The 144,179-nt window shown below is 35.9% G+C and overlaps 5 protein-coding genes and 4 long non-coding RNA genes across 12 annotated transcripts; 4 read left to right on the plus strand and 5 right to left on the minus strand.

Annotated features, from left to right (window-relative positions):
* Positions 1-18,524: 18,524 nt before the first annotated feature.
* On the minus strand, positions 18,525-26,919 carry LOC139780506 (uncharacterized). The gene is made up of 2 exons (XR_011720261.1): positions 25,145-26,919; positions 18,525-18,671 (listed from the first exon to the last, which is right to left on the minus strand). It is a non-coding gene; the product is annotated as an uncharacterized lncRNA (long non-coding RNA).
* A 6,158-nt stretch (positions 26,920-33,077) lies between these two features.
* On the minus strand, positions 33,078-33,817 carry LOC139780496 (protein draper-like). Its single transcript, XM_071719159.1, has 3 exons — positions 33,720-33,817; positions 33,486-33,618; positions 33,078-33,302 (listed from the first exon to the last, which is right to left on the minus strand). Exons 1-3 carry the CDS (start codon positions 33,815-33,817, stop codon positions 33,078-33,080), a joined length of 456 nt encoding a protein of 151 aa, XP_071575260.1.
* Positions 33,818-37,501: 3,684 nt separating this feature from the next.
* Positions 37,502-45,308, plus strand: LOC139780497 (uncharacterized; the record flags this gene model as incomplete). The annotated part of the gene is made up of 18 exons (XM_071719160.1): positions 37,502-37,954; positions 38,144-38,289; positions 38,363-38,916; positions 39,166-39,323; positions 39,405-39,509; positions 39,687-39,817; positions 39,909-40,082; positions 41,255-41,586; positions 41,721-41,908; positions 42,457-42,690; positions 42,970-43,026; positions 43,094-43,322; positions 43,403-43,551; positions 43,651-43,752; positions 43,851-44,060; positions 44,157-44,339; positions 44,403-44,552; positions 44,633-45,308. Coding segments are annotated over 18 exons (3,744 nt in total), but the record flags the coding sequence as incomplete, so codon positions are not given.
* Positions 45,051-51,310, minus strand: LOC139780503 (uncharacterized). 2 transcript variants are annotated; one of them, XM_071719163.1, is made up of 6 exons: positions 50,878-51,310; positions 49,370-49,745; positions 46,918-49,220; positions 46,061-46,840; positions 45,760-45,977; positions 45,051-45,565 (listed from the first exon to the last, which is right to left on the minus strand). In XM_071719163.1, exons 2-6 carry the CDS (start codon positions 49,734-49,736, stop codon positions 45,433-45,435), a joined length of 3,801 nt encoding a protein of 1,266 aa, XP_071575264.1. In that variant the 5' UTR covers positions 49,737-49,745; positions 50,878-51,310; the 3' UTR covers positions 45,051-45,432. The 2 variants fall into 2 exon arrangements, with proteins under 2 accessions (XP_071575264.1, XP_071575265.1); XM_071719164.1 differs by lacking the exon at positions 50,878-51,310 and adding an exon at positions 50,122-50,350.
* Positions 50,387-104,103, plus strand: Urm1 (Ubiquitin-related modifier 1). 3 transcript variants are annotated; one of them, XM_071719167.1, is made up of 6 exons: positions 50,389-50,732; positions 50,825-50,889; positions 50,975-51,056; positions 66,750-66,798; positions 73,507-73,578; positions 102,731-104,103. In XM_071719167.1, exons 1-5 carry the CDS (start codon positions 50,692-50,694, stop codon positions 73,573-73,575), a joined length of 306 nt encoding a protein of 101 aa, XP_071575268.1. In that variant the 5' UTR covers positions 50,389-50,691; the 3' UTR covers positions 73,576-73,578; positions 102,731-104,103. The 3 variants fall into 3 exon arrangements, with proteins under 3 accessions (XP_071575269.1, XP_071575268.1, XP_071575267.1); XM_071719168.1 differs by lacking the exons at positions 73,507-73,578; positions 102,731-104,103 and adding an exon at positions 69,046-69,695 and having other exon boundaries at positions 50,387-50,732; XM_071719166.1 differs by lacking the exon at positions 102,731-104,103 and having other exon boundaries at positions 73,507-73,756.
* LOC139780505 (uncharacterized) lies at positions 54,353-57,455 on the minus strand. Its single transcript, XR_011720260.1, has 2 exons — positions 55,703-57,455; positions 54,353-55,515 (listed from the first exon to the last, which is right to left on the minus strand). It is a non-coding gene; the product is annotated as an uncharacterized lncRNA (long non-coding RNA).
* Positions 74,992-79,410, plus strand: LOC139780501 (uncharacterized). Its single transcript, XR_011720258.1, has 2 exons — positions 74,992-78,688; positions 79,112-79,410. It is a non-coding gene; the product is annotated as an uncharacterized lncRNA (long non-coding RNA).
* LOC139780502 (uncharacterized) lies at positions 98,846-100,889 on the plus strand. The gene is made up of 2 exons (XR_011720259.1): positions 98,846-99,221; positions 99,715-100,889. It is a non-coding gene; the product is annotated as an uncharacterized lncRNA (long non-coding RNA).
* Positions 104,104-129,879: 25,776 nt separating the features above from the next.
* On the minus strand, positions 129,880-133,030 carry LOC139780498 (uncharacterized). The gene is made up of 3 exons (XM_071719161.1): positions 132,811-133,030; positions 130,799-132,391; positions 129,880-130,097 (listed from the first exon to the last, which is right to left on the minus strand). The coding sequence occupies exons 1-3, from the start codon at positions 132,947-132,949 to the stop codon at positions 129,880-129,882; spliced, it is 1,950 nt and encodes a 649-aa protein (XP_071575262.1). The 5' UTR covers positions 132,950-133,030.
* Positions 133,031-144,179: the final 11,149 nt, after the last annotated feature.

The following is a 144,179-nucleotide window of genomic DNA, read 5'->3' on the forward strand; positions in this document are numbered from 1 at the left end:
CCGTCTATTCTGACAATAAAATGAATACCATTGAATGCCAGGATAGGGATTGAAAAGTGTCCGTGTTGAACTCCATTGAATTCCGACTATTCCGACAATGAAATAAATACCATTGAATCCCAAATTTGGAAATCAATATGTATATCGAATTCCATTGAATTCCGGCGATATTTACAACAGAACAAATTCCATTTTATTCCAAATTAAGATTGAAAAACGAGTATAATACGTTAAATTCCTAGTTTTATCCCATCGTTATTTGAGTCTATAATATATATTGAATATGTCATTCCCTATCACTTACAAAATTGAAAGTCATTCTTATGAATTAATTGTAATTTTAAAAGTTCCGTATTAGTTTAATTTTTGGTAACTTTGGGATAAACAGACTAATGTAAAACATTAAATTTTTTAAATATTTAACAGTCGGTATTGTTACATTAAAATAAAACGTTTTATTTACAAAAATCATATTAGACAATTTTTATTGCAAATATATATACAATTAAGTTGACAATAAAATAAATTATATTATTTTTCGTTTTTCAGCGTACAGCGTGAGCTCGATGAGGAGAATTGTATTCTAATCTACCCTCTACCCAGATAGCACAGAGATTCGAAAAAGACTTCTTTTTTATGTCACTAATTCTGAATTCTTTTTTAGATGCAAAAAGAATTCTTTTTCTAAGAAGAATTCTTTTTGCATCTAAAAAAGAATTCAGAATTGGTGACATACAAAAGTATTCTTTTTCGATTCTCTGTGCTATCTGGATACTCCGAGTAACAAGCGCATAAAGTCATATAAGACATAGTGTTTTTTAAAATAATATTAAGTATTATAATACGCATTCTTACAATAAATTACATTATCAATTTTACATAAAATTATCGATTAAAGATAATTTTTAAAAGTAAAAGGTTTTAATTAATCAGCCTCGAATACATTAGGCATTGAACAAACATACATTTGTTCTCCAATGTCTACTAGAACCATCTTTGAAGCAACCTCGACTATCGACACTAAAAATTGATTACTTGTTGTTAGCGATCTTATCTTCCACATATGTGGTATCTCACACGGAGAAAATTGCTACGGTTGTTACAACAACATTCTCTATGATTGAAAAAGAAATGTATGTGAATTCAAGTTAATTGATATTACATTGAATGTAGCTGTTAAGATATGCTCATTTATACAGTTTTCATAACCGTAGTTCTTACGATACGTGACATTCGGTTACAATACCCTCGTATATGGTTGCCTCAACCAAAGAATTATTGCTATCTCTCTTATGTGGTCTGCAGCACAAATATTATGGTTGAGAGATCCATAAGATATAGCTGCACGGTACAGCACTGAATCACTGCATGATTGAGAGGTTAGTTCCATTGCGCGCGCAAAAGAATTTCTGCATAGAATAAGGTGGATTTGATAAGGATGTTTTAACTTTATAAATATACTTTTTTCATAAATATATTTACGAACACAAAATTTCGTAATGAGCCGACACTGGTTTCTGACATTCACCCGACATTAAGAAATATTATATTATATATCCAATTCAAAATTTTATTACTCTTTTTAAACTGAATTTGTTTCTTAAGATGATTTTTGAAAAATTATATATTTGCGCTGGTTATCCCATATGTAGACTATATATAACACTTACATTAAATTAAGAAGTAGTCCACCACGTAAGGCAGTTGGCTCACGATGCAGAGGTTTCGAGTTCGAATCCCACCAAGGTAAGTGTTTTTTTCAGATACGAGAAAATATTTATAATCATAGACTGCATCTTAAGAAACAAATTTAGTTAAAAAATAGTAATAAATTTTCGAAATAAATAATTTTTTTTATTTCTCCAAAAATTTTGGATTCCATGGGATTGGACCATCTCATTTCGAATCCCATCTAATTTCATCTAATTCCGCCAAAAAAGGGATTCAAAGGTATTAAAAAATTTTAATATCTTTTAATCCTTTTGCGTTTGCTGGGTGTGCAGTATTAATATACAATGCGATGAATCGCAGTAAGCGTTAACGAGCTTTTAGTTCACTTTGAATTAAACGTAAAGTTGGATGGCATATTTATATTATACATATATCGCCGCGCTGTCACATCGAGTCACTGAACATACTGGAATATACATACATACAAACTGGAATAGGTGATCTATTTGTTCTGGCAGTTGCCGAAAGAGAGGGTCATTTGAGCGTACTTTTTTCCCTTTCTAATACTTCCCTTTCTAACACCTGATCGGTCAATCGCATAATTCGTGTGGTGTATTGAGGTGACGCAGTGGAAGTAGAAATGAACCGTGGAACTCAGAACGTAGAATTAACAACTTAAAGGTTTATTCAGTAACTTAGTAGCTTAATACATTCGACACGTCTGGTCGACTGTGTAATCCGAGCACCAGTCTCGTCGGCTATCGTCCGGACCGATCAGCCGGCGCCACGCAGCTCGCTTGCCAGCACGCTCACGTATCGAGTGTACTACCCATACAGCACAAAATGTTTTCAAAAAATATTTTTGAATATTTCTGTAAAAATATTGCAAGAAACATTTTAAAATTGTTTTAGGAATATTTAAAAATGATTTAAAAACCTTCTGTGGTAACATTTTTAAGAATATTTTAAAAATCTTTTAAAAATATTTATAAAAATGTTCTTCTTTATTACCCAGACAATATTTTCTTAAATATTTAAAATATATTTTTGAAATATTAATTTAAATCTACATATTTATTGTTTTATAATCTCGTTCCAAAATATTTAAAAAATATTTTAAATTTATTTATTATTGGGTTTATAATCTTCTTTCAAATATTTTTAAAATATTATGAAATATTCTTAATTAAGAAAGATGCATGGTAGCGCATCTTTCCGTGATAGTTTGCAACGACGCCACTAAGCGGCGCATAATGGTAAGACTTAACTCGTAAGTAAATTTCAGTTGAGGGCTAATATAAGCAGCAGGTTTCCAGCGAAGCAAAATCATGACATCCGCGAGACATATCTTTGTCAGCAATACAACGCAAGGCTCAACCAAAATTGCTGCAATGATATAGATATGCAAAATAATATTTTCCAAAGTAAGATGTAAAGTATATTGTGTGTAATGTATATTTTTCAAATATTAAAAAAATCTTTCAAACGTGAAACAATTATTGCTGATTGGGTTAAACATATTTTATTTTTTGAAGCAATATTTTTGATAGAAAGATTTTACAAATATTATTGTATATATTTATTTGCAATTTTTTAAAAATATTTTCGAAAATATTTTTCTGACATAATCTGGCGGACATAGAAACATTTAAAAAATATTTTTGTAAATTATTTTAATCTTCCTAAAAAATATTTAAAAAATATTAAAAAAATATTTTGTGCTATATGGGTAGCCATCTCGCTTACATCATTCTCTTTAAAAATGCTAGCCGAAATACACTACAATTCGCATTCTAGTATGTATAGAATTATAGATACCTACACGGAAAAAACAGTATGGCTGATTCACACAGAAATCTGATTGTCATTCAGATTTAATAGTAAAATATGGAACAACCAATTATGTGTTTGCTGCAACCACAGAGCAATTATTGAGTGACTATGTTACAGCAGTGATGATACCTGGTTGCCCCAACCAAACTATTTCTTGATACTTTAACTACAAATATTTTAGTGGCAACTGCACCATTTGGTTGGCTTGGATAATATGTCTTGATGTAGTATAAAAATAAGTCGCTATCACACCTATACCTTCAAATAATTTAATAAGGTGTGACAGTTTCATACGTTGCAACGCAATTTTGCAACGCTCATCCATAATGATGAAAATGATGAAGTCGACACAACGATTTCCCAGCTAGCGTATTTAGACACGTACGTATAGGGGAGAGTTGGCAATTACCGCGCGGTTGACAATTCCGCGCCATTGTTTATCTCAATAACTATTTGTATTACGCGCCTACAATGATGTTAATATCATAGAGTAACACGAAATACCCCACCCGCATGCGCCGTCAATGCGTTCCGGCCGTCCATGTAAACACAGTGCGCTCTGGAAGCTTCTCTGCTTGCTCGTTGCAATTTTGCTGGTAGTTTCGATAAGAGGTGAGTAATATAATATTTACATTAGAGAAATAAATTTGACGGATTTGATAGGCTAAAACACTATAAAATTAGGTTGCAAAGTGATTTTAGAAACACGCGTTTCTTTCCTATATATTTTAAGGTTGTAAAGTGAAATGATTGAGTTTGATAATTTCGCGCCCAAGGTATAATACTCATAGGTATAACGATAATTGTGTGTTAAGAGTTACCAAGACTGTTTAGTTTACAATGTAAGGTGCTTACAGAAAAGATCGTTGCTTAAGTTTTGATTTGAATTTATAATGATCGTTATTTGTTAACGCATTCACTTATTTTTATATGTAGGTACCTACTAGACGATATTAATGCATAAATATAAAAAAAACATTTTGTTATTGTGTTCTACTTCATGTCACTGGCTGAAGCCAGAGTAATTTTTATAGGTACGGCTTTATTAAACTGGGCACGATTTTATCAGACCTGGTCACGATATTATCAGACCAGTTTGATAATACCGCGTTTTCTTATTTTTTGGAAAATTATTAATATTTCAGTTTGTGTTTAACTTTCAAGATTATTGCTATGATATATGGATAGCCAAATAAATGACCTATCTAAAACTGCACAGTTTGTTTTTTTGAAGCATTTCTGAGCTTAGATATACGCTTCGGTTCTTAGGGGCTCGGTAATTGCCAACTCTCCCCTACACTTATATGCACTTATATGCGATTTAACATTCTTATGACTGCTAGTCTTGACTCGCGTTCTGTAAGAAGCAGGAGAGTTGTTCACGATGACGCTGTTGCGAATAAACGTTGCAAATAAATTGGTCGGAACGAATTTGTGGAAGTAGACGAAAACGTTAGCTTCCGTTCTATCCGAACGTTAGCTTCCATTCTAGGCGAAAACCTATAACTTCTTCCTGTGAAGTTTATTTTATACGATAGAAACCAAAAGCAAGAAGAAAAGTAAAAAGTTAGGGATGGCAAGTCACCGGGAAAATTTTATTAAACAATGATTGGAACTGCTCGGCTAATTACTTAAAATACTATTATTTTATGCTAATTTATGTTAAAATAGTAAATGCGCGCGTCTTTACCTTCGTTTATTTTGCATCACATTGACCTTTTTAGAATTTATCGTAACATAGATACATATCAAATCTTGGGTATCAAAATGGAACTACGTATCAAATGAGGCCGCATTCCCTCATATCAATAAAGATGATTAATTGAAATTCAGAAGATAAGAAGCTGCGAGACAATAATTCTTTTTTGTACTGCAATTTCAATTTTTTTCCTCTATTATTCTTCTTCTTTAATTTAAATTAAGCGTATATATGTCTATTAAAATATACGTTATGCCTTTGCTTTAAAAAATTGCTCTTTTAACTCGAACGTGCTAAATAAATCTTCAATTTTATATATAGGTACATGAATACATCTTGTGTCGCAATTAATCAGTTATTTGTAATCTTTACATAAATATCTATCGCAGAAAATTATGATATAGATTAATTGCGGCTTATTCAAAGCGTTTTTTTAGTAACGTTATTTTAACGTGCAATTTGATCGCTAGACGTAATTAAACGTACATAGATTACCATTTTTTGCAGCCCAAAAGATACCATAAAAGAATAATTTGCATAACAATTATTATATCACTCAAGAATGGCGCTACGCATTTTTGCAGAATTAGAAAATTGCAAAATTCGTACATGCATCTGGATTTTCACTATGCGCATCATCTGAAGTCCTGTTTTCGGTGCTCTCATACGCCTTCGGAGATCTTATACTAACAATAAGATAGCATCTGGAAACCGGATATTGATTGTTACCGGACGGATTAATTCTTTGAAATGGAATAGAGGAGCTTGGTAAAATTATAAAACGGCCCCACCGTGGAAAACGGCTATCGTAACGGCTATTTGTGTACATAAATTCACGCGAATAATATTATTAGGCAACCAAGATTCAGTCCTGACCGTAAATGGCTTTTTTGTAAATTGATTAAAAATATGTATTTCAGATATAAATATAAAATTTTATATTTGAAACAATAACAGACTTAAACATCTTACATAACAAACTTTACTTATATTCGTTTTTTGAATATATCCATTACCGAAATCACACAGTGCATTTAAATATTAAAAAGACATTTTGTCTTATGATGTAATATTGCGAATAGTAGTTATTTACGCGCATATCCATGCACGCACGCACGCACGCACACATGCACACACATTTATAATTGCACTCATCCGTATAAGTACTTTTCCATTCCTCAAACTCTAAAGTTATGGACATAGAACTGTTATATATGTTATGTGTTGTTGATCGTAGAGAAAAGTGCACTGCTTTAATGAGCCGAAGATCCGAGTTCAAAGGAGGAGGGTCCATTAGGCCAATTTTCGGCCCCCTCTGAATTTTATTTTAAAATATCAGAAACGCATTATTCTTATAAGAACTATTGAAATCAGGTGATTTTAGGCTAAACAGACATGTTTTGAAGCCTGTAAGACCAATTACTATCATTTTTACCATCAACGCTTATATGTCACCTACATATCTTTTTACACTTGTGTAGTTCGTGCATGCGTGCGTGCGTGTGTGCGTGCGTGCGTGCGTGCGTATGTGCGTGCGTGCGTGTGTGTGTGCGTGTGCATGTGCGTGTGCGTGCGCGTGTGTATGTGAGAGTGTGAGTATGCGCTTGTGTACGTTATTCTCACCCACGCTACCGCGTACTACCGAAGCCGTTTTCTGGCTATACTGGCGTCAACGGTTGACACCAATTGAGTACAAAGTTTTTTTTATCTACTCACGTTAAACTATATTTTCTTCTAACTTTTTTATATAACACATATTACCATTAAATAAATATCTACAGTGACTACAAGATAACTAAACAATTTATTTTAGAAAAATTGTGCTATAAGATACATATTGATACTAAAGAATACGAAACATTTAATTAATTGTTTTACATCAAAATGTAACATAACACAAATCATGATCTCTAAGATGCCAAAAAATTCTGTTAACTCTCAACCATGAGCTATTAATTCCGCAAAACTAATCGACAGTTTTTTTTTCTCCAGTAAACAACTCTCCCAGAATTACGTTATTTCGCACGAGACTGATAGGCGATTCTAAATCGGTCATTACATCGACAACATAATTACACGATTCACTGCTCGTAATTTTCACGCGAATCATATACGGCTTAACTCGATAGATTGACATTTGTCGATTTCGTTCGCGTAAAGTCTTCAGACAGCTATGTTGAGGGCTAAACTCCGTTTTCGAGTATTCTCTCGCCAAATGCTCCGTTCCGTGACTCGCACACATAACACGCTCTTTTCACCGGTGCCCGCTGGTATCGCGTTGCGATATATCTCACGGCATTTTTAACATTTTGTCGGTTTTCCCCTTGTCGACGGCACATCTGCTTTCTCGCCACTGATCACTCTTGCTCCATCCTTTTTCGTCCTAACATCACTCAAACTTTTATATTCCGGTTAAACTTTTCCAACGTTTTGAATAACTCAGCTCCTGTCCAATAATTCATTAGGCTTGGTTTTGCAATCGCTGGTTTGCCATGACTTCAATAAGGTAGTCTAAAACCAGAATTTCGTCCTTTGTAATCGGATTCCTTTTTCAGCGTCAATTTGCCTGGACGCAGATCAAACATCTGCTTCATTTCCTTGAGTAATTTTTCCACACTCAATATTAGATATCGGCTTTCGAGTGAAACCATGATAGCGCGCATCCCTTCAGTCGCGAGCTGATCAATATCCTTGTCAAATTCTCGTCTAAATAATACGAGTGTCTGAGTAACCGTTGCTATCTCCATACTCCACATCGCTAGAAGGCATTATCTGTTCCATCGAACTCGGAATAGCAATTGTCTAATGTTTCTAGCGCCTTCAGTGTAACCCGATTGTGCGAATTACACTGGTGAAATGTGTAATTTGACGTAAAAGAGTAATGTGTAATTTGGAAAGAGAGTTGTGACCAAATGTAATACTTCTTTAATTCGCTTCAATAAAAAGCAAATTATAGAGAAGTGAAAAGTCGAAGTGTATAAGAAAATTATATGTATGTGAACATTGTAAGAGGATTACATATCTGATTATTGTGGACGAATTATATATCTGTTTCAAAACGGTTTAGAAATCCGATGTAGCGTTCGAGTTGTTCAAACTATTGCGACTCGAATTTGAAGAATGATTTCAACGAGTTTTATAATGATTATTATGACGATAACAAGATCGAGATGTTGGCCGCTCAGATCATATATAATGAAACAGAGTTAAATTTTGATAAGAAGATACTTTTCACATATCATAGTATAAACGTAATATCATTATATTATATGATTAGACTTTAAGCCTATTGAAATATTTAAAAAACGTTGATATAATTTTTAAATATTGAAATTTAATTAAAAATTTACTAACTTAGGTAACTGATTTAAAATTTAATAAGAACGTATTAACTTTAATAATTACGTTGTTTTGAATATAATTAATTTTCAGTTTCTTTATTTTTTTATAGAGAGTGTCCTATTTGAAACAGCCCAGCCGAATATCTCGAAAACTAAGTCTGACAAGTAAAAATGTTTCAGATAAAATTTATAAGATTTTGAGGGGAAAGAATATTGGTGATCGTGAACTTTAAATGTTAATACTTTTAAATATTTTATTAAAGGTTAGGGATACTTTATACACGTAACAAACAAAGGGACACACATTGATCCCCGAGAAGATTCGGATATTTGATGAATCCTGAATATGAGAGGCCAGAGAATTCAAGTACCCCAAAGGGATCAGATACCCATCATGTGTTTGTCATTAGTCCTGGCCTCAGGCTGCTGACAATAAGAACTGACATTTACACACATTTACACATACATACGCACGCACATTGCACGCAACATAAATTCGCGCGTGCATAATTGTTGATAGAAATTAAACAAGTTACATTTTTCATTGCTAAATAACTTCTAAACTATTGGAGTTAACTATTACCTTAAACTATTGGTAAGTATTTAAACTATATCTAAGCTATATTTCATAAATATATATATATATTTATTATAACAAGATTTCTTAAAAGATTTTGGTTTTCGTAAGATGCGAAAAGATACTATAATCAATTTTACCAACAGTTTTTTTAAATTTTCGTTAACAAATCTTACTTTATTGTTACATTAATATCCAAAAGTCAATTAAAATTCAAAATAGTTTACCAATTAACGGCACTAATTAACAATTTTTTAATACAATATTTAATTTAGGAAAGGTTGATAAAATCAAAAATATTAATATCACGCATAAAAAACGCATACTCCCTCGTCTTCGCCAACCGAAGGTTGGCAGCAGTCGGGAGAAAAGGATATTAATTAAAAGCGACATATATCAACCTAACAAAAAGTCTGTACAAAAGAAAAAAATAGTACGAACAAATAATATATGTATATTCAATAAATGTTTATAAAAACTAATAGCATTTTAAATAGTGAAAGGTCAATATATTTATTTGAACAAGTTTTTGAGTCTCGACGTTGAGTTTTTCCTCAAATTCTCACCTGGGTATTTCGTTTATTATTAATACATACATGTGTAGAACTGATAAATGAGAGAGCTAAATACTTCTTACTTAATAGTAATTTATGTATGTATTAAATGTTCCGTCAACAGAGCTTGATGGTACAATGTAACAGTAAAATAATGTTAATGAAAGTATTATAACATAAAGCAGTAAAATATTATTAAATCAACTGAAGATACAAACTGATACATTGCATCGCTTAAATTTTTACTGCGTATAGAAATGGGAGAGAAAATAAATCTCCCTTTTTGTTGAAATAAAAAACTAGAATAACGCGTGACTCTGTGTAGAAGCGCTTAATTTATAGACAAGTTTTCATATTCGATCTCAAGCCTCACTTCACATATGTGACTCGATGTATAAATAGTTGATTAAGTGCTAAAGAGAAAGACAGTTTCAAGAAGCATGGTACTGCGTTTCAACTAGGGATAAACATTCAATAAAGAAGAGTGAGAAAAGAAGCTGTCTTTCGACAAATCTATCTCTGTAAACACTTTGTATGAGGCTTATATGGAAAGAAGAGTTTCAGAAAGTGTATTATCACAGTTCAAGTAATCGCAAACTAGTCTGTGAATATAAACTAATAAAAAAAAATAGAAGCGTGTGAGAAGGAAGAAATGGAGAATAGAAAAATTTAAGAAATAAAAGGAGATACGGAGTAGACCAAAGATTTCGATATCGTGAATAAATTTAATCTGTTGCAAACAAAATTTAAATCTAGAGTGTTTTAATAGCTAGGAAAGTAATTATCAATTGAGCGATACCTATTAATTATATTTATCCGATTTCTGACAGCGATCGTACCAGGCGACGCTGTTGCCGAGCCGCGGGCCAGACAGGCATGGGATTACACTCACAGAGACAAGACCTTCCTCCTCCACTAACAATAAGATATGTACGAAGTGGTAAGAAGCTCGCGCGGAGGGGGGTCTCGCCACTTGAGTATAAACAGGCGTGAAAAAAATGTCACGGCACTCTTTTAAGCTTTAGGTCTTTCAAACCTTATCGCTTTTTATCGCTTAACCTCGGTTTACCTTCGGCGATTTTATTCATTAACTCATTTTATTCTCAGACTTTTGTTTTATTCGATATCTAATTTCAATTTAACAATTGTAATATTTCTCAAAATAAAAGTAATAATACTTTTAAAATCATAAAATCTATTTTACCTAGAAATACTTAACCATTTCCCTGAATACCTTATCCAGATTTGTCGCTGCCTATAATAAGTGAGTGGCAACAGAAAAGTTCATTTAAAATTGTCGCTGCCAAAAAGTGTGGCAACAGAAAATTCATACTAAATCCTAATTCCATACCTAGGAAAGGAGACAAAAAAAACTCAATTTAAAAGAATTAAATAAATAATTAGATCAAACAAGCGATCCAATCCAACCAAGATTTCTTTCCGGTTGTCCTAAAACTGAAAGAGTTATAGAGACCTCCAAAATTCGAAGTCACCCAATTCAAGAAGTTCCGCGTTATAAGCTCATTCCCTTGGAGTTGATTACCCTAATTTCAATTCAATTAATAAATCCGATCCTTGTTATAAAGTTTAGAAGTTACGATATCTTTTCGGCTCAGAGTAATCACACGACCTAGTCCAATCCCGGGTAAAGTACAAATGTATTAACCCAAAAATGGACGAATTCTCTTTGTCAGTTCGTGACATAATTTTTGGTGACAGCGTAGGAATGTCAAAGTTCGTGTGAAAAAAAAAGAACATAAGTGCACAGTGACAGTAAGTGAATAACAGAACTAAGATGATCCGTACGCCACCTTCCGAAATAATAGAAACATCAATGGGTTCCGTTTCAAGGGATATAGACATCGACGAGCTACGAAGGATCTCAGCTCACAAACAACAAGTAATTCAACAATTACAGCAGTCACAGAATCAACGACCACTAAATTCAGGAATGGCAGTCATAAATAAAGGAACTTTAGGTAATTATTTGCACTTTTCAATTAGAGACGTGTTAGAGATAGTGCCAAATTTCGATGGAGGAAATATTCCTTTCGTATATTTTTCGAGGGTTGCCAGGAAGCACTCAGCATGATCACACCAACGCAAGAGATAAACTTGGTTCGCTCAGTACGTAATAAATTGAGTGCGCGATTTGCCGGACGCCACGCGCGGGTGTCGATAGAAAGGAAGAGTGTCTATGTTACGACTTGCGTGGCGCAGCCGCCGCGCCACGCCGCGCCGCGAAGAAGAGTGTCGGACTCGGGGTGAAGACCGGTGAACGTGAAGTCGGTGGCTGCGCGTCGCCGTCGTAGTCGAGAGCTCGGTAAGATCGAGGTCTCCGTCGGCGTAACGACGATGCGATCCGATCGCGGCTCGGCCACCCGATGGAGGACGGAATCACATCTCGGGCAAGCGGGGCAGGAGCCAAAGCCAAAGCCAAGTCAGCCAAGTCAGCCAAGTCGCTTCGGCGCAATCGGCACGGGCGCCACGGACGGGTCGCGTAGTTGGCGCGCTCGAAATTGGCGCTGGTCTCGGAGGTTATCGTCGCCGTCGCCCGAGCGGGCCAGGGCGGGCCAGGGCGGGCCGGGGCTAAAAGGCGCGTGAATGAGTTGCAGGAGGCGAGCACGTTGCCGTCGTCGCCGTCGTGGTCGTCGTCGCCGTCGCCGCCGCCGCGCTGAGGCTGAGGCTGAGGCCGAAGCTGAGGGAACGATGCGCGGTCAGTGGGGCGCGTCGTCGCTCGACTCCTGGCCGTGATGCGTCCGCACGAGGGTGCCCGGTCGAGGCGAGAAATAGCGGAAAGAAAGCGGGGCAGGAGGGAGGAGGAAGGAGGAAGGTGCAGGTGCAGGCCGGCACGCTAGATCCGCGGTGGCCTAAAAGCCCCTCCTCAAACTCGCGCTCCCTTGGAAAATGAACTCCATGCTATATACTCTCTATATAGGTTTCGCGATATTCTTCATGATATTCTGGTCGGTGAATAGAAAAATTATAATATCGCGAAGGAAAGGGGCATTCGAAGAAGTTGAGAATCGCACTATGTCTGGCGAATTCCATAAAGAACGCCGAACGCAGAGCTTACATTGTGTAAAAGTGGAGCATTGCGAAGGACGCCGCTTCGCGCGGAAGACTTTCAACACGCAACAACAATCTTACCTTCATCTCCCGTCAATATATTCGTTCATAAGATGTGATAAAAAAACATGCGTTTTACAACGGAATAAATTAAAAAATTTTTTTTTCTTTTTTCTAAGCGAAATGGAGCAGAGTACTGTTGAACAAAGTTAATATATGTACATTCAAATATATACTTATCTCAGGTTTATTAGAGTTATTATATTGGTTTTAGATTTATTATATTGGTAACAAACAAACTTACTAGAGTAAAGGTTTTCTATTCATAGGTTATCGACTCTGCTATTTACTATGTTTCCGCGTTAAATATAATATACATATATATATTTTTGTCTCATAATAGAAAATACTTTATCTAAGAGATCCCGTCGCCGTGCCCGCGCGCAACGAACTGACGCGCATTTGTGCAATATTTCTGCTTAGGCATGACAATGATAAAGCATACAAAAGACTGGGCACGGCTCGAGAGAGTATGTAAGTGTTTAATCATACAAAGATTGGTGCCGCAAAAGAATTAGAGACTGTAAAACTGATAAGAAACGTTGTACTTGCGGAGAATGCACCCGGTGAGAAACGAGCCTTGACGTGGCGCATAGAAGTCGTAACTTGTCAGTACTGTCATACAGAAAAACCACAGCAGATCGATGCTGGCAAATCAATAAATTTCAGGGAAACAATAAGAATGGAAATCAAAATGCATCTGACTTTCCGCAAAATAATGCTAGCAACAATATTAATAATAATAGTAATGTTCGTAAACAAACAACAACTTCAGGTACATAACAGAATCAAAATTTGAATGCAGCAATAATATGCAGATATTGTAAAAAATCCGGGCATACATTGTCGTAAACGCATATATAATAATAATCTCCGTCAGAACTCACAAAATCAGGGAAACAAACAGGATTCCCGCGAGGACAAGGGCGACCCCGGGAAATTCCAAAATTTACCCCACGCAAGTAATTTCAGAGAAACCAGAATCAGATAACAGTAAATATAGCTCATATTGAAGATGTTCCATCAGTAAAGTTACATAGCTCAAATTTTACAGGAAATCTAAATTTTTTAGTAGACAGTGGACACATAGATGAAGACGATCCAGATGAAGACGATAATCTACTCAATAATCATCCAGCTTCTCAACATTCAGGAAACATACGGAATCATTGGATACGACTGCGGAACAATGAACCTTAATGTATTCAAAATGTTGTTGTGCAAGAAATAATGAACATTAGTCTAAATTCTCATCAGGCAATAACTAATATAGAAACAAATCAGATTCATTTAAGAACAAAAAAACCTGTCAATATTCAAAAGAAAACTGCATAGACATTGAAGGAAAATATACTTTCTGGGAAACAATACCTAATGATTATTGCAAAAATCATTATAATGTATTATATGAAGGAAAGGCCAATATAAGATGGTTAGTAATGTAGATAAAAAATTGCAAATTATTTATTCCTTGTCAACTAAAGATGTACCTATTTGCGTTAACACAAGTGGGAGAAGAGCTTTTTTGTAGATACACTTTAATCAAAACAGAGCATCCAAAACTTGTAATTTTAGAAATTAAAAAAGGAGAATCTTTCGCGCATAAGCGCCGTATATCAGTAGAAAATTTAGATATTTTTGCTTATGTAAATTCGAAATTCATTTATGCATGTGGAAAAACATATACGCACACAGATGAACCGTTTATACACAGACGTATTAACACAACGCTGCAATTTGGAACGATAAGTAATGAAGAATGCACTGAGCCTAGCAATCCATACTCCAGATGATTTTGCATACCAAATTATGAAAGGACCCGGATATATGGCAGTGATCTCTGGAGAAGTCATACATATAATTAAATGCACTCCGGTAGACGTTATGTATCGACACACGCAAGAATGTTATCAACAGTTACCAGTATCTAAAGGAAATAAAACATATTTCTTAGCGCCGAGGACTCACATCTTGTTTAAAACAGGAACACAGACTACATATAGCTGAATAATTCCGACAATGTATCTTTTAAATGACGGATGGTATCGAATAACACCAATTCTGGAATACAGCAAATCACCAGCGATAATAAAGTCGAACAGTAAACCTACGTGGCAATATAATGATCCTGGACCTTTGACAGCAAGCGGCATTTATACTAATAGTGAACTTGAAAATTTAAGGGATCAAATAATGTTCCCAGCAGAAAAAAATGGAATTTTAAACACAATGGCGCGCGGCGTAAAGGGAGAACCAGTACTAACACAAGGAATATCACTCTCTCACCTTCTGGATGAAAATTCATTGGAAAAAATAACGGAAAACGCTTGGAAGAAAATTTGGGGAACGTTTTTATCCATTGGCAATGCAAGTGCGGGAGTAATTGGATTATATTTCTGCATAAGAACAATAAAATTAATAGTGGATACCATCATACATGGCTATGCACTTCATACTATTTATGGATGGTCAATATATTTAATTGGAGCGCTATGGGACTCAGTGACGAATTTGCTGTTACATTTAGCAAGAGGAACAACACGGAAAGAAAAGGATCAAACATCCTCAAGAAAAGAGTCATCAGAAATAACAAAAACATTAACACAAGTAATAACAGAAAATGAAAACTCAGAAACAAATTTACATTCACAACAACATATAAGTAATATTATTTGCTCTGGTCCTGAGAATGAAATTAAAGATATTAAGAATAAAACAGTTATCCACAATGAAACTCAAAACCTGTATCCGCGATTATAAATGAAGAAAGATAAACTCTAAATTCTTTAAGAAATCAACATAGGTACCATTTGAGTAAGGTTTCGGTTTGCGAGAATCGGTTTACGCTATAGATAAGAAGGTTGCCCGAGGGACAGCTCGTAAATGTAAGTCAGTCCAAATTCAGACACGGTTTAAGCTGAGCGAAATTAAAGAAAGTAAAACGATAAATCGTTTATAAAACAGTAAAAAAGGAATCAAGGTATTTACGCTAAGTAAAACAATTATGTTATCTATATATATATACATACACTCGGTTTAAAATTAACACGAATATATATATAAAATAGCAAGATGATGAGACCATTAACGCCACTGGATCTGATTGACGTGGAAGAGAACGAAGAGTCGATCGACGGAGTTCGACCGTCGGATGATCCCAAAAAATTCGAGATATTACTGCAAAGCATATGCATTCGAAGCCCGGAGGGGGAGAACACGGTGTATTTCGTGAGCCGATCCTGGCCGCGAAAGAAACTATGTTTTTCGTGTTACCTGGACATGTTACCGGTGCTTGAAGACGGGGAGGAGATACCATCAGTAGGCGATTTCCAACTCAGGAGAGAATGGCACTCACTAAGCTAGCCGAGACACGGCCTCTCAATAGCTGTGAAAGTCGCTTGCACCGTATGTGACGACATATTAATGCGGATAAGACCGGCACGGCGCAGCGGTGTCGGGAGTGCATACAAGAGTTCTTGAAGAACAAGGTGTTTGAGGCAGAGAAAGCGCACCGAGAAAATTATGAAATCGAGGTGCGGCAACAATAAAAAATAAAAAATTAATAAGTGGACTTAATTAGTATTATGAAGTATTTTTTTGATTATTTTAGCTTATATTTTCCTTTTACTTATATTTTAGCTTATATATTTTAGCTTTAGCTTATATTTTCCTATTGAAGTTAATTTTTCTCTTCTTTTTCTGCATTTAATTTTTTTTTATTTAGTCCACATACATGTATTTCTTTTGTATCACCACGTAGCCAAATATATTCCATTTAGTTCATACATGAATTCACCACACTTCTTCTGAGCATACACCTTACCATTAATTGTAAGCGCACATTTTACCTAAGAAAATATATATAAGCATTTAAAATAAGCTTAATTCTAGGAACCGATATCTAACAAAAAATAATAATAGAAATAATAATAGAGATAATGATGCTGTAAGTTTACAAAAAAGTAAAAGTTTTATTGCCATTCCATATTTAAATTCTATTTCTAAAACTATAGCCTCAGCAGTAGATAAGTCAGAGAATTTGGTGGGATACCGCATTTTGAACAAACTGAACAGCATTATTAAGGTTCATAAAGATAAGAACGCCCTTCTCACTAATACTGATGTAATTTATAAGATCGGTTGCAAAAATTGTGATGCTTCTTATGTCGGTCAGACAAAGAGGCAACTCCAAACGAGATTAAAGGAACATAAAAGCAATATTAGATTAGATAAAACAAAACATACGGTTGTCTCTGAACATAGCGTGAAATTCGATCATACATTTGATTGGGACAATGCTCGCATTTTGGAAATCGAACATAATTATAAAAAAAGATTAACGGCTGAGATGATACATATAAAAGAACAGGCAAACGGCATAAATTTAAACAAGGACACTGAGTTATTGAACGATGCCTATTTTGATGTTCTGAAAGTCTTATCTCATATGAAATAATAACAATGACTATAAGCTTCCGTGTCCTTTCGAAGCGAGCATTGCCTCAGCCGTATGTAATCTCTCGCGGTGATCACACGTACGGTGAGACGATGGAAGGAAGTCTCCGTAACCTTCGCTGTACCGACGTCTTATGTGAGTGTTCTGCTTGACAAATTTTTACATAATCAATTCGCGTCTCTTATCGTTATTTTATACTGTGTTCAGTTACCATTAAGACGGTCGGGTGACATAAAGATTCGCGTATGCAGGGACATCACGGACGGTGGCGTCGTTCTTGCAGCGGAAGAGACGACCGAGATCATACATTTGACGAACACTTGAGGTTTTGACTTTTACATATTGCGACGGTTGCGAATTCTCAGTTCTTTTAGCATGATTTGATGCGTTAAATTCTGAGGAGCGATTAAGTTGGAATTATGCGGCTTGTTCTGAAGAACGCCAAGTAAGGCCGAAACGTTAACGTTGTTTTTATATTGCGAACACATATGTTGTCAAAGTGGTTTTAATAAATATACACCTATTAATATCTCGTAATTTGGCCGTTTCTATTATCTAGCTATTGCTTTATCGAGCGAAATCGAACACTTATTTATACACTTTAACTTCAGCAAATCTTTAAGACAGATCTTAACAACAATTGTAAACAAGAATTAAAATCATATCAATTTAACCAGATCTTAAACAATAGTTGTAAAAAATTCTCCCTGAATAAAGGTAATTTTAATTTTAATTCTTGAAACTAATTTTACTCTAAAATCCTTTAATTCCACAACTCTTAACTGTCGCTGCCAAACAGCGTGGCAACAGTAATTTCCTGATATTCTTGTCGCTGCCAAAAAGTGTGGCAACAGGAGATTTCCTTCCTTTACCTGTCGCTGCCAAAGAGTGGCAATAGGATTTCTTCTAATCCTCATTCATGCCCAGAAAAGGGGGCAAAAGATTCCAACTTAAAAGAATTAAATTTCAGATTAAACAAACTATACAACTAAATCAAGATCCTTTTCCATTATTTCTCAAATTAAAGAAAATAGAAACTGAAATTCGAAATAATAAAACTCAAACCTTTATCTCTATATAAATTAACCCCTTTGGAACAATTGTAAACGAGTTCTCCCTGAATAAAGGTAACTTAAAATTCAATTTTCAAAACTAATTTTACCGTAATATCTTTTAATTTCCACAACTCTTATCCTTAAGGGGGCTTTCTACTTCTATTGCACATATTTTCAAGAATTTTTTTTTATAGTGAAATGTATTGAAATATCTCGAAACTTTTATATATTTTCTCACATATATTGAAGTACATAAAAAAAATTTTTTTTGTTTTTCTTATTTATGGCGACAAAATGGCAACTGTAAGGGTACCCCATAGAAATCTGGTTGACATGATATCTCGAGTTAGAAACGTCTGAAACAAAAAATTCAAACGGGATATTAAAATATAAGTAAGTGGCTATAGCCGGTACTAGAATTAAACATTTTGGGTAAAAAGAAACAAAATGGCGGACTTTTGAATATCTCGACCCTTTTTTTGCAACTAAAATTGTTTAAAAAAAGGGTTAAAAATAATTAAAAAATTATGATTCTAGTACGGGCTGAAACTACACATGTGCTGAACAATCCCTGTAAATTTCAGCCTAATCGGTTAAATAGTTTCTCCAAAATCGTGTCAACCAGATCGAAAAACGAAAAGTGTTTGTACACTAATTCTACATATATATAGTTCACGAAAATAATGTTTTTAGAAAATCGAATTTTTCACCAAAATAGAAGTAGAAAGCCCCCTTAACTGTCGCTGCCAAAGAGCGTGGCAACAGTAACTTCCTACTTTTCTTGTCGCTGCCAAAGAGGCAACAGGATCTTTCCTGTCTTTATCTGTCGCTGCCAAAGAGCGTGGCAACAGGATTTCTATTTATCCTTTTCCATGCCCAGAAAAGGGGGCAAACATTTTCAACTCAAAAGAATTAAATATCAGATTAAACAAGCTATACAATTAAATCAAGATCATTTTCCATTCTTATTCAAATTAAGGAAATTAGAAAGTGAAATTCAAGACAATAAAACTCAAACTTTAATTCCATATAAACTAATCCCATTGAATTTAATAGTAGACTTTCCAAATTTTAATTTGATAAACAAATCTGATCCTCGGTTTAAAACATACAAAATTCAATATCTCTTTGGACTGCATTAATCACGCAACCTGGTCCAAATCCCGAGTAAAAAACTTAGATGTTTTGACCCAAAAACGGACAGATAAACTTAACTTTGACAGTACGTGACAATACCCTGGTCAAAAAAATTAGGGGATCACTTTTTGTCAGTAAATTTTTGCACATAGATACACGTCTGCCTCGCTGTTGCGCGAGACACTGACTGGCGCAACGATTTGAAACGTGATGGTCATCAATGTCATCGATTCATTAACCGAGGTCACATTGAATATTTAGAACAATGGAGATACGCGTACGATAATTTTATTACACATTTTTAATCTGTAATTACTCGGTGAATAATTAACGTAAAAAAAAGTTTAAAAAAGGTTTTACAGGGCAAACTCTCTACTATAAGGTGCTTTTGTTCAATTTTCACTCAGGTTAATACTCAAAGGCGTACGTAGTCAGCTTTGAATAAGGACGTATTTGAGATATCCGAAATCTTGAAATTTGCAATCTTCCACCGCCTAATAAAAAAATTGACGAACATAATTATTAATGCCATCTCAAAGTACGGACTTTGCCCTTTCAAATAAAAAAAAAACTTTGTCTTACGCCGATTATTTAGCGAGATATCGCAATTTAAAATAACCCCTGTTTTTTATGATTTTAGCACCGCCGGCATTTGCGTAACTTGATGTGGGGGATAATGTTATTTCTAGGGCCTCTCAATGGTGTATTTGATAGATCTTTCGCTGAGAAAAAGAATGCCGCAATGCGCTACGATGCAGTTTTTGAGATATCGATTTTTAAATGTAATAATAGCAATATTGTTGTATGGTATTATATATGGGGTTTGCAATTTACCACGTGTAGAAAGTTCACGCATGTACTTTGCAAGGCACACCATGTGTCTAGTTTAACAGTAGTGGAGCCCCCCGTAGGGGGGCGGAACCTACTGCCTCCACGCATACACGCGAAACGAGGTGTCACGAGGTGCCACGTTTCAATATCCTAACTATTCTCTGCTATAACAAATTATTTCTGTTACAGATATTAAATATTTTTACACAATGCAATTTTTCATACGAAGCGACGAAAGAAGAAAAACGGGTTTTTAACTTTTCACGCAAACCGAGGTTCACCCCCACCCACCCCTGCTTGCGGGGGAGGGGCGGTAGCCCCTCCCCCGCCTACGTGTGTACTGTTTTTCTCTCTCTCTTTCTCTCTGCTAATTCTGTGTATATTATTATACTATGTAATAGATTATATAAATTGATATCTCGAAAACTATGCATCGTAGCGCATTGTGGTTTGCGGCATTCTTTTTCTCAGCGAAAGATCTATCAAATACACCTATCAAATTGAGGGGCCCCGGAAATAACTTTCTTGCCCTGATGTGCACAACGGAGATTGCTCGGTCGGATTTTGCACATTATGTATGTATGTATATGTGTATGTGTATGGAATGTACATGTGTATGTGTGTACATGTATTAGAATTCTAATTTAATTATATATCATAACGGTCTTATTTCTCTTATTATTATAAATTAATTCGCCTTCGCGGACAAATTGAAAATTTACCGTAAGTTTTAATGAACGATATCTGATTATCCTACCAAAACATAGAATATCGAACTTATTAATTGTGCAAAAACGTAAAACAACTCTTCATAGTGACACTCAATTGACGTTACAAATTTTGCGAAAATTATTGGACTCTTTCCGCGCGTACTAATTTAAAATCTTACATAGACTATAGCAGACAACGATTAGAGGCCATGGGTATACTTTTATGTTCCCTCCTTATCTCAGGAAACGAATCATTGTCCGCCAGTAAATGTAAGATTTTACGTTAGTACGCACGGAAAGAATCCAATAATTTTGATTCTTATTAGACGTAAAAGTTATCATCAAGATCAATCGAAGGTCATTTGGAACGGACTATATACAGGTAAATATTTACCAAAATTCAAAAATATATACTCATATAACACATATCATGGCAAATACAAACTGTACATACAATCATTAGTGTTCAATTCATGTTTAGATTGATATTCTTATATCAGTTACACATGTTCGCGTATGTAAGGTGATGAAAATTAAGAGAATTTTGTTAGACTGTGTTAATGTGTGCCGCAAAATATTTGACTAACTGGAAAAGAATTTCAAATAAATTTCGAAGGTAGCGAGTTCAAACATTGTTGATTTGTTATACAGGGTGGGAGAAAAGTATGGAAACCCTGCAAAATCTCGAAAACTATAAGTTTTACAGAAAAATGTTTCACACAAAAGTTGTTTGGTTTCGAGGGTGCCATAAGATGGTACCATTGGTTTGACCTTGGATGGTCGTTTAAAGCTCACGTAAACGACACCTTTAATTTCTTAAATGGAAACCCCTATTTTTCAATGCATATTCTTGTAGCGAATCTCGAGAGCTTTTCAAAACACTATAATAAAGTATTTTTTCATTAAGAACTTTTGGAATTATGAGGCTTGAAAGTTCTAGTATTTTGACATAAAATACAAAATATCTTGTAAAACATTAAGTTTTCGGTAATGTTACCTTAATACTTTTATGCACAGAATAATGAGACGAATCAATTGGTATGAAAAAAAGACATAGTTGCTTTTAAGAAAAAGTATGCAGATGCGTGTTGCAAATTACATATTTTTTCTTAAAGGAACTGTGCCTTTTTTTCATACCAATTGATTCGTCTCATTATTCTGTGCATAAAAGTATTAAGGTAACATTACCGAAAACTTAATGTTTTACAAGATATTTTGTATTTTATGTCAAAATACTAGAACTTTCAAGCCTCATAATTCCAAAAGTTCTTAATGAAAAAATACTTTATTATAGTGTTTTGAAAAGCTCTCGAGATTAGCTACAAGAATATGCATTGAAAAATAGGGGTTTCCATTTAAGAAATTAAAGGTGTCGTTTACGTGAGCTTTAAACGACCATCCAAGGTCAAACCAATGATACCATCTTATGGCCCCCTCGAAACCAAACAACTTTTGTCTGAAACATTTTTCTGTAAAACTTATAGTTTTCGAGATTTTTCAGGGTTTCCATACTTTTCTCCCACCCCGTATATGTTATAATCTTTTTGAAATCTATAATAGTTGCACGAAATTATTCTGATTGAAAACATTCTCAAACAAATCCATTACAAAGGTAGGGGAGACCGGGGCTAAACAGTCCGTTTTTTTTCGGTGCCGATTTTTAACAACAAAATAAATAATTGTAGTTAAATGTGGTATACCACTGTAAAGAGTGAACCTTTAGCTACAAAATTTATATAGGAAATTTTTGTCTACGTCGCTTTGTTTAACCGGTATAGAGCAAAAACGACAACGGTGGAAAAATTGAAATCTCAAAAATGCCGGGGTATAACAGTCTGCACTGCATTTTCAATACATATACGTACATCTAATTCTAAAAAATAATAGGATACATGCAATAATTGTTTTTTAAGAGAAAAATATAAAAATTTATTTAAAATTTTTATGCGAAACATTATTAAAAAATAGTTACGAGGGTTTCTCTTTCCGCAGAAGTCACTCGCCCGACTTGTTTCACTCCTCGACGTCCGATGACTCTATTCGGTGTCTGAACGGTTGTAATTCCCGTCTCATCCATATTCCATATGCAGTGAGCCCGAAAATGCCTTGGAAATGCACCCGGACTGCTTACTGACCGATTAGCCCCAAACACAAGTTTCAGGTTTGATCGCCCACGAAATATTAGACATCAACGATAATGAAAAAACTACACTGGATTCGTGTTCAGCATGCATTACTCTTTATAATCACGTACCTCGAGATTTGGAGAGCAAATATTATTGCAGATATTACAAAATTTCCACGCGCAGAAAATGTAACTTTCACCTTTCGAAAACACGTTTGCCCTCGTAAAAATCATAACACGGCAGGTAACCTGCCGAAACTCCGTTGGTCACATGGGTACTATAAGCAGCGTTTACAATGTTAATAGCGAGTTCGCACAATATACAGGTTCCGAGATATTTGATTAGACGTATTTACCCCGTAGACGTTTTAGCCCCGGTCTCCCCTACCCTTTAAATTTTCGTATGCAATGTTTTTTTAAGGAAACTGCGACATATTTTCAACCCGTTATTATCCTTAACTACAGTATGCACAATTGGAAATGTGATACATAAAACCACAAAAAGAAAATATTTACAAATATAATAGTTTATGTTCAAACTTTTCTAGTGTACTGACAAAAAGAATGATACTATTTGTTCTTTAGACTTTCTCTATTACCTATAACAAATTTCCTCGTCATAATGCAGTTTAATTATTTGGTTTAGAAATTCGTGTCAAATGTTAATATCAATAAAAAATTACATTTCAAAAAATGTAAAAAAGTCGTCAAGTGCGTGCGCCTGTACAAACTGTAAATTTAATCCAAATTTTATCCAATCAAAAATGTAAAAAAATTGTGCAACATAAATGGTGTTGATTTTTGTAACAAGAATTAATGTTTAGGCGAATAATAAGTGTTGTTCAACATTTCATAATTTTAAAAATATAAAAAATGTTTTTCAAGAAAAGTGTTGAAATTAGAAAATTGTATCAAATAAACAGAAGAAATATGATAAATGTTTTAAAAAATTAAACATTTTTAAACTTACCAAGAATAATAGAAGGTATTTAAATGTATATAATATTTAAGATAAAAAAATATTTAATGCAAAAAAACTTGGCGTTGTTAAACCAAATATGGCCGAAATAAATAAATAAATAAATATGTTAAGCATGTACGATACGTGTGAATCATGTACAGGTCTAAATTAAAAACACACATTACTTGTTTTCATTATCTTATTATATTCCGAGATCTAGTAACGCCAAGTTTTTTGCACTAAATATTTTTTTATTTTAATTAAACATTATATATACATTTAAATATCTTCTATTATCTTGGTAGGCTAAAAAATGTTTTTTTTTTTAACATTTATTATATTTCTTCTATACATTTAACGCAATTTTCTGATTTCAACACTTTTTTTAGAAAACATTTTTTACATTTTTAAAATTATGAAATGTTGAACAACACTTATTATTCACCTAAACATTCTTCTTGCGAAAATCAACACTATTTATGTTGCAATGCACAATTATTTTATATTTTTGGTTGAATATATTAAAACAATTTTGTACAATAGTTTTTCATATAGGCATGTGCACTTGACGACTTTTTTACATATTTCTAAAAAAGGTAATTTTTAAATAATATTAATTCTTTTTTTAGTATGTTAAACACTTTTAAGCAATATATGATTTAAAGACAGTATAATATTTTTATGCCTTTATGTATTCTGTAATATTTTATTTGTTTTAAGAGTGCGTTATTATCCATCCCTTGCGATCATAATATTCCTAAGTTTTCCATCCATAAATACGAGAAATAATTTCGCTCTTCCTTTTTCCAAAACGCTTCTCTGTCTATCACTCACGTTCTCTCGCTCTCGCTCCCTCACACACGTTTCCTCACTTTCGCTCCTTTGTTCACGCTCTCTCGCTCTTGCTCCTTTGAAATGGTAATAGACGTGCTTTACTCCGTTTAATTTTGGTCAGTCTGCCTGCACCGACTTTACCAGGGGATATTCGAAGTGGCATAACTGAACGATCAGATTCGTTCAAACCTTTAATAGCTTTAAACAATCAAAAATAAAACGGTGACTTACTGAAATAAGAAATCCAGCCTCGGTTGTATGGTCGGAGTAAGGAGGTAGGATGTGTCGCTGCAGGATGTCCTCTCCTTGGAGGGGTTGAATCAGGGTGAAGTTCCGCTAGCTTTCTGGGATTTCATCTTCACACACCTTCATAATTGCGCAAAGTCACACATTTTATTAGCACTTTGCGACACAGGTAACAATATGACCGTACTAAAACTCATTGAACGCGGTGAATAATATTTAAAAAAAAACGCGGTAAACAATATAAAATAACGTAGTAAACAATATTAAGAACACAGTGAACAATATTAAAAACTTAGTGATTAATTAATATTAAAGAACTCAGTAAATAATACTAAAAAACGCTGTCAGAGTTAACGCACTAATATCAGACGCGTAACGGAGTCGCGTATTGGAATGCCCGAGATGGTTCCGAAGCCAGTCTTCGATAATCCTTTGTTCTTAATAGGGAGTGGTGGTAACTTTCTGCTCACCGTGTGCCCGACAGTATTCCTGGTATTTCTGTGATGATAACGACGGTATGTGGCTTTAAAAATAATATGGCTGTGCCGCTGGAGATCCTATAGTGGCAGCAATTTACCGACGTTTTGTTTTATACTGAAATCTTTGAATTGACTTTACAGAATTGCAAAATTCTTTTACACAATTAAAATACGCACAAAAATCTACACGGAGAAAATTGCTACGGTTGTTACAACAACATTCTCTATGATTGAAAAAGAAATGTATGTGAATTCAAGTTAAATTGATATTACATTGAATGTAGCTGTTAAGATATGCTCATTTATACAGTTTTCATAACCGTAGTTCTTACGATACGTGACATTCGGTTACAATACCCTCGTATATGGTTGCCTCAACCAAAGAATTATTGCTATCTCTCTTATGTGGTCTGCAGCACAAATATTATGGTTGAGAGATCCATAAGATATAGCTGCACGGTACAGCACTGAATCACTGCATGATTGAGAGTTTAGTTCCATTGCGCGCGCAAAAGAATTTCTGCATAGAATAAAGTGGATTTGATAAGGATGTTTAACTTTATAAATATACTTTTTTCATAAATATATTTATGAACACAAAATTTCGTAATGAGCCGACACTGGTTTCTGACATTCACCCGACATTAAGAAATATTACATCATATATCATCCAATTCAAAATTTTATTACTCTTTTTAAACTGAATTTGTTTCTTAAGGTAGATACTGCGTTGTCGTGAGTCAAAATAGAGCACTCGAAAAAAAATTTTTATTAATGTATTAAAAAATGTATATTTGGTATCACCTTGTTCCGTGCAACTTCTAGTCTCCAGAAATATATAATAACACCATATAATTAATCCCAGATACAGGTAATTAATTAAAAACGAAGTGTCTTACACAGGGGTACCAACTTCACATTTGTCAAAACGACTGTAACAAAAATCTAAAAAATTGGATGCAATATAATCGTAAGTTTCTCAACTATCAAAATAATGATAAAAAATGACTTTCTGGAAGTTTTGGGTCATTAATTCTGATTATTTTGACATTGGCGTTGACAGTGAGGTTAGGTGCGGTCCGCGCTGTTGCCAGTTGCCAGCCCACTGACTGCGTTCGGAAACGTCACCCGAGGACCCGAGCGCACACGAGCACACTCCCCTCTTCTTCTATCTTAGCAAGTTAGAAGGAGAAGGGAGAACACCCGAGTGACGCTTCCGATGACGCAGCCTAGCCAGAGCTTCTCTGTTAGCTACATTTTGTTTGCTTTAATATTGAATATCTTTTTATTGCAATGGTGAACTAACGTTTTTTTTTTTTTTAAATCATTCGTAATAGTTTAATTGATAAGATCTTCTGTTTTCCAAACCTCAATCTTTTTTTAAAATACTCGTAAAATCTCGTGAATTACGATTTTGCACGTCGTTCACACATACCCTAATGTAAAACTGACCAACTTTGAATGCTTATATTTCCGTAATTACGTGGTAAAAAATCGTGAATTAATTCCTGATCACGTATAATGCCCTATAGAATAACATAGTTTCATGCCAATCAAAAATCTTTGTTTTCGCTGATGCAGTATCTACCTTAAGATGATTTTTGAAAAATTATATATTTGCGCTGGTTATGACATATGTAGACTATATATAACACTCACATTAAATTAAGAAGTAGTCTATCACGTAAGGCAGTTGGCTCACGATCCAGAGGTCCCGAGTTCGAATCCCACCAAGGTAAGTGTTTTTTTCAAATACGAGAAAATATTTATAATCATAGACTGCATCTTAAGAAACAAATTTAGTAATAAAATTTCGAAATAAATAATTTTTTTGTCGGGTGAATATTTGTTCATTATGGTTGTAACATCCATATATTATGGTTGCAACATCCATATAGTAGCTACCCTCACTAAGGTTAGGGCAACCATATAGGTCACTTCCAGAGTACTATGGTTTCCATAACCCTTTTGTATGGATGGGCGAAAATTAACATTATTATTCTGTTGTAGCAACCGTAACTTTTTCTCCGTGTACCGGGCATCAGTCGAGTTTGTATCATAAACGAAAAAGAATTAAAAATATTACTTAATTTGGGCACATACATATATAGATCTGTCACCCGACGACAATATTTGCTTAACATAAAAATACTGTACTTCATATATGTAGGGGAGACCGGGGCAAACTCGACACGATTTTTTCAAAGGCAATTTTCAACAATTAATTAAAATTTTCAAGCAAATTTAATGGTACACATTTAAAGAGTGTTCCTTCAGGTACAAAATTGCTTAAGGAAATTTTGCTGTAAGTCGCTTAGTTTTGCCCCCAGGAAAGGAAAAGTGACGCAAAGACAAGCATTGTTGGTTATTGGGAGCCGATAAAATGGCGTGGTGTCGACTTTGCCCCGAACGTCGTTTTTCACTTTTGTTACTCCAAAACCAAAAATATAAAAATTTTGAAAATATGCAAAAACTATTATCGGATTCGTATAAAGCATCGAATTTCCCATCAAAATCACTTACACGGAGAAAAAGGATATATGATTTGAATAGGATATATGATATAATATTTCTTAATGTCGGGTGAATGTCAGAAACCAGTGTCGGCTCATTACGAAATTTTGTGTTCGTAAATATATTTATGAAAAAAGTATATTTATAAAGTTAAAACATCCTTATCAAATCCACTTTATTCTATGCAGAAATTCTTTTGCGCGCGCAATGGAACTAAACTCTCAATCATGCAGTGATTCAGTGCTGTACCGTGCAGCTATATCTTATGGATCTCTCAACCATAATATTTGTGCTGCAGACCACATAAAAGAGATAGCAATAATCCTTTGGTTGAGGCAACCATATACGAGGGTATTGTAACCGAATGTCACGTATCGTAAGAACTACGGTTATGAAAACTGTATAAATGAGCATATCTTAACAGCTACATTCAATGTAATATCAATTTAACTTGAATTCACATACATTTCTTTTTCAATCATAGAGAATGTTGTTGTAACAACCGTAGCAATTTTCTCCGTGTACCGGTAGATTCACAAGAGTAAAGCTCGATAAAAGAGTATAAATTTTCGAGAGATTAGAAAAATTACTTTTTATCATCAAAAACGCTTATGTCGCGCAAAAAATTACACCATAACTCAGAATGTCACTAAACTCCATTGATAATACTGGCACATAAAGACGCATTTACAGTAGGAAAGGCAAGTTTCTACGATATATTTAAATTGGCAAAAAGCCTAGTATCAAGTTTGCCCCCCCCCCCCGGTGTCGAGTTTGCCCCGGTCTCCCCTATACAAAATGAGATATATTCCCTATAGGGAAAACATGTAAGGGCCATGGCACACAAAAAAAACTTAAGCAGTAAAATTTAAGCAGTAAGCAAATCAGCCAATTACAGTCAAGAACTTTTAAAGCATAACGTCAGGTACAGGCAATAGAAATTCAACGCGTCGGAATTTCTGTTTCTGCCTATTGCCTGGCATTGTGCAAGGGTCTTTAAGGATGACGTCCCAGGACACATTTTCAAAATGGGATCAGATAAAAAAAAATCCTACGGAGTTTTTTTTTTTTGCTATGTGGGTTATCGGCCTGATTTACTTTGTTGGTCGTTATAACAACGTGTGTGCGATTCATATTGCCTCATATGTGAATATAGACCTTATTTTTTTTCTTTATTTACTAATAACTGTTCAAAACAAAGGGCACAGGGGGATAAGCATGTAAAAATTGCCCCCGCAAGTATGAAGTTGATATTGGCGTCGTAAGTTAGTACCCATGTGGCCTTGAACTCCTGCAAATATTGACCTTGAAATTATATTTTTGAAGGAGTTATGGAGGAAGAAAGAAAAAAAACAAAAAATTTCTTTCTCGAAAACGGCTCAACCAATTTTTATGAAAAAAATATATGTTGTAGGTATCAAAAATGGTGTTTAAAAGAAAATATTTTGTAATTTTTGAACAAATAATAGAGCTGAAAAAAATTTTTGAATTTTTCAAATAATTTTTTTGTTTTGTTTTTTTAGAGTGACACCTTTAATTTTTTTTTTGTAAAAACATTGTACTAGTATCTATTTTAACATATAATATTCCCAGATTTTTAAAAAATATAGTTTTGGAGTAAAAAAATGAAAATCATGGTCGTGTCACCTGATGCTCAAAGTAACGCCTTGTAGCGCCGGTCAAGGAAACTGCCGCATATATATATCCACTAAAAAAACATTAAAAATGTAACAAAAAAAAACGCCAAGTATGTTTCACGCAAAATAATTTTATGAATAATATTAGAAAAATAAAGAAAATATTTACTTAAAAAACACAAAAAAAATAAATATAATGGCATAAAGAAGTGAAATCAAAATATTATTCCAAGTATATTTATTAGAACAAGTAATATTATTTAAAAAACACAAAAAATATAATATAACACCCCAACGCCAAGGATGCTGCTGGAGATTATGTCCATCTTCGATTGTTGTCTCTGCTTATTATCAATGTAACTAAACCCTTTTCAATTTCTGCACCTCTCGTTACGCTATCTATTGTATTCTATATTTTTTAAACACCATTATTGATACCTACAACATATATTTTTTTCATAAAAATTGGTCGAGCCGTTTTCGAGAAAGATATTTTTTGTTTTGTTTCTTTCTTCCTCCATAACTCCTTCAAAAATATAATTTCAAGGTCAATATTTGCAGGAGTTCAAGGTCACATGGGTACTAACTTACGACGCCAATATCAACTTCATACTTGCGGGGGCAATTTTTACATGCTTATCCCCCTATGCCCTTTAAATCCTATTTGATCGTTCTCCCCTTTCATTCCGGTTTTTATTGCTTCCTCATAGAGGAAGCTTTGTTTTTGTAAACCTCGTATATGGACCTTTGATCGCGTATAAAGCTAAGTCTACTCAACCAAATTTTAAAGCATTATATATAAAATAGGGGTAGAAAAGGCTGGAGAAAAAAATGTTTTTTTAGTTTTTGATGCCAATGTGTTCAGAATATCTTGAAACGTCAAAAAATCGCATTAAAAAAAATGTCCGGAAGTATGTGTGTGTGTGTGTGTGTGTGTGTGTGTGTGTGTGTGTGTGTGTGTGTGTGTGTGTGTGTGTGTGTGTGTGTGTGTGTGTGTGCGTGTACGGATTTTTGTACTAGCATCTACTTCTACAATTTTTTAGATACCGGGCTGAAATTTTGCACACAAATAGAGTATGTTAGAAAGTATGTTCTCCTCTAATTTTCTTAAAATCCGTTAAACGGTATGGATTTTAGGGGGGTTTTCATTTTTCAGAAAGATGCGTTTTACGCTGTAACTTTCTCAATATTTGAGATATCGGTCTATTTTTAATTTTATTATATTCTTCAGTCTTTTCTACCCCTATTTTATATATAATTTTTTAAGATTTGGTTGATTAGACCCAGCTTTATAAGGCTCTTATATTTGTACGGATTCCCCGAAATTTCAAATGTCTATATTTCAAGAACTAATCAACCAAATCTTAAAGAATTATATATGAAATAGGGGTAGAAAAGACTGAAGAATATAACAGAATTAGAAATAAAAAGTCTCAAGCGGTTGAGACTTGAGGTATAGTCTTTAAAGGTTAAAGTTTTATAATATTGGCAATTTTTCGAATTTTAATATATTCTTCAGTCTTTTCTACCCCTATTTCATATATAATTCTTTAAGATTTGGTTGATTAGTTCTTGAGCTATAACCGTTTGAAATTACGAAGAATCCGTACCTAGGAAGCAAAATGTGCAAGTTTCAAATTTGCACACTTTTTTATTATATTAGCAATTTTTTAATAATTCGATTATATTGTTTAGTCTTTTCTACCCCTATTTCATATAGAATTCTTTAAGATTTGGTTGATTAGTTCTTGAAATACAGACGTTTGAAATTTCGGAGAATCCGTACAAATATACACTAGGAAAAATGTTTTGTTGTACAAACCAAAATTTTGTTCTAACAACAAAAAAATTTGGTTAAAATATGCCCAACAAAACTGTTTAGTTGCTGTAAACAAATATCTGTGTTACTTATGTTTTGTTGTTACAACGTAATACTTTTGTTATAGCAACCAAAAATATTTCGTTGCTGTTAAAAAACGACTTAACTAAACAGTTAGTTAAGACGTTTTCTCACTCCGCTACGCGGCGCATCGCCGGTATTTTTCTCGTAAGGAAGATTCGACATCGACCCTTATATCTAGGGCAGCTCAGCGGGTCTTCTCCAGCATTCAAGCTTGTCAGTTAGAGCGTGCTCACTCCTGACAACCTACCCCACATAGTATATACACATAATTTAAATATATAATGTTTATATATATTATAATTTATATATATATAAATCATTAAAAAATTAATATCTTTAAACAAAATATTTGATTTCAGTAATTAAAATTTTTGGTTGCAATAAAGCAATTTACATTACTAAACGCTTTTGTTTTCCATAAACAAATTCATATAGTTAAAAATTTTTGGTTGCTACAACAAAAGTATTACGTTGTAACAACAAAACATAAGTAACACAGATAGCACCTAAACAGTTTTGTTGGGCATATTTTAACCAAATTTTTTTGTTGGAGACACTAAATTTTTTTTCCCAGTGTAGGAGCCTTATAAAGCTACTGGGTCTAATCAACCAATCTTAAAATCTTATATATAAAATAGGGGTAGAAAAGACTGAAGAATATAATAGAATTAAAAATAGACCGATTTCTCAAATATTGAAAAAGTTACAGCGTAAAACACATTTTTCTGAAAAATGAAAACCTTCTTATATACATATATGGTCATTAAATGTTAAGACAAAGATAAATTAAAGTTCTATTGTTATTTTCTCATTGCTAGTTGCTACGTTTTTGCTTGATAAATCGATTTTTTCGCAAATTAATTTCACCATTATTTGTCCCTCTACAAACTATGCAAGTTTTATCTGAAACATTTTTCCGTATCTTCTATATTAAATAATTTAATATATGTATACATATACATAGTGAGGAAAAACTATAGAAACACTTAACCAAAAGATCGCGTTCAATTAAGTAAGCATATACAAACATTGCGTAAATGATATTACATTCTGCGCTATGCGTAATGATTACTGTGAAAATGCATTCTGCGCTGTGCGCAGTGAGTACTGTGTAAATGCATAACTTTTAAACGCGATAAAAATGTATTTACGCTAAGTATTCGTGATTCGCGATTACGTATTTTTAAATTCCTTTCGTGAACGCGAAGTGTCATTATTACTAAATTATAAAACATACAACATCTTTAGTAATATTCTCGTTATTTCATACGTCGTTCGCTATCTCTCTACGTGTTACTCTAACACGTTGTTATTCATGTCGGGTCGAACAGTTGCATCGCAAATGAAAAATACGTGCACTAAAAGAGTATTCGTGTCGCCAGGTATTACCGGAATGCATGTTCCGCCGTTATTATTACTGTAAAAATGAGGCTGTTCTCACTGGTATCACATAACGAGCCGCGGTATCCCGACTCGCATTCGCAGACGTCAGGCGCAATACAGGTACCATAGCGACAACCCTTGGAACAGACTGGAATGCAGCGATCGCCTTTCGTAGTCTCCGGCGTGTAGCCTTTGCATTCTTTTACGGGCCTTTGTTCCGTCACTTCCTGCAAGAAACGCGTAATTACAGACCGTAATTCGCGCCGTTCCACCGATAATCGTTTCTCCGCAGCTTTTTTGTCTGAGCTTGCTATCGCTCCGCGATAGTAATTAAGCACAAAACACAAATCTAGATCAGACTTTTCCACAAAATAAGAAAGTACTTCGTAGACGCGGATTAGATAACCGACCTGGACCTTGTAGACTCTCTTGTACTCGAGACTGTACGTGGTACAGAATCTTGGTATGATTAAAATAAAACACCATTTACTGTCCCTCACGGTGTAAGGTTGTCTCTCAGACACTTCCACCGTTATTGTATACCTAAATGACACTCGCTCTCATAAATTCCACCGACGATAACGCTGTTTAACGAACGAACAAATTCGCGAAGAAATTATTAATCTCGATTTCCGAATGCTTACTTTTCCTGCCGGGTGCATACGTTCGGTCCCTCGAGGCTTGCTCCTATCGAGATTATCACGGTGGCGGCCACGATCAGCCACCACACTGCAGACTCCATTCCGGCTGATCCAGACAACTTTGAACTTTGTGAGCGAAACATCGCTATTGTCTTTCCATTGCGTTATTGTTAGCTTCGTGATTAATCTCTACGTTTCTGCACGGCACGCCGGATCATATCCGTTCGCTCGAAAAGCAGAACGATCGACCCGTCTATGGTTCTGAGAATAAGATGTGTCAAAAGTTGATGCTTTAACGTGTGTCACAACCCATGTAGCAAACTGACGTTATTTATTGTCATTTTAATGTTAAAATGACGTTTTGACGTCAAAATAATTATTAAATAACGTCACAATAACGTCAACATGCTACCTGAAAACGGCGCTATTTATTTCTCGAATTACGAACGACTGCAAAATGTGCAGAAGCATGTACCTCGCATACCGGATACACGATTACTATCACGTCGGACCAATGCCGGACCAAACTGTGGACCAAGAAGCTTACCTACAATACAGTGCATTATATCAGTATACAGTGCTTACACAGCTTGTGTTTCTTGCGATGCATCGATCGTCTTACATTGGACTTTGGACTTCAGATAAGCGTCACGAAGAAGGATCATTTCTTTCAAGCATTTCCGGTCATAATGTCCGTCACGATAAATATTAGGGGTGACGAGCTAAGCTATAATATTTTCTCTATAATATCAAGTGACAATAAGATGGCAACCGATATCCTTAAAAACGCGATTGCTGATGGACATTTATCACTATATTATACGTCCGCTTAATCGAGAGCTTGCGTGATCTTTCTTACATTAAACAAAATTAACTTTAGCATAATTGTTCGCGCGGCGCGTGAAAAAGGAAGAAGTATTCGCGACAACAAAATTTAAATAAGATTTAGAATTTAGAGGTAGACCGAGTGGTGAAAGTGTCCCGGAAATCGCTAACGTTTATACATTTTCGTTTACTGTAATTTAGACTGCTCGCGTCGACTGACCGATGATCGACTGACAAACTGCCCGATGAATGAACCATGAAAATTCCGGGGTTTTTTATGCGATAAACAAAGAATATGCCAGACATTTTGGGCACACTTGGCGGAAGTAAAACAGCGAGCGGAAATGATATATTTATCATTTATTATCATTAACTGGCTTCGCGGAATTGTTAAATTGTGACTGGATTTTTCGATGCCCTGCTAGTGACCCAGGTAGCAGAGTGACGTCAAATGACGTATTAATAACGTCTTAATGACGTCTCTAACGTCAATAAAACGTCACTAAGACGTCTTACGTCATCCTGCTACCTGGGGAGATAGCGGCTTCCGTTTGGTCCAGTTTTAATTGCGAGTTTGAAATCAACACGCGTCTCCAAACATCAGTTGTCGAAGAGGTTTTGCTGAAGTAGCTGCGAGAACGGCTGAAGCTCATTGTAATATGTATAAACATATAGAGAAAGGAATTGATAAAAATGTCGCGCCGTCTGTGATGAGTGTTATTTTTAAAGTTATTGCATTCTCGAACAATAATAACATTTAAATTTGCATAATAATAATTAAATATTAATCATTGAGGAAATATTATATTTTGTAATGTTCTTTTAATTTTTATTTAATTTATTTTATATTTATAAAAAAAATAAAAAGAATACTACAAACTATATATGTATTTTTAATAACCAAGATTTATTCACCATGCACCTAAGATTCATCATGACGTTATGACCGTAAATATTCGCCGACAATGAGTTGAAAAGGTATTCTTTCTTCGTGGCGCGCTTATCTAAAGTCAAATGTAAGACGACACGGAGAGACGCCTAAGAGCGGCCATTGTTTTGATGATGCAACCGCTATAAGTAATACTCCAACATATCCACAAAACATGGACGTTGAACTAATACGTAATTATGCCCGTAAAATTCTTCAAAGGGTTTTTAAAAAAATGTTTCTTCAATAAAAAGGCGTTATTAATAAAAAGTTATTGGCTAAGAATGGATTTTTATACATTACATCTACAAATTACAATTATTATGTTTATCTATACATATTTATATTTATAGAATTTTTCGCGATAAAACTTTTGAGACATTAAAAGATCTTGAACATAAATATTCTCAAAATCTAGTCGATGATAAAATCTAAAAAAGTGTGCAAGTAGAAACTTGCACATTGCTTCCTCATAGTTTTTAAGTGTGCAAATTATAAATTTGAACATTATTTCCTCACAATTTTTAAGTGTGCAAATTATAAATTTGCACGTTGCTTAAGCAACATTTTATTTCGCTCATAAAGCTTCCTCTATGAGGAAGCCAAATTAATAAATATCTACTAATAATTATGCATAAAAAAACAGGCTTCTTCAAAAGAAGAAGCTTTATGAGCGAAATAAAATGTTGCTTAAGCAACGTGCAAATTTATAATTTGCACACTTAAAAATTGTGAGGAAATAATGTTCAAATTTATAATTTGCACACTTAAAAACTATAAGAAAGCAATGTTCAAGTTTCTACTTGCACACTTAAAAACTATATTAAGAACCAATGTGCAAGTTTCTACTTGCACACTTAAAAACTATGAGGAAGCAATGTGCAAATTTATATTGTACTTGTACATTTTTTAAATAAGTGAGTCAGTGGTTTTGATGGTTGGATAATATCGTTTTCTAATCATTCATAAACCTATCTATTGATTTCTTCTCGATGTACTGGTGGATATCTATATTGCTTTATGTGTACGGATATTTTTTTATTATAGATATAACGGATCTTGCAGATTATTGATATTCAAGCATCGAAACAAACAGAAAAAGGAAAAGAGGTGAGAGATACATATACGTTAGAACATATAAAATAAAAATAATTGACACACGTATTGCGTATTCGGTAAAAAGAACTGCGAAATATTTTGAAGTAAGCAAAATATTCGACAGTGACATTATATGAAATATTTAATTTCTTTTCATATGTATATTATATGTGTCATATTTTATATATACAATCTTTCCGATTAGTCACACAAAAATATTTCTCCATTCAAATTACCACTCACAATTTGACGATATAAGTAGTTTTGTCACAGGAAATAACGGAGAAATTGCAGGTTACAATTGTGCTGCACATACATCATTATTATATCTTGCTAGATCAACCAAAATCGGTCCTGTGATTCGAAGGTAAAAATATGAAGGTAAAATTAATATTTCTAAATAAAATATTCTTTTCTTTATATAAAGCGAGGGTAATTATGAAGGAGAGGGGCTTCCTCATCGATTTGGCTGAAGCTTCACAGTTTTGTGTATTTTGGTGCGTAAAACTTTTTTCCTAATTGAGAGCGATAGTTTTAACTTACAGATTTATGTTTTACGCACCAAAATACACAAAATTGTGAAATTTCAGCCAAATCGGTAAGAAATCCCCTCTCCTTCATAATTACCAAAGCGCGTATACCGTGTATGTTTCGTGATTAATCTTTAAAAACCATATGTGTGACCAGTGTGACATCTTATTATCATTACATTCAACCTCATTTTGATATGTTTTTGGATACGTTTAAAATTTTAGCTATCCTATTTAAAGAGCAAAAATTTGCGAAATATTAAATAATGATATTAAAATAAATATTTTGTTATAATATTACAATATCATAAATATGTGTAATGCTTATAATAATTATATCAGATATCGCTTTTATTAAGATATTTTATTTTACATAATCTTAATAAAATATTTTACATTGACATAAAAGATTTAAATATTATAAAACTAAATTTTCAAAAAAATGTTTATGTACAAAAGTTGCTCCTATTGTGCAGAAACGACGACCACGTGCAAAAAACTATTCTTCTCCACAAAAATATTCTCATACGCACGAACGTTTGCCGACCAGAGCAAAGAGTTCTCATGATTCGAAGGGACAAAGCTTCAAACAAAGCTATTCTAAGCTTCAGCAAAATGATGGATATTATGATAATATATCATGCTTAAAGAAAGACGCGTTTGCTTCGCTGGAATCTCTCTTCGACTTGAAGAAACCATTGAATTTGCATGATGTATTTCCTTTAGCATTCCATTGTTACAAACAAAAGTCAGTCAAAATATCTAATGCCACAAAATCAGAACCTCATGTAGAAACACTGTTTCTGCAATCTTTTTTGCCACGGACAACAAACCTCAAGCAGTTTGTTTTCAAGGTGGTAATTACGCTATTGTATCGTAGTATTCTATTTACGTCCATTCTCCAATTATTTAATTGATTACTTGTCTTTGTACTTTACAAGAATTAATTTTGCATTATTCAAAGTATACATTGTTAAAAAATAAAAATAAGGCTGAGATAATTTGTATATTTCATAATATGATAATAAAATTAATACTTCTTTCAGTACGAAAAACATGACGGAGTCAAAGTTAAACAAAATGCAAAAAATCAGATAAAGACAAACAAAGAAAAAAAATTTCCGTTGGAAGTGTCGAAATCGGTGGAATTTCAACTAAACGATTTAATTCACAATCAACAAAACCGCTCAGGGTAATAATTTTTTTGTTTTTATAATATATTTGTATCTATTAACATTACAAAATAATAAAATATATGTATGTAGAAATATGGCCGAAAACAAAATCTCAAATAGCGAAATACGAGAAGAAGAAAAAGAAGAAAAGAAACCAGTTGAAGATGTTATTGTAGACGAGGGATCTGCTGCAACGATAGAAGATCTTAGAGAAGATCAAATGAAAACCGAAAAAAAGAATAAAGATGAGCGTGAAGATAAGAATAAAGATAAAAATGAAACTGTAGAAGATAAAGCTAATAAAGACAAAGTTGAAGGAAATAAGACTGATGACAAAGACACAGTTGAAGGAAATAAAACTGATGACGAAGACAAAGTTGAAGGAAATAAAGCTGATGACAAAGACAAAGTTGAAGGAAATAAAACTGATGACAAAGATGACAAAGTTGAAGGAGATAAAGCTGATAACAAAGACAAAGTTAAAGGAAATAAAACTGATAATGAAGACAAAGTTGAAGGAGACATTGATGACAAAAACAAAAGCAATGATAAAAATGAAGAGGAAATAAAAGAAAAAGTTAAAGATGGAAATGATTTACCAGAAAAACTTTCACCCTCTCCTATCCCACTTGATGATGTGGAAGGTATATTTCAATTACTTAAAATATAAATTTATAACATCTAATCGTAACCATTTCTCTCTCTCTCTCTCTCTCTCTCTCTCTCTCTCTCTCTCTCTCTCTCTCTCTCTCTCTCTCTCTCTCTCTCTCTCTCTCTCTCTCTCTCTCTCTCTCTCTCTCTCTCTCTCTCTCTCTCTCTCTCTCTCTCTCTCTCTCTCTCTCTCTCTCTCTCTCTTCTCTCTCTTACTCTAATATTATATTTTAAAATTGCAGATGAAGTGATAAAATCTAAGGAATTTGTACAACCGATAATCAGTTCACCGATTTTAACCGATGACATAATCATAGAATTAAAAGTAATGAATGAGAGATGCATTCTGCTAACAGATGAAATCCAACAATTAAAACGTGAAGTTTCCGAATTATCGGAGGTAACGTTTCATTGTTATTTGGTACGACGTTGTTAATGAGATAATTATGATAATTTATATATCGTTTTCCTTAATTTGCAGAAACCTGAGTTAACAGAAGAAGATACGCTAATGATTCAAGAGAAACAAGACGTTCTCACGTCAAAAGTAGCTGAACTGGAGCAGTTGACGCAAAAATTTCAAAAAGTATTATGAAAAGATTTAAAAGATGTATTTAGTCTGCCTAAATTATTTTACACGTGATCATATCTCCGCGATATACTTGACATGAAATTCTGCAATAATGCGTGCCAATAAAATGAAATAAATGAAATAAGCAATAGCAGTAATTGTTAAAAATATAACGCGATAAATATATTGTAGGCGCGAGAAGAAGTAGAACGGCTCGGTGAAATAGAAGAAATTGAGATTAAAAAAAGAGACGAAGAACCATTCAAAAAGATTCTAGAAGAAGATCACTTCGAGATACCGCAAATACAATATCCCGAAGATAAGTAAGTTACATTTTATTCTTATAACTATATGTATATATAGTTATATACAACAATTTGTTGCTAGCTAATCTCGATCGCATATTCTTACTAGGCTTCCGAGAATAATTGTTTGCGGTTACACGGACGTGCTTCCAAAACTCGTGGTAGCGGACACCGAACGGAAAGAAAGAGAAAAGTGTTTTGAAAAGTTAACTGGTAAACTAACAGAGTCGTTAACGATGCAGGAAAAATTGGTTAAAGAAAATGCGCAACTGGAAGGTGGAAAGTATGTTTACCTTTTTATAATATGTAAATTTTAAACAAATATAATATATAAAGCAAACGGATCATATTTTATCTGATAATAAAATTTCTATATATATATAAAATTTACAAAAAATATCTTATATCTGATTATATTTTGAGGTATATAGGTGAGTATTTGAAAATAGCACAAAACGTGAAATTTAAATTTAGATTTGTTTCAGATATCTGTATATTTTGAAAATAAACAAAATTTAATTTTTTTTAACTGAAATTTAAATAGTTATTATAGTTTTGGGTAAAATAAAAACAATTGTGTTGGTCGACTTTTTCAGAACACTCAGTATGAAAAGAAATTTAATACTCGATAGTTCCCAGATAGCAACGTGTCTGCATTGTTGCTGGCCTATTGCCGATAACATATGTGTGTGTTGCTATCAGAATTGTGGCAACTGAGTCCGCATTTGTCGGCAAGTTGATGCCTTCACGATATAACAATTTTATATAGCAACTTGCCAGCAACTTGTTGGCAACTTATGCTGCGGTCTAAAATCGTCTGATTCAAAATTCGAGCTGTTGCTGTCATGTTGCTGTAATAATTCAGTAGGATCACACAATGCTGTCATATTGTCAGCAACGCGAAGTAAATTTGATGCTGCTCTCTTGCCGACAAATTGCTGGCAATACATATATCTAATGTTTCCTGCGTGTTGCTTCAAATATTAAATTACTCGAAATCAATTGAAGCAAATGTATGGCAAATTGGCAGCATCATAAGCAATCACAGGTTTGCGCGATTTTGCTCAGACACGCTTTGCTATCTGGGTTATTTTATTTGCATAATAAATAATAGAAGATCGAATAAAATGCTTGATTGTACGGTTCCCTCGGTGACGATTTCACGATGTTTTCAGCATTATAGCATGTCAATTATATGTCACTTATACGTAACCCGGTTTTACGGTATATCGATCTCATAACAATGAATTAAATGTGCACGTTGATGGTCATTTCATTTTTGAAAGTTTTATAACATCTTGAGCTTAAAATGATCCCATTTTTTCCCATCTTTTTATCCCATTTCAATTATACGTTCTGATTTTATATAGCGAAAAATTAAAATAAAGTACTTCTAATATTAAAATAAAGCGAAAGCTCAAGAGTGTATGGAAAGCTGTATTGTCCTGCAAACAGGTACAAGTTAGAAGAAGCCTTATTAGAAAAAGATACAGCTCTCGAGAGTTTACAGAGGAAGGTATGCGGCCTGCAGGCAGAAATGCGTATAATTGTCAAAGAAAATATGGAGTTGAGTCGCCAATTGGCCGCTTTGAATCAGCTAGTGATTAGACCTACTTGCTGTTACACCTGTCCAGGTGTTACTCCGTCTCCTCCATCAACGTCGCCGGTATTATCCTCGCGTCCACAAGCTAACGCGCAACTCCGGGACGACGTTTACTACCGATGCAAATGCTGTTTTCGATCATCGTTCAATGACACCTTGTCGCCAACTACAGAAACCGCATGCAGTAAGAATAACTAGTATTAATCATAATATCTAGTTGAGCCGTTAAGAAACAAGATGTTCTGCATATTATTTGTCAAAAAAGGCTTGTGAATGTGATGAATTTTACTAGTAAAGAAAGAATGTTTAATCTCGCAGATTCACCGAGACTTACAGGAGGTGGATCGCCAATCGAGGAGCGTTATCCCACAGATAGCAACAATTTACAAAACGTGGAGATGTGTTCCCGAGGTCCAACCGTTGTCAAGCCATTGCTTCCTCGAGGAACATGTCCCGCAGAATTGGGAGATAAACTTGCGACCTATGGCACTAGCACTAAACAATTAGTAAGTTTTAAGAACTGTTGGAAATGAGTGTAATCCTTTCCATATGTAATAAAAGTCAAGAACATTGTAAAAAAATAATTAAAAAACCTTTTTTGAAGAAGTAATTTTTATATTTTCTTAAATATACATACATTGTGCCATAAATTATGTTCCTAAGAAAAGTGGATTTATTTCATAACTAAAATATAAAAAGCAGCACAAAATATATATACCTATTTTATCGAGTATACATTGTACGATGCTTTTTATTTTAGTTATTAAATAAATCCATTTTTCTTAGAAACAGAATTTATAGCATGCATATGACTATATAGTGTCTGATAAATTATGACACAGTGAGAATTAAGAGATAATAATTCTTATATTTTAATTTTATACATATTTTCTATTTCAAAACTAATCAATTCTTTATCTAGTATTGTCCGTATATTAATTATATGAGGTAGCAAAATAATAAAATCTATTTCTAATGTTCTGTACAAAAATTAGTTAAAAACCGATTGATTAAATCTATAGAATGCAATCTAGAGTTTATTTTACAACTTCAGGAACAACAATTGGGCAGTATGGAAACTGAGGTACGTAACATGCAGATGGAATTAGCAAACGTACAACGGGAGCGACAACAACTGGAACAGCAACGTAAATTGCTCAAATGTACAGGACCTTGCGCACCGTGCGCTTGTTGCCCACCTCCGACTTCGACATGCGTAACACCCACTCTAGGACTTCCGTCTATTTCGTCAAAAGTACCTGCTGTGTCTGCGATGCCTCTCGCTCAAGTATCTATACAGCTTGTATCTATACTATATTATATACATATATATATATATATTTTTTTTTATATAGTAGTACATTGCATGTATTTTATCCAAATTTTTCAAGCAATACTCACTTTTCAAATAATACGAGTTTGTACATACGTACCTCTTTTTAATTTAATATATTTTTACAATTGATGTGTTTTTCACAATTAAGTCGTAATATTTTGTTCGTTTTTTTTTACAAAATTAATAGACAGCAGCAAACAAAGAGTAATATATTTTTTATATCGAATACAGATAACTACGCAAGCTGTGCCTCCGATGTGCACTGGTTCTTGCACAAACGCAGCCATGGTAAGACTATAAGAGAATTTATTTTGCACGTTTTGGATAATCGCAATAACGTAATTTATGACCGAAGGGAACCAGTACTTGCGCTCAGCAATTGCGCGATCTTCGCGAACAATACGCTCGACTTCAGGATGATTATAAAAGCAAGTTGTGCGAGGTATCGTGTATGAGAACAGAAGCGGAGAAGCTCAAGCAAGATACGCGCGATGCAAAGGAAGAGAAGGAACAAATGGAGATAAAGCTGATAGATGTTCAAGAGCGACTAAAGTTTCTAGAAGCGGAAAAGGGAAAATTCGAGGGTAATTCATTTCACTATAGAAAAATGGTGCATAAATCTCCAATTTAATGTACGTAACAAAATGCATTAATTTTGAGACAGGTCATAAGGAACATCTCATCGAGCAGGAACAGGCTCTGATGGTGGCAAAGCAACGCTTTCGAGAAGCGCAAGATGAATTAGAGGAGCTTCGTTCTTTGATTCAAGATCAAGCTGCTCAATTGGAGGATTATCGCAATAAATATTTGCAAGTTGGTGTCATCGTTACGATTTTTTAAATAAATTATATTCGACATTTATTCTTAAGCATAAATGATTAAATTATAAAGACAAAATTAATGTGATCTTAGGCCCAGCAACAAGTTGAAGAACAGCGCAGACAATTAGATCTTATGGAAATGGACAATGCGCGAATGAATGAGAATGTTACTTTGGAAATCGGACGTGTTAAAGTATATGAAATACTAGTTCTAATGCGATTTGTTATTCAAATTATGTAAATTTTGTAAAGCTATATTCTCAATTTATATGTTAATGCAATTCAATGCAGAATCAATTTCAAGAAAAATTAGCCGAACTTGCACCGTTGCCCGATATCTTGAAACAGATGCAAATGAAGATGCAGGACGCGCAAAAGATGCGCTTGGTCGCCGAACGTAGTTGCGACGATCTGTCGCGGGAATTACTAGGGTGCAAAGATAAGATTCAAACCTTGCAAAATCAATTGGACGTATTGCGCAACGAGCATCAGACACTTCAGGTTGCGATTATTTAGCTTGTAATTTGTCGTTATTTCATAACTATAACTTCATAAAAATTTTATTTTTATTAAAAATAATCTCAATCGCTTATATAGGATGAAAGGGGATTCGGATCCGGCAAATCCGAAGAGATAGAAAGAAAGTGCAGCGAGTTGCGAAACGAAAACGAAAGAATGAAAAATACATTGGCACGATTTGAGGAACACGAGGCGCAGATGCAAAAGCGCATTGACGAGAAAATGCACGAGAACACACAGTTGTCATCGATGTTAGAACAGGTACGTGTAGACTTGGAGATAAATAAGATTATTCGGGAATACTGAAGTCTCTTTCTGTTTAAGGTAAGGGAGGATTCCGCTCGACAAGTGGCGAGAACAAAGGAGCGATGCGAAACCATGCGAAGATCGATGCAAGGCCAGATCGCCGAAATGGAGAGGCAATTGGCTCAGTGTAGAGCAACAGCACGTGCCGCGCAACGGGATAGGGACGAGGTAACAATTGTAGATACTACGTGGAAATGTTAATGGACATAGGAGTGTATTTACGACACATTTCTCGTTAACGTATGCAGATCAGGCAAAAAATGCAGAGTCAAATAACTAACTTGAACGAGGCATTCAAACACGCGCAAGGCCGTATAAAATCGTTACAAGGTCACGTGAACTACCTCAAGACTTCTTACAGTAATATCTTTCTCGGCCAAGGAGAAACACCGACAAGTGCTTTGCCGGTAGATGATTCCTGCGATTGCAACTATTAAATGTGTGCACATAATTTTTCCATAATAATGCTATATATTTTTGTTCAACATAGCAAAATTAAAATATGCTACTCGACGACGCACACAAGCCTTGTTATGCATTTATATACTTTAAACAATAACATTTTGATACAATTGACAAAGTTAATTGATAAATAACTGTTATACTGTCATCTTTTTTATAAGTATGTAAACTATAAACGACATATCTGAAATATAAAAGACAAACTCAAGAGTCAAGTATATTTACTGTATGGCGATTACTTGTTTCATTATTTTTAACACATAACTTAACTGTAATACTTATCGTATACTTATTTCACACAGACTAATTTCTTCACATGGAAAATATATTATGAATGTAGATACACAGCGCTATCTTATTAGAAACTTTAACAAAAAAGTGACATGTATCACCGTAGCTATGCATATATTGGATGTATAAACATATCTTTCTCATATTATTATATATATTTTATTTAACAAATCGACTATACTTCTTTTATAAGCAATGAAGTAGGACGAGGCATAGTGGTTAGGAAAGAAACTAAAACAAAAATATGATATATGTACATATGAAAAAGAAATAATTAATATTAAAATGGATTCCTTTAGTCTGTTTCCACTGAATGAAGCATATTGAGCATATTAAGAATAGCATCTGAACGCGATCGCATCCTTTCCATCTCCGTTCGAAATTCTTCCAGTTGAGATTCAATTCGCTGTGCGTAAACATGGCAGCATCTGTGAACAAGTAAAACAATCTTGATATTAAGTCAAATATTTAAAAAGTAGATATTTATTCTTATTAAAATCTGATATTTCCATTTTTACTAACAAAAGATTGTAAATTTCACAAATAAAAATGTTACATTTATATGCCATCACAATTCTGGACCACGTATTAAAAAATTTTTACGAAATATTTGAAAGCACACCTTCCAGCAGGTTGTCCTGAATTAGAACATGATGGTTCTGGAGATGCGCACGGCGAAATTTTGATTTGTGGAGAACAACTCCTTAAATAAGATTCCTTCTTATGCATACAGCTTTTGCTATTACTGGATACATTAGGATTATAGCAATCTCCACACCCTCGTATAAGATCCATTAAAATTCCTCGTACCCTTCTCCCAGTTAATCTTCGTCGTCTCGTCTGAAAAAGAAATAGTTATACTCATAGTCAAAATTATGATCATACAAATTTTGGAATATTCATAGAATTATTTGTAAACTCACCTCTGGTGTTTCACCTTGTTTTAGCGTTATTAATGGCTCTTCTTCATGTAGAACATTTGGAGACGAGTGATTACATGATTCATTATATTCTCGATCTGTATTCATTATTAATGGCTCACAAGTTTCTTTCAACGTGTTACAACATTTATGACTTTCTTGACAATTATCTGAATTATGCAGTGAATGATGACATGCCGTGCAATTTCTACAGTTGTGCTCGTTGTTTTCTGAAGCGATATTTTCATATAAATGCTTGTTAGGCTCTAAATTTTTTGAAAAACTTCGTCGATGTTCCTGGGATGTACTTAATTTTTCTTTGCTACAATTAAAATTATCTTCGAATTTTTGCCTTTCCTTGTGCAAGGAACAATTGCACTTCTGCTCTGACATATCAGTATTGTGAATGCAGCAGGAATGTAATTTTTCTTGAGGATGTGTTCGTTTGTATCTTAACCATTCTTTACGATGTTTTGAGAGATCACAGTCTTCGCAAGAGGAAATACACGCACTTGGACTATATAGTTTATCCGCATGTGCTTTATCTGTAGAACAAGATGCTCTTGCTATGTTAAACGAAGGTGAATGACATGAAAAATTGGATGCAGCCGAAGACAGTTCAAATTTAGGCGGACTTTTTGATTTTTTACTTGTTGAACATACTAAATTACTGCCATTGAATCTGGTATGCGGTGTTTTTTGCCAGCAGTGATAATTTTTATCTTTTATTTTAGTAGATGTTTCTGCCTCATTTTCAGTCTCAGCAGTGGATTCTTGACTGATCTGAAAAATACATTTTAGTTTGATTATGATAATCTTGAAATATATTTTTTTAAGCTAGAACTTATAAAATCACTTACCTCTTTACCCCAAATGTTGATTGTTCCGTTTATTTCAGACATTCTTACTTCTACATTACCAAGTAAGTATGGACCACATTCTCGAATACGTCCTTTTTCATTAATAGTCTTGTCCTTTTCAGGCTCCTGTGCTAGAATTAAAAAACTACGATCTTTACTGTTTTCATCTTCACGATATACAAAACATTTTACATTATCGTCTGGATCATCAATGGTATCCGTCTTGCTTTCCATTGTAGATGTAGTAGCTCCTAATTGACTTGTATTAGCATGAGATGAATTTGCTTGCAAATCTACATTTTTATTTATCGAATCACATACATTTTTAAACTGGGATTCTGCATTAGGTATCTCATTTAACTTTGGATGTGATTCCGCAGCAGTTTGAGAAGTTTTAAAGGATTGTAGAAAATTAGGTGGCCCAAGGTGGTCCGTAATCTTTCTTTTCTTGGAGCTAGAAGGTTGACATTGATAGCTATTATCGTCACTTTGCAGATCCATTGTTACACTTTCGTTTAATCTTTTCTTTGAATTTTGTGTCAATGGACTTTCTGGATTTGTTTTCCCCTGTGTAATACTTGAAAGAGTTTGCAAGATTCGGGATGAAGTAATAAATGCGCGTGATAGTGAGTGTGTTGTTTTCCGTGGTGTACCATCAATCAGTATCATACTATCGTCAGAATGTAATGTTTTTGTTACTTCCGGTGGTTTCATGGATATTGATAAATTACCAGCACTGGAACTCCACTGATCTATAGAACTCAGCGTTGAAGCGACACTACTACCTGATACTTTATTGTTAGATTGCTTGACCTGTGTAGGTTCCATTTGATCTTGATGTTGATTAGATATAGAATCGATAATAACGTCTGTCTGAACCGATGCAACCTTCTGTTCCGGTTTGTTTTCTTTCTCATATTTTGCTAAGGTTTTTCTCAATTCATCTAATTCCTGTTTCATTTTTATATTTTCCATAAGCTGTTTTTGATATGTATCAAGCAAACCGTTGTATTTTACAGTTTTCTGTGTTAATTTCTTTTGTAATGCGGTAACTTCTGAAGTGTCCAAAGCAGCCTTATTAAATTCATTTGTTTTTTCAAAAGTTATTTGTTCATTATTATTTTTCACTTCATCTGACATCGTCTTAATGCTTTTTATATCCTCAATTCTTAAAGGACAAGCATCTTCATTATCTGTGGATATATCCATTAGATCTGAATTATATGTTTCAGGTTGAACAGATTCTTGTTCAATAACATGTGCATTTCTATTTAGATCAGTTTTTTGACTAGAATCAGAAGTGCCATGCATATACTCCTCATAACTTAAGGTACGCAAATTGTAAAGTACTGTTGGTACTTCTTGATGACCATTTTGGATAAGAGGTGGTTGTATAGCATCCCCGAAATGTGAAATTTCTCTGTCAGGGTAATTAAACTTGAGTTGTTTAACTTCGATTGTTCCATTTTGTTTTTGTATCTTATTATCGGTGTTTGCAAGATCTCTTTCATTCTGTGTCGACTCAAATGGTATACTTATTTGGACTTCATTTTGTACGGATTCTTCATGTATTGATTCCAAACAATTTTGATTATCTTGTCCATTTAATATCATTTGTGGCGAAGTAGTAGCATTGTAGGCCACTTTATCCATGTTACTGTCGCATATTTCTGCGATTTCCAACTCTTTTATCGTCCTTTCGGCATAATCTTTTATCGTCTTGTTGGTCGCTGTAGGCTTCGTCTTTTCTGTATCATCATTTTTATGATCGTTACTTATACTGTAAATCGCATCTTCCTGATGCTGTTTTACATGTTTTTCCATAGAACGCCTATTTTGTTCCTTTATATCTTTGATATAACGTTTAACTTTGCTTTGTACATAATGATATTTTCCTGGCATTGGTTGCTTTTTCTGGATCATAGAATATACAATAGCTTGTTCTGGAATGTTTAGATAATTTGGCTTTAAAGCTTGCGAGTGTCTTCTCTTAAAATATTCAGTATTTATATTATTCTCGTACGTATTCAAATCTTGAAGAGAAAGACTCTTTTCCTTGTAACGATTTTTCAATCTCTTATTTAAGATAAAATCATCAGATCTTCCATCGTAATAATCCATCGTAATAGCCTCATAATTATCATCGATACCGTCATCATCATTATGCATTTGTCTAGGACTGTCTTCATCATCTTCCTCATCTTCGTCGTCTTCGTCATCATCATCCTCGTCATCCATCAAATGCTTCATGTCTCTTGGACGCTCCGAATCAAATTCATTGTCAAGTTCCAAATTTTCCATTTCTATAACAATATAATGATTCTAAAGATACATACGAAAAAAAATATACAATTATATATCAATACTAAGTGCAAAGACATCGTCTGTCTACTTGAGATAAACCAAGCCAATCCAATTTCTTTATTATTTGTACATTCTTTTACCAACTTACCGTCGCTATCTCCATACTCTTCTTCGTCATCCTCGTCGTTATAAGGATGATCGGTTTCTTCTCCGGATGACAAAACATACACGCTACTCGCTCCTTGATCGTCGCTGGGATATGGGCTCGGGCTGCGGTCCCTGTCCACCTCTCGCGAGGACTCATTCTCTGGCTGTTTCGCGTTAACAACATCCGAATCATCCGGTCTTGTGGTACTGGACACGCTGATGTACGTCGGCATTTCCTCGTCCTCGAGCAGAGCCGCGTCCGTCTGATTCATCATTAATTTTACTTCGCTCTTGGATGAGTCGTTAGGTTCCATCGCCTTTGTCTCCGTCTCGGTGTCGTCGGGCGAGTGCTCGCTGTTCTCCGACATCGTGGGAAGCTGTGGGCGAGATGGAACCACGGATTATTATCGATTGGTAACGTATCGCTGTTGATTACCCGACGATCGGAGGCGTCGGGACGACAACGTTCCAGACTTATCTCCGACTTCCAAGCGCTTGCTGGCCCGGTGAGTTACGCGACGCGCGACAGAAAACACTTTTTAATCAGCCGCCATTACGGGCCGCGCTTTCGACGTACGTTGTCGCGTCGCGTTGTTCGCGACGCGACATGTCGCGAATGATCCGCGTTCTCGTTTAGCAACGTGGACGGCTAGCGGAACGGACAATCAGCCGTTAGATGTGTTCTCTTTCTTTCAACACCGAGCCATTATTCTCGCAAGATTAATGACCCGCATGTCGCAGGACCGTACATACGTGATGGGCTGATGGCGAGAGCCGAGCGGACCTGTCCAGTTTCACCCGCGAGCCTCGCTTGAACCTTCACGCGTCCGCCAGGTTGATAATCGAGGGTTCGATTTGCCTGTCCGAGATTCGAGGGTCACTTAAGCGATAACCGGCTTTAGATGTGCAATGGAGAAGTACCTACTTTTCGCACCGCGTATGTACAAACGCACCGCGGTAAGTGCCGAGGTTAACGCCACTCGCGCGCATGCGCGGTAGAGAATCGCATGCATGTAAGTTGCACATACGTACATACATACGTGCACAACTGCAGACGCACGAGAGAGCTCTTGCCAATTCGTTTTATCACGCCAATCGATTTCGGCCCTTGGTGCGTACGAAATCCGGAAATTCGTAGCAATTCTCCCTTTCCTCTTTTTTTCCGCGCGTTAACGTACCCGGCACTCCACGCCGATCATCGCCAAACGACTCGTGAAGGCACCGTGCAAACGCGCCCGCGGAAATCCGATTCTAACCTCATTAAAGCGAGCGAGCGAACGAGAGAGAAAGAGAGAGGCGTACTTCAAATCTCGATTTCGACGCATGATGACAGCGATTGGACTCCCTCTCACCGTCGAATTCGGGTAAGGTCAAGAAGATTGGAATTCCGATACGCGACCGCGACGATTATCGTCGCGCGGGATTAACAATCACGCATTTGATCGAATGTTCGCAGGGGTGGGGCGGAACTGCTGTTCGACGGTAGGAAGCGGTACGAAGTGGACTTACCTGGCGAGGAATGTAAGCAACGTCACGTCGCGAGCCCCTTTGCGTATCAGTGCTCGTTTTCTCCCTTCGCTAATGTAACCAGTGATTAATTCCGCAGGGACGCTGAAGCGGCTGCTGGGCTGGCTGCGGGATAACCTCTTGACGGAGCGGCCGGAACTCTTTATGCAGGGCGACACGGTGTAAGTGTGAAAAAACTACGTTCGTGCACTCGGAATGCGCGCGTGTTGTCGGACAACGCGGGTCGCGTACTACCTCTGACGTTTCGCGGCCGCGTGTCGAAGAACTCCACGGTGTTTGCGCCGTGCCAGTTGAGCCCGCGCAGGTGGCCACAAGTTCACTCCGCGCGTAAACGCGTCACGTTTACACACACGGTCCCGTCAGGTCCCGTGTGAATGAATGGCATCGGCCGACATCGTGAACAAAGATGGCGGCCGCGCATCGCGCCTATAGGCATATGTCTATGATCATCGACCTATAGTGGTTGCTTTTCATTTAGCGACAAGTCGACACGCGTCATTGGCCGCGTTCAGCAGACACACTGTTGAGTGTCGTCTTATCAACACGCTACGTTGATTTGTTGGGTCTAAAAGTAAGAGCCAATCACATTCGATTGCTACTGAGCGGTTTGTTCTGCTGAACGCGCCCATTCTGTCTTTTTTCAACATCTAGGCTGCGTTCGAATTTCCTACCCGAGTGCTAAAAATCCTATATACTACGTTTACGCGAGCGTTACTTCTGTAGTAACTTACTATAATTCCTTCGCATAAACGGGATTTTGTAGTAACTTACGATAATTTACTCCGCGTAAACGAGTGAATTATCGTAAGTTACTACAGAAGTAACGCTCGCGTAAACGTAGTAATAGGCCGGTATTCATATCAGATCTTATTTCAAGACTGTCTTAAGTAATGTCTTAAGATGCTAATACGGCTATGTGATTGGTTCATAACATCTTAAGATCGTATTTAAGGCTACGGTCAACGTGACGCTACAAATGCTTTGGAGCGTTCTTTTTCTCCTTCTTTCTTCATTGAAAGAAAAGAGAAGAGGAATGCTTCGAAGCATTTGTAGCGTCACGTTGACTGTAGCCTAAGACTGCGGTCCACTTGACGCTACAAATTCTTTGGAGCGTTTTTCTTCTCCTTCTTTCTTCATTGAAAGAAAAGAGAAGAGGAATGCTTCGAAGCATTTGTAGCGTCAAGTGGACCGCAGCCTAAGACGGTCTTAAATATAAGATCCGACTATGAATACCGGCCATAGTATATGTCATGTGCACTATAGATTTTAAACACTCGGGTGGGGAATCCAAACGCAGCCTAAAGGGGGGTCTACAATGCGAGTCGTGGGTCGTGAGTCGTAGGAAATGGACCAATCACAATCGAATTTGAGGAGAATAATCGACTGTGATTGGTCAATTCTTGCGACTCACGACTTGCGACTCGCATTGTAGACCCCGCATAATGAACACCAAAAAGATAGAGTGACGCTTGTGTCGACTTGTGTCGCTAAATAAAAAGCACCTAATGAGTCGCAATCGTAAAGCTGAAGTCACATGGCATGTATTTTCCGCGTAACGCGTAAAGGCCATTACACGTAACAAAGTTTTAGTCATAATCGTAAGGCCGTAAGAAAATAGACCAATCACACTCGATTATTCTTCAAGCGCGAGGAGAATAATCGACTGTGATTGGTCTATTTTCTTACGGCCTTACGATTATGACTAAAACTTTGTTACGTGCAATGGCCTTAACCGCGTAACCAATTAGAAGCGTTTCGCATTTTCGGTTGCGTATATTCGCGCTTCTGATTGGTTACGCGATACGCGTTAAGCCTTGTGTACACGATACTAGAAATCGGTCCGAGTTTCGGTTTAAGCCAATGAAACTGCTGCTTTTCTGTAAGAGCTGCAAGTTGATTGGCTTAAACCGAAACTCGGACCGATTTCTAGTATCGTGTACACAAGGCTTTACGCGGAAAATATCAGTCCATGTGACTGCACCCTAAAGGCTGATTTATAGAGGCCGTAACCATTGATTTAAGCCGTAATCTTCAAGAAATTGACCAATCACAGTCGAATGTGAGAAGAACAATCGACTGTGATTGGTCAATTTCTTAAAGATTACGGCTTAAATTAACGGTTACGGCCTCTATAAATCAGCCTTAAGGGGTGCGTTCCGATTCCCCTCCTGGGTGCTGAAAATCTATAGTGCACGTGACATATACTATAGGATTTTTAGCACTCGGGTGGGAATCCGAACGTAGCCAAGGCTGAAGTCACATGACATGTATTTTCCGCGTAACCGCGTTACCAATTAGAAGCGTTTCGCATTTTTGGTTACGCATATTCGCGCTTCTGATTGGTTACGCGATACGCGTTACGCAGAAAATATCAGTCCATGTGACCGCACCCTAATAGCTTCTGCACACAGGACGCGGAAACGCTTGCCGCGCGGCAAGAAGCGACGCGGTAGCCAATCAACGTGTTGCTTTTCCGTAAGAACCAAAAGTTTATTGGCTACCGCGTCGCTTCTTGCCGCGCGGCAAGCGTTTCCGCGTCCTGTGTGCAGAAGCCATAAGAGTCGTAAGAAATTGACCAATCACAGTCTATTATTCTCCTTGCGGTTGAAGAATAATGAACTGTGATTGGTCAATTTCTTATAACTCTTAAGCCTTGTGTACACGATACTAGAAATCGGTCCGAGTTTCGGTTTAAGCCAATCAACTTGCAGCTCTTACAGAAAAGCAGCAGTTTCATTGGCTTAAACCGAAACTCGGACCGATTTCTAGTATCGTGTACACAAAGCTTTACGACTGCGACTGAATGTAGATCCAGCCTATGAACTGCGCGACGCAAGTCGAAAGTTTGTATTAAGCCGGTATTCATAGAGTGCGTCCCGTTTTGTGCATGATGCGCATAATGTATTATTTAAGCCCGGTCTACAATGAGTTGTATCGTAAGTCGTAAGTCATAAGTGAATCGACCAATCAACGTAGAGTGTTGGTAAGATGACAACTCAGCAGTCGTTCTACTGAACGCGACCCTGGTCACAACCGTGTCGTATCCCCAGTAAACAATTTGTCAGCAAATTGTAACCAAATTGACACCAAATACGCGCAAAACTTGTCGACAAATTCGGTGCGATCTGTGTCTGCAATACGCTTGTGTTTTGCTAGCAAAGCTTGTGTACATGACTTGACACCAAATTGACGCCAAATATCGAGCAAAACAGGGCAGCAAAAGTTCAACGGCAAATTTGCGCCATATTGTGAACAAGGCTTGCCAACAAAAGCTCGACAGCAAATTTGTGCCAAATTGCGAGCAAACCTTGACGAAAGAACTTGACGCCAAATTGACACCAAATACCGAGCAAATCTTGATGACACAGCTTGACGCCAAATTGCAGCAAGCCTTGTTACGTAGCCATTAATAAATACTAAAATATTTTTTTTTTTAGGAAAAATTAAAAGCATTAAATTATAAAAAAGCATATAATTTGTTATTGATTTACAATAAATTATTTTATACATATGTTACATATGTTAAAAGAAATCTTTATATTTATAAAACATTATAAGACATTTATAAAATCTAACGGTGGCAATAAAGTAATTAATTATATATTAATTACAGTAAATGTTATACAATGTGAATTTACTGACATATGCAAACATTTAACTTTGTCAACAGCACATACAATATTTGTAAACACTCGAGAATCTTATATAATGCCTGTAACACATACTCCGTGCGCAGATAATGCATTGGCCGGTATAAGAAGGATTTATAGAATCTTACTGAAAACACGAGTATAATTTCTATGAAAATGCATCTAAAACAATATTCTTATAAGCCTAATACTACTAACTTTCCTTTCTTTAATCATACAATAATAACTACCGTGCATATTTAAACAACTAGTTCAAACTTGAAACACGATTTATTATTTGCAAGAATGCAAAATTGAAATAAACAAATGTTCACAATGTGTATAGTTCGTCGATTACGATGGAATAATGCAGTACTGTTGTCAGAAAGAAATAACAAAAGAATAATATACATCATTTAGGTGCAAGCAACCGAAGTGAATTTTGTAGTGTTTGATGTAATAGAAATTAATATACAGCAGAAAAAAACTGTTCAAACAAAACTTTTAAACCGTTCAAACAAAACTTTTAAACTATTCAAACAAAACTTTAAACTTTTACAGATAAAAAAATACACGATATTTCATCAACAGTTCCAAGATTATTTTGAGAAATATTTTAATCAAAGAAAGAAAATGTAAAATTTTTAATATTGCAAGAATATAATAGTTATAAAACTAAAGCATTTCCCTTGTATTTTAAATTGTTTTAAATTGTTTCTATTTCAAACTAATATTACAATTTTGCCTTAATCAGATTCAAACGGCAAGTAGAATAAAACATTTTATTACATAATATTACATATTCTTTATACTCTTATAACTCTTCTTTAAGACTATAAGAGTATAACTCTTTATACTCTTATAACTCTTCTTTATAACTCTTATTTTCACGAAACATTTCGAATATTTTTTATTCTCATCACTATTCTCGCAGTTTTCAGAATTATCATCGTTGTCATCTGAATGAGCCTCGTTATTGTTGCCGGTGTGTCTGTTAATGTTAAATATATCTCTATAATTATCGTTATTTTCGAAATCAAAGTGTTCAGAGTACTCAAAATGATCAGAATTATTAGAAAATTCAGAATGGTGAGAAAGTTCAGAATGATGAAAAAGTTAAGAATAATGAGAAAGTTCAGATTCTTTTTGATTATGAAGAAAATCTGGTGTTACGGAACTTTGGCTTTTAACGGAAGCATGTGCTTGCTGAATATGCGACTGATCGAATTCAATTAAAGAATCTGTTGAATTGAGTTCTTCTACAACTTCAACATTCACTTTCTGCCTTTTAACTTTCTTAGAAAGCTTATGAAACGGTGTTTTTTGGCATGTTCTAAAATAAACTGCAAATAAATTTAAATGTTATGTTTACATAAAATACATAGATTTCAAAATATATACTATCTTTACTCTTTAAAAACATTTATTTTTTCAGATTTTCTACTGCACAATTACTATAACAAATGGAATGTTAATGGAAAAAAATATAACTAAATTAATTAAACTAACAGTACAAAATAAACTTATAGGATGGAAGGCTGGCTGATTTTCTCGAGTTATAAAAAGGTCATCAATTTAAATTTAAAAACAAAATCTCGTTTAATTAAACAAATTTTAAATACAATTAACGTTTTACGTTTCGACTTTATATACTTAGTCTTCTTCAGAAACCTGATACATAAGAGATAATACATAAAAAATAATTAAAAAATAAAAAGAAATAAAATTGCTACAGATAAAAAGGATAGAGAACAAAGCCGCATACTTTGGACTGACTTGCCAGAAATGTAGCTAAGATCTACACTATGACATAGTATAGACCTTAGCCACAATTAATGTATATACGAGTTGTCAAAAATAGAATGAAATAAGTCAAGTAATAAAATTGTTACTATTATCTATACTGTTGTTATTATTATCAAACGATATTATTTATTATTTGACAGTGTAAAATTGTAATGCATATATTAAAATTACATTAGGGCTAGAATATAAACCAGACCCACAAGAATGAGAGCAATTCCAAGATCTCAAGACGAGAATTAACCAGATCTTACAGGGCGGAATTAAGGAGTCTGGATTACTGATTGAAATCAAAGTAAGAAAAGAAAAGAAAAAAAAGAAAAGAAAAGAGAGGGGGGCCTCTGCTTTTGTCTACGAGATCAATTCTAGGGCTAGAATATAAACCAGAGCCACAAGAATGAGAGCAATTCCAGATCTTAAGACGAGAATTAACCTTGCAGAGCCCCTTGTACTACCACGATCAATGTCGATCTTCCAATATGGCGTCCCAAATGAGAATATCGGAAGGGCCCTGCTCGCTGGACCGGACTCCTCGCCTCAATCCTCCCTCAAGCTCTCCTTTTCTTGGCGGTGAGCTCTCCTTGGGAAGTCGAATCTCGCTCGGTTGGTCTCCAGAATACGTGCCGCTTAGCTCAATCAGTTACGAAAGAAGGAAAACGTACTCATCTCGTCCGAAGAAACGCAGCAAGAGCGGCCATGACACTGAACAAGAGCGAGGAAGGAGGTGGGGGCGCGTTGAAAGTGGCGACTCACATGTCGCGCCATCTGAATGAAACGCCCTAAACATCGCTTGGTATTTGGCGTCAATTTGTTCTTAAGTTTTGTTACCAAAATTTGCTCAATATTTGGCATCAATTTGGCGTTAGGTTTAGTCAACAAACTTTAACAGCAATTTGGTGCCAATTTGTTATCAGGTACTACTAAGCTTTGCTCGATATTTGGTATCAATTTGACGTCAATTGTGTACGCATGTTTTGATACGTATTTGCTAGCAGTTTGTCGACAACATTTGATAAAACAAATTTTGATGCAAATTTGTACCATTTCTGAAACCAAAATTTGTAGCAAGTATTTGGCATTATTTGTTCGAACAGATTTGGCTATCTGGGTCCTTGTCGTAAGTCGATGTCATAAATATTGGCATATTGGCCGACGTCGAGGAAGTTCGGTCTCCACTATAGGATCCCCTTAAGGATGTATCACACGTACAATCTTAGACAAAAGTGCATGAAATTTGAAATACTTGAATATCTACGCTTAACGCATAGTAAATCTAGATGTAAGATACTCAAATGATAGTAGGAGTCTTATTTTTATTCCTACAAAGGTATTTTTTACTTTACAAATGTTTTTTCCAGTATTATTTGCAATTTTTGTAATTTATGAGCCTAAACTTTTGGCAGTGAAAATGCCCTGATTTCAACTTTATAACGTCAAATTATTTCAAAGCGAAAGACATTATTCAGCAGTGCTGATAAACAAATGTGACTTTAATAACGTCAAAAAAGATAAATATGTATCATATAAACGATAATTTTGAATATTATTTATTATAAACATTGTTATGCGACTCTCTGGGCCGATATCACAGTCTCCGATTAACGTGATCCTCCGATTAAACTCACTCTGCATCTCTTTCTAACTGTCTTTTCGTCTCTTTCTAGGGGGACAGTTAGAAAGAGATGCAGAGTGAGTTTAATCGGAGGATCACGTTAATCGGAGACTGTGATATCGGCCCTTTATGACTCGATTCACGTAGGTTGGCAGCCTTGCACAGTACCAAAACAGTGCGAGACTTGATGCGAGCTGCGAGGTTATGTCTGTTCGTTTACATTTTTACAATGTCAGACACGAAAAGTTATCGGTGGAAAGGCAAAATAGTGACAAAAGCAGTTTATAAAAAAAGACTCGCTCGACGAAAAGTTATACGTGTAGCGACAGCCACAGCCATAGGTTATGATTCGCTTGCCCAGCTGATTGCGACGTTGCCGCGCTTTCACGAGATGTTCGTGCCGACAGCAAAATTATCTCAAGTTATAATTTATTTCTTTAAAACGGTGTAGTGAAGACAATTGAAACTTGGCAGATATTTTCATCTATTCGTATACTAGATGTACAAAAAAATTCAAAATATTGGTAGCGCTCCTTCAACATTTTTTTAGCTGTTTTATCCGCCAAAATCGTCTCTTCCCATAAGAATACGTGTAAAATCAGTGAAAATTAAAATCGTTATATCTCAGCAACCGTTTAGTGGATTCGTTTCTACTTTTTTGTAGCACATCAGGAAGACTAAAAGAACATTCTCACAAATTTTTATCCACTTGGTAGCGCTTTGAAAATAGGTGCAATACATCCTTAAGGGGATCCTATAGCGAAGGCCGAACTTTCTCGATGTTGATAATGTCAACATTTCTAATCCTGTTTTCTATATATCTGTCCTTGTCTAACTATAGATATCTGTCCTTGTCCGATCGCTGCGCCGTCTCTCGCTACACGCAATACTGCTTATCCTATCAACCTACATGTGCTTTTGCACATATAAAAGTTAAAAGCATGCAACTTTTTTTCTAGGCTTTTAATCTTAGTTTTAATTGCACGATATTGTTCTTACATGTTTTTCCTAGAACGCCTGTTACTACGTTTATGCGAGTGTTACTTCTGTAGTAACTTACGATAATTCACTCGTTTACGCGGAGTAAGTTATCGTAAGTTACTACAAAATCCCGTTTACGCGAAGGAATTATCGTAAACTGTACAGAAAGAACGCTCGCGTAAACGTAGTATGTATTTAATTTTGTATATATAAACTGCGGTATTTTTGTATTAAGCAAATATTGTCGTCAGTGACAGCTCTATGTGCCGAAAATTTTATTATTTTTTTGTTTTTTATGTAAAATCGACCGTAGCGTTCTACATTTTTGTATGTACGTTAATTCTGTAAAAGAGTTTTGTAATTCCGTAAAGCCAATTAAAAGTTTAATGCATCTAACTAAATGTCGGTAACGACTGCCACTATTATATAGGATCCCCTTAAAACACCTATTGTAGATCGGGACTCAGACTGCGGTCCACTTGATGCTACAAATGGTTCGAACCGTTTGACTGACCAATCAGAACAAAGAATTTTACTAATTGACTAATCAAGGAATACTTCGAAGCGTTTGTAGCGTCAAGTGGGCCGCAGCCTCAATGTGCAAGAAGGACAGCAGGCAATTGCGGCCATTATCTATCTCATTCTATTCAACACTGTAATACTGATTGAAAAGAGACAGAGATCGGCCGCACTAGAGACCCTACAATCAGAGTCTGGCCAACAAGTTTTCCGACATGTTTCGTCAAAATTCTGCGAGAGAGAGGGATGTGGAAGAGAGGGAGAAGGCGATATATTAGAGGATATATATATATATATATATATATATATCCCATACAGCATATGATATCATTCGAATGTTCTGTACTCGTACTGTAAATATACGTACCGTATATAATAATATACTTTGAACATTTCTATAACATCTCTAGTAGTATATTATTTCTCATAAATTCTTAGGACGTACTTGTAATATCTCACAGTAGTATATTATTTTTTGTAAATTCTCAGGACGTACTTGTAATATCTCACAATAGTATATTATTTTTCATAAATTCTCGTATACTACTTAGAATATAGAGGGAGTCATTTTAATTGACGCAAGCAAATATCTCGGAAAATATGAAAGATATGGAAAAATGTTTTGGACGAAAGTTGTATGGTCTAAAGGGGGACATATGATTCTGATATGAGTCATGTCGTAGACGTCGTCGTTTTCAAGAAATTTTAAAAGCGACTAATTTCTTAAATTGAACTTGATTTTTTCCTTGAAATAAAGTCATGTGGTAGATCTCGTCGAGACGTTTTTAAAACATTATAATAAAGTTCTCTTTCTTCTCGTTAAGAATTTCCTGAGATATTTAAAATTTTGTCATAATATTTTTAATATAAAATATGAATATAAATATCTCGTAAAGTATTCACTTTTCGATGACTTTACCTTCATACTTTTATATGTAGAATAATGAGAGGAATCGATTGTTGTAAAAAAAAAACAGAAAAAATATTTAAACAAATTTGATTGCATTTTATAGACGTCTTTAATTTTGCAAAATTGCAAATGTAATAATTAATATTATTATTCGCTTTCTTTTATTATTCTACGTATAAAAGTATGAAGGTAAAGTCATAGAAAAGTGAATACTTCACGAAATATTTTATATTTTATATTAAAAATATTATAACAAAATTTTAAATATCAGGAAATTCTTAACGAAAGAGGGCTTTATTATAGTGTTTTGAAACGTTTGGACGAATCTACAACTTTTATTTCAAAGAAAAAATCAAGTTTTATTTAAGAAATTAGTCGCCTTTAAAATTTCTTGAAAACGACGATATCTACGACATGACTCTTATCGGAATCATGTCACCCTTTAAACCATACAACTTTTGTCTGAAACATTTTTCGGTATCTTTCATATTTTTCGAGATATTTGCCTGCGTCGATTAAAATAACTCACCCTATGGAAATTCAATTTGACTCAATCTACCATCACGCTAATAACACGCGCTGCCGCCACGCGGCGTACTTTTTCGTAATTAAAAATTGTCATGCGTTCAATATAAGAGGCGAGCCTGCGAGATGCTGCAAAATGCTTAAACCTTGATATTGTTCGCTGCGGATCAGCTTAAGTCGCCTTAAGTGATCCTTATATCTCACGTAGCACAGTGCAGAAGGCAACGAACATAATTTTATTAATCTAACATAATAAGTATATATACCGTGCGCATTCTATCCTTGGTTCTATATTGGTACTTGTGATGTTCTTGGATGGTATTTACTGCGAAATATTCTCAGTATATACTGCGAACTGGAAAAAGGCGGACATAGAAATCTTCTCAGTATGTCCGCAGTAAATCGCAGTACGTATCTCGAATGTTTTGAGAATATACGCAATATACTGCTGCGATATTCTTCGCACGTTCTCAGTATCTACTGTATGGGATATTCATATCGCTTTACTTTTCTCTCTTATATCTCTTTCTCTTTCTGTTTCTCTTGCTTTTGATGAGAGAAATGGCGAACCAATCAAAAGTTGCTATCGTATGGACTCTGATTGTAGGGTCTTTGATTGTAGGGTCTCTAGGCCGCACACGCGCTCTATCTCACTCATATTTTAGGACGTGTTTCGTAAGAGCCTCCGCACAAAACTCTCGTATGATAGCGTAGTGTAACGTAACATAGATCAACGCACAAGAAACATATTGACGTATAACGCCGTAATCGATACGTTTCTTGTGTGTTGACCCACGTTTCGTTACACTACGTTACCATACGAAAGTCTTGTGCGGAGGCTCTAAGGCCCGGGCACATAGAAAAACTTAAGCAGTAAGACGTTAGCAGTAAGCAAATCAGTCAATTACAGTCAAGAACTTAAGTCATAACGTAAGCGGTAGCGAATCAGTACCGTTGATTTCCTTACTACTTACGTCTTACTGCTTAAGTTTTTTTATGCGTGCCCGGGCCTTTATACGAGTAAAGCGGGAAACACAGACTTTTGCATAACGCATAATGCATAAGCATAAGAAAATTGATTGGTCTATTTCCTTTTGCATATGTATATGGACCAATCAATTTTCTTGTGCTTACGCATTATGTGTTATGCAAAAGTCTGTGCTCCCCGTTAAAGTAGGGATCGCGCAGTCCATTAGCTCGATGCCTATGATCTCACCGGTCGCGGGCGCGACGCATAGATGGCAGCATCGTGCGTTCCGATGTAGAGTTCCTATAATTATTATAGGAACTCTATTCCGATGTTATACAAGTCATTAGTAATAATGTAATTATGATAAATTTGACCCAAATAGGCTTTCTATTGGCTGTATTTTGTATTTTTTACAAGTAAAAAAAGAGTTCATGGAATAAGAGTTGGATACTGTTTAGATAATTTTTTACTGATCCGCCAAATGTTTTAATTTAAAATAAAAGTTAACACTGCGAAATTTATTATTTATTTTGTAAATTTATTTATATTATTATAAAAATAATGTTTATATTACATATGAACAATAATACATTTATAAATTCATTTTTTAAATAAATAAACTACATAAATAATCAACTTATTTGAACGTATTTGAAAAGTGCATTATAGTTAATTTAAAAATGGCCGACAGTGTTCAAACATTTTACTCTAATTCGGTCCAGAATTTCTCAAGTAAAAATTTTGACACTGTTTAGACAATTTTTGATTGATCCGTCCATGTTTCAGGCTAACTATGAACAAATTTGTATTTTACTATTATTGTGTGCGTGCGTGCGTGCGTGCGTGCGTGCGTGCGTGCGTGCGTGCGTGCGTGCGTGCGTGCGTGCGTGTGCGCGTGCGTGTGTATACACTACTCAAAAAAATTAGGGGATCACTTTTTGTCAGTAAATTTTTGCCCATTTTTAAACTGTAATTACTCAGCGAATAATTAACGTAAAAAAAAGTTTTAAAAAAGGTTTAAGGGGTAACGCCACTCTAGAATTTTCAAAAAATCGATTTTTTTTTCTTAAACGATGCTTTAAGGTCTTAGAAATAAGGTACACTTGGTTTCAAAGCTCGGAAAAATCTCTATTATCTTTTTTTCGTAATCCGTCTGCCGGCGCGGAATGCATCTGTGAATGTTATAATATTCAGTTATAACTGAAACTTTAAACGCGTTTTTCTCGAAATCGCTTTTTTAAAATCGGGCGGAATCAGAACTCGAACACCTTTTATCCGATTGACTTGAAATTTTGAGTGAAACTTTACAATAACATTATCTTTAGAAATACGTATGGATTTTGCGATAAGTTGAACAAAACTTTTTTTATAAACAATTTTGTGCGAAATTTTTTAGCGAAAAATGAAACATTTTTTTCCAACATGCACCATTCTTACAAAAAATGATATTTCGCAATTCCCATACGTACTTCTATAGAAAATCTTATATATTTTTCAAAAATCTTTGAATTTTTGTACCAGCTCAGAAATTATAGGAGCTTCGATTCCGCCCGTTGGACGACTTCCGCAAAAAGGCACTTTGGATCAATGGCTCTGGCGCCGCCATTTTGTCAATAAAAAATTAATAAAAAATTTTTTTTATACTTTAATATATAGATAATAAATAGAATTAAACCGATTTTCATTTATGATTATTGTATTTTTGAAAAAAATTATCAAAAATTTGCTTTTTGGGACTCTAAAGTGGCGTTACCCCTTAACAGGGCAAACTCTCTACTATAAGGTGCTTTTGTTCAATTTTCACTCAGGTTAATACTTAAAGGCGTGGTCAGCTTTGAATAAGGACGTATTTGAGATATCCAAATCTTGAAATTTGCAGTCTTTCACCGCCTAACAAAAAAATTGGCGAACATAATCATTAATATCATCTCAAAGTACGGACTTTACCCTTTCAAATGAAAAAAAAACTTTGTCCTACGCCGATTATTTAGCGAGATATCGCAATTTAAAGTAACCCCTGTTTTTTTATGATTTCAGCACAATACCGCTATTTGCGTAACTTGATGTGCACCATGGGCATGTTACTCAGTCAAATTTTGCATATCATGTATGTATGTATAATATGGAGTGTATGTGTGTACATGTAGCGGTTTTTTTTTTTTAGTAAGAAGTGTTGCCATTTTTTCGCCATATCACGCGTCTCGCGCAATCTTGATCTCATATTGATGTATTTTTTTACATCGAATTGAAGAGGTACTGCGTCAAATTTTGAATAAAATTTCTCAAACTGATGTAAAAAAATGCGTCAATATGAGATCAAGATTGCGCGAGGTAATACGGCGAAGAGTGACAACACTTCTTACTAAAAAAAAACCTCTACATGTACACACATACACATGCACATACACATACACATACATACATCCGAAGTATGAATACTACTAGCCTTAGACGTCTCACGTCGCGGCCTTCTATGCGACACATCCAACGTAAATATAAATATGGAATTGTGCATAGAGTGATTTCTTTGATAGCTGTATTTTTTGTAGCCGATTGAAAATTGTGTGGCAAGAACTTACGATATAGGTACAGTGACAACATTTAACTCGGTTCCTTCCCATTATCGACCCAACGTATTTTATTTCGATAATTAAATTAGTGTTGATGAGTTGTCCTCAACAATTGTAGAGGAAGAACTGGATTAAATCTCGTCAATCCGTCGTAAACACAATTTCGCAAACACGTCGCGGGAATTGTATGATTTATCGGATTGATATCGCGTGTTAAGATGGCCGTTTTGCATGCCATTTGTTGCTGATTAGTGCAATGGCGTAAAATCGGAATGATTGGATTTGTGCTCGGATTTGTGAGATATCATCTTTTGAGCGTTATTTTTATGGGCCTAAAATGGTCACTAATAGTCACGTACGCAGCGCTTTACATTTCTCTCGATTTTATCTTCTTTTTACATTTTGACCGGCAAAATGAAATAAGTTAACGATGGAAACATCGATCGTCTTTAATCGATATTTGAATATCCACAAATTCTAATATCCACAAAACAATATGGCTGTTTGTGTTATCTATTTGGTTGAGATGCCTTTACATGCTTTACGTCAATTTGCACGTGAGACGGATTTAACGTTTAAGAATAATACAAGTAAGAAGAAAAAGAAAAGAAAATCGTGAAATTAAGGATTAAAACGCTTAGGTTGATGGCAGAGAACGAAACGTAGGTTCTTACATCTATCGTAATCGTAGACGTAAAGCAAGGCAGAGAAAACCGTATACGTAACTATACGCATCCACACGATTGCTTTTCACGATTCACGATCTACGTTTCGTTCTCTGCCATCAACCTTAAGGGGATCCTATAGTGGCAGTAGTTACCGACATTTTTTTATTTTAAGTAATTTTTGAATTGGCTTTACAGAATGGCAAAATCTTTTTACAGAATTAAAGTACGCACAAAAATCTACCTCGCGACACACAATTTCATATCGGGAACGAAAAAAAATTAAAAATTTTACTAATTTGGGCACATACAGCTGTCATCTGACGACAATAACAAAAATACTGCAGTTTATATGTATAAAATGACACCCAGGCGAGGTAGGGACAACATGTAGGAACAATATTGAGTAAATAAAACTAAGATTCAACGCCTAGAAAAAAAGATATTTTAAAATAAAGTTTTATTAAGCAAAAGCACATTCAGGTTGATAGGATAAGCAGTATTGCGTGTAGCGAGAGATGGCGCAGCAATCGAACAAGGACAGATGCCTCTCGTTAGACAAGGACAGATATAGATATATAACATAGAAAACAGGATTAGAAATGTTGACATTACCGACGTCGAGGAAGTTCGGCCTTCGCTATAGGATCCCCTTAAACGGTGTATGCGACGGAACATAGTGAAGTCGGCTGCAAAAGTCGCAGTCGTGTCGATTGGCCGGTTTCTATAGATTCGAATGGTATCAGCTAATCGGCTGAATGACTCTGACGATACGTTTATTTTGAAATTTTAGTCGTTACGAGTGAAAGTTTTGCATGATGAATGACCTCGTTCGCTTGTCGTCTCGCGTTCGTTTTACGTTTGTTACCAACTTTTCGTAATTGATGGAGAGCGCGTTAACGCGAGATCTGTAGGGTGCAAACACATGCAGCGGAACGGCGTACGCAGAAAATCGCGGAACGAGAGCCTTGACCAATCACAAACTTTCCGCTGTTTTCGTTACGCGGATTCACGATCCCTATGTACCCATGAAGCGTATCGAGAGCAGCGGGGATTGCGCGCAACCAATCACGAGTCTCCATTTGAAATGTGTTCAAACTTTATTTTAATATTTTTTCTAACAAGGAACTCATTAAATGCAACATTTATGAACATGATAATAATAATTACTTCTCAATAGAATGGTTAAAAAGTAATAATTGAGACATACTAGTCGTTACGCTTTGCTCATTCCGCCTCATGGGGACCTAGGGCCAGTGATTTCGCGTAACAGATGTTGCGAATGTGGTACCGCTAACCTAACCGATATCACCGATACTGTTAGGTTACCGTATGGTGAAGTTATGACACGAAGATAGTCACCTATCAATTTCTTGATCAGTTTGATCACTTTTATTTTATCATTTTTATGATGTGTGTGTATACACATATGGAATTGCGCAGTTCCGCGAAGAAAATTAAAACTATCCGCTAAAAACCGCGGAAAGGCGCTGAAAATCACGAAACACTTGTGATTGGTCAAGGCTCTCGTTCCGCGATTTTCTGCGTACGCCCGCGCCGTTCCGCTGCATGGGTTTGCACCCTAAGTTTTATACACGCAGTACGCACTACGCCGCCCGAGGGCGGCGAAACGCGCAACTCGATTTGAGAAATTTATCTTGTTTGTTTAGGAGGCCGGGCATTCTGGTTCTGGTAAATGACGCCGACTGGGAATTGCTGGTGAGTTTTACGCATAGCGTCTGTTTCCATTGCGCACTTCTCCTTGGATATCACACAGATATTTGAACAATTTTTGTGAAGGAATGTGAAAATCGTGTGTTCCATGACTGTGAAATTTTTTTGACAAAAGTTTCACGAAGTAAGAATTTTCAAAAACTATACGTGTTGTTCGGTCAATTTGGAATCGATGTCTTACGTTATTATATGAATATAAACAAGTAAACATAATGATTGTTTTATCGTTTTTAGTTAAAAAATCGAAGAACATTATTTTTTTATTTAAGAGGGTATTCTGATTTGAAAAGTCGTAAAAAAGGTATTTTTCAGGAATTTTTTGTAGGGAAACGGAAAAAGCGAATTATTTAAAGAATATATTTTTATTTTCTAAGTAACGCTCTTCTTTTTTATGTTATATCCTGGTCACTAGGAGATTGCAAAGAAAAACGCATATAAATGGTGTATATGAGGTGTTCTAGGTATCTAAAACGCAAAAACCAAAGATTTTCTTATTCAGGAGAAGTATGGCTATTATCTGTTCAACATGAAAAATTCTATATAACATCATAAAAAAGAAGAGCGTTTTTTTTTACTTAGAAAATAAAAATATATTCTTATATAATAAGACGACTAAAAGAACATGCAAAGTTTTTAACGTTATACCTATTCGCTTTCTTCGTATCCCTACAAAAAATTTCTAAAAAAATACTTTACTTAATTGATCTTCTAACCAATCCTATTTTCTACGAGCAAAATAAAAGTTATTGAATTTTTTATATAGAATCGTCAAATTTTGTGTTGCTTACGCGAAGTCATGGATAATTATAAAATAATATTATTGGGAATATAAAACGAGTGTGTGTAGAATAAATAAAAAATTATCTGTTAGATTTTTGTGATAACTGTAAAGTTTCTTGAATCTATTTTAACATTTGTAAGATTAAATTTATATTATTATATTTGATTATTACTTTTCTATACTAAATTTTCTTTCGAGATAAAGATTTTGCGTACGTCTTAAAAATAAACTGGAATTATTAAAACTTTATTCTTGAGGAAAACCTTTTAAATATAGATTTAAATACGCAACGAGAATGGCAGACGGATTTAAATTCGAAAAGGATTGAATGGATTACTTAGCTACGCGATTCTTAAGTCGTCATACTGATATGAGAAGTTAATGCACCGTGTTCGGCGAACGAATTTTTTAAAGACGAAATTTATATTCTCAGATCTTTCTAAAATTATTAAAATTTATTAGGGATATATTTAAATATGAATATTCCATAAAAGTTAACTTTTCCTTCGTCCAATGATTGTTAATTAAATTTTCGTAAGATTTATACAAGTTTTCTATATATAATTGAGCTATTTTAATATTTATTCTGTGTATAATTTTTTTACGCCAATCACTTTTCTTTTGCGTACTTGCGGCACGCGGTAGGATACAACATACATCATAACGAAGTATTGCGGAAAAGAATTATAAGAATAAAAAAAGAATTTAAAGTACATTCTTAAACTGCCAACAATATAATAAACAATTAAACTGTTTATTTCATCCGGCTATAGTTGGCAAATAATCATCGTGACGATTCGACCATTGGTTTTGGTCCTTTAATCGTCAAGACGTTAATAATCTTTGATACTTATATATATAAGCATCTCATTTTTAAAATAATTTAAATTAAATTAAATTATTAAATTTATTGCGAAAAACATTACCTTAGCCAGGGTTCGAACCTGGAACCTCCCTCATTCCGTGTAGGGCTGAGGTAATGTTTTTCGCAATAAATTTAATAATTTAATTTAATTTAAATTATTTAAAAAATGAGATGCTTATATATATAAGTATCAAAGATTATTAACGTCTTAACGATTAAAGGACCAAAACCAATGGTCGAATCGTCACGATGATTATTTGCCAACTATAGCCGGACGAAATAAAAAGTTTAATTGTTTAAAAAAAGAATTCCAAATATTTTCGGAAGTTATCGTAAGACTAGGCTGAAAACTACGAAACGTAAGTTACGAGTAAAAATGGGATTTTAATTTAATACACTTCTTACCGAACTGTTTTTCAGTAAGGATTGCTTTTCCGTTCAGGCCACATCGGTTACATACGCTTTACGTTGTCGAGATTAATAATTTTGTTTATGACATGTATTGTATAATATTTATAAAACTATATTATTATTAAGTAACATTGTTCTCACGCTATGATAACTGCATTATCTTCTATCTATATAGGGGAGACCGGGGCTAAACCGCCAACGGGGTTGAACCGCCAAATCAAATATCTCGGAACCTGTATATTATGCGAACTCGCTATTAACATTGTAAATGCTGCTTATGGTACCCATGTGACCAACGGAGTTTCGGCAGGTTACCTGCCGTGTTATGATTTTTACGAGGGCAAACGTGTTTTCAGAAGGTGAAAGTGAAATTTTCTGCGCGTGGAAATATTGTAATATCTGCAATAATGTTTGCTCTCCAAATCTCGAGGTACGTGATTATAAAGAGTAATGCATGCTGAACACGAATCCAGTGTAGTTTTTTCATTATCGTTGATGTCTAATATTTCGTGAGCGATCAAACCTGAAACTTATGTTTGGGGCTTATCCGCCAGTAAGCACCCGGGGCTGGTCCGCCAGTCTCGTCACTGTGGCGCGCCGGGCGCACGACTTCAGCTCACGGCGATTTCAGGTTAGGTTTCCCTCGAGCGTGATTCTGTCTTCCCTTGCACGTGCGTCAGTTTGTGTAGGAGGGAAATGGTACGCACGTATCGTCGCAAAACGGTGTTTTGGCCGACCGAAAAGATGGCGGACCGTTGTTTTCGAGATCGCTCACGCTCACGGCACGTCGGCGAGGTACGGCGAGGCACGGCACGGCTCTGAGATCCCGCGATTTCCGCGCGAGAGTTGACATGCCGCGCGCGCGGTAGATCGTCCCGACTCCCGGCCGCGGTAAATCGTCGTTGTTGGTCGTTGTGTCAGTGACAGTCGCGCGTGCGACCGCATCATCCAGCGTTCGCCGCATCGTCTCGGCGTCATTGTCGCCGCCGTTGTAGTGGTGGTGGTGTCGGTGGTGGTCATCGTCGTCGTCGTCGTCGTCGTCGTCGTCGTAGTGGTCATCGTCGTCGTCGTCGTCGTCGTCGTCGTCGTCGTCGTCGTCGTCGTCGTCGTCGTCGTCGTCGTCGTCGTCGTCGTCGTCGTCGTCGTCGTCGTCGTCGTCGTCGTCGTCGTCGTCGTCGTCGTCGTCGTCGTCGTCGTCGTCGTGGTCGTGGCCGTTGTCGTGGTGGTGGTCGTGGCCGTCGTCGTGGTAGTGGTCGTGGCCGTCGTCGTCGTGGTGGTCATGGCCGTCGTCGTCGTCGTCGTCGGCGCGTCGAGGAATCGGCGCGAGGACGCCGTCGAGTCGGTAAAATGGTCGCGCTCCACCGCGAGCTTTTCTAACCCCCCTGTCGCTATTTATCGCTCCCCCGCGAGAAACGCGGCTTGGTTAGGTTGCTCGAGGGTCCGCGCTGATCCTATGGCACCGGAACGCCGTCACGCGTATTCCCCGTGGTTGCCCGCGTTGACAATGTGACGTGCCGTTGGGGAGTTTACGATTTGGTTAACCTCTGTATTTACGTGCCTAAATTGTTTTATGGAATAGGTAAAACAATTATTTTTTAATAATGTTTTGCATAAAAATTTTAAATAAATTTTTATATTTTTCTCTTAAAAAACAATTATTAAAACGTATCCTATCATTTTTCAGGATTAGATGTACGTATATGTATTGAAAATGCAGTGTGGCGGATTAGCCCCGGGGGGGGGTGGCGGTTCAACCCCGGCATTTTTGAGATTTCAATTTTTTCACCGTTGTCGTTTTTGCTCTATACCGGTTAAACAAAGCAACATAGATAAAAATTTCCTATATAAATTTTGTAGCTAAAGGTTCACTCTTTACAGTGGTATACCACGTTTAACTAAAATTATTTATTTTGTTGTTAAAAATCGGCACCGAAAAAAAACTGGCGGTTTAGCCCCGGTCTCCCCTATATAAAATAGAATGTCTGTATGTATGTTCTTTATACACTCTTAAACTATTCGACCGAATTTTTGCCAAAAGTGTATAAAATAGGGGTAGAATTTTCAGGGGAATGCTATAGAGTGTATAGTTTTTCGTTACCGATCTTTTTGGGAACCGGTATCCGAAATTTTTCCAATTTTTCGGGAAATAATTGACCGAATCTTAAAGAATTGTATATAAAACAGGGGTAGAATTTCCCGGGGAGTGTTATAAACTGTATAGTTTTTCGTTACTGATCTTTTTGGGAACCGGTATTCAAAATTTTTTCAATTTTTCGGAAAATAATTGATCGAATCTTAAAGAATTGTATATAAAACAGGGGTATAGAATTTCCCGGGGAGTGTTATAAACTGTATCGTTTTTTGTTACCGATTTTTTTGGGAACCGGTATTCAAAATTTTTTCAATTTTTCGGGAAATAATTGACCGAATTTTAAAGAATTGTATATAAAACAGGGGTAGAATTTCCCGGGGAGTGCCATAAAGTGTATAATTTTTCGTTACCGATTTTTTTGGAAATCGGTTACGAAATTTTTCCAATTTTTTTAAGAAATAAATTGAGTGAATTTCAAAGAATTGTATACGACGGAATTGAACTTTAGTCGATAAAAAAGCGATATTTTTCAATTTATAGCATTTTTGTGGATTGGTGTGTATGTATGTTTGTTTAAGGAGGTTCAATTGCTACAAAAAAATGCAGCCAGTTTCATGAAATTTTAATATGTTGTTCTGGAATGCAAAATAGAATTATGTGAATTTTTTGGGAATTTTTCACCGTCCCGTTTTGAAAAAAATCTACTCCAAATGAAGTCGTTTGAAGGAAAACGACTCCCGGGCGAAGCCTGGGTAACCAGCTAGTATATAATATATAAGCATCAATATGACTTTATGAAATATTTTGTGATAAAGTTACATCTATATTAGCGAGAAAGTATCAAATAGCTTCGAACGGAATATAATAATATATACAAATACTCTACACGAAAGAGACCGTGTAAAAGCCACGTTTGCGCATTTTAGGATTAATAAAATCAAGAATTCGATCGCTGAGTACCGAAAGATTGCCGAGCGACGGTTTAAAATATTAATCTCAAAGAAAGAAGGAGAAATGCGGCAGATAGGCGGACGATACCCTTCGCGCGATATTTCTTTTCCCGCGTCGCCAACTCCCGCAGTGACGCACGGCTGTTTCTGGCGTCTGACAAACGGGATACCCCGTGACCGGTTTTTACAAACGGCATAATCGGCCTGTCGGCGACCGTCGCCGCCGTCACTGTCGCCGCTTGCGCGGTAGCTAGGGTGCCGGGAGCGAACTCCGGACGCTGAAAGGGCGCAAATGACCTCGGTTTGCCACACCCACGGAGAGAGAATTATCATTTTAAATTTGTAAATGTACACGCCGCGGCTATTAGGAGGAGAGACGCGATTCTCGCCGGGGTAACGCTCGAGCGGGAAGATGCTGCAGCGCCGGGGAGCGTCGGAACGAGGGAAAAGATGATGGCTCTGGCCATTATTATGATAATACCGCCGCTCCTTGGCGAAGCTTCTCCGCTCCGGCTTCGGCTTTTGCGTTTCCGCGTCTTTTCGCAAGGCTCGCTTCTCTCCTCAAGGCGCATATACGTGTCGTCCGTTTCCCTTTTCGCCCGCTTCCTTTGCCACCCACGTTCCTTTCTTTCCATAATACAGTCGCGCTCGTGAACGTCTAGCTCAACTTTTTCGGCTCTTGCATGTCGATGTAATGGATATCCTTGCTATCGATAGTTAAAGGAAAACGTTGAAAGGCACGAATGCGAAGTTAAAGGTGAAATCACCACAAAGAGTCAGAGTCTGTCTTCATTATTGACAGCAGGGGCACGTATACAGAGTACGTACATGATATATTGTACAAATTTTATTAAAGGAGCATGATTTCATACTGCGTATTAATACCGTCAAGAATGTCAGTTTATGCAATTTTTATGTTGTCTTATTTTCCGTTTTTAATAAAAAACATGTTCCAAAAAAATGTGCTATTAATTTATAAACTTTAAACACTTGTAGTTGGATAACTATTTCGAATTGGACCCATGTTTATAGGACATTTTCTACTTCAATTTATATCAGAAACATGCTTCTTTAGTTTGTATATTATATCATATAACACTCTGCATAGGGCATTTCAGATTCATCGAACTTTCATCTATGGATTCTTTGATCAACTCAGATTTTTCGTAAAAATATCGAGGCATAAATACTATATTTAAGTTAAAAATAAGACTAGAGGTCTATAAAGATTTTCATAACTTAAATTTTTGGGATGCAAGTGACGAAATCTTAATAATTTCAAAAACTTTACCAAAAAGATATAACAGAGTTTTAGTTTGGGAATTAAATAAAATATTGAAAACTATCTACTTATTTTTTTCAGGTCTATTTAAAATTCCATGGTAAAAAATTGCACGAAGAAATAGCATACAATTATATTTTGACTAGGGCAAATCGGCTTTAAATTTCTTAAGAATACATAAATCGATATATGTGAGATAAAATATTTTCTTAAAGCTTATCCATTTCTTGTCGCGTCATTTCACAGAGGGTTTTAGCCATATTATATTTCGCGTCGCTCGATTGATCAGAGATATAAGAAATATAATTTCAGGGTGAAGGCGATTATAAACTATGCCCGCGGGACAAGGTGCTCTTCATCTCGACGCTACACGGAGGATAAAAGGTACAAATTTCCGATACTGAAAATCGACTAAGAATAAATGTCCATTCAAGCATTGTAAACTTTTGTAATATATATTTGTAAAATATTTTATATTTCGGACTGTCGCATTTTAAACGCGACGTGGGAAAATAAAATACTTTTTTTCAAAGTATATATCAGTATTAAACAATAATTATGACATTGTTTGTTTATTTTATTACATTATAATCCTGGGTCGGCTAAAACTTCCAAACTGGTTTTATTATATTTTTATGGAAATTTTTAAGGAAAAGAGTTGTAAGTCTCTTGCTTAATCTTCATTCGAAAGGACCGGATCGGTTTTTAAAATTATTTGTCATTGTTTGAAGATTTTTGTCCTGTAAAAAACGATACAATATTGCGATTTATTTATTCCTAGTTGCCTTGGGATTCGTGTCAAATTATATTTTTATTGGAATGGAAAATTTTTGGATTTAAAATTCTTAACATAAGTATTTTTATATATACGGCGTTCAGTCCTGAAATTGAATTCTCGGATCTTTTGCTTGATAGTTTTGCTATCAAGCAAAAATAATTCATATTTTTGAAGTTTGGTTTAGATATTATATTCAGTTTTTACATGTTAATTTGCAAACTAGCATGTGATCTGTGAATAATAATAAGTTATCATGTTTATGTGCACGAGTTAATTGAAAGTTTTAAATTGCATCAATTAGTGGTCATGTATATCATTCGACTTTATTTTATAGTCACACGTGAATTGCATGTTTCCCTTGTTGGTTTCGCGTTACCATTTTTTTTTAATGTAACGCAAAGTGAGATATTCATTCGAATATCACGTTTATCAGACTCGCGTGTAATGCAATTTGATGGGTATTTAATTAAAAACGAAATTTGCCAAAGTTTGAAAAAAAATGTGTTTTTGATAAATTGAAATATTTGTAGACGAATAATGGATTCTTTTTACATATAATTTATATTACATAAAGTACTTAAACTGTGAAATTATTTTCTGATCAACGTTTATAAGTCTTTTACTGGTATTTTATTGGCATTCCATTCTGCAATACTATTGTCACACTTGTTCTTCGAAACCACGCATCCTTTTCCTCTAGTCCTAGCTGCGAGCGCAATTTAACAGCAATGCGTACCTCTTACATTACAAGCTTCAATAGCTTTACGCTTATTGCTTTGAAATTGCGTAACAACACGAGGTAGCATGCATTTCTATTTTACTGAAAGGAAAGAGTTGAGTGATGGAAAATCGATAGGAAAATTTTGTCACAAAGATTGCGAAATTGCTAAGTTGTGTTTTATATCGGCAAATATGTTTGATGCCTCTAGAAATTTCATTCACAAATACCAAAAAAAAACATTCTTCAATGTTTAACTATAATTTTAATAGGTATACAATGCACAAATCTGTCTTACTATAATATATTATTTTGTTTGACTTTTATATGTGAATCGAGCTTAATTAAAAATCTGAGGTAATGATATATTAAAAAGTCATTCTTTTTTTAATGATATCTATAAGCAAAAGCTATCTTATAAAAGTTGCTTATAACTATAAGAAACACACTTGCTATTCTTACGTCTTTGTTTTTTATAAAAGAATCCACATGCGCATATTAAAATAAAAAACTATTTATTCGTAAAAACGTTATACAAATATTAATATTTTATGTGCATTGTTCTAAATATTTCTACGTGTTTCACTGTAAGGTATCTTTAAACATCGATACATTCGTCGGATCTTCGTGAGCTTTGTAAATCTCGAATGATGAGGACAAGTGGCTTCTAATTAAAGCGAATGGAGGGAGAGGTGAGTTGCGCCTCGTTAGTACATATCGAACTCGTAGTTAGTCGACGCATCTATGAAATAGATTTCGCGACATCGGAACCAATCAATCGCCGACGCGGCGGATCGTTGGGATCCACCACTATACCGTATAATAATCTAGCGATATACAATGGCACCAATTAATCACGCGCATGAGCCACGCGGAAAATCGGGAAGGGGAGGAGGGAAAGATCCTAACGAGCATCGATCTCTCTTGCTCTTCACTCTCCCCCTCCCCCTTCACCCGCGTACTTTCCGATCCTTTCGCGCGCGCGTGCACGCGCGCGGTGCATGTGCGCGAGTATGCGAAATGCATCCGCCTATCAACGGGAGCCTGAGTGTGTCGCAATCGCTAATGGCCTAGCGGGGTTGGATGGTCCAGTGATTAATTGTGTCACCCATGATTACATTACGGACGCTGCGGATCCACTATATTATATACGGTTATACGTGCGTGTAGCGGGCGGGATTGCGCGTTACGTACGTGCCGCGCGCCGCGATGATGCCATTCGTGCGTGTTTGCCGGACGCTCGAGGAAACACGCTTGTACGTGCTTGTAACAAGTCGGCCGCGACAGGGTGGGATGGCAGGTAGAGACCAAACGGATGGTGAAACGTTCCGGCCGCGAATGTCCGGTCCCCGGCTAATCCGCAATTGCAAGGTACACCTCGTACCCAGATGACGCATGCGAAGAAACGCCTCGCTAATGCACGACGCCCCGGTTCGCCCAGTTTTGTGCGAATAACACGGGGCTTTTCGTATTTACTCGCGCTGCTCGCCCCGGTTCCCGTTGATGCTCGTCTGAGAGCAACCCCACGCGCATAGTCCATAATCTCCACGCGTAGCTCCATACTTCCGGGGTGGTTCGTGAGTGGCGTGTGAAACGGGAGGAGAGGGAGCAGGGGGGAATTCCTTATTTAAATGTGAAACGAAAATCTTTATGGAAGAATATTCCCATGTTGCGCGTAATGGAAAAGAAAGATCCTTTCTCGAACTATAAGCTTTCGAAGCTACTGAACGTGGATAATTTTTATTCTTTATTTAACTTAAAATAGACTTAGCAATGTATGCGTGTAATTTTAAGCTTGTCTAAGCTTAAGATTAAAAAATGTCAATATATATGGCATATATTTCGCGATATTCTTCTATAAGGGCTATTGTCTCAAACATAGATGAAGAACGTGCTTTCATACGATAATTGTGAATCCCCGCGCACGATTTCTATACCCATGCGATAATTATCTCTAAACTGAACTCTGCGAGGTATAGAAATGAAAAATACTTCGACACTCTTAGCGAATGCTTCTTCTCTGGTCGATCGTTTTAGCTCCATTCCCTAAAATTCTCCGAAGAAATATTTTCCATCCCTACCTTATATTGAATTTAAATCAATATATCCCCCCACTCCGAATTTAAATGTTTGCATGGCTCCGTCTACACCGTTGGAAATCAGACACGTGCACAGGCTCGCGGGGAATTAGACTCGAGGGCGAGAGGTCTGGATTCTCGCGAAGATGAAATCGGCCTGGCATTGCCATAGTATTAAAGTTTCGCGACGTCTCTAACAGTTGTTCTACTTTTAAACGCAGATATAATTTCTGTTATCTTCAACTGGCGCGCGCGCGACGCCGCGAAATATAAAATAATAAAGGGGTACGACGAAAACGGGTACGGGACGGCGGGGAACTTTGGCCATTAGGATCGAAACAGTTTGGCGCTAACGCGTCTTCAACTTTTAACGGCTCGCCCTCGTATTTCGTATCCTTTTCCCTATTTCTTGCAATTTAAGCAGCCGAATCTCGCGCCGCCGATCACAGTTTCAGACGGAATACATTGAAATCGTTTTAAATTATCGGGGTTGAGACAAAATCCAGAGTTCGCGGAGTATCTTTTTTCTCTCTGTCATCGGTAATTATTCGGCAGTACTTATACAAGTGTAGAATTACATTTAACCTACGACACCCTTGCGAGTGTTATTATATTTATTTCAGTTTACCACCACCAGGCCATTTGGCTATTAATCCTCTTACTGTCTTCCTATCTGGCGTCGCCGGTACGCGGCTTTTGTATTTCGATTCCTATACGTACACGATTAAGCACCACATTTATAAACGTACCAACATGGAGAAAATTTGAGGAGCAAGGTTCAGGACGGGAGAGGACGGAGGTGAAAGGAAAGGAGGAGAAAGCGGGGATGCACATGCAGCAGGTGTGGTGATGTGGAGGAGCGGTGCGGCAGAGGATGTGATCGGGTGTGACGGGGGGAGAGAGGAGGTGGAGAGGCCGGGTGCTGGTAGATAAGGAGCAAGGGAGAGGCGGAAGAGGTGAAAGATGACCGGGAGAGAAGAGAGAGGGGAAGAAGGCGAGGCTGCTTACCTGGCGGGCGTGCGCGGCGCCGCGCCGGGGCGGCCGTGAGGGTGAGCGGGCTCGAAGGGCCAGGAGGAAGCAAGGGGCCCGGCGACAAGGATGAGTCGGTGGAGAGGCGAGGTACCGACGAAGAGGTGTCGACCACGGATAACGCGGAGAAAACTTAGCGAGTCGATAAGAAGGGAAATCCGAGGCGGATCGATAGGAGGATTGATGGTGCGACACGGTAGAGGGACATGAGTACGGCGTGGCGATCGAGGCAGGACACGTGCCATTAGAGTGCGTAAGCATGAGGTATAGGTACGTATTGGCTGGAGAGATTAAGAACGCGGAACGAGAATAGAGAAGTGGAGGATAGTACGAATGTAAGTAGGAGAGAGGAAGGAGAAGGAAGAAGGGGGCGGGCAAGGCCGAAGTGAAGGGGGCGAGAGAGGAAGGTAGAGCAAGTGTAATGAGGTAAATTCAACTTTCTTGTTATAGATAACCTAAAGGGAGAAAGAGAGGAAAGCGGTGGAAAGAAGGATGGAGTGCAGAGGGAAGATTATAATAGAAAAGGAGGCGATAGAAAAGATAGGAGGAAAGTATGGGAGATGATAAAGGAGTTTAAGGAGGACAGTAAAAGAAAAGATGAGGAGATAAAAGAATTGAAGGAAGAGGTAGAGAGATTAAAAAGAAAGGTGTATAGGATGGAGCAGAGCGCGGGCAAAAGGAAGAGGGATGACAGTGAAGAGAGTAAGGGTAAGTTTGGTAAGAGGAAATGGTGGGCAGAAGAGTATGAAAGGAACGACGACGAGAAAAGAAAGAAGAACGTGATAATAATTAAGGATCGAGAAAGAGAGATGGATGGGAGAGGAATCAAATTGGGAGAAGGTGAAGGAATTGTTTTCGGAAGGATTAAAAGTGAAGGTGGAGGTGAAAGAGGTAAGCGTGATAGGTCAGAGAGGAGACTGGGTGACGATAATAGTGAAGATGGGGAATGAGGAGGATAAGTGGAAGGTATTAGATGCAAGGAGAAAGGAAGGGAGCAGATTAAGGGTGAAAATGGATGAGGACAAATCGGTGGAGACGAGGGTAAGAGAAAGAGAGGAGAAAGAAAGGAGAAAAGAAAGGAGAGAGGAGGAAAGCGGGAGACAAAAGAGGACCCCGGAGGATGAGATTGCGAAAAGGATGGAGGAGAATCTGCTAATGGATTCGGACGAGGAAGAAGACGATAGGAAGAAAAGAGAGTAAGAGGAATGTAAGATAGAAAGGAGAGAGGAAGGGAGATAGAGAGAGAAGCGTTAAGGGAGAGGAAGGGGAGGAGGAGAAGGAAATAAGATGTAGGATTAATACCTTTATTTTCAGAGTGAAGGTAAAGTAAGAAAGAAGGAAGGCGTCGAACACGAGGAGGGAGAGAGCCGGAAAAAAAGGGAAGAGCCGCGACAGGAAAGAGGGAGTCAGAGGGGTGCTGAATTAAGGGAAGCTGAAGGAGATGGCCAGAGGGGTGCCGGGGAAGGGAAGGGAAATATGATGTGATGTCGCTCAATGACCAGGAGGGGGAAATGAAGCAAGATGTAAAGGTTTTTGGGAGCGTTTTGACTGAAAAAAAAAAACGCCTTTCCAGCCCCGGAAGGGGAGAGAAATAAAGAATAATTGAAATTGAACACGGAGAAAATTTTATATTAATTTATAATACAATAAATAAGTAAAAATACGACCGTACATGATATACAATCAAAATAACAAGGGAAACGCCGTAATCGGATAGGACTGAATCGATTGCCCATAATATTATTTTTTTAAAGTGAATTTTACGTACAATTCTTTGCCTTGACAAACCACGCGCCGTTACTTTCGGACATAACGCAGTCTTAACCAAAGCCAGAACGGTACAACCACATAATTAAATTAATATCAATTTAATTACATTATAACATATAACAAGATTATAATCACAGCGTAACATTTTGTGTATTGCGACTAGAAGATTTACAAAGACATTATCAATTATTATATACATCATACACGAGACATTTATTTACGGGTAGAATAATTATTCTATATTTTCAAATTTTCGAAAGCAGTCCATTTTTCCAAATTAATATGCTTTGAATAACGCGATATTATTGCCGTTTTAGCAAATTCCTAAATATTTTGTACGTTATCTTTCACACAAGTAGCACTTGCATTTTTGCGATAAAAGCGGCCCACTTGAAAATTGCAAACTCGCCTTTGAAGGATCGTGGTTTCCTTTCGATCGGGAACGAGGCAAGGATCCGCGCACAGTAGTATAGGTCACCGTGATAAATCGAGCGAGATTCGTTCGTAAGAACGAATAAACTTGCGCGTATAACACCTGCCGGCTTGAACTTGGCTACGAGCCCAAAATTATTTCGACAGGATCGAGTCCTATCCTCAACTGGCCTCCCATTTTCGTGTTCTCTTTTCGCTTGATGCCTTCCCACCTACACACCGTTCGTCGTTGCTGTTACCAACCTTCCCGCCCTCTTCTTTTTTTGTAAAAATGTCTCCGAGACGTGGACCATCAGCATAAACTGAGTCGTTTTATGAGCCGTAGCCAAGTAGACACTATCGCGTTACATTTTCTTCAAGCGAGACGCCCACTGTTCCTTGCTCCGCGATTTCTGCGGCTGATCATCGCAGACTTGCCCCCGACCTACCGCGTCAAGGATTTCAACGATGGCCCTTTCTACAACGTTTTTTTTTTGCTAAACTATCTCTTTCTTATTCTCCGAGATCCGAGAAAAACGTAAAAAACGTTTTCTTACAAAGAAATGTTCGCGAATGCCCCCCCCCCCCCCCCCGACAATAATGAGCTCAACACAGTTGCAGAGTGGCTTAATATAAAAGATATATAATTTTTTATGTGTTTTGTACGTTTTATTTGAATGCGGATTTTTCAATGCCAAAGAATATGATATGCTAAACACTTTTGTAAGAGATTTTATTTAAGAAGAGTATCCTTAATTTCATAAAACTATTGTTTATATTATATCTTTATGCATTTTATTTCAGTTTTGGGGACATTTAGACAGCAATAAAATTATATGATAGTTTAAAATTCTACATTTATTATATTCTACCAAATGTTATTGATATATTAATGAATTGATGTTTCAATCAATTGCGATCATTGTTCCAATTCTGCTTTATCGGATAGGTTAACGAATAATGTTATGAAACATCAAGTTCTATTATTATAGTGTCAAGGGAAAATCGAATAAATTTAGCATATTTCTTGGGCGATAATATTTTTAATTAAATAAGATCAAAGGGATTAATTTTTAGCAGTGATACAAGAATGATGTGCGATATAATATCGATTTACGGATAAACATGACATATCGCTAAAAAAGGCGTGGTTACGAGTACATCTCGTAGAATCATTTGACCAGTGGGAGTAGCTGGTCATAAAAAGAGATCCTGACATATAGCTCGTAAAACCGACTTAATTCGTCCTATAAAGGGAAACGCCTTTGTCAAAACTAGCGCCACTAACGCTCGTTTTTCCTTTCGTTCACATATGCTCAACACGTCTCGATCGTTAGACCTGTATGTTCCGTTAAATTCCATTGATCTCCCGTGTTAATTAATTAATGTATTTCTATGCAATTTTCTATGTATTTCTATACATTTCTACGCAGTTTTATCTTGTAGTTTGCAAAAAAGTTTGTTTTCTCTTTCTTTTTTTTTAAATTACGACATAGAGTAATATAGATCTATAGAATATAATACAGAGCAAAATTCGCTTATTTTACTTTATTACAAAATTTGTTTCCTTATATATGCATATCTTTCTCAAATATAAAAATATACTATTCTTATCTTATTCTTTCTAATTTACTTATGCACAATAATTTATGCAAATTAATTTGTATATAATTTGTGCATAAGTAGGTACAATAATTTATTTGCAAAAGTACATAAATTAATTTTCACTGATTTGTATCGCGTCATTTTTAACCTTAGCCTTACGAAGATTATATTATGCAATGTGAAGACGTATGGTGCATTAGAAACATGCGACTTGAGCGAATACATAACAATCAGTTTTTTCAGTCCACGTGCACTGAGCACTATTTTCACTCCTCATTGTACACGTATTGTACACAACGATATAGAAGTCAAAAGACCACGCAGTGCGGAGATCCGGCGCACCTGTGCGCTTACAAAGTAGACGACGGAAGAAAAGATGGGATAATAGAGAAAGAGAGAGAGAGAGAGGGGGGGGGCGGAGGCGAAAGAGAAGAGAGAGTGAAGTAGAAGAGAAGGAATTTTCTTCCCCTAATATCTTCCGATCTCCCGTCGAATGCACAACCCTGGCAAATTGGAAGGAGCGTGTGCACTCTACCCCTCGCGGGCATGACGGTCTGGAGTGTATGTTAAGGGCGGCCGTGGCGGGGGGATGGGGCGGATGACGGTGGATTGCACAATGCACGAGATTTCGTCCGGTCCATCGGGAGTCCCGTCGCGTCCCCACGGGCGGCTATTAGAGCGCGGGGTTTTCGCGGAGGGATTTCCTCCGCAGGATGGCAGGATAGCCTGACTACGCGTAGAACGGCCGGGGGGACGGGGGCGAGGATGGCAGATAATTTGTCCAGCGTCCCTTCCGTCACCCCTTCTGCTCTTTCTTCCGCCCCTTCGTCGACGTTTCGTCGATGCCCGAGAGAAGCAGGGGACAAGCCGACGCCGCTGACCCGAATCTCAACTAGGTATACCTCTCTATGTCTATTTTAGTTATTTACTCGTAACGAGCACATAGCCCTGGGTAATGTGCGCCAATGTAATTGTGCGGTAAATACGTATCAATGATTGGACATGTAAGGTAATGCTCATATTTTAACTCAATGTTTTAAAGAAATTTTCCTCTTTCTTTTTTATGCAGAAATATATTTCTTCTACAAATGGAAGAGATATGGATAAAAAATTTATATTTTTTATTTTTTTTGAAATTGTTGTACAGTTTCGTATAAATATATAAATAAATAATTCAACATGTGTATCTCCGAAATAAAATTAATGTTTACGTGTGCGTCACGTACCTATTACGTTTTATTTCTAATATGTACATAACTGATCGTAGGTATGAATACTGTTTTACTACTTTAATTTTTTCTTAACTAAACATTGATAAAATAAAATTTCTATATTGACGATCGTTGATTGGAACGTACGCGGTTATTAGTATGTTTCTTTTACGCACATACGTTTTCACATGTTCTGCGAGCGGTCGTAAATAACTGTCAAAACGAGTGAAATCCAGGATGCATTTAAGCTATCATCAATTTTCGGTATTACTCTATATTTCCAGTATCACGCGAGTCTCTCATACCTCGGCGCGAGATGCGAAGATATTGCTTGAAGTTTTGCATTTACACGAAACCAAAATCATGTAGGTATGTACACAGCGTATTGAATAATACGAAGGTCGGTACGAAAGTAATGCCTTCTGATTTTTTTCTTTTGAACCTGGCGCTATAGAAAATTTTACATTTTACTGAGTTGTTACTTGAAGTCTCTAGTTGCATTATGTTGAGTGGTGTTGTGATCAGTTACGTGAGTGTATCACACAAGCAGTTTAAACTGTGTTTCAGATATGCGTAGCAAACAAGGGCGGCGAATGAACTTTTTGCCGTGGAAGAAATGAGTTATATTGAAATCCATTCGCATTTCAGAAATAGTGTTATCATAAACATTTCTGAGACGCGAACGGATTTCAATGGCTGTGTTCAGTAGAAAAAGCAACTTAGCGAGCAATCAGTGATTTTTTAAAATGACTGGTCCTTGCCTTCTTCTTTAGATCCAAGTGTAGAAACAATAAAAATTGTAATAAAGAACCATTGAGCACACATTGAGCTGTTTTCTTTGCTGAACGCAGCCATTAGAACTTATTTCTTCCACGGTAAAAAATTCAATCACTGTTCTTGTTTGGTACGCATATCTGAAACACACACCAGTTTGAACTGTTCGTGTCACATACTCACATAACAATGCCACTCAACATAATGCAACTAGAGACTTCAAGTAACAACTCAGTGAAACGCAAAATTTTTTATGGCGCCAGATTCGAAAGAAAAAAATTAGGTGGCATTACTTTTGTACCGACCCTCGTACATTCGCTGTATTGAATCGTATGTGAGAGAAAAGAGAGTGAGAGAGAAAGAGTACATTGGATAACTTTATATCGAACGCTTCGAAAGTATATTAAAAATTCTATTTGCAGATAAAAATCAATTAGTTTACGGCGCATATTCCCTTTAATAAATTTGTGTTAAAATTTATAACACATTTACCGGACGATCAATTCCGATTTTTACTATTTCTCTCGAAAATAATGCACAGTACTCGAACCATGAAGGATCGAAGTGTACATCGTTGTAGTTGCGAACTAAATAACTAATGCTGAAAAAATAATAAAGCAAAGTATACTTCTGATAAGATCTTATTTTCCAACTCCATGTATTACATTTTTAATAAAAAACTTTTTTGACGATTCTAATGAAAATTTGTAATGATTGAAAAGCAAGCTGAAGTAAAGAAAATCAATACAGTATATTTTATAATAGCATAATGATAGCATAGTTTATAGCATTGTAGAGTAAATTATCCTGAATCCCACGTATAATATTGTGTGTAATCTCTATTATTATATAAAGAGAGAAAGTTTGTTTGATTGTCTGTTTGTTCGCGAACTACTCATTCATTAAAGGTCCAAATTTTAAAGAATTATATATGAAATAGGGGTAGAAATTTCCGGGCATGGTCACCATGGGATTCGATTTTTTGTTAGGATGTTCTCCGAAGCGACTGAGCCATTTTAACATGTGATTCTATAGTTGGTTTGAGTGTTCGTTTGTTCGCGAACTACTCATTCATTAATGGACCAAATCTTAAAGAATGTTATACATGAAATAGGCTACCATGGGGATTGATTTTTACGACAATAAAAAAACTTTTTTTTAACAATTTTCTAGAAACCGGTGCAAAAATTTTTCTAATTTTTCGGAGATTGCGACGATGGGTTTAATTTGTACTCGAGCTGTAGTAGGGGGACAGTAAGCGTCGTTTCAAAAATCGGCATCTTTTTGCGATTATTGCATTAATGAACCGATTTTATTGCTTCGATCGAAGTAGGAAAACAAAAAACATCATATATCCAGAAGTGTTATAAATAAATATAAAAGTAAAAAAAGTGTGCAAATAGAAACTTGCACATTGCTTCCTTACAATTTTTAAGTGTGCAAGTAGATACATGCACATTGCTTCCTCATAGTTTTTAAGTGTGCAAGTAGAAACCTGCATATTGCTTTAGTTTTTAAGTGGGCAAGTAGAAACTTTCTTTTTTACAATTTTTAAGTATGCAAATTATAAATTTGCACATTGTTTCATAGTTTTTAAGTGTGCAAGTAGAAATCTGCACATTGCTTACTTATAGTTTTTAAGTGTGCAAGTAGAAACTTTTGCTCACAAAGCTCCTCTATGAGGAAGCTTTTATTTTATTCGATGCATAATTATTAGTATTTATTTATTTGTTTTGGTTTTCTCATAGAGGATTATTTATTTTGATCTATATAATACTTACGTGACATTTTACGATACGTCTTTTTCGCTTCACCGCAATTTGTTTTTTTTTAACGTAAGGTTTCAAACTTCACTATAAACTTATCAAAGCCGTTATAGTGCGACTAGTCACTTCACTTGTGTGTCGTGTGCGCGATCTCTTTTAATAAAGAAATCAATTTCGAACATACAAGTAGTTATTTCCGCGAGAGCGCGAGTGCGAGCGTGAGTGTGTAAGTGTTGTCTGAAAAGCTGCGGATGTTACGCCGGCCCGAACGTATTAACAGTACGAGGTTAATAGAACGTACATTTTTTTAAACAGAAATCGGAAACCCCTTTACTATTAACAATTTTTTAAATTCTATATTACATTCTTTAGTTCTTTCTAATCTTATTTCATATATAATTCTTTAAGATTCGATCAATTATTTCCTGAAAAATTTGAAAAATTTCGGAACCAGTTTCCAAAAATCGGTAATGAAAAATTATATACTTTATGGCAATTCCCGGAAAGTTCTACCCCTACTTCATATATAATTATTTAAAATTCGGTTTATTAACGAATAACTTGTACACTTTTTAGGCAAAAATCGGTAACCCCTTCACCGATCATTGACAAATTCAAACACCAACTTACCTTTAATGATACTCTATTTATAAAAAAAAAAACTCAAAAAACAATTTTTACTTCGGTCTTTTCTACCCCTATTTCATATATAATTCTTTTAAATTCGGTTGATTAGACCTTTATATGCGAGCAAAGTTATGGATCTTCGATCGCGTATAAAGCTGGGTCTAATCAACCAAATCTTAAAGAATTATATATATATGAAATAGGGGTAGAAAAGACTGAAAAATATAATAAAATTAGAAATGGATCGATATCTCCAAATTTGCGGAAGTTAGAGCAACCACGAACATTTCTACAAATATTCAAAATTTTTTTTAAAAAGAACCCCTTTACCGATCATCGCCAAATTCAATACCAACCTTCCTTGAATGATTACTCTATTGATTAAAAAAAAAAAATGAATACTCTATTGATTAAAAAAAAAACATCCCGATATATCAAAAATTACGGAAGTTAGAGCATAAACGGACAACAAAAGCGTACATACATACACACACACACATACACACGGACATTTTGTACAAAAGTGATTTTTCGACATTTTAGAACATTCTAAACACTTTGCCAAAGATATTTGAAAAAAAATTTTTTTACGAAAACAAAGCTTCCTCTATGAAAAAGCAAAATGAGACTTAAAAATGAGAATAAAAAAATAGGAACCGCGGGCGAAGTCGCGGGGCTGGCTAGTCTTATATAAAGATTGAAAAGAATATTACATAACGATATTAAATAAATCTCTAGTTTACAACTTGATTACAAATTATAATGAAGATAAAGATTTTATTCAATGGTTGCATCCTGTTTGGTCGGAAAATTCCTTGGGCGAAGGAGAAATTCCATAAGGACGAACACAAGGACTTTAAACAATGGCCCCGGTTGGAGGGAAGTGGGGAAAAAAGAAGATTGCGCGCCAGACTATCAAGGCGACTTCTTACTTTGGTAATTCCTCGGTAGTGCCTGGTTTCATATAACTGCGACTTTCGGTAGGGTGAATTTCTGTGCGCGGGGTTGCCTTGGCCGTGCCAGAGAGGGTGGTAAATGGTACTAAACAGAGAACGCCATTTGTATGTACAGTAAGCCGCTGTAATTGCCAGACCACCTATCTCTACCACCGTAAATGCATATCGAGTACACCATCCCTCCTTCTCCCTCTCCAGTTACCGCTACGCACAATTTACATATTATAATTTATAGATGAGAGAGATACCGCGCCACAACCCGGGAGAGAAGTGGCGCTTCTCTCACGAAGTTGGAACTTCGTAACGTGCTCCACGGTGATAATTTTTTCCGGTCTCAATGCTATTTTACTCCGTCGTGCAAAGATATTAAAGTTTACATGCTGTATTATGGGAATTTTATGTCCGATAATGTTTGAAAGAAAAAAATATCATATGTATTCTCTTTATTATTACCAAAAGATATCTTATATTATGTTATCGTGTAGCTACTCTGCAAAATGATCTTTTTAACAAGAAAGACAACAATTGCAGTTGTTTATATGCAGTGTTATGTATATGTTACGTATTTCCTGTAAAAAGTACATATAGAATAAAGTGCAGTTTGGATTTTTTCCCTGTACATTTTATACAATGCTTTCCCAAAAAATTAATAATTAATCTTTTTTGACTTAATTGTAAAAAGATATTCATAATTTTGTGTGATAATAGATTCGTCTTTTTCCTTCACTGAAAAAAAATTCTTGGTAAATTCGTGAGATGCATTTAGTAATAGGTTTTTTTTTTAATATTTGATTATTATTATCAATTGTAATAGTAATAACAAAACATTTTGTAATAATTATTAACATTTAAAAAAAGCAAATTTTGCGTTTAGTTGAGCCAACTAAATTATGTAGTACTTATTATCAAACAGTTTCGTGATAATTATTATAGTTTAGTGATAATTAACAAACAGTTTGATAACACAGGACCACAAAAAAAAATTTTTGAAAATCAACTGGGATTAGAGTAGGTGTTTCTTATAGATTTTGGGTCACTGAATCCGAATTCGTAAACCGTTTTGCTCCATCACGTCTAGATTTTTAGATAATCGAGAAAAATAGCGGAAAATCTGTGAAAATTGAAATAAACATTTAAAGAAAGAGCAAAAGTATAACATCAAAGAAAGAGAAAAAGTATAACATCAAAATGCGGTCGCAGAACTGATTTAAATATATTTTGGTAAGTTAAATAAAGTGCAAAAAAGGAGGATGTTAAAAAAGGGCCGATTTTCGCCCAAAAAGGTGTAAGTAAAAGAAATAGTGTTTTTTGTAAATTTTGATCTTTTGAATACGATAAAGCTAATAAAAAGTTCGTGGTGCTTGGGGAACACCTTGAAAATTGAGCATAAACGTGGTGTATTTACAGAAATTCGGATGATATATGCTATATCATAAAATGTACTGTTGAAAGATTTGTTGGGGAGAGAAAAGGGGGAAGAAAGAGTGTTTTGTGTGTGCGCGTGTGTGCGCGGGTGCGTGTGTGTGTGTGTGTGTATGTGCGCGGGTGCGGGTGCGGGTGTGCGCGTGTGTGCGCGGATGCGGGTGTATGTGTGCACGTGTGTGTGCGTGTGTGCGTGCGCGGGTGCGGGGCGTGTGCGTGTGTGTGTGTATGTGCGCGGGTGCGGGTGTGCGCGTGTGTGCGCGGGTGCGGGTGTATGTGTGCGCGTGTGTGTGCGCGGGTGCGTGTGTGTGCGTGTGTGTGCGTGCGTGTGTGTGTGTGTGTGCGGGTGCGGGTGCGTGGGCGGGTGCGGGTGCGTGTGCGGGTGCGTGTGCGGGTCGGGTGCGCGTGCGAGTGCGAGTGCGGGTGCGGGTGCGGGTGCGGGTGCGAGTGTGTGCGCGCGTGCGCGTGTGTGCGGGTGTGTGCACACACCCGCACACACCCGTACCCGCACACGCACCCGAACCTGCGCACGCACACATGCACACACACACGCACACACACACACACACACACACACAAAACACTCTTTCTTCCCCCTTTTCCCTCTCCCCAACAAATTTTTCACCACACTGAGAGAAAAGTTATACTAATGGTAACGAAAAAATATAGTTGTTCACAGATAATAAATAATTTTGTTACGATAGCAAAATGTAGTGATTTTTTGGTTGACCAAGCAAAATTTGGTAAATTTTTTGAGTTAACTAAACAATCTCATTTGGTTACTCATTTGGTTGTAGTAATTATAAAGTTTGATTGTAGTTACAAAGCAATACGGAACGGTATGATACCTGCAGTTAACCTAACAATTTCTTAGCTCTCCGTTTGACAGTCACCAGCGTTCGAACCAAAACAACATCTGCTCGTAAAATTTGCAAGCCCGGCAGGAAATATTAAATAAACGATGTTTATCAAAATGACTATATATAAAATCGTTATCTAAAATGTTAACACACAGATGTTTTACGAATTTTTGAAGATTTTTTAAAATACTTTAAGGTTATGGGAAAATAACGTCAAAGGCGACAGATCCACGTTGTCAATAGAAGGATCCCAAATAACGTTGTCAGACGGAGGGTTAATATATATATATATATATATATATATATATATATATATATATATCTTTATGGTTTGTATAATGTCGGGACCATTTCGGAGATGCAATCCCGAGTCGAAATTTTGATCCTACTTTCAACCTCAGTATTCAGTTTAACGTCTACTTTGGTACTCTGAAGCCTCCGAGTTGAAATTTTGGTCCTACTTTCGACCTCAGATTCAACTTAACGTCTACTTTAGTACGCTGAAGCCTATAACAACCTCTATTGATTCTATTTAACCTACAGCTACTACTTAAAACCTATAAATTTTATTTTGATGGATTTGTACTCATCCTACTGTGATACTTCTAAATTTTTCTTAATCTTTTGTAATATAAATTAAATATAGTTAATCAAAACTCTCTTCTTTTTAAAATCACTAGACATCACAAACGCGCGCTTCGCGCGCGCTATTTAGCTTTAACATTACACACAATACACACAACTGTCAAAATATGCTATGACAGCCGCTCACGAAGTTAGCGCAGCGAGAAAACCAATCAGCATCGCGGAAAAGAGCCAACAAAGCAATTCGAGACTTTTGAGAAGACTTCGAGAGATGCGAGTATCGATTTAACCTTTTTAGCCTTTTTGCCTTTTTTTAGAAAGGATTTTTGAATTTTTTTACAATAAAATAAAATAAACATAGAAATTTAAATATATTAAAATATGTAATATTTATAAGGAAGACAAGCAAAACGTATTAGTTTTTATAAAACAGAAATATTTTATTATATAAAATTATATATTGAAGACATAATTATTATTACAATTTAAGAATTGCAGGGAGAATTTCTGATCGTTAAGTTAGCATCATTGTCTGCTAAATGAAGCAATTGATGTATATTAATTGAACAAAAATTTAAACCATATAATATTTCAAACTCTCTAACGAATTTCTTTAAAAAAGTTTCAGGTACATTTATCATTAACGAAGTAATTTTTTCACTATTGAGTATAGTTATTGCTGTTACTAAGAGAAGATAATGTTCAAAATAGTCTTGTCGCATTACACCTTTAAGTACAGGAATAGAATAAAAAAAATACCACATTTTAAATTCTGATGCTTTCCAATGAAGTAACTCATCAATGGAACGTATTTTGCGGTGAACAAAGTGTGGCGGTTTTATTGACGTTAATTTATTATTTATAATATCTTTAACTGCATAAAGTGAAAAAGGTTGTGCACTATATTTTGAATCAAACATTAAATTTAATAGTTTCTTGATAACACCACCTTCAACCGCATGCATTCTATCAATACCTATTCCTTCAATATAATTAGGCATCAATATTGAAAGAACTGTCGGACCTTTATGCCCATTATAGGATTATTTGGTGTGGCTTCATTAGCCCAGTTAACACATTCTTCTAATGATCTTGTTATGATATTATTTATATAGGGATATACATGAATTGATCCTCTCGGACAAAGCGCTAGATTTTCTCCTTTTGTACAGCAAGTAGGGCAACCATAATCACCATTAAATTGTATAAAATTCATAAATTAATTTTTTGCCACAAGATCAGCTATACCAAATAAAAGAATTCCTCTCATGAGAATTAGATTATCTTCTCCTTGTACGAAAAATTGTACACCTTTACCTATTTGTTGAAGTTGTTCGTATGATTTATATAAAAATAAATTAGCACACCCAAAAAAAAATATTCTACTGATAAGTGGGGAATTCCTCTTAGCACTTCCTCTAAGCAAAAAATCTTACATGAAGAATATTTTTCTTTAAGTAATACGTATTACTTTATAAAAGAGTGGATGCGTAAGCTATAATCAAGAGTAAATTCCTCTATAGCAAATTCTACTATAATAATCCGAATAGCCTCTTAAAATAAGAGGATATCCCGTGTAGAAAGTTAGGGATGGCCTTACATAACATAAGGCCCCGATCATTAGTTATTAGGGATGCCATAAGAAAGATTTCTTTATTTTAACCTGATGAGGTACCGATCATTATTTATTAGGGATGCCATAAGAAAGGTTTTCTTATTTTTGTCTAATGAGGCCCTTGTAAGGATTTGATAAGGATGTTTTAACCCGTAGTGGTCACACTGGGTCCAGTGGACCCCAGGCTAACTTTTTCTTAAAAGTATACTATTTTGAGAGTAAAACGCAGGAAGTTTTTTTGCTCTATCTCAAAAATTGAAATTTTTGTGAAAAAAGTCAAATTTCTCGAAAAAATTTTTTCTCGCGTTTTTTCAACATAAAAAATTTAAAAAAGGAGAAATAAATTATTGGATTATAAAGAGGAAGTCTTAAACTAAATTCCAGTTCAAGGTTTGAGTCGATACATCAAAAAGAACGCAAATGGCAACTGTGTGGGGTCCATTGGACCCCAGTGTGACCACTACGTTATTTTTAGGAGGTGTGACCACTACGGGTTAACTTTATAAATATACTTTTTTCATAAATATGTTTACGAACACAAAATTTCGTAATGAGCCGGCACTGGTTTCTGACATTCACCCGACATTAAGAAATATTATATCATATATCCAATTCAAAATTTTATTACTCTTTTTAAACTGAATTTGTTTCTTAAGATGATTTTTGAAAAATTATATATTTGCGCTGGTTATGACATATGTAGACTATATATAACACTTACATCAAATTAAGAAGTAGTCTACCACGTAAGACAGTTTGCTCACGATCCAGAGGTCCCGAGGTCCCGAGTTCGAATCCCACCAAGGTAAGTGTTTTTTTCAAATACGAGAAAATATTTATAATCATAGACTGCATCTTAAGAAACAAATTTAGTTAAAAAATAGTAATAAAATTTCGAAATAAATAAATAAATAATTTTTGTTGTCGTGAAATGGACCTGATCATCCAGAGGACCTGGAGGCTTTTACGAGGCTTTACTGAAGTCCTCTTTAGAACCTACAAGCGGCATTTTGTGCGTTTTCTGCTATCTTAGAGACGCTAAGTAGGACTAAAGTTTCCGTGTAAATTAAACCTACATTGATCCTCTAGCATCTACAGATGTTAGAAAATTCAGGTCGAAAATAGGTCTAAAATTTCGACTCGGGATAACACATACCAGGACTTTTGGCACATGCTGGGTCCGACCCAGTAATTTTCTATATGAAAGGTAACTTATCAGGCCCGGTACTAGTTTATACAAAGATATGTAACGTAACAAAGTAGGGCCGTGTTTCCTTGTGAATTATAAGGACCGGTACCGGTAATTAGATATATGCAATGTAAAAAACCGGGACCTCCTTATCTGAACAATTTTACTGAATTAAGTTGTATCATCATTCTTTGAGCATATTCATTCTTAAATATAAAATCCAAAATGTTTAGAGAGTCCAATCAAGCTGTTTATATACTTATATATATTTAGCACATAATGAATTATTTATTCATAATAAAGAACATCTACCAATATTTTACTATTTAAAAAGGAATAAGCATCAAGCTACTAAATGTACAGTGTGCTTTTTAAAATGCTATCTTTTACTAAAAGTTATGTTAAAAAGAAGTTATGTTAAATCATTGTTACTGCGTTGTGCTTGATAAAGTTGTAATTATAAATTTAAATTAGTCAATTTAATTAAAATTAGAATTAAAATAATTAACATCAATAAATAAACTAATCAATTAAAATGTTACGAGGTTCTACTTTTTGTTGTTACAGTAAAGAAATCGATTTCCATACAAACTTCTACGACGATACACTATAGAAAAAAGTTTTTCGACTTCTTCGCTGATTTCATCGATGTAATAGCAAACAGCAGGACTCTGACCAGTTATACTTTTCGAATAATTTCATGTTCGGTTACTTGAAATTTTCAAATATTATATTCAGTGCATTATTTAAGAAAAAACGCATGAAAATAATGAAAACATAAGTAAAAATTATAGCTGAAACAAAACTTTTACTAGACGTATCGTCACATGCGAGGACCGATTTCCACGAAATAATGGATAATAGCATGTCCGACCAAATAAATTATTCCTCGACAAATTTTACGTATACTTCGCATAAGCTATATTTTACACAACGCATAATTTAGGGATTAAAAAGCGAAAATCATGGACTGCGAAATACCAAGAGATTACAGCCAAATCAAAGGTTATACTCTACGACGTATCGTTACATGCGAGGACCGTATTTATCGGTACAATGGTAAATAGCAGTCCCGCCCAGTTTAACTATTTCTCAATTAATTTTATCGTACGTTCGGTTACTTGAATCTTTGCAATATTTTACTCGGCGCATCATTTAGAGATTAACAGGTAAAAATGTTGGCCCACGAAATACGGACAGACTACAGCCAAATTAAAACTTTTACTCTAGGACGTATTGTTACATGCGAGGACCGATTTCTTCGGTGCAATCGTAAATAGCAGGACCGCTCAGTTTAAATATTTTTCAATTAATTTTATTTGTACGTTCAGTTGCTTGAGAACTTGCGATATTTTACTCGGTGCATTATTTAAGGATTAACACACGAAAATGTTAGATGTTGGCCCACGAAATACGGGCAGACTACAGCCAAATCAATATTTTTACTCTAGGGCGTATTGTTACATGCGAGGACCGATTTCTTCGGTGCAATGGTAAATAACAGGACCGCCCAGTTTAACTATTTCTTAATTAATTTCATCTATACGTTCAGTTATTATTTGAGAACTTGCAATATTCTACTCGGTGCATTATTTAAGGATTAACACACGAAAATGTTGGCCCACGAAATACCGACAGGTTACAGCCAAATCAAACCTTTACTGTACGACATACACTGATTATGAGAAAAGAAATGTTCTGCATTTTAGTAAATATTGGTTTGCATACAACTGTGACCCCATTTACTAAAATAAAAAAAATTTTCCTTTTATACATTAGTACACGTGTATTTACTGAGAAAAAAGTATTCTAAAATAAAAAAAGAAAAACTTTCTTCTTTTTAATAAATAGAGTAACAGTTGTATGCAAACTAATATTTACTAAAATGCAGAATAATTTTTTCTCAGTGTATCATTAAATTTGAGAACTGATTTCCTCATTGCAATGTGTAAATAGTAGGACCGCCTAGTTAAACTATTTATCGATTGATTTCATCTGTACTTACGATTACTTGAAATATTTTACTCAGTGCTTTATTAAAGGACTAACACACGAAAATGTTGGCCCACGAAATATCGACAGATTACAGACAAATCAAAACTTTTACTGCAGGACGTATTGTTACATGCGAGGACCGATTTCTTCAGTGCAATGGTCAATAGCAGGACCGTCCAGTTTAACTATTTCTCCATTAATTTCATCTATACGTTTGGTTATTACTTGAGAACTTGCAATATTCTACACGGTGCATTATTTAAGAATTAACACACGAAAATGTTGGCCCACGAAATACGGGCAAACTACAGCCAAATCAAAATTTTTACTCTAGGACTCTAGGACGTATTGTTACATGCGAGGACCGATTTCCTCGGTGCAATGGTAAAAAGCAGGACCGTCCAGTTTAAATATTTCTCATTAATTTCATCTATACGTGCGGTTACTTACAATATTTTACTTGGTGCATTATTTAAAGATTAAAACCGCATAAGTAACATTTACTTTGCCAATCAGTAATTAACCTAATTAAGACTTTAATCGACTATACTGGTAACGATTATAATCGTCGGGACAAATCGTCACCTCGTTTCGACCATGGATTCTGGTCCTTCTAAAATTGATGAAATTTAGATGCTTATATTATAAGCATCCTATCTGAATAAATAAATTTAGAATGCTTATAATATAAGCATCTAAATTTCATCAATTTTAGAAGGACCAGAATCCATGGTCGAAACGAGGTGACGATTTGTCCCGACGATTATAATCGTTGCCAGTATAGTCGATTAAAGTCTTAATTAGGTTAATTACTGATTGGCAAAGTAAATGTTACTTATGCGGTTTTAATCTTTAAATAATGCACCAAGTAAAATATTGTAAGTAACCGCACGTATAGATGAAATTAATGAGAAATATTTAAACTGGACGGTCCTGCTATTTACCATTGCACCGAGGAAATTGGTCCTCGTATGTAACGATGCGTCGTAGAGTACAATTTTGATTTGGCTGTAAATTTTTGGTATTTCGCGGTGCAACATTTTCGCGACTTAATCCTTAAATAATGCACCGACTAGAATATTGCAAGTAACCGTACATACCGATGAAATTAATGGGAAATATTTAAACTGGGCGGTCCTGCTATTTACCATTGCACCGAGGAAATCAGTCCTCGCATGTAACGATACGTCGTAAAGTACAATTTTGATTTGGCTGTAAGTTTTTGGTATTTCGCGGTGCAACATTTTCGCGAGTTAATCCTTAAATAATGCACCGAATAAAATATTGCAAGTAACCGTACGTACAGATGAAATTAATTGGGAAATATGTAAACTGGTCGGTTCTGCTATTTACCATTACACCGAGGAAATTGGTCCTCGTATGTAACGATACGTCGTAGAGTATACATTTTGATTTGGCTCTGTAAGTTTTTCATATATTTCGCTATGCAACATTTTCGCGAGTTAATCCTTAAATTAATTAAGACTTTAATCGACTATACTGGCAATGATTATAATCGTGGCAACGATTATAATCGTCGTGACAAATCGTCACCCCGTTTCGACCATGGATTCTGGTCCTTCTAAGATTGATGAAATTTAGATGCTTATATTGTAAGCATCCTAAATTTAATTATTCAGATAGGATGCTTATAATATAAGCATCTAATTTGCATCAATTTTAGAAGGACCAGAATCCATGGTCGAAACGAGGTGACGATTTGTCACGACGATTATAATCGTTGCTAGTATAGTCGATTAAAGTCTTAATTAGGTTAATTATTGATTGGTGAAGTAAATGCTACTTATTCGGTTTTAATCTTTAAATAATGCACCGAGTAAAATATTGTAAGTAACCGTACCGTACAAATGAAATTAATTGGAAAATATTTAAACTGATCGGTCCTGCTATTTACCGAGGAAGTCGGTCCTCGCATGTAACGATACGTCGTAGAGTACACATTTTGATTTTGGCTGTAAGTTTTTGGTATTTCGCATTGCAACATTTTTGCGAGTTAATCCTTGAATAATGCACCGAGTAGAATATTGCAAGTAACCGCACGTACAGATGAAATTAATGGGAAATATTTAAACTGGGCGGTCCTGCTATTTACCATTGCACCGAGGAAATCAGTCCTCGCATATAACGATACGTCGTAGAGTACAAATTTGATTTGGCTGTAAGTTATTGGTATTTTGTAATGCAACATTTTCGCGAGATATTATAAGTATCCTATCTAAATAATTAATTTTAGGATGCTTATAATATAACCATCTAAATTACATCAATTTTAGAAGGACCCGAATCCATGGTCGAAACGGGGTGACGATTTGTCACGACGATTATAAACGTTGCCACAATTATGATCATTGCTAGTATAGTCGATTAAAGTCTTAATTAATTTAAGGATTAACTCGCGAAAATGTTGCATCGCGAAATATCAAAAGCTTACAGAGCCAAATCAAAATTTATACTCTACGACGTATCGTTGCATACGAGGACCAATTTCTTCGGTGCAATGGTAAATAGCAGGACCGACCAGTTTAAATATTTCCCAATTAATTTCATCTGTACGTACTGCACCGCGAAATACCAAAAACTTACAGCCAAATCAAAATTATACTCTACGACGTATCGTTACATACGAGGACGAATTTCCTCGGTACAATGGTAAATAGCATGACCGCTCAGTTTAAATATTTCTTAATTAATTTTATCTATACGTTCGGTTACTTGAGAACTTGCAATATTTTACTCGATGCATTACACTGTACAGCAAGAAAAACCACAAGGACGAACCTTGCGGCATTCAATAGTTTTTTGGACGCAGAAAACGATCCCGTTTGGCAAATTGCTCTATCACGTCACAATTTTGACATATTTGCAGTTAAATTTGCAAAAAATGGGTTATTTTAGTGTATTTTGGCATATTATTACTACGATATGTGACGAATCGGAAAAATTTAATCACAATCAAAATTAAGTATGTTGTTAGGACTGTCAGCTCTTAAAACGACTTTTTTTGTTATGGTTAAAAAGATATTAATGATTAACGTAGAGTCTGTTGCATTAAAGTTGCGACTTACATAGCTATTAAGGATCGATAAAGTATTTTTTAATTATGTTATTCAAAAGGTTTTTCAGTTCGTTGAAAACTAATCTGATGTCAAAGTAGATAAATTAAAAAATGGAAGAGTTATTATAGCAGATGTTAAAGGTAAAAATTCGATCATTATATTAATTTTGATATCTGCCATATTGGCTTTGCCATTTTGAATTTATCAACTTTGACATAAGTTTAGTTTTCAGCGATCTGCAAAACTCTTTAGGTTTAATTAAAAAATATTTCATAGATCCTTAATAGCTATATGTAAGTTGCGACTTTAATGCAATATACATTACGTTAATCATTAATATTTTTTTAACCATAAGCAACACAAAAAATTTATTTTAAGAACTGAAAGTTCTAACAACATACTTAATTTTGATTGCGCTTAAAATTCTCCGATGCGTCACATATTGCAGTTATAATATGCCAAAATACACTAAAATAGCTCATTTTTGCAACTTTAACTGCAAATATTTCAAAATCGTGACGTAAAAGAACAATTTGGCAAACGGGATCGTTTTCTGCATCCAAAAAGCTATCAAATGCTGCAAGGTTCGTTCTTGTGCTTTTTTTTGTTGTACAGTGTAATACGTCGCTGGCAACAATTTTTGAAATAATAGTATTAATAGTAATTCTGCGTATAATTTCTGTAATCAGTGTATACTATTTTCTGAAAATAAAAAAATATTGTATAATCGGAATAGAAATGCAAGACGTGTTTATTAAAAGCAAGGTTGGGTAAGTTAACTTTTTTTAAAACTAAGTTAAGTTAAAGTTAACAGCCTTGAAAATTTAACTTAGTTAAGATACAAGTTAATCCATAATGAAATTAATTGAATTAAAAGTTAAGTTAATAATAATTAGTAATTAAAAAGTTAAAAGTTAAATTTTTTTGTCGCCACGCTGGACCAGAACCGAAACGAAAACGTGATTATAACTGATCATATCATTCAACATATCGACTGATACATTTGCGACGGAAAAAGATTTCCCTCAGGCACTCAAACGTGCTTTTATACAATATAATACCTCGATACCATCTTCAGCTCATTGTTGAACGGTTGTTCAGTGCAGGAGGAAACGAGTCCTCCTGCACTGAACAACCGTTCAACATGAGCTGAAGATGGTATCGAAGTATTATATTGTATAAAAGCACGTTTGAGTGCCTGAGGGAAATCTTTTTCCGTCGCAAATGTATCAGTCGATATGTTGAATGATATGATCAATTATAATCACGTTTTCGTTTCGGTTCTGGTCCAGCGAGTTATTAAATATAGCGTTTGTTGTAAAGAGGTGGAAGCCAGTAGCCAGATCGACTATACTGCGTTTAGTGCGTTCACGGAGATAAGTAATAGTGCTGCGACTAGCGTATACGAAATGGGGCATTCTGAGCTTTGTGATTGGTCAATTCTTCTAGAAGCATACAACCAATCACACTACACGGAATATGGCCCCCCATATAGGAGTTGCCAGATGTTACAATGAAACCAACGCTTGGCCAATGCTACGGCAGTCAATTGTCGGCCAAGGTTCTATCAGCCAGTGCTGGGCCATCACTGGCAAATAACTGGCTGCCTACCTATATAGAATAATCCGGCATTACAACGAAGACCAACACATGGCCGATGGTTGGCAGCCGTACGTCGCCCAACATTCTGTCAGACAGTACTGGGCCATCACTGGCAAATAACTGGCTGCCTACCTATATAGAATAATCCGGCATTACAACGAAGACCAACACTTGGCCGATGGTTGGCAGCCGTACGTCGCCCAACATTCTGTCAGACAGTACTGGGCCATCACTGGCAAATAACTGACTGCCTACCTATATAGAATAATCCGGGATTACAACAAAGACCAACACTTGGCCGATGGTTGGCAGCCGTACGTCGCCCAACATTCTGTCAGACAGTACTGGGCCATCACTGGCAAATAACTGACTGCCTACCTATATAGAATAATCTGGCATTACAATGAAGACCAACGCTTGGCCGATGCTACGGCAGTTAATTGCCGGCCAAGGTTCTATCAGCCACCCGTGTAAAAATTTGTTAGGGATGGCCTTACATAACATAAGGCGCCGATCATTAGTTATTAGGGATGCCATAAGAAAGGTTTCCTTATTTTTGTCTAGTAAGACCCTTGTAAAGATTTAATAAGGATATTTTAACTTCATAACTACTTATTTATTAGGGCTAACCGGATGAGGTCCCGATCATTATTTATTAAGGATGCCATAAGAAAGGTTTTTCTTATTTTTGTGTAAGAATGTTTTAACTTTATAAATATATTTACGAACACAAAATTTCGTAATAAGCCGGCACTGGTTTCTGACATTCACCCGACATTAAGAAATATTATATCATATATCCAATTCAAAATTTTATTACTCTTTTTAAACTGAATTTGTTTCTTAAGATAATTTTTGAAAAATTATATATTTGCGCTGGTTATGACATATGTAGATTGTATATAACACTTACATCAAATTAAGAAGTAGTCTACCATGTAAGGCAGTTGGCTCACGATCCAGAGGTCCCGAGGTCCCGAGTTCGAATTCCACCAAGGTAAGTGTGTTTTTCAAATACGAGAAAATATTTATAATCATAGACTGCATCTTAAGAAACAAATTTAGTTAAAAAATAGTAATACAATTTCAAAATAAATAATTTTTTTTATGTCGGGTGAATATCGGAAATCAGTGTCGGCTCGATACTGGCTCGATACTGGCACGTAGCATTGTATCAGAAATCTGGCACCTGGCAACCAGTATTGGCGCAGTACTAAACCGATCATAAATCCTGTACTGGGACAGTACCAGTAGACAACGGCTGGGCCAGTACTGTCTGCCAGTATTGGGCCCAAGTTATCATCCGGTACTGGCGCCAGTACCGCGCCAGTAGTGTTGCCAGTACTACGCCAGTACCCGAACTGCAACAACCAGTACTGGCGCAGTATTGGGCCGTTTCGTATGTAAACAAATTCACAGTTGAGTTCGAGAATCAAGGTCCTATACTATAAATGTAGAGTTGTAGGCAGGCATCTCGCGACGCCTTTATTTATGGCATGGTTTACTTCAAGAAAGTTAAATTAAAAGTTAATAGTTACCGATAAAATGTAACTAAATTAAGTTAAAAGTTAAAAGTCTAAAATGTAACTAAGTTAAGTTAAAAATATTTAACTTTTTAACTTTTTAACTTAACTTTTATCTTTTTAACTAGACACTACCCAACCTTGATTAAAAGTAAAAGTTATTGTAGAATTCACGATTTTCTTCTATCATTTTGCAGAAATTGTAGAATTTTACGATGAAGATTGGTGACACACGGAAACTTTTCAGTTTACTGAACTCGCAATAATCTTTTACATTATTATATATCGATAGCTTAGAGAAATAGTTAAAATTCTCGCGGTCCTATTAAATTACTAAGCATGAAAAGCATCCCTTTTTTATATAATAGTTTATATAATGTGTACAAACGATAACTAACTACGAAATACGATGTAAATAGCTATTGCAAGAACATGTATATTGCATTTCACGTTATGTATATTGCTTATAATCAGATTTTTATGTATTTTTTAGTGGTACTGACAATTAACAAATCATATAAGGAAGCTTAATTTTGATATATCTTTGTATTTTGATTATACATATAGAAAATACTTCCGGAATACAAGTTAGGATGTCGATGTACATCAACGTATACATATGTACACATCGCTTATGGTTGGTCCCGACATATGTCGAACCATAAAGATATATATATATATATATATATATATATATATATATATATCTCAGTACATGATTTAATCGTTAAAGCAAACTTATAAAAAATAAATTTAAAAACAAATTTAAATTTCTTCCTTAGAAAATATAAAAAATTTCGGCAGAGAATTAATCCAACTTTCGCGGTGAAAGCGTCTTCAATGTTTTATTGATTTATAAGAGAGTTAAGAGACCAATGTCAATAAATTCTGAATATTGTTATAAATTTTTTACCACAAAGGATTATTGTACATCATACCAAACAGTCAACAAAATAATATTATGCGTGGTAACCAACGGTTTGTTTGATCACATATCAACAAATAGTTTTTGTATTAGTAACAAAATTTTGGTTGTTTCAACAAAACATTTCTCTCAGTGCAGTACATTTTATGATATAGCATATATCTCATCCGAATTTCTGTAAATATACCACGTTTATGCTCAATTTTCAAGGTGTTCCCCAAGCACCACGAACTTTTTATTAGCTTTATCGTATTCAGGAGATCAAAATCTACAAAAAACACTATTTCTTTTACTTACACCTTTTTGGGCGAAAATCGGCCCTTTTTTAACATCCTCCTTTTTTGCACTTTATTTAACTTACCAAAATATATTTAAATCAGTTCTGCGACCGCATTTTGATGTTATACTTTTTCTCTTTCTTTGATGTTATACTTTTGCTCTCTCTTTAAATGTTTATTTCAATTTTCACAGATTTTCCGCTATTTTTCTCGATTATCTAAAAATCTAGACGTGATGGAGCAAAACGGTTTACAAATTCGGATTCAGTGACCCAAAATCTATAAGAAACACCTACTCTGATCCCAGTTGATTTTCAAAAAATTTTTTTTGTGGTCCTGTGTAATTAGTACTAAATTGTCTTAAAAAGCCTTATCTGATTGGTTTGCCGACAGTCAATTATTTAGTAAGCAAGTTGGTTACATTTATCATTACTTGATAATAATTATTAAACTTTGCTAATATTAATCAAATTATATCAGGTTTTGCTAGAATTATTTGTTAACATTAGCCAAATTATTTTGTTGCAATCACCTATACGTTTAGTTGAAACTATTTCATCAAGGTTCTTGGTAACATTAATCAAACATGGATTATTACAACCAAGCATTTTTTCAGTGTTTAAATCGTCTATCGTTTAAAAAATGAGACTAAACATGTATTGTATAATACATCACTTCCACTCATTTTTCTAGGAATTTCAATACACTGTGTAATATCGTGAAAAATCTTTTGTTTCCGTAGATTTTACGCGTTGCTTCTTGCCGCCAGAAAATTCCATTTTAGGAACATCGGTTCGTAAAAAGCGCAATAAAAGTGAGGAGATGGTTTATTTTATACTGACACGCTTTTACGTGACGCGACGAAAGCTCGTTGATTATAAACAGAATGTGCAAGAGGATGCACTTTGTGATAAAATCTAAAATGTTTAAGAGAGATGACGAAGCGAATGAAGATGTACGAGCGCGGAGAATTACCGCATGAAGCGAGAAAAAGGGAAAGAATGAGGGAGGAAGGAAGAAAGAAAGAAAGAAAAGAGATACCTCTCACTGCGCGGTAACTAAGACGTACTTAGCCCGGGGGTTAAAAGGTGGAGAGCCATCGCGTGATTGTGGAACGTTATCCTACACCACATAAGCCGGCTATCGAAGAACCGCTTCTGCCGAAGGTCTGTGCTTCCTTTCTAGTCTAACGACACTGGCTGCGAGGATCAAGTCACTCTTGAGTGATTTCAGTGATCTTAGATGACTTTTCATTAAGATATACTCGCATTCAATCTTTAAATGTTATATAGACACTCGACAGTAAATCATTGTGTTGAATATTTTAGATAAATTGATAAGTTGATAATAAATGGATCAACCATTTTTTAACAAATTAATGAATAATACATTATTATATTATCTCAGAAAGTATTGTAACAGTATAATTATATTCCCCTCAACATCGACGTGATCCGACTCGTCGGGAGTTCTTTTGGCGTATATATAATATTATTATTCTGTACCTATAAATGTGTTAATACTTAGAGTGACTCAGGCAAGCAGGAAACATATTATTTTGAAAAGCTTAAAGTAGACGAGATACGATATAAAAGGAATTATCGGTGGGAAAACGACCTGTGCCAGCAATTGTAAGAGCGAGAAGAAGACAGCGATATCAGCTACACTTAGATTCCCATAAGGCGGACAAGGACGCCAAACCAGCTGTCGCCGGAGAAAGCCGGGAAATTGACGGGGCTGCTCAAATATCATTAGGCCCACCGGCGAAATTAACGAGACGCGCACGCGCCAACTATCAAAGCGGCCTATGCTGGGCCTTCGCCGGAGTACCGGATTGCCGGAAAGCTCTCCGGAAAGTCGTGTTGCTGTACATATATTGTAATTCCGGGAGTCGTTCTCCCGATTAGTCGGATAGCCGTTCACTACTAAATTATCACTGAATAAAGTGATTGAGTTATATAGAAAGCTGTATCATCGAAGTTATATTGTATAAAACTATATATATTTAATAAGAATTTGTCGATAAGAAATTCCTGTTGGCGACTGTAAGTAATAATAAATCTGTATCCTCCTGCCTGAGTCATAATCTGATTTAATTATATAATGTTTAGTATATATTTGATGTGATATATTTGGTTTAATTATATATAAATATCTCGAATAATTCAGTCATATCTGAGGGTCCCTCCAACTATCCACCCTTGAGTGCTGTATTGTGTATTTCTTTACCAATTTTATAAAAATTGGTTGGCGCCCAACGAATACTTTCTTTTTTTTGTAAAACTTAGAGCCCCGACGGCTACGGACCCGGCTGCGTCGGGTGAGGGCTATTATACGTAATTAACCCTTAAAGGACACCCTGGGTCAAAATGACCCAGTAAAAAAATTGTGTCGCATTATCTACCATTGAAACGCTGAAATCGGGATCTGTCGCGCCACCTCTTGGTAGTTTTAACCTCTCTCTAGATGGCGGTACAGTCGCTGTAAGTCAGCAGGCGTCCGGCTGTGTCTGGCTGCCGTCCGCGTCAAACGTTCCGAAAATCACGGGTCCTTTTTTGAAATGTTAGCTTTCGCGCGTATTTTTACCTTAAAGTATATAATCCAGAGAGTTAAATTTTCACGTAAAAATATTGAAAATTTAGAAAGTTATTGAATATTTCGTAAAAAATAATTTTTTGGTTTATAAACCATATTTTGAATTTTTGAACCATAAAGCTTTATTAATAACCCTTCACAAACAATCTCACATTCATTTTGAGTGTTGCAAGAATGCACCCTTTTAATTTCAGCCAAAAAGAATCGATCCCCCGTTTGTGGTAATTACGCAAAGTAGCGCTGGGTCAAAATGACCCAGTGTGTACTTTATGTCTCAAACAGGTAGTGTGTCCTTTAAGGGTTAATAATAAATAGTCATTAATAATAAATAATTAGTAATAATTAATAAAAATAGAACAGCCTGTCTCATTATAATTAAACTTTTTAGCTTTTTTTTTAAATGAGATAAGTAAAATTAGCTGTATATGATATAATATTATCTTCATATAGTAAAATGTCATGACGATTACTAAAAAGAAACTTCGCGAAAATTTTAATTTTGATGAAACTTTACACATATGTAGAGAGGGGGGAGAGAAGAAAATAGACGAATTTTCAGTTGCGGTCCAAAAATGATTCTAAGGGGTGAAACTACCTCTCATATGTAGAGTGGTTTTTTGATTTTCTCGATATATCTCGAAAAGTATTTGAGATATCAAAAAATGTTTTACAAAAGTTTTATGGTAAGAACATCTCTATTTGACCCGTAGACATAGGCTACGGTCAACTTGACGCTACAAATACTTTGAAGCGTTCTTCTTCTCCTTCTTTCTTCGTTGAAAGAAAGGAGAAGAGGAATGCTTCGAAGCATTTGTAGCGTCAAGTTGACCGCAGCCATAGACGTATATAACTGAGCATTCCTATTGGAGAGCTGTAGGAAAAATCTGAAAGACAGAAGATATGCTTACTGGGATGTTTTTTTTCGTCTAATTATGTAGTTGGTGGGGACGTTCTACTTGTAATTTGATAAGCAGATTTATGTGACTCAATTGCGGGCAACGTTTCGTATTAATGTCGGAACGGAAAGTGATTAGCAAGAGAATTCTAAGAAGCTTCTAAGCATCGATTAGGATCGATAAGTCATGAATAACTTCTCATATTTCGATAATAGTCAAATTCTCACGATAATAACCTGAAGATTATAGATTCGTCATTTATACGGTTATTGAGTTAATGCAATATAAATAAAATAGGGCAATAATACAAAACAAAATCTTTTTATATACCTTTTAAAACATTTATTATTATTGAATTATCACTAGGAGAAAAGAGATATACAGAAGATACGAATACAGAAGCATTAAGCATTGTTAGAATAGCAATGTAATCAGAGGGCACGTATTATGAAATTGTTTGGAATGGATTCCGATCGGAATTGTTCCGTTTTCCCTAGAAAACACAATAGAAATCTAGGAAATGACTAAGCAATTCCGGTCGGAATCCATTCCGAAAAGTTCCATAATACATGCCCAGTTACGATATTTATGATGGCAAACGAAATTGTCAATTCCTGGCACATGCTAAGGATTTAACGCTTAACTGCATCCGCTCGAACGGCTTCAAGTTGACGTAGTAGATCTTTATTGCCTCCTTATTTATTTTTCGACGATATTTATTCGACAAGCTACGACGCTCGTTTCGAATAATACGACGCGATATGGCCACTCACGAATGAAATTGCCTCAAGAGTAAAGAGTCATTTTTGAAAAGCTAAGAAACAGTTCACGCACCAATATATTTTTAATAATGCGATATTTCGACGTTTTAGAACATAAGGAACACATTGGCATCGAAAACTAAAAAAAACAATTTTCTCTTCGGTCTTTTCTACCCCTATTTCATATATAATTCATTAACATTTGGTTGATTAGATCTAGTTTTATATGCGATCAAAGGTCCATATACGAAGTTTAAGAAAACAAAGCTTCCTCTTATGAGGAAGCAAAAAAGCAACACATCAGTAATAAATGCTACAGTAAGCAGTTTTGGACGCTATTTGTGCACAAGTATACATTTATTATTACACACTAAGGCTGCGTTCCGATATTCATTGCCTGCAGTACTAAAAATCTATAGTTTACGTCATATACTATAGATTTTCAGTACTGGCAGTGAGTAACGGAATACAGCCTAAATAATGTTGACTCTTTGATTTCTTTATTGTGCGACTATGAGCATGAATGATATATATCAAAGACATTTCCTTTCTTCAGCTTCTAGACAAAACGCCATTTCTTCTTCTCGATCTAAGATATCAAGAGGTACAGTAGTGTTTCGTGTTAAGTGTATACTGAAAGAAAAAATTTTATAACGGAGTAAATATACATTTACTTAAAATTATTATTATTTTTTAATTGAAGTAAACATTTATTCTATTTAAATAAAAATATCTAATTCTAAATAAATATATGTATTAAGTAAATAAACTGTTAGTAGCCATCTAATTAATATTTTTTGGATAAAAAAATTTTTTTTCAGTGCACGCACAGTGAGATAGACCGTATATCTATACGCGAACCGACGATTGAGAAAGCCTTACATTATCGAATCTCGTTAACGGTTGAACCGATCAAGTTCCGAGTAGACCCAATCGATAGCTTGGGTTTGAATTATGTAATAAAAATGTTTTCATTTTTGGTCTACCTGTCCTACGAGCAGAGATATTACGATGCAAAGTCCGATACGTTGTTACCATTTTTCGTTGTCCCTTTCACCTTTTAGATACTATGCAAGCAAGGTTTTTTGCTAGCGCTGCATTAAAAAAAATTGTTGACAAAATATTACCAGCGTCTCTATGACTCTATCTAATGTCTCTATCGTATCCACATGCACGTATAAAACTGATTGATTGTGAGAAACAATATTTCCGATGCACGGAATGCGCGAGCGTTATTATTGACCCTGCAGGTAAATCAGGCCAATAAGTCAGGCTGGGAGAAAGATTATTTTATATTTCTTTCTATCACTAGATGACTCATTGTCAGACCATGTAGCGTTTCGTAGAAAAAGAAAAGATATTCGAGTTAAAGTGAAGGAGCGAGAACGAAGGAGCGAAAGTGAGGGAACGTGTGTGAGGAAGCGAGAGCGAGAATACGTGAGCGATAGAAAGAAAAGGGTTTTGGAAAAAGAGACAGCAAAATTATTTTTGTAATTATATGAATGGAATAGATGATTAAAGATATCGTGATCACAAAGGATGGATAATAACGTAGTCTTAAAACAAATAAAATAGGTATTGCAGAATACATATAAGCACAAAAATATCATACTGTTTTTAAATCATATATTGCTTAAAAATGTTTAACATACTAAAAAAAAGAATTATTAGGAGTATAAAAAAGTTCTCGGCTTTTTTTCACAAAATTCAATTTTTATTTGAAAACTTACAGAAAGAGCTGCTGTGCAAGCTCCTTTTCAGTTTGTGCGGTGTTTTGATCGAGTAATGCTTGCAGTTCGTCCGTTTCAAATTGGGGAGGGCGTCCAGCACGCGAATGGTCTTCAAGATCGAAATTTCCTTCGCGAAATCGTTGATACCATCTTTTACACGTAGAATGTGTTACGACATTCTCACCATATGCAGCACAAATCATTTTAGTGGCTTCAGCAGCGTTTTTCTTCAAATGAAACGCAAAGTGGATGGAAAATCGAATATGCTCTTTTGTCATTGCCATTGTAAACAAACCGATTTGTAAAGTTATATGCATTAAATGCCAAACTGTGTGGCATTTTGAAAAGCTATATGTCAGCACTTTCAAACCGCAAAAGAGCGGGAGAATAACTAAAATTTAAAATGTAGTTTCGATTTCATGAAATCTAAAGCCGAGAACTTTTTTATACTCCTAATATATTATTAAACAATTATCTTTCTAAAAAAATGTAAAAAAAGTCGCCAAATGCATGTAGTATGAAAAACTGTTGTACAGCATCCAAAATTATTTTAATATATCCAATCAAAAATATAAAATAATTGTGCATTACAACATAAATGGTGTTGATTTCCATAAGAAGAATGTTTAGGTGAACAATAAGTGTTGTTCAACATTTTATAACTTTAAAAATGTTAAAAATATTTTTTTTAAAAAGTATTAAAATTGGAAAATTACGCAAATACAAAGAAGAAATCTGATAAACATTTTAAAAAAATTAACTATTTTTAACTCACCAAGAGATATTTAAATGTACATATATATCTAATATTTAATTGAATTTAAAAAATAAACTTGGCGCTGCTAGATCTCGGAATATAATAAGATAAAGAAAATAAATAATATTTTTAATTTAGACCTAAACATGACACATACTTCTCGTACACGCTTATCATATTTATTTATTTATTTATTTCGGCTATACTTGATCTAATTAATCCTAATAATTATTTAAGAAAAATTGTAATATTTTAATAAATGTTAAAATTATAGCAAAAAGGATGATTAAATTACATAATTTATTTAATGTAGTTTTCAATATTAAAATCTAATTTTGAAAAGATTCATGTTTGTGATGGTAAAAAGAGCAAGTAAAACACATTATTTCAGAGATCGTATTTCCAAACATAAAGGTATCCTCTCTCCCTCTCCCTCTCCCTCTCCCTCTCCCATGTCTCTCATATATCCAGGAGGGTTCACTTTGTGCTCTACAAGCTTAAATTTCATAAAAATTCCCTATCGCTTCGACTGCGGGTAAGACTGGTGACCGCTTTGATTTGGCCCCTATTGGATTACTGTTGTCTCGTTTACAACGACGTTACCGATGAGCTCAACACCAAACTGCAACGACTTATTAATTGCACAATTCGGTTTATTTTCAACCTGAGACGTGATGAGCATATTACACCATACCGACATCGACTTGGGTGGTTGTCTGTAAAAAATAGACGCCTATATTTTCTTGGTATTGAAATGTTCAAAATATTCCATAATATTTCTCCTAGTTATCTCTCCGAAATATTTACCAAACCAGATCCCTCTATTAGACAGTCGTCACGGTTAGCACAGCCGCACCTTTTTCACCTTCCTAATCATAGAACAGAGTCCTATCACAGGTCCTTTCATCTCGCAGGAGTTTATTTGTGGAACTCGCTCCCTAATGAAGTAGTGTCGTCATCGTCGATCACCGCATTTAAGAGCAAGCTCCACAACCATTTTTTCTCGCTCGAGCTGTCCATTCATCGCACGGTTCAAGCATAATTGTCTTAGGGGTGTCATGTTACTGCATTAATGATTAATATTTATAATAGTTATGTTACGGCACATATATAGTTGTTGTCTCCAGTAGTTAAACTAGTCTAAAGTTCTGCTTAATTTTTGCGTTTGACCTCTTGTAGATGTTAATTGGCTTTATCTAAGAATTTATTAATTGGTTATATCTAGTCTTAAGTTCTAATGCTTAGTTGCCGTGTACCATCCTTTGTGGAGATACGGGCTGCATTTATTTCTATTTTTATTTTTATTTGCTGCCGTTTGCTGTCGACGGCTGCTATAATGTTCGCCATGTTTTTGTTTGTATTTTGTTTGTACATTGTTATTCATTATTTGCCTAAAGTCTTGACTATGGCATAATTAAAATCAATCAATCAATCAATCAATCTCCCTCTTCCTCTCCCTTCCCGAGAAAAGCTAGTGATTATAGGCCAATCAACGTTCTGCCAGTTTATGAGAAGGTTTTAGAATTAGTGGTTAAAGATCAAATAGAAAAATACCTAGAGGCAAATAATGTGCTCACGGAACACCAATCTGGATTTAGAAAATCATATTCATGTGAGACGGCAATACAAGGAACAATAGATGAATGGAAATTGGAGATTGCTGAAGGAAAAATGGTGGGAGTAATATTTATGGATTTAAAAAGAGCATTTGAAACTGTAGATAGAAGAAGGTTATTAAAAAAATTGTATCAGATTGGGATAAGGGGTAAGGTCTGGGATTGGTTAAAGTCATATTTAAATAACAGAACACAAAAAGTTAGATTCAATGGTCAGTATTCCAAACCAATGGTAATAGACCATGGTGTTCCGCAGGGATCGGTGTTAGGTCCGTTGCTTTTTATATTGTATATTAATGATATAATTAACGCATGTCCGATGGGAAGTAATGTGAAATTGTTTGCGGATGATACGTTGATCTATGTAATAGGAGAATCTAGTGAGGAACTTAATAGAAAGATGAATGATGTATTTTATAAGATAGAAGAATGGATGAACCTAAATAAACTAAAGTTAAATGCAGAAAAAACAAAGTACATGATTGTTCGGAGCAGTAGAAAGGAAGTTAGAGGACAGATAAGAATAGCATGTACGAATGGTGATGTGTTGGAACGCGTGGAAGTAATAAAATATTTAGGTGTAATGATTGACAGTAAACTCACTTTTTCTGAACATTGTGAGTATATGTTAAAAAAGATAGGTAAGAAAACTAGTTTTTTGAATAGAATAGGTCACTACCTGACGCCGTACAGTAGACAAATAGTGTATAAGGCGATTATTGCACCGCATTTTGAATATTGTGCAACAGTGATTGTGGGGATGGGCGAGACGCAAATTAAGAAACTACAAGTGGCGCAGAACAGAGCTATGCGAGTAGTCTTGCAGTGTAAAAGGAATACCAGAGTGGAACATATGCTGGAAGCCTTACAATATATGTCAATAAGACAGAGAATATATTATAATACATGTATATTTATGTTTAAGATATTAAGAGGTATCTACCACATATGTTGATATTACTATAGCTTTTAAGTGTGATGATTGTGTGATTATGGGAGATGTGCTTACTTTCATTGATTCTCCTTACTTGCGGTCGTTTTCTTTGTTCATTGTCTGTAGTCATTCTATACCTATCAATATTAACGTCTGTAAAGTTGGCCCCACTTTTTCAAAATTCGAAAAAATTTAATAGAATTCTGGATACCCCAGCAAAAGTTCTAGAGCTCTCTATTGATTTTAGAAAAAGTTCCGTCATTTAAAGTGACGAAAACACCATTTAAAAAATGGGCGGGGGAGCTAACGGCTCTCCTCATTTTTGAAAAAATTAATTTTTTATTATTTGAATTTTTCACAAGGAAAACTAATAAAAATCATTTTTGTGTGCGTATCTCTTTTAATTTTTTATTATATATTACATGCTAGAAAAATACATGTACACTTCTGTTCGAGATCACGAATGTTTCAGAATATTATTATGATTGTGTCGAGTCGCTCTGAGCTGAATTTTTAAAATAACCCGCATATCTTGGTTAATTTAAGTTTTGAAGCCCTGTAAATCACTCAGAAACCTGAATCTATTTATAAGGCACCTCTCTGGAAGTCAATTTCGAAAGTATCATTTCTATATTACCTACTTTTATGCAAGTCGTAAGTTTTATAAACAACAGTACTTCGGAGCTTTCGCCCTCATTATCTTTGAAAGAGCAAATTGCAAGGAACTAAAACTTTTCTAAAGCGCTTTGCCAATTTAAAAAGAAGCGCTCTACAATCAAAATTCCGAAATTAACATATAAACCACGATTTTATTAAGTGCCAAAGTTCGAAAACGCCAAATGCATGTATACTTGTATTGTGAAATAAAGCGGTGTAAAGAAATATAATATTGAAGGATTATTTTCTAGGATCGTCAATTGTATTGAAGGATTACACACAAGCTTCGATATAACTTTCTTATATATATTTTATAAGATCGCTTTTCTACTCTACATGTTCGCACCTCCATATAGAGCCTTCGTTACTGAAGAAGAACACAGAATAAGAATAGTATAGATAGAATACTCGCTACGCTCTTTTCAATCCTATAGATGGCGTCGCATATCCATCGCCTCTAATATAAATGTACACACTCATACTTCAACACGCCTCCTTACATTTATATTAGCTTTCTTTTATAATATCAAATTACTTAATATTTAACATGTTTCTAAACTTTTCGAATTTGTCTTTACTTAATGGCTTAGTAAATAGATCAGCAATATTTCGTTCAGTATCGACTTTTACAACATCAATAACGCCTTTCATATAATTTTCATTTACATAATGATAATGGACTTCTATAAATTTAGAATTCTTTGTGAAATTTCCATATTTAGCAATACTTAATGCTCCTGAATTATCCTCAAATATTTTAATAGGCTTTTCAATATAAACTTCAAAATTCTCTAAAATATCTTTCACGAATTTTATCTCGCTTACGGCCTCTGATAACGCTACATATTCAGCAGAGGTAGAAGACTTTGTTACACTACCCTGTTTTCTAGATTTCCAAAATATTACATTTCCAAAAAGCCTTACTATATAACCTGATGTCGATTTCCTGTCTTCGCAATCACCTGCCCAGTCCGCGTCTACATAACAATCAAGAATCTCCGTATTTTCATTTTTCTTATAGATTAACTTCAAACCTTTTGTTAAATATAGATATTTTAACACTCTTAACGCATACTTGTAATGAGTTTCATTATAACAATTCTGGAATCTACTTAAATAGTTAACGCTAAAACTTATGTCGGGCCTAGTTCCTGAACTGATATATAAAAGTGCTCCAATTATATTTCTAAATTGTATATCATTAGATATCACGTTGGTTCGTTCCAATTTTAAATTAGTTTCCATCGGTGTATTATATAACTTTGAATTTTCGATTTGGTATTTTCGAGCTAGTGATTCAATATAAGATTTCTGATTTAGAGTCATAACATTTTTTTCATAATCATACTCAATGTTAATTCCTAGATATTGCTTAACTTCACCCATATCTTTCATTCTAAATCTATTTGACAACAACTTTTTAATTTCAACTATTTTCCTTTTGTTTTTACAGCAAATCAATAAATCATCAACAAATACTATCAAATATATTATATCCTCGTCACTAGCTAACACATATAAACAATAGTCATATTTACTACGCTTAAATCCTAGTTTTTCCAAAAACTCATCAAGACACTCGTACCATGCTCTCGGACTTTCTCGCAAACCATACAGCGCCTTTTCCAGTTTACACACTTTACTTGACCCATCTTCATAACCTCTTGGTTGATTAACATAAATTTCGGATAAAACTTTACCATTCAAAAATGCTGTTTCTACATCCATTTGTTCTATAATTAAACCCTTTTGACAACAATATGACAATAATATTTTTAGTGTTTGCATTTTGGCCACTGGTGAATAAATATCATCTACTGTTTCCTTTTGTTGAAAACCTCTTACTACTAATCTAGCTTTAAACTTATTTTCGGATTTCTTTGTATACACCCACTTTACATCTAAGACTTTCTTATTCTTTGGCTGATCGACTAATTTCCAAGTTTTATTTTTACTTAGACAATTAAACTCTTTATTCATTGCTTGCTTCCAACATTCAGATTCATCACAATTCATCGCCTCCTCAAAATTACTCGGGCTATCTGCGCTACAATAATTAATATAAATACAGTTATTGTAAACATAGTTTTCATCATGCTTAATTTTCTTTTTCCTACTTGACTTTCTTATTCCTTGAATCTGATCCTTTTGTTCTTGCCCTGCATTTGACTCAGTTCCATTCTCTTTTAATTTTAATTCCTGTTTATCTATCCCTAAACACTCTTCTAAATTTTCTGAACAGTCTTCTAGATTTTCATCATCTGTTTCTGAATCACTTGAATTTTCATGTTCATCAAGACCTATACATCTTATATCATTTTCTACTATATCTACATGTCTAGCAACCACAATTCTATTATTAATTAAAACTCTATATCCAACCTCATTATAACCAAGTAGAATTCCCAAGTCAGCTTTTCTATCCCATTTAGAAGTTCTATTTTGTTCTGGTACACGTACAAAAACCCTACTACCATACATACGAAGATATTTTGCACTTGGTTTTTTACCGAACAATATTTCATACGGTGTCTTTTTTTCTATAGTATTTGCTAGTGTTCTATTTTTAAGATAAGCTGCCGCTAAGACTGCCTCTGGCCAGAATTTAACATTTACTCTTGCTTCTGCTAATAAACATCTGGCTATGTCCATAATTGACCTATTGTATCTTTCGGCTGTTCCATTTAATTCATGTACATACGGTGGACAAGTATCTATAAAAATTCCTTTTTCTCTGGCTAACTGATAAATATTTTTGTTTAAATATTCTTTCCCATTATCGCATCTAAGTTTTATTATTGTTTTCTCAGTTTTATTTTCTACCTCATTTATGTATTCTAATAAACACTTATAGACTTCATCTTTGGATTTTATTACAAAAACTTTGGCGGCTTTACTGTAATCGTCGATAAACGTAACAAAGTATTTTTCACCATTCATACCTAGATTTCTATGTGGTCCATTTACATCAGTATGAACAATTTCTAAAATTTCCGAGGCTCTAGTTCTATTATTCTCGAAAGGTAAATTGTGCATCTTGTTTTCTATACATATTTTACATTTCATATATTCAGTGTCTATCTTACTAGGTATGCCATCTAACAGTTAATTTTTACATAAAGTAGTTAAATAATTAAAATTTACATGACCTAGTATACGATGCCATTTTTCTTTCAGACTTATGTTTCCAACTTTATTATAACTGCTCATTACATTAACCTCTAATTTATCACACGGAAAACTTGTCATTTTGTATAACCTACCTTTCTTCCATGCTATTGCAAGAAGTCTATTAAATTTATCATAAATCTTTGAGTTATTACCTGTTGATACAATTTTATTTCTTGCTGTTACCTGAGAATAACTAATTAAGTTTTGTTTCATTTCTTTTACATAAAATACATTTAATAATGTTACCTTTCTTTTTCTATTATAGACTGGAAATAAAGTATTTACTTTTCCTACTTTCGTTGCTTTCAATATTCGGCCATCCCCAACTTTAACGTTAATCGGTTCATTCAATGTTGTACATTCGCTAAAATATTTTTCATTATTAATTATGTGGTCAGTACACCCACTGTCTAAAAGCCAATGTATCTGATTGCTCTCCTTAACCTCTCTATTCAACGAGTTTACTTCAACTATAGTATGGAATACTCCTCCACCGGATGCTTCTTGTCCGTTCTGGTCCCGCTGCCAGTGATGCCCTCTACCACGTGAATTATAATGTCCTCCGCGGCCGCTCGTGCTGCCGCTGCCTCGTCTATTGTAAGCGCCACCGCGCCACGTGCCTCGCTGCTGACCTCTTCCACGCGTGCTGCCACGGTGTGGCCCTCGCCATGAACCCTTGCTGCTCTCCGTACAGTCCTTTTTATAATGTCCAAATTTTCCACAATTGAAGCATCCTTGATCCGTCGAATTTCTCCATTCTCGATTTTGTTTTGATTCCGTAACAAATGCATTTGATTTGGAATTTGTATTTTCACTTTCTTGATTTTTCAGTTCAAGCATTTTTATCTTGTTTTTCACATATTCCACGGTTTGATCTTCAGTCTTGAGTGTATCGATCAGATCTCCAACATAACTGTAAGAATCCGGTAGCGTTCTTAGCATATAATTCAGTTTTTCCTTTTCTTCAACCTTTGCACCTGCCGTCTTAAGTTCATTTATGGATTTTTCAAAGTCACTAAAGAAAGTTGCAGAATCACTGTAGTCTTTTAGCTTTAGTTTTTCTAACTTATTTCTTAACACAATCTGCAAAGCCGTTGACTCTTTCGAGTACATCTCGTCGAACTTCTTAATTATTTCGTACGCTGATTCTTTATCACTGACGAATTCCAACTGCTTATTTGTAATTGCACTGTAGATGTAATTTATGGCTTTCAAATTATTTTGTTCCCAGTCCTCAGTATTGTCTGTTCTCATCATTTCTCTTGTAATTACCATGTCACACTTTTTCATTTTCAAGTACATCGTGATTCTCTTCTTCCAACTGCCATAATCTTCACCATCGAACACTGGTATACCGTGGTTCTCCGCCATTTTTATCAATTTTTAGACTTCTATTATTCGTTCTCCTTTTACTTAACCATAGATTGCTACCGTGAAGGATTATTTTCTAGGATCGTCAATTGTATTGAAGGATTACACAAGCTTCGATATAACTTTCTTATATATATTTTATAAGATCGCTTTTCTACTCTACATGTTCGCACCTCCATATAGAGCCTTCGTTACTGAAGAAGAACACAGAATAAGAATAGTATAGATAGAATACTCGCTACGCTCTTTTCAATCCTATAGATGGCGTCGCATATCCATCGCCTCTAATATAAATGTACACACTCATACTTCAACAAATATAAACTACATATTTAATGAAATCTTATAAATTGATCTTCCATCTGCAGTCTGACCATGAAATAAGAGTAAGCCCGAGAAAAAAACGAGCACAGTAACAACTGTGCCGCAACCAACAACGTAGAACTACGTCTACTGTCACTAGTTGATGTTAAAGTATTCAGCGAAGGACAGTTGACGTAAGGCTACGTCAGTTGTCACTATTTCATGTTCAAGTATTCAACGACAGTTGGCGTAGCCGAAATTTCTAATTTGTACATTTTTTTTATTATATTGGCAATTTTTTTCTATTCCTATTATATTCTTCAGTCTTTTCTACTCCTATTTTATATATAATTCTTTAAAATTTGGTTGATTAGTTCTTGAGTTACATACGTTATTTGCTAGGAATACGTGCATACATAGAAGCCTAATAAAGCTGGGTCTAATCAACCAAATCTTAAAGTATTATACATATATGAAATAGGAGTAGAAAAGACTGAAGAATATAATGGATTTAGAAAAGTTGCCAATTTTTACGGCCATTTTCGGATTCTATGACTCAAAATACGTAAGAATATGTAAGATTTATTTGTTCCCCCAACAGTTCCCAAAACTCAATTTTGCGTACCCTCCTTAAGCAATTTTACAATCTTTTGTACGTTTTTGCTCTATAAAATCATAGTGGCCACCATGAAAAAAATCTCATAGCTATTTGGCAAATTTTTTTTAAATGCAGGGTACTTAAAAGTACAAAAAAACGTAAAGAATAAATTTGTGTTGTTGTTCTGCAGAATTGTTTTCTCGGTCAAAATAAAAAAGAGAAAAATCGCTAATTTTTACATTATTTTTATTCATTTGTATTGTGACGTGACAAGTCACGTCCCTTGTCCGGACGGTAGCTCGGCCGGGGGGAGCGTTCGGGTGTCACCTCTGCCCGAGCGGGGCAGGGTGGCCGCGTCATAATCGGTTAGAGCTTATTCCTTTCTGCGAGTCTTTCAGATGTCGAGTGGATGGCCCGGGCGTATTGTAACGGCCTGAGCCGTAACGAGGGAATGTTCGGGAGCGTGCTGCGATGGAGTGGCCGGCGGGCGGGCCACGCGTGGGCCCTTTGCCGACCCGGCTTGGAGCGTCTCGCGGGGCGAGCGCATCAGCTCAACGACGACGCTGGGATAAAAAGCCCAGAGACTACGGAACCCGCCACGTGACATTGCAGCCGATCGATCAAGCCACGGCCTGGCCAGCCAGGCAGTCGTAACCGGCACGGGGGTCGCGGCCTAGACAGCCGGACCCTAAAAGCAGCCGTTCAAACCTACCGCCGGCGGGCGAAGCAGACGGGAGCAGGCGCTCGGATCGGGCGCGGAGCTCGCAGAGGGCTTACCGGTCGAGCTTGCAAGCACGGCGCGCGCGGGCCCAGCGTGGTCCCGCCGGGCCAGGAGAGCGGCACTGTCGTGTCGACGTCGCAAGAGGTGACATCCCGAGGAGCCCCGGCTGCCGAACCGCGAGGAGATATGTAAGGCCACCACTCGAACATCGCATACATCAAGTAAGGTTTTTCTCGAGGCCGAGACTCGTCTGAGAGTCGCGTAAGATCGCGAACACATGAGTATTGTGAGTAGTTCATTCCCGAGAAGAAACTCTCGGAGGGTCCGGCCGAGAGAGTGACACGCGGTTGCCCTTCCCGGAGAATCGTACGCGACCGGCAGTCACCGCGTCATTAAAGCCGCGCGGTAAATTCCGTCCCGCGAGGCGGGAGCGCGTAATCAGGACCGGTAGAGTCAGCGTAATGGAGATCCGTGTTGTACAGTAAGTGTTACGCTCGTGTGCTCGTGTCGTGGAGGGTTACGTTAGAATATCGCGTGCGTTGTGTAATCGTCCGGTAGTGCGGGGCCTTCGTGCCCATCGGACAGTATTGTCGCAGAACCGAGGAAGGGGATTCGCGTAATCAGGTCCTGGGGTGCGGAGCCCGAAAATTCGTGTAATTATGTGTAGCGTAGTTGTCTTTTGGAGGTGTCCTTTGCACCGACGGGGTAGCATTGTCGCGGAGCCGAGGGTGGGTTGGCGTAATCAGGCTCTAGGGTGCGAGGCACGATTTTGCGGGATCACTCGCGAGACGTCGCGTGTGGTCCACCCGAGGCTACGTGTGAGACGTCGCGCGTAGCGGGGGAGTCGCGGGTAGAATCTCGGCCGCTCCTGTAAGGTACCGGGAATGCGGGTAACATTGGGTCTGTATAACCGCGTCCTGAAACTTGTGCATTCGTGTAATCGCGTATTGTGCGTCGTGTGTTGCGTTCGCGTAGCCGTGTCTTATTCGTTGCGTCCGTGTGATTGCGTCGTGTTGCGGCGTTCGTATAAATTGTAGGCATTGCGTACATGTGATCATGTCGTGTTGCGGCGTCCGTGTGATCTAATAGTCGAGGGGAGTTGCGTTATTGGAGTCGCGGTCATTAAGAACTATCGCCGTTGTATCTTCCGAGAGTGCGGGAGACGATCTGTAATACCGATCCCTTTCAGACATGCCTTAATATGAAATATATGCTGCTTGTTATCCTTGTTATATTTCGTGAGTGTTAACTGCGCTGCGCTCCCTCTCCTCCTTCTATCCGAGATCTAACAGCGATCTAAAATATTTAGAATTCACGCCTGAGATGTTTAGCGTTTGAAGTTAGAGTAACGTGGTGCGCGTATCCGCACCTGGCGCCCATTTCGAGCTTTGGTGGAAGTACCTGATCGAGCTACCGTGGTCATTCGTAACATCTAATACCAGTGAGATCTTTGACCGATTCATTTAGTGAAAATTGACGGCGCGCTCCTTCTCGGCCGGCGAGACCGAGGGGACATCGTCGTCGTCATAGTATCATGTCTACATGTTATTTTAAAAAATTTGGCAATTATACCGTTCAATAGAGCAAAGTTTCAGCTTTAAGAATCTGTTTTTTGAATTGTGATACGATGATTTTTAAGGGAATTATGAGCAATCAAAGTCAAAATGCTCATTTTTTATTCAATCCACGATAACTGTGTAACAAAAAATCGTAGAAACATTAAAAAAAAATGATTTTGCAAGAAAAACTTCAAGCTGTCACGTTAGGAAGTCGAAAATTTTTGCAGATTTTTTTTGTGCACGCGACAGGCCCACAAAGTGAGAGGAAAATTTTCTATTTTGTCTAGCTCGTAGTTTTCTATATGTAAAAATTACCAAACTCACAGAAACTAAAAAATAATAGTAACCTTTCGAAAGTAGAATTTCAAGCTTTAAAATCCTTTTTTTAAATTTAAATTTTGTTCATTTTTAACAAAGTTACAGCTGCTTGAATTTTGCCGATTTTTAAAGAAAAATTTAGTGTTCCTTTAATTTTTGTGAGAAGTGTATTTAAATATCACATTATCATCGAACATTTAATCCATTATATTAAACATGGCCAGAATATCGTTAAACCTGAACAGTTTTCAATCAAACAACCTCAGTTCGATTTATATCTGGACAGATATAATGTGATCAGATGTAATGTATTTTAGGTCGCATTCGCATTAATTTTGAAGTGAAAAGCACCTCTAAAGATGTGCTTGGCAGTTACGGTTGCTAAAAAAAAGTTGCACAACTTTTAACTTTTTGGCAACAGTAACTGGCAATCGGCAATCGGAAATAACACTTTTCAACTAGCAGTTGCCATCCTTCGCGACTGGCGACGGAACATCATTGCGACATATTGTAGAATGGCACTAAAGATGATAATTTATGGGACAGAAAGAAACTTGAGAATATCTATCCCTTTGTACCCTTTATTTTTTCTGAGAATCCAGTTCCCGACGCTACCTGAGAAAGTCCAACTGAGAGAAACAATCTTTTTCAATTTTGGTCGAAATCGAAAACAAATATTCAGTTATGTATCAATTTCATCTGACTCTTATCTCGACTCTCTTCTGATTGTGAGTAGTTCGAACATGAATCATATAGCATAAACACAAACCATGTATCGTAACCGAGCGAAACGACGTAGATGAGTTGCACTTTCTCAGGTAGCGTCGGGAAATGCGTTCTGAGAAAGAACAAAGGGTACAAAGGGATAGCTGTTCTCAAGTTTCTCTCTGGTCCCATAAATTATCATCTTTAGTGCCATTCTACAATACGTCGCAATGACGTTCCGTCGCCATTCGCGAAGGTTGGCAACTGCAAGTTGAAAAGTGTTATTTCCGATTGTCAGTTGCTGTTGCCAAAAAGTTAAAAATTGTGCACTTTTTTTAGCAACCGTAACTGCCAAGCGCATCTTTTCACTTCAAAATTAATTAATGCATTGATACAAATTAACTAGTAGTACTTTATTTAATAAATTTTATAAAAGTGAAATAAATGAATTTGAGAAGTATCAATTTTAGACAAGAAGAAATATTGAAACAACACCAATTGTAGTAACGACAGAAATTGAATATATCAAGAGATACTTAAAAAAAATCGATAGAAATAATAATAGAAAAATTATGGAAATGTAAGGCCTGTTCTTTTTAGCTGTACTCCTTGCACGGTTTATCTTTCCTCTTTTTCTTTTTACGTTACAGAAACATGCATATACCTATTATATACAAGAAGATATTTCTTTCGAACTTCTCTGTGAATTTTTTAAATGTTTCTTACATAACTGAGCATTCCAAGGGCGAATTAGAAACCATGAAATTAAGGAAGAAAGAATCTCAATGTACATCAAATCAAATTCAAAGTTTATCGAAATTTATTCTCGTAAACACCTTTTTGTTATAAAAGATTATCAATAGAAGTGGAACAACGAGTTGTTCTAGTGGAAAACACGATAGTTTTAGCACGGGAAGCCTGGAACAAGATTTTTAACCAAGAAAATCGAAAAATAATATTTCCGATGAAGAGTAAATTACCCTTTAGGTTCTTGTTTTGGTCTTAAAAATTTTGTTTTGAGTTGTTCTACGCGGTTATAAATATGTTCTAAATCAACAGTTTTGTAAGTCATTTTGTTTACGAATAAATGGCCAAAAACTGTTATTTCCAAAATTTTTCTTTTTTCAATATCTCTTAAAGTTTTTGACCAATCAAACTAATATTTGGGAACAATGTTTAGAACAACTAGAACAACCTGGAACAACCTTGAAAAGTTCGATTTTCGAAAAATGGAGTTCCAGGTCAGAAAATTGTTTTTATTAATTTTCCGCGAACATTTTTATTTTAAAAATTTGATTTTCTGGAACAATTTAGAACAAGTCTAGAACAACCCGGAAAAACTTGACTTTAATATTAAAATCTAAAGGCGATATTGCATATAACACTGATAATGGCAACAGTCTTGATTTGAAGGCTGAAATATATTAATAAACAAACGCATTTGGCGAGTAACTACTCGCTTTGAGCTACTTTGTTACATAACATAAAGTGATCTTACGAATTAGAACAAAAAAAATTTGAGAAATGTAGCAGTTATTTTGAGTATTAAAAGGCATAAATGACTAATATATGACCATTTCCACGCGTGGAAAGTTATAAACCCGAAAACGCGTGGACTCGTGGCTGGTGGGGCCGAAAACAACGATTTTCTGCTTTAAATAACTTTTCTTTGTTCATGCATGTACTATTTCGACATATTAGTCATTTATGCCTTTTAATACTCAAAATAACTGCTACATTTCTCAAATTTTATTTGTTAATAACTTTTCAATAAACAACGAGCGCGGGCTGAAACCTTCTGAAGGTCACTCAGGAGGGTGACCTTGACAACATACTTAAAAATCAAGGTCGTCCAAGGTGACCTCCTCCATGTACATAATTACCGTAATTTTGATACCTTATTTATACTAAAATTAATTATAATGTATTTACAAAATTATATGTTATAACTGAAATATGCTTTAGATATTGTGTTTATATTTGTTCGAAATTTGGTTTATGAAAATAATTCGTAATATAAATAATATAAAATGGACACAATTTCAATTGAGATGATAGATTTTTGAGAAAACGTTAACCGTTTGTTTAACCCATCAATCAAAGATATGTATCAGTTTTTTATAATATATGATTTATATATTCCTCTTTCCTCTTATCTATTACCTTGATCATTTGTATTAAACGGTGAAGAATTAATCGTTCTTAACCAAATTATGAATTATTGAATGAATTATTTAAAGTTTTCATGGATCTATCTATTCTTATTTACAATCACATTTTTACTATCGCATTTACATTTCATAATTTTGAGAAGTTTGCGTATTACAGATATTAGTGCAAAATTTTCGTTACATTTGATCTAAAGTCTTAAATCTAAATCTAACAAATAACATTATTAGTCGATTGATATATATTTTTAATAGTGTATTAATAACATAAAGAATATACTTTAGTGTATTAATAACAATTAATTTTATAAATTTTACAATTAATGTTAGCATGTTTAGTTTTTAGATTAAATATAACGAAGAGTTTTGCACTAGTGTCTGTGATGACGTAAATTTCTCAAAATCATAAAATGTAAATGTAAATGTAAATGTGTAAATGTAATTGAATGTGTATGCGCATACTTGTGTGAGAATACTCATTAAAAAGACCTTTCTAGCTTTCGCACGCAGTTATAATACGATCGAGAAAATGCAAAGAATTTCTTTACTGAAGGCTGCAGTACTCCGTATGTATGGTGATGAAATAAAACAAATAATAAGTAATAACTATTTTACACGTTCCACGTCACATGTCTTGCAACCATTTTTAGTTCTTTCGTTGCAGCAAATTTTGTGGCTAAGGCTAATGCGCCAAAATGGCCAGTGTATTAGTAATTATTATAGTTTAGTAAACGTGAGGTTTTATACTATCATGTAATTATAGAGAGATTTTAAAATAGATCAGTAAACTTTGCGAGTATATATATTTATTAATTTGGAATCGATTTTCTTTCAGAAATTATCAATGTAATTGTTGACATTATTGTTTGGTGAAGGAGTAGAAAATCCAAAACTCGGTATTTTGTCTTCGGAAAAGGTTTCGATTTATTGATCACACACTTCGATCTGTACACCTCGTCAGCCATCAGACAACTGATGAATACCCCGCAGAGAAAGCGAAAGAAGAAGGAGGAGGAAGAATACTGGAGTCAAGCGAGCTTATAATAAATGGCGTAAAATTCAAATATTCCAACACTCCCTCCCGAGTTTGACTCTGGTATGTTCTTTATGACTCAAACTTGGTCTCATAACGTCTTTTACTACAAAACTATATAGATATATATATATATATATATCAATATGTAAACTCTTAATCTAGGTTACAGAACAATATAATCTTTGACGTTAACATATAAAATTATATAATGTGATATCAACTTGTTTCATTCGAGTAAACTTAAACTACGCTTTTTCTTAGAACTTTATCGTTATCCTTAAATTTCCAGTCATTTTGCTATTATAAACTACTTTGTTCATACTGTCTTCTTCTCGTTCATTCCGTCGTTACCTTTGATTTATTGGCTTCCTAAAATTTCAAAAATTACAAATACCAGTCGTTATTATATCATCCTTTTCTTTAGTATTTATACAGTCATATATTTAATTCATCTGATCGAACAATCATAATTTATAATTAATCAGTCTATTCAAAACAATCGTAATTTAAGATTTTATTTCGTAATTGAACATGGATTTCAGAACACAAAGGTTTCGTCATTATGTCAGCCCATTGATTTTTCGTTGAAACCCATTCAATAACAATACGGTCGTATTTAACACATTCTTTTACATAGTCCTGGTGTATCTCTGTCATGTGTCTCAATCTATTTCCGCCACTAGTCTGTGCACAAATAGTTGCCGCTTTATTGTCGCATCGAAGTATAGCAGGGAGTAAACTGCTATTAGATATGCGCATTATAGATTTGTTAATGGCAATTATTTCCTGGCAAGCTTGGCTCATTGCCACGTACTCAGCTTCACAGGTAGAAAGGGCAACATAACTTTGTTTATTCGCGCGCCAAGATATTGTATCTCCAAAAAGTCGTATTATAAAGCCACAAGTAGAAATTGATGATTTGCAATCGGCAAAACTAGCATCAGAATAAGCTAACAAGTCGTTCCGTCGTCCTAAGTATTTTAGAGCAACAGTTTTCGTACCTTTTAGATATCTAAATACCCTTTTAACCATGTTCCACTCGTTTTCAGTTGGGTCGATTTGATGTCTACTCAGAACGTTCACTGCATAAGCAATATCTGGGCGCGTAGCACCAGCCAAATATAAAAGGCTACCAATAGCTTCTCTGTACGGAATATCAAGAGCATCTTCTTTAAAATCGTTATCTTCGTCTTGTTCGCGCTGTCGTCTTTCACGATTCGCGACTTGTCGTGTTATCATAGGAGTGTTTTGTGGGAACTCATTATCGAAGCCGAACTTCGTCAAGATTTTATCGATATACTTTTCCTGAGTGATCGTCATGGCTCTCGTTTCCCTATCTCTTTGGATGTTCATACCTAGAAAATTCTTTGGCTCTTCTAGGTCAGTCATTTCAAATGATTTCATTAATTCATTCTTTACTTCCACTAATTTCTTACTGTCGTTACTTGCCAATAACATATCGTCCACGTATATAAGTAAAATGACTCTGGATTTTCCCGAACTCCACGTAAACAAGCAAGGATCATAATCGTCATTTACCAACCCTAAGGCATTTGCCTCCTCGGTAAATTTCTTGTTCCATCTTTTAGGACTGATTCGTAACCCATAAAGAGCTTTGTTAAGTTTGCACACTTTAGACCCTCGTATTTCATCTGAAATTTCCATTCCGTCTGGAATTTCCATGTACACATTGTCTTCTATCGTTCCGTTAAGAAAGGCAGTCCTTACGTCTAATTGGCATACATCGAGATCATGAAAATTTATTAATGCCAGTACCGTTCGTACAAGTGTCAGTCTAGAAACTGGTGCATACGTTTCTTTCAAGTCATATGAGTTTGTATCTTTAAATCCTCGTATTACTAACCTTGCTTTGTATTTAACATTTCCAAAACTGTCGTTCTTTCGTTTAAACACCCATTTTGAATCAATAATATTTGGCCTTTTACCGTCATTTCCGACCTTTGGGCGATCTACCAAAGACCATACTTCATTTTTCTCCATGGATTTCAACTCATCGTTAATTGCCTTAATCCACTCGTTTTTCTCTTCAGACTGTATGGCTTGTTTAAATATTTCATCGTCTGAGATGTCCTTTGTTTTCTCAAATTCTTCCTCTAGAGTTGGAAACTTATATTCCTTCGAAACTGTCGTCGCTTCTGTAAGCTTAATAAAACTCGTATCAATAATTTTCCGACTTCGAGTAGCATAAGGCTCTCGTGTCATTGATTGTACTACTTTTTGTTTCTTAATTGTTTTATCAGTACTTTCTTCTTCTGGTTTTAACTGCCGTTTCCGGGGTCTGCCTCGTTTCCTTCTTTGTTCTCCCTCCGTTTCCAACGTCACACTGTCATTCTTCTCAACTCTGACTACGTCATTTTCTTCAAATTGCATACACTCTTCGTTTTTCGACTGAATTGTTTCAGGAAATGGCCAGTTTTGAATTGAATCCTTTTCATATTTATCTCCATATACAATTTTTTCATTAAATCTGACGTTTCTCGATTCGAAAAATTTTCCCGATTCCGGATTCAAAAATACATATCCGGAAGGAGTATGCCCTACTAGTCCTCGTACTGCTCGTGCCGAAAACTTGGAGTCTGGTTTTCTCGTAACTGACCAATAAGCCAAACAGCCAAATCGTTTGATTTGATTTACATCATAACGAAAGTTTGGCGCAAACTTTTCAAGAGGGGCTATAAAGTCGATTGATTTGTGAGGGGTTCGATTATACACATAAATAGCTGCTTCCAAGGCTAAATCCCACATATTTGATGGAAGCTTTGAATCAAACATGATGGATCTTATCCTTTTCTGTAAAGTTTGATTAAACCTCTCAGAAATTCTATTATGCTGTGGAGTATCTGGACAAGCAGGTTGGCTTTCTATTCCTTCGCGAATTAACACATCGTTTGTATAACCTCCCATGTATTATGTTCCTTGATCTGATCTTAGGTAGCAGATTTTTTCGTCTTTGCCAAGTAAGTTTCGCGAACTCTTGATAAACCGTTCCAAACAGTGGCCAGTTTCGTCCTTCGTTTTCATTGGGTACGCTAGAGCCATACGTGAAAAATCATCGATAAATACAGAAATGTAGTGAAACCCATGTGGATGAGTAGACGGAGAGATTTTACCCATCACATCTGAATGTATAATTTGTAACGGTCGCATTGCTCTATTTCTTTCGCTTCGAAAAGGCAATTTTGATAGTTTAGTAAGTGCGCATATTTCACATTCGAGTATACTATCGTCAAAAATTACGGATTGCAGATCCTTGTTATTTTTCCATAGATTTTGCAACTTACGCAAATAATTGACTGACGCGTGGCCCATTCGTACGTGCCAAAGCATCGCTTTATTTGTTTTGATTAAATCGCTATATGACTTAATTAAAGGGGAATCACTTTCAAGCAATTCAACCGTCGGCAAATCGTCCAAATTAGTTATTTTTCTTTTCGTAATTAACGTATCAAAATCTGAAAATATATAATTATCGACTGTATTATTTTCATTTGTGATCCCTACGGACCCTTCACCCGAAGTTTTACTGATATTATTATCACCAGTCTTCAACTTGCTATCCTCGCTCATTCGTTTATCATTAATTGTAGAGTCATAATTTTTGCACTCATTATCGACTGTCGTTTCTTTAGACTCGGTAATTTTTATCTCGTTATTTTGATCCGAATCTCGTTCCACCGTATTCGCGTCAAAAGCAATCGCATCAAACAAATCATGTTGTTTTTTTAAATGCTTCTTATCGATCTAAAACTCGATTAACCAATAGGGACTCTCGTACACGCCCGTAGCAAATACTTTATTCGTTTTAGGGTCAAAAATATTCACGCACTTATCGTCTAGATAGGTTGTCAAACCCGCTTCTGCAAAGCGTCGTAATGAAAGTAAATTTTCGGAAAGTGACTTCGTATAAATAGTATTATCCAGTTTAAGTGATTTCTTACTGTCCGTATTGGCAATTAAACTCACAGTGCCTTTGCCTTCAGCAATTAGATCTGCTATGCTATCTTTATTGGCACATTTAATGACACCGGATCCTATATTTTTAAAAGAACTAAAGATTTCCTTTGAATTCGTAAGATGCTCGGTTGCACCAGAATCCACGATAAATGACACGTAGCTATCATTTTGATTACCGTCATCTTTCGGAGAATTTTGAATGTCTTTTGTAATGTGAGTACAACCAGTGGGCGAAAGAGACTTAATTTGATTATCAGATTGACATTCAAAACAATATACAGACGCAATGTTATTCGATTCATACATACCTGGATTATTTTGTTGGTGATTTGCAAAATGAATTGTCGGGGTTTCACTTATTCCAGTTCGAGATTGGTTTTGCTGATTATTCGTGTTATCTTTCTTATTCTTAGATTGTTTTGGAGCATTACTGTCGTTCTCTTTATTCGACTGTCGTTTACCGTCGTCACGAGCTTGTTTAAATGACTGTGAGTTGCGATTATATCTATTCCCTTTAGCCTTAAAGAAACGTTTGTTTCTGGCATGCAGACGACTGTCGAATTTATGGTTCTAGGAAGAAATCTCCCCGGAAAAATCCTCCCCGGAAACAAGTTCCCGGGAAAATCTCCCCGGAAAGAATCTCCCCCGGAAAAAATCTCCTACGGAAAAAATCTCCCCCGGAAAAAAACTCCCCCGGAAAAAATCTCCCCCGGAAATAATCTCCCCCCGATAAAATATCCCCCGGAAAAAATCCAGCACTACTGTATTTCAAATTGAGACGGCATTTTGAAGGGCCGTTACACTAGACTGTGCGACTTTATTTGGTGCTTGTATATGTTATTATTCGGAACCGTCAACTGATTGTGCTGTGTTTACTCATCGTCAGCAATATCACCTCGATTAACAGTAATCAGTCTGTTGTAAGTACTGGTAGCGATATTATCGTGCACCATGCCGCTCAAATTTGTAAAAAGCAACAAGGGAAAGAATCAGCTGATTGCTGATGGTGAATTGTATTACAAGCATGGGGAGGGGTCTAATGGAAAAGTTATTTGGCGGTGTGTGCAGTATAAAACCGGGTGTCGTGGGATTTATCACACGTCGTCGGTGTTACGCGATGGTACATAAATTAATGTACTTAACAGCAGTATCGGAAATTTTTCATTACTCTTTTACTTTTTGCTTATTATAGGCATCATTTTGCATCAAACTGAGCACACAACTCACGCTCCTAACGCTGCAGCAGTTGAGACAAAGCGCGTTGTTGCAAAATTACGGAAGAAAGCGGTGACAAGCAAGGAAGCATCATCGTCATTAGTGGCGTCTGTGCTGGGTACGGTGTCGTCTCCTGTTGCTGCACAATTACCGAGTGCTGAGTCATTGAGTCGGACTGTCCGAGGAATCCGTCAAAGGAACAATCCTTTACCGCCTAATCCCAGGAAGAACACACTGTATGAAATACCAGAACACTTTCAACAGACATTGAAGAGCGTGAAATTCTTGTTATTCGACTCTGAGGATATTAACAACAGACTGCTTATATTTGCTACGGAGGATAATCTGCAGGTGTTGCGAGGATGTGACACATGGTATTGTGATGGTACTTTTAAAGTAGTGCCTGAAATATTCGACTAACTGTACACCGTACATGGGGAGGTGAATGGCAAGGTTGTGCCTCTTGTATATGCGTTATGCCCTAATCGACGCAAGAGAACATATCAAACTCTGTTGCGGGTTCTAAAAGATGCTATTCCCGGGGTGGCCCCAAAAAATGTAATGTCGGATTTTGAGATGGCATTTTTAAAAGCCGTTACACTAGAATTTCCCGAATGTGAACTCAAGGGGTGTTTATTCCATTTCGGTCAAGCACTTTGGCGTAGTATACAAGATCACGACCTTGCGCCATTGTACCGCGAGAGCAGCCGCGTGGCTCGTAATTTACGAATGTTATTCGCATTGGCATTCGTTCCTTTCTGCGATGTACATTACGCGTACGATGCTTTGCTACAGTCGAAATTTTTCACTGATAATGAGAAGGATTTGAGAGGTTTCCTCGATTATTTTGAGCACACTTGGGTTGGCGTGTTAGGTCGTCGTAAAGTACGACGCGGCGCAATGTTTGATGTTTCTTTGTGGAACCACTACTCCTCAGTGATGGTGGCTGTTGCTCGTACCAACAATGCAGTGGAAGGATGGCACCATGCACTAAATCGGAGAGCAAATGGTTCGCATCTCGTACTGTGGAAAATGATCGAGTTGCTTCAGGCAGAGCAGGGTCTCGTCGAGGCTCACATTGCGCGCGCGAATGCTCACGCTCCTGCGAATAATAGAAACAAGCGCTACAAAGACAACGATGCGCGATTGAAGAGTCTCGTTGCAGCATACAACCGACAGGATGTGTTACAATATTTGAAAAATGTCGCTGCCAATCTGTCGTTATAAAAATGTGTTATGATTTATGTGTTATTTATCTTTGTTGTTAGTTACGCCGATTGTATTACGTTAATTGCGCTTTGTTGAATGCGTTTAAATTCCTGAGGAATGTTGCTGTCAATCTTTCGTTGTTTTAAATTATCATGAGTTATGTATTTATTGTCTTTGTTTTTAGTCACGGCCCTGCGGGGGGCTCCACTATCATTAAACTATACACATAGTGTGCCTTGCAAAGTACGTGCGTGGGCTTTTCACACGTGGAAAGTTGTAAACCCATGTGGCACCTCGGTTTTTGCTGGGCACCGAAAATGTTTCCGGGGGAGATTTTTTCCGGGGGAGATTTTTGCCGGGGGAGATTTTTCCGGGGAGATTTTTTCCGGGGGAGATATTTTCCGAGGGAGATTTTTTCCGGGGGAGATTTTTTGATGGGGAGATTTTTTCCGGAGAGATTTTTTCCGGGAACTGATTTCCGGGAGATTTTTTCCGGGGAACAAAACGTCGGTTACGGAATTTATTGTATTGATTATTATTTACATTTCGTTTACCTTTATAACCACCTCTGCCTGAACCATTTCCCTGCCTGGACATTCGCTGAGGACACTCGTATGCTTTGTGGGTAGTAAATCGTTGGCATTCATAACATTTACGCAATCCTTGACCCTTTCGAGGGCACTCGTTCTTCATGTGTCCGTAGTCATCACATTCATAACACCTTTCGTTAACCCACTTAGTTTGCTGTTTTGTGTTAACTAAAGAGGCAGAATCTATCGTGCTGGTTTTTGTACCTGGATGGTTACTTGTCGTTGTTTGGACACGATTAGCTTCAGCCTGAAGTATAAATGATTTTAGCAAATCATAGGTCAAACCCTTGCCAGTTTGGTTTTTTGTTATAAACTCGACTGATTGAACTTCCGGCACCTGATTCATAATTGCATTATACAGAGCATCACGTTTCTCATCATTGGACAAAGGAGTTGAACCCTGAATTGACTCATAATTGTGTACTATTTCTTCGAAACGATCCATGAATTGCATTGCAGTTTCGCGATTCGCATTATACTGAATTGAATATAATTGTTTTCGAACGCTTACACTCGTTACATTGACTTCACATTGTTTAAACTCTTTTAATTTATTTAACATTTCAACGGGATCTTTAATTTGCAGAATTTTTGTATGATAAAATTTATCAACTCTATTTATGAGAATGTCGCGAACTTTAAACTTGTGTTTTTCTTTCAAATTATCATTCAAACCTTCAGGCGGAGCAACTGTCTTATCAATAACATACATTAAATCAATAGTACGCAACTCCGATGCCAAAAACTCATAAAAGTGTTCATATTTTACCCGCGGTTCCAGTTTATAATCATGTTTCGTGCCACTGTCTTTACCAATCAATTGAATTTTGATCGCCTCTGTTACTTGATTCGCAAAACCGTGAGAATCAATTGAAGCAGTACTTGAGCCAGTCGTATTGTTAGTTACACCAGTCTTTGCTTCAGCATGCTCAGATTGACCATTATCTACTAGTTTTTTATTACCGTCGTTCAATGTACTCGTCGTCTTTGCGAGTGTCCGAGGTTCACTCGTAATTTTACTATTAGGAGAAAGAGTCACAATAGACTCTATTCTCGGTTTCTTCGCCCTCTCGTCATCTAGCTCGCGCTGTCTAAGCCATAGCTTGAAATTATCTTGCATTTTGGAATGCAAGTTTATCGTTGTGCTCATCATACGCTCCAGATGTTGAATTTTATTATCAAGCCTTCCTTCAAAGTTAACCATCTTTTCGTTCTGACCGTTGTCCGTTTGCATTGGCTTTTCCAAGGTTTGTTCCTTACTCTGGTTATTTTCCTGTTCAACACTGTCGTTCGAGTCTTTACGTCGATCCTCGTTCTCTCCGGGACCTTCCTCTGTTGTTCCACCATCTGGATCAGCTAAAAGTCTTTCTTCATCACTCTCAGTGATGTTATCTCTATCCACCTTAGCCTCAGTCTTTTTACTGCTTCTGGCATCGCCGCTGTCTGGTTTGTGCTTCTGTTTTGCACTTGCAAGCTCTGCTCTTAAATCCTCCCACTCGTCTTTCAGAGATTTTTGACCTTAAATAAAATTTACATTCGTTAACTTCTCGTTTTAGAATTGTCATTTATCTTCCGAATCGAAAAGATAATGACTGTGTATCGGTTTAATAATTTCGACACATAAGTGTACAAAAGCCCGCTCTTAAGCCACTCAGACTGAACACAAGCCAGAGTGACTCAGAGCAGATTTGCTCTTTCACACCCGTTACTTCCGTGTGTTTCCGAGACAAACCTAGTTGCTCCAGTCTTCAGAAATGAACACAATTTCATTCGACTAGAACAACCCAGACAAACGGATTCGTGTGGCTTTCATTTTAAACCTTTCCAAACATAAACCGTCGTTACCAGTCTCTCGTTAACATTGTAAAAATAACATTCGTTAACAGTCGTTACACAGTCGTAAGCAAAAGGAAAAACTGAAAATGAAAAGTACGTACTCAAATTGATTGTTTCACCCGACGAGAAAATCACAGTGAAAAACGCTTCATCTATCTTGACCTCCGCTTCCATATCTTCAACCGTCTCAATGAGCAACGCACGTCTGCATCGCTCTAATACTTTCTGAACCGTCGACATAATTTATTAGACATTAACCTCTTGTTATTTGACAACTGTCTTTTGAGGTTAGAGTAACCTGCAACACATCGATACAACTATACCGGTAATCGTTTAATGCCACTCGTAACGCCATCTATCAGCAGCGAGTTTTCGACTTCGTTTTCAAGCACTCAACATGGCGTCAAGGCTTATCGATCAAACAATCATACACATTAACACTACAAACGCCGCCATGTCCGCCATTGTTCACAAAGCACTTTTATGCACACAGCAAAAATATCAGAGTCTCTCTACCCTCATCGTTCCAGGAGACATACACGATGAACAAGAACTCATTCTCACATTACCTTACTTTCCAAAACCGGCACAAGGCCTCGTCAAGCAGAACATTCCAGTCCTTCTCCTTTTCCTACTTTATTCCTTCCAAACAATTATATTTAAGCGCAGCGGAAACGTGCTTGGCCCATAACCTGTTGACATTATTGTTTGGTGAAGGAGTAGAAAATCCAAAACTCGGTATTTTGTCTTCGGAAAAGGTTTCGATTTATTGATCACACACTTCGATCTGTACAGCTCGTCAGCCATCAGACAACTGATGAATACCCCGCAGAGAAAGCGGAAGAAGAAGGAGGAGGAAGAATACTGGAGTCAAGCGAGCTTATAATAAATGGCGTAAAATTCAAATATTCCAACAGTAATTAATAATCAAAAATGTTTCTTTTTGCAACAATCGATTTTTTTATTATTCTACGTATAAAAAAGTATCCAGATAAAGTCATTGAAAAGTGAATACTTTACGAGATATTTCATATTTTATATTAAAAGTATCATCACAAAAAAATGCTTCTTTCGCAAATTATGAGTGAGACGAAATAAATAAAACAAAAGCTTATTCTCTCTGTTTAAATGTACGTATAATTTATTTCAACAGAGTTTTAATTTAAAACGTAATTACTAAGATATTTAATATCGAAGCTTAAGAAGTTGTGAAAAGTGGCATCTAATTAAATTTTTGCCAAAGGAAAGTCGGCTCCAACGAGTCGCTCAACGAATACACCCGCAAAGTTTGGTAACCTATTTAGTAATCACTCCATATTAATTAAATATGCAAACGAAGGAATCTCTGAAACCAACGGAATTTTGTGTCACGCCAAAAGTGTCAATCCTAATTTCTTTTATCCATAAATCTGTGATCGACTGCGACGAGGAGCTATTCATCAATATACATGCGCAACAAACTTACGTACACTTCATACTAATGAATGCTCTTGAATAAATCGATAAGTGCGAGACATCGTTCTTCGAGAAGACTCGCTTCGATTAGAGTTCCGTTAGAAATTCCGGGCATGGGCGTAACATTGAATATGCATTAGCGTCACTACGTCGTCGGGTGCAACGTCGCAGGAGCGGAGGGTTGGCAGTGACTCACATTGTGACTGGAATAAACAAACTATTCTTTAAAAGTCTCTTTCCGCTGACGACCGTCGGCGACGGCTAGTGTTTCAACGACAGGACGAAGATCCTTGATGGAATTATCGTAATCACGCGTTTCCACCGGCGGAACGACTCTTCCCTCCAATTTTATTTGTGCACGTTTCCAACAAACGAGGTCGGCCTCTTCGTGAGGCAACTACCCGTGTCGCTCTTTACTATAAAACGTCCTTTGTTAAGATCTTATCAATGAGGGGACGGCAACGCAGTACCTACTCAATTCAACGAGGGAATAAGAATTCGTGTTACTGCTTAGTTATCATTTTTTAAGATTTTTGCGATAAAGTTGAGATCTCTCACATGAGTAGATTTGTACGAATTGCTCGTTATCTCGAAATTTAATTAAGGGAGACCGAGGTAAATTGGCTACAGGGGTAAGTTGACATTGTTCATATTTCGGCTGTTTTTTTTTTACAAATTGCAGAATCAAGCAAGTGAGAAGTGTAAAACCATCTTTGACATATATTAAGTTGCATTTTATTATTATGAGCAACAGTTATGAAATGATGACGTTGAAATGCATTTTTAATAGTAGAAGTAAATTCTCACAATCTCGTAAATTTATTTAGGGGAGACCGGGGCTATGTGTCCACACTTTATGCTTTTTTCAAGTTTACTAAAAAACTAATAAAGATATTTGGCTAAAATTTTAATGGTATAACCTTTCAACCTTGCTATAAAAAAAAACATAATTAAAATTGTTAATCTTTTACCATTAAAGAGATAAATTTTTTAAGTAGGCAAGTCAAGCGTAGACAGATAGCCCCATATGCGGGGCTATCTGTCCACATTCGAGGGGTTATCTGTCCACATAATAAAAAACACATTATTTATATTAATTTTTATCCTTATTTATAATATTATTTGTTATTAATATACAATATTGAAAAAACTTCCTATAGTCGTTGGAGTCAGAGCAGTAGTAGACACTTTGTGTAGATTTTTTGATAGAATTCCTACGTGGAGCTGACTTTCCTTTATGTACGGTGGCATCAAACTGATTTCGAATCCGTTGCAAAATTAATGTGATGAGTTTTTTTTGTCCCGTCAATTTTTTAATCTTTTCTTTTATTTGGGGCCTTTACTTTATTCTCGGCAGCGTTTGAAATAGAAAATATTTTAAGACAAACTCATATATATGTAACTTGACGTGTATTTTAAAAATAAAAATTTGGTGACGATTCCTGAATCGCAGGATCAAGTAGCTGCTCGTAGGTCACATTTTTACAGTAGTGAGTGAGAGTCCGAACATTTATTCCAAAGTTTAACGCTGTTTTTACGAAAAGATTCTTGCTCGATTTTTATTCTTTCAATCACTCTAAGTATAAATTTATTGGATATGTCTACCTTCCCGGGAAAAAAGGATTAGATCTGACCAGATCAAATTATATCTCAGCAGATCAAATTTTATCTGGTCAGATATGCTCAGATATGACTTCTCATGTCTGCGCAGATCTGGTAATATATGTTTATATATAACTATATATCATTATATATGGGGTGTAATCTGGTCTTCGACGGCTCAGATCGGACCGTATCTGTGATTGAATTTTATCGAAACAGTTCAGATCTGACTGTATCTGTTTAGATATAACCATATCTACATATACTTGAATGCGATCCAAAATACATTACATCTGACCATATCTGTCCAGATATAAGTCGAATTGAGGTTGTGTTTGATCGAAAACTGTTTAGGTATGACGATATCTGGCCATGTTTAAGGGGTCATATACGTTTCTCGGCCCTGAAAAGTGGTCCAATAATTATGAGGGATTGTTAGAAAACTATTAGACCGATTAAGTTAAATCTTTTTTATTGCAAAGAGTGACCTTGCAGGAAAGAAAACATATACTAACAATAAAAAAATAAAAAAATTATAGCGGCTGCGAGCATTGGCGTAGGACGTCTTTTTTTGAACGGTGGGCGTTCTTCAGCTCGTAGGATTGATCTGAACCAAAATTTTTTGAATTTTTATTATTCTTTGGGATCGTGATTTTCGTGTTACGAGAGGGATTTTTCAAGAAAAAAAGATTACGGAAATGGTCACACTTTCAAAAAGTTGTCTCTGATTTTTCTGAAAAAATCGTTACATTTTTTATTATTATTAAAACATGATTGAACTTATCAATAAAAGCCCTCGTAACACGATAAAGAATCTTATTAGGAATATGTATTTAAAAAATGAAGTTAATCGGACGAATGGTGAGGCAGTTATATTGCCCACCGTCTTGAAAAGTAATGTTTCGAAAAAAACGCGTTAAAAGTTTTGTAAGAAGTTAAAGTCAGATAAAATAAAAAGTTTGTAACTTACCCTTCACTGCGATGCCTGCACATAAAGCTGACCTTCTAAAATATGTACAAAATAACAAATCTATTTTTTGAAGTTGAGAAACGTATATGACCCCTTAACTATAATAAATTAGATGTTAGATGATCGATATTTGTCTAATGTGATATTTAAATATATAAATATGAATTTATTTATACGTAGAAAATTAAAGATATTCAATTGGGCTGTTGAAAAAAAATTGTAATATATATATTTTTTATGTAAACGGGTATTAATAGCACCAAAACACAAAAATAAAAAAAATTATTTTGTGTAAACCTGTAAAGTATTATTATTAATTTACATTTAGGATAAAATTTCCGTACGTAACACCTTCCCTCTTAAGTCATACGTGGTACGTTATGTTGCCACGTATGAGTTAATATAAAATAGAATAATGGTACTTATGCTACTTTTGCATTAGTATCGTTCGCATTAATATCACTTATTTCTATTATCTCATATTACGGTAGATGGTAGTGAGGTGGAGGTGTAGAGTAAGTAATGATGTGAAAGAATTAAGTTTAAATTTGTGTATTTATAATTATGACGATACAATAATAATATATTAAAAAGGAAAAGAGGGTAATTATTTACAAAAAGACCCCACCCGCCAATGACCTTGACCTTGACATATGTTGTCAAGGTCATGACCCTGAGTAACTTTGACCTTGAAAAAAGTGGCGGTCACGATCCGGTCAAAAGTTACGAAGCTTTAAAGTTTTTGCTTTGCAAAATTATTCTACAATAGCGCGCGCGCGCACACACACGCACGCACGCACACACACACACACACACACACACACACACACACACACACCGAAGGGGGGGTGCGGGGTGCCTTCGGCGTGGACTTTCCACGCGTGCTTTACGAGCTCGTTTAAGTAGAGGTGTCCTATGTTTATACTTTTATGTAAACAAAGCTTTACATGAGATTCACCTGTACGCAGCTCTTGGTATGTCACTCAGTATTACTACGCGTAGCCAGTGTGTTAAAACAGTAATTTGTATAATGATGTATTCAGTTGAACAAATAAATAATAATTCTTGGCTTGCGGTTCAAAATGTCGTCGGCAATGCGAATACATGGCCCAAATTCATACGAAAAATGTTTTGGAATAAAAATTTCAAGGATCACGATAGAATGGTTATTGTAAATTTTGCATATGTAAATGCAATATCCGAGGAATTTTTGCATGACATTTTAGCTCTTTTACCTTAAAAAATGCATATACAAATGAGAGGAAGCACAATGTTAAAGATAGATTTCGTTACTTAAATCACGAGGTAATTCTTTTAATTTGAATTGATAATTATATCAAATAAATATTATTATGTTTTCATATTTTGTAGGAATTCGGACGACTTCGACGCAGTCGTGTATATAGTTACAGTGTTTATTTTAAAGAAATGTTGGATCTAAACTTTAATCCAATTTAAAAGTTTTAAAACTGAATGTTTGTGTTTTTGATTAAAGCAGAGAATACTTCGTATTTATACTTTTTTATAACATAAAATCATATATATACTTTTCTATACCAACTATTCTCCGCTTTAAAAAAAAACTATTCTATTTATTCTATTTACTATTCTATTTATTAACGATTCACTGCTTTACATGCATGACTTTCCTTCGTTCATACTTACCCTATTTCCACATACATATATTGGTCTTCCAATACTCAAAATAAGTGCTATATTTTTCAAACTTTTTTTGTTAATAACTTTTTAATAAAAAACGACGGCGGTTAAAACCTTCTGAAGGTCACTCAGGAGGGTGACCTTGACAACATATATCAAATTAAACGAAGTATAGGCTCCCAAGACTAAATCAAAGGAAATAGGTGAGGCAATCGGAGCCAAGCGCGGTAGTCAATGCGCAGACAAATTGTAATAATAAATAAATATATTAAAAACGAACGTTTCGACACTTTTTTTGTGTCATCCTCAGCGTAAAGAAGTTACATAAAATTCATAACGATATAAAAATTTACATGAAAAATCGAGACAAAGTAAGATGACACAAAAAAAGTGTCGAAACGTTCGTTTTTAATATATTTATTTATTATTACAATTTGTCTGCGCATTGACTACCGCGCTTGGCTCCGATTGCCTCACCTATTTCCTTTAACATATATCAAAGTCAAGGTCATTGGCGAGTGGGGTCTTTTTGTAAATAATTACCATGGAATTTATTATATTAAAAATACAAAAGAACATATAACTAAATGATAAAGTCCAAAAAAAAATTTTTTTGTGTATAAAAGCGTGTATAGTATGTTATTATAGTAAATGTATGTAGTAATAACTAATGAAAATAACTAAATAACTAAATAAAAATAGAGTCCACTTATTATCTTTTCTTTTTTTTACGCGGTCGCACCTCGATCTCATAATTTTCCTGTGTTTTTCCTTCGCTTCGAAGATTTCCTTGTTCGCCAGGAACGTCTGTATACATTCCCGACACCGCCGTGCCGGTCTTATCTCCATGATTCATCGCATACGACGCAGGCGACTTTGACGCCTATTGGAACATTGGAAGGCCGTGCCTCGGCGAGCTCAGTGAGTACCATTTGAAAATCACCCACTGTCGGTATTTCTTCGCCGTCTTCGAGCACCGGTAACATATCCCAATAACATGAGAAGCATAATTTTCTCCGTGGCCAAGATCGGCTTACGAGGTATACTCCGTTTTCGCCCTCCGGGCTCCGGATGCATGTACTCCGCAATAGTATTTCGAATTTTTTCGACTCATCCGCCGCGCCGGTCGGACTCCGTCGATCGTCCTTTTATCGTCGAGATGTAGGTCTGGTGGCGTTGGTGATCTCATCATCTTGCTATTTTATGTATATTTGTGTTATTTTTAAGGTTATTTTAATGTATACATAATATAATTGTTTTGCTTAGTATTTACCTTGATTTTTGTATAAATAACGATCGATAGGAATATTGAGCAGGACTTCTTGTGTGTTCTCCGTGAGTCGAGATCGTACTGACTATCGCTCGAGTTTTTCGAGTTTCACATTTGTTCTTAAACTAGTTAATACACTCATATTTTCGACATCTGGATTTTATTACTTTCAGTTCTTTTAGAGAAGAGAAAAAAAAAGAAAGAAAGAAAGAGTTTTTTTATAGCTGTGGATATATATTGTGAGCTTCGTTGCGGATACTAGGCTTTTTCACGTTTTCTGCATCGCAATATGATATGAAGGAGATCGTAAAAGTTGTGAGTGTGTGCATGTGCGTGTTCAATGTCCACTGCAGTTTTTTCTTGTTCGGCTGGGAGCGGGAGTCCTCCTACTTCTTTTTCCTGATTTTCGTCATCCTTGGACCCTCGCGCTAGATGCAGTAGTAGATTGGTCATCAAGTCCCACAGTGCTTCGACTAAATGTATTGACCATCCGTATGTGGTGTGTAGTGCGTAACCGTGTATAATGTCGATTATTAGTTTTGCTGTCCTTACGCAGAAGTATATTCCGATTAATCCTGCAGTTGCGTTGCCAAAGTTTAAGAACGTTCCCCAGATTTTCTTCCAGGCGTTTTCTGTGATTTTTTGTAAAGAATTTTCGTCCAAGAGATAAGAGAGTGACATCCCTTGTGTTAAAGTCGGTTCTCCCATTACGCCTCGTGCTACGGTATTCAGTATTCCGACTTTTTCGGCGAGAAACATTATGTGGTCCCTCAATTTTTCGAGGTCCTGATTGGTGTAAATGCCGCTTGCAGCCAAGGATCCTGGATCGCTGTAATGCCAGGTAGGCTTGGTCATCATTATTATAGGTGCTCTGCTGTATTCCACGTTTGGTGTTATGCTGTACCATCCGTCGTTTAGCTGATACATCGTAGGAAGTATCCTACTGCACGAGATTTGCATTCCTGTTCTGAAAAGGATATGCGTTTGAGGTGTTAAGAAGTATGTTTCGTTTCTCTTCGACACTGGTAATTGTTGATAACATTCTTGAGTTTGGGTTATTTTTACTTCCACCGGAGTGTATTTAGTTATGTGTACTACTTCTCCAGAAATTATGGCCATGTATCCTGGGCCCTTCATGATTTGGTACGCGAAATCGTCTGGAGCATGAATTACAAGGCTAAGCACGTTTTTCATTACTTGTTCCAAATTGCAGCTTTGTTTTAATACGTCCGTGTATAAGCGATTTATTTGTGTGCGAATGTGTCTTTCTACATAAACAAATTTTGAATTTACGTAAGCAAAAATATCTAAGTTTTCAATTGCCAATGGTCTTTTACGTGCAAAAGAATCCCCTTTATTTGTTTCTAAAATTACGAGTTTTGAATGTTCTGTTTTTATTAAAGTATATCCGTAAAGAACCTCCTCGCCACGCCGGTTCGCGTAAGTGCGAATGTGACATCCTGTGTCGACAAGGAATAACGTAGGGGAGACCGGGGCTAGACCGTTAGTTTTTTTTCGGTGCCGATTTTTAACAACAAAATAAATAATTGTAGTTAAATGTGGTATACCACTGTAAAGAGTGAACCTTTAGCTACAAAATTTATACAGGAAATTTTTATCTACGTCGCTTTGTTTAACCGGTATAGAGCAAAAACGACAACGGTGCAAAAATTGAAATCTCAAAAATGCCGGGGTTGAACCGCCACCCCCCGGGGTTAATCCGTTACACTGCATTTTCAATACATATACGTACATTTAATCCTGAAAAATGATACACGGAAAAAAAGACTTGGTTGAGATAAGAGAAAAAATGGTCGCCTCGACCAAGACTTGGTCGAGGCAACCATTTTTTCTCTTATCTCAACCAAGTCTTTTTTTCCGTGTAGGATACATTTTGATAATTGTTTTTTAAGAGAAAAATAAAAATTTATTTCAAATTTTTATGCGAAACATTAAAAAATAATTGTTTTACCTATTCCATAAAACAATTAAGGCACGTGAATACAGAGGTTAACCAAATCGTAAACTCCCCAACGGCACGTCACATTGTCAACGCGGGCAACCACGGGGAACACGCGTGACGGCGTTCCGGTGCCATAGGATCAGCGCGGACCCTCGAGCAACCTAACCAAGCCGCGTTTCTCGCGGGTGAGCGATAAATAGCGACAGGGGGGGTTAGAAAAGCTCGCGGTGGAGCGCGACCATTTTACCGACTCGACGGCGTCCTCGCGCCGATTCCTCGACGCGCCGACGACGACGACGACGACGGCCACGACCACCACGACGACGACGGCCACGACCACCACCACGACGACGACGACGACGACGACGACGATGACCACCACCGACACCACCACCACTACAACGGCGGCGACAATGACGCCGAGACGATGCGGCGAACGCTGGACGATGCGGTCGCACGCGCGACTGTCACTGACACAATGACCAACAACGACGATCTACCGCGCGCGCGGCATGTCAACTCTCGCGCGGAAATCGCGGGATCTCAAAGCCGTGCCGTGTCTCGCCGTACCTCGCCGACGTGCCGTGAGCGCGAGCGATCTCGAAAACAACGGTCCGCCATCTTTACGGTCGGCCAAAACACCCGTTTTGCGACGATACGTGCGTACCATTTCCCTCCTACACAAATTGACGCACGTGCAAGGGAAGACAGAATCACGCTCGAGGGAAACCTAACCTGAAATCGCCGTGAACTGAAGTCGTGCGCCCGGCGCGCCACAGTGACGAGACTGGCGGACCAGCCCCGGGTGCTTACTGGCGGATAAGCCCCAAACATAAGTTTCAGGTTTGATCGCCCACGAAATATTAGACATCAACGATAATGAAAAAACTACACTGGATTCGTGTTCAGCATGCATTACTCTTTATAATCACGTACCTCGAGATTTGGAGAGCAAATATTATTGCAGATATTACAATATTTCCACGCGCAGAAAATTTCACTTTCACCTTCCGAAAACACGTTTGCCCTCGTAAAAATCATAACACGGCAGGTAACCTGCCGAAACTCCGTTGGTCACATGGGTACCATAAGCAGCGTTTACAATGTTAATAGCGAGTTCGCACAATATACAGGTTCCGAGATATTTGATTTGGCGGATTTACCCCGTTAGCGGTCTAGCCCCGGTCTCCCCTATTTGTAATTTGTCATTCGTTTCACTAACCATTTTTTTCGCTTTTCCTTCGTACAATACGTCGTAATGACTAAATTTACAATAATCATTAGGTATAGTTTCCCAATAAGTGTATCTTCCTTCAATATCTATACAATTGCCACCTACATATTGACAAACGGTTCCCGTTCTCAAATGAATTTGGTTCGTCTTGATATTAATTACTGTCCGATGAGTATTTAAGCTAATTGTTACTATTCCTTGTACGACCACATTTTGCCATGTACCATAAAGATCTGAATAATCTACTCCCGAACATTTTCCATCTGTTGATGCAGACCCCGCAAAAGTGATGGGTCGCGATGTCGTTTGATTTACTTTTAATCCGTGGATTATATTATTTACGTTTAAACTTAACGTGCCAGTTCTGTGCATATTTTTACATTGATCTAACGTTGTGTCGATTTGTATACTCCGCTTGCGCGTTGCTTACAGTTGCTACGTGAGAATGCATTCCGCACTAGTGAATCGTTCGTGAAATAGAAATTTTACATTGGATTATATTGGTTGAATCATATTTTGACAATTGCAATAGTTGAATACTTATTCCTTCTACGTGCGGTTCAGTTAGCGGTATATTACATTCTCCTATATCTAATAGAGATATGGTCGTTATATTAGTATTTGTTGTTCCGCAATCGTATCCGAGTATTCTAGGCAGATTAGTGCCCTCATTCTGTTTTAAATACAATATAAAAAGGTCTTATTAGTAATTTGAGATTGAAAATGTTTCGCGGTACATGTCTAATCTCTTATTGTTTCGTTTTTCGAATTTTATTAGGATGAACAATTCTTAATTTTCCTTTGACAAAAACTTTGACATTACCGTTAGGTAAAATGTCTGTTATAATATGTGGTCCTGAGTATTGATCGCCTAATTTACCTTTCTTTGGCTCGCTTAAAAGAAAAACTTGATCGTTTACTTGAAATGTTTGAGGGTTTATTTTTCTATCATAATAATATTTAGACTTTATTTTTGATGCGATTAAACATTCTCGAGCTAACTCTTGTAATTCATGAATATTTGTCATTAACTGATATAAATAATCATCGTATATGTTTTTCCTTTTGTTTCATTTGTTATTTCACGGGATGGTTGTCTGGCTAATTTACCAAATACCAACTCGTATGGAGTATATCCAGTTGATTCGTGAGTACTTGTGTTATAGAAAAAGTTGCAATTCTAATAATTCGTCCCATTCTATAAATTGATTTACATATTGTTTCAAATATTCAACTAATACTAGATGCGATCGTTCTAAAGCTCCATTAGCTTGTGGATAAAAAGCTGTAGTTCTATATTGTTTAATTTTAAATTGC

Source organism: Temnothorax nylanderi, unplaced genomic scaffold (genome assembly GCF_030848795.1).
Source record: "Temnothorax nylanderi isolate EJ_2023f unplaced genomic scaffold, tnyl_v1.0 TNYL_tig0281_pilon, whole genome shotgun sequence".
NCBI classification, from domain to species: Eukaryota; Metazoa; Arthropoda; class Insecta; order Hymenoptera; family Formicidae; genus Temnothorax; species Temnothorax nylanderi.

What these genes read in the sequence shown, in the direction of transcription:
- LOC139780496 (XM_071719159.1), bottom strand. Translation starts at nt 33,817, where the DNA reads ATGGAGTCTGCAGTGTGGTGGCTGATCGTGGCCGCCACCGTGATAATC. An exon ending in GTATGCACCCGGCAGGAAAA is followed by an intron (nt 33,619 to 33,719) that starts GTAAGCATTCGG and finishes AGTGTCATTTAG; the next exon opens with GTATACAATAACGGTGGAAG. An exon ending in AGAGAGTCTACAAGGTCCAG is followed by an intron (nt 33,303 to 33,485) that starts GTCGGTTATCTA and finishes CGTTTCTTGCAG; the next exon opens with GAAGTGACGGAACAAAGGCC.
- LOC139780503 (XM_071719163.1), bottom strand. Translation starts at nt 49,736, where the DNA reads ATGTCGGAGAACAGCGAGCACTCGCCCGACGACACCGAGACGGAGACA. An exon ending in AGAGTATGGAGATAGCGACG is followed by an intron (nt 49,221 to 49,369) that starts GTAAGTTGGTAA and finishes ATATTGTTATAG; the next exon opens with AAATGGAAAATTTGGAACTT. An exon ending in TCAACATTTGGGGTAAAGAG is followed by an intron (nt 46,841 to 46,917) that starts GTAAGTGATTTT and finishes TGTATTTTTCAG; the next exon opens with ATCAGTCAAGAATCCACTGC.
- Urm1 (XM_071719167.1), top strand. Translation starts at nt 50,692, where the DNA reads ATGATGACAGCGATTGGACTCCCTCTCACCGTCGAATTCGG. An exon ending in GGACTTACCTGGCGAGGAAT is followed by an intron (nt 50,890 to 50,974) that starts GTAAGCAACGTC and finishes TTAATTCCGCAG; the next exon opens with GGACGCTGAAGCGGCTGCTG. An exon ending in ACGCCGACTGGGAATTGCTG is followed by an intron (nt 66,799 to 73,506) that starts GTGAGTTTTACG and finishes ATATAATTTCAG; the next exon opens with GGTGAAGGCGATTATAAACT.
- LOC139780498 (XM_071719161.1), bottom strand. Translation starts at nt 132,949, where the DNA reads ATGTCGACGGTTCAGAAAGTATTAGAGCGATGCAGACGTGCGTTGCTC. An exon ending in GGGTGAAACAATCAATTTGA is followed by an intron (nt 132,392 to 132,810) that starts GTACGTACTTTT and finishes ATTTTATTTAAG; the next exon opens with GTCAAAAATCTCTGAAAGAC. An exon ending in TAATCAATACAATAAATTCC is followed by an intron (nt 130,098 to 130,798) that starts GTAACCGACGTT and finishes CATTTTCCACAG; the next exon opens with TACGAGATGCGAACCATTTG.